General features: G+C 43.2%; 3 protein-coding genes and 2 non-coding genes across 8 annotated transcripts; 4 read left to right on the plus strand and 1 right to left on the minus strand.

Moving 5' to 3' along the window:
• Window positions 1-14844: 14844 nt before the first annotated feature.
• On the minus strand, window positions 14845-96022 carry USP12 (ubiquitin specific peptidase 12). Of its 2 annotated transcripts, XM_067562907.1 has the most exons (9): window positions 95829-96022; window positions 73250-73330; window positions 60356-60569; window positions 57251-57480; window positions 41406-41482; window positions 41031-41114; window positions 29938-30135; window positions 21996-22074; window positions 14845-17621 (listed from the first exon to the last, which is right to left on the minus strand). In XM_067562907.1, the coding sequence occupies exons 1-9, from the start codon at window positions 95874-95876 to the stop codon at window positions 17520-17522; spliced, it is 1113 nt and encodes a 370-aa protein (XP_067419008.1). In that variant the 5' UTR covers window positions 95877-96022; the 3' UTR covers window positions 14845-17519. The 2 variants fall into 2 exon arrangements, 1 of the variants encoding a protein (XP_067419008.1); XR_010922586.1 differs by lacking the exons at window positions 14845-17621; window positions 21996-22074; window positions 29938-30135 and adding exons at window positions 37336-37963; window positions 38858-39429.
• Window positions 96023-126802: 30780 nt separating this feature from the next.
• On the plus strand, window positions 126803-131178 carry RPL21 (ribosomal protein L21). 3 transcript variants are annotated; one of them, XM_067562909.1, is made up of 6 exons: window positions 126803-126860; window positions 127709-127787; window positions 128437-128498; window positions 129341-129453; window positions 130425-130575; window positions 131046-131178. In XM_067562909.1, the coding sequence occupies exons 2-6, from the start codon at window positions 127721-127723 to the stop codon at window positions 131133-131135; spliced, it is 483 nt and encodes a 160-aa protein (XP_067419010.1). In that variant the 5' UTR covers window positions 126803-126860; window positions 127709-127720; the 3' UTR covers window positions 131136-131178. The 3 variants fall into 3 exon arrangements, with proteins under 3 accessions (XP_067419010.1, XP_067419012.1, XP_067419011.1); XM_067562911.1 differs by having other exon boundaries at window positions 126840-126856; XM_067562910.1 differs by lacking the exon at window positions 126803-126860 and adding an exon at window positions 126917-126938.
• LOC137163161 (small nucleolar RNA SNORD102) lies at window positions 129077-129153 on the plus strand. The gene has a single exon (XR_010922644.1). It is a non-coding gene; the product is annotated as a small nucleolar RNA SNORD102 (small nucleolar RNA).
• Window positions 129507-129635, plus strand: LOC137163157 (small nucleolar RNA SNORA27). The gene has a single exon (XR_010922641.1). It is a non-coding gene; the product is annotated as a small nucleolar RNA SNORA27 (small nucleolar RNA).
• An 8943-nt stretch (window positions 131179-140121) lies between the features above and the next one.
• On the plus strand, window positions 140122-142992 carry RASL11A (RAS like family 11 member A). The gene is made up of 4 exons (XM_067562733.1): window positions 140122-140348; window positions 140859-140915; window positions 141040-141119; window positions 141857-142992. Exons 1-4 carry the CDS (start codon window positions 140225-140227, stop codon window positions 142310-142312), a joined length of 717 nt encoding a protein of 238 aa, XP_067418834.1. The 5' UTR covers window positions 140122-140224; the 3' UTR covers window positions 142313-142992.
• The last annotated feature ends 1187 nt before the right edge of the window (window positions 142993-144179 follow it).

Raw genomic sequence — 144179 nt, forward strand, 5'->3', positions numbered from 1 at the left:
GGGACCGTGACCACCCTGTTCAAGGGGTGTCTGCTCAGTGCATACGCCGAGGCCAACCATGCTCGGAGCGGCCTGAGCTTGAGGTGAGTTAGCCGCACCACGTATGTGCAGGCTGCCATGTGCCCTAACAGCTGTAGGCAATGCCTGGCTGTCGTGGGGCACCAGTGCAGCTGTGCGATAATCGCAGCCATAGCCTTGAACCGAGGTTGCGGGAGGCAGGCTCGGGCCTGGGAAGCATCCAGAGTGGCCCCAATGAACTCTATGCGCTGCACCAGGGTTAGAGTCGATTTCTGCTCCTTTATGAGCAGACCCAACCTGCTGTATGTGGCACAGGTGAAGATCACACTGTCCTGTACGAGGGACCTGGACCTGCCTCTGATTAACCAGTCGTCCAGGTAAGGGAAAATCTGCACCCCCCTGTGCCTGAGGTGGGCAGCCACTACCGCCATGCACTTGGTGAATACCTTGGGGGCGGACGAGAGTCCAAAGGGAGGGCCGCAAATTGTTAATGGAAATCAGCCACTGTAAATCGAAGGAAGCGCCTGTGGCTGGGAGGGATAGATATATGAAAGTATGCATCCTTCAGGTCAAGGGCAGCATACCAATCTCCTGGATCCAAAGCAGGGATAATGGAGGCTAGGGAGACCATATGGAACCTGAGTCTCTTGATGAATTTGTTTAGATGGCGCAGGTCTAATATGGGCCTCAGGCCCTCCTTCGCCTTGGGGATGAGGAAGTATCTGGAATAGAATCCTCTCCCTTTTTCATTCTGGGGAACCATTTCCACCGCTCCCAGATTGAGGAGGGTGATTACCTCCTGTAAGAGGAGTTGCTCATGAGAGGGGTCGCTGAAGAGAGACGGAGGGGAGGGTTGTTTGGGGGGCAGGATGTGAACTGTAGGGCATATCCTTGGAGAACTATTCCGAGGACCCAATGGTCTGATGTAATGTTTGCCCATTCTCTGTAGAAGGGCTTTAGCCTGTCTAAGAAAGGATGGGGCAGATCCAGCGAGATGGTAGCGGTGCCACCCTCAGGTGCGCCATCAAAATTGCCCCTTTCTATTGCCCAAACCTTTGGGGGGCCCTTGCTGGGAGGCTGGGGACGAGCGAGGAGGCCAGTTACACCGTCCGAACCCCGTTTCTGTCTCTGTCCCTATTGGGCTGAAAGGGCCTAGGTGGTGGCCTTAGTTGTTGCGGTGCCTGGGGCCGCAACTGTCGCCTCGAGGCCTGGGGTGTATACAGGCCCAAGGAACGAAGTGTGGCCCGTGAATCCTTAAGGCCATGCAGCTTTTCATCAGTTTTGTCTGAAAACAGGCCCGACTCATCAGAGGGGAGGTCCTGAATCGACTGCTGCACTTCCTGGGAGAGCCCCGAGGACTGCAGCCACGAATGCCGCCTCATGGCAATGGCAGAGGCCATAGCTCTGCTTGCTATGTCTGCAGCATCACTGGCAGTTTGGAATGCCGCCCCACCCACCGTGATCTCCTCGTCAAGGACCGTGGCGAAGTCCGCTGGCTGCTCTTGGGGCAACACCTCAACAAACTGCCTGAGGGATTCCCAGAGGTTAAAGTTATACCTGCCCAGCAGGGCCTGGTGGTTTGAAATTCTAAACTGCAATGACACAGTTGAATAAACTTTTCTCCCAAACAAGTCCAATTTTTTGTTGTCCTTGTTCTTGGGAGTGGAACCTTGATACCCCTGCCTGTCCCTCTGATTGGCCGCATCCACCACCAGGGTTCCCGGGGCCGGGTGTGTAAAGAGGAGCTCAAACCCCTCAGCCAGGACATATTTCTTTTCGGCCCTCTTGGATCTAGGCGCGACTGAGGCCGGGGTTTGCCACAGGTCCTTAGCAAGCTTAAGGACCCTGTCATGAACTGGCAGGGCAACCCTTGATGGGCCCTCTTACCCCAGAACACTGAAGAGAGTATCCTCTTCCTCTGCCAGTTCCTTGACATCCAGGTTCAAGTTAGAGGCCACCCTTTTAAGCAGCTCCTGGTGCGCCTTGAAGTCTCTCAGCGGCACCATGTGGTCCCTGGAGGCTGCTTCATCTGGGGAGAAGGAGGAGGACTGTAGTCGCTTGTCCCCCTGGTGATGGGATGCCCCCGTGTAGGGTCCCTTCCCTGGGTCCGATTCCTCGTCCGAGGAACGGCCCTTATATTCTTTGTCTGGTGCAGGGGGCACTGACTGCACCCCTGAGGATGGGACGGACACTATCCCCTGTCCCATATGAACCCCCCATGGACCCCAATAGGGCCATTGCCAGGGACCCTGGCGCCAACCCGGGGTTGACATGGGCACCGGCTGATAAGCCTCCTGGTGGTGTCGGCTGGACCCCTGAGTGTCCTTGCTTTTCCGGGACCCAGAGCCACTGGAGCGGTGGTGTCGGGCCCATCTCCAGCCCTTGGTGCCGCTCCACGCCAGGGACCGACCCTTCGATGACTCCGAGGAGGCAGAAGAGGATCGCCGCCGCCTCCTCGAACAGTGCTGACGCGAGGAGGCGCACTCCAAGGAGCTTGATGAGGATGCCCGTCTCGGCACTGATGACTTCCAGTGCCACTTGCCTCTAGGGGACTGGGATCGGTGCCATCGGGAGCCTCACGGTGCGAGCCTGACTCCAAAGACCGGGATCTGCGACGCGCTGGGGTGGGCGAGCGCTTTGGTACCAGACTCCCTGCCGATGACAGGGTCCGGTGCCGCCTGGACAAACGGCTTGGTGCCAGGGACTGGGAGTGCGAACTGTCCCTGTGCTGCGAGGTGGCCCTCGAGCGGCGGCGCCTTGTCCACGTTGCCTCCGGTGTCAGGGACCGACCTCGATACCGCGGGGAGGACCTGCTCGATGAACGGGACTCAGAGCTGAGAGGGGAGCTTCCATGCTCTACCCTTGGTGACCGTCCGGCAGGAGACTTTTCCACCCCTGCCGGGAGTCTCAACCAGCCTTCAGGGGGACTCAACGCAGGCTTGCCCCAGGACACTGGCCTTCTCTCCCTCGGCGGAGGGGGGGGCGGAAAAGTGGGCAAGGCCATCAGGGCTCTTGCCGCCTGACAAGCCTCTGGTGTCGACAGCACCTGCAGGGGCACTCCCCCACTCTCAGGAGTCAGGGGAGGCTCCCTGCTCATAGATGCAGCTCTGGAGCAAGCTCTATGGGCCCTGGCTGGTGCACCTCCGCACTCGACCCCGCCCGTACCAGTGGTGCAGGGGAGTGTGTGCACTCCGTGCGCTGCCACCTCTTTTTCTTCAGCACTGGAGATGCCTCTCTGTGCCAAGTTGACTCTGGTGCCGGTGGTGCTCGCTGCACCGAAGAGATTCTCGGCGCCGAGGTGGATCGAGGTGGCTCAAAGGCCAGCTGGAGCACTGCTTACATCAAAATGGCTTTCAGCCTAATGTCCTGCTCTTTCTGAGTCCAAAATCTTGCACTTTTTCCTCCGATGCTGCTCTCCCAGGCACTTGAGGCAGCGATCGTGAGGATCACTAAGTGGAAAAGCCTTGCCGTGAGCAGTGCAAGGCTTAAAGCCAGGTGACCTGGGCATGGCCCGGCCACCCTAAGCCCTTGAGGGCTTCTATTCTATCACTAAACTACTCTACTTAACAGTACTTAACACCTAACTAACTATACAACAACAACAAAGTTCAACAAGGGGAATGGTACTTGTGAAAAGCAAGAGACGTTCCAGCAACCGTCATGGGCGGAAAGAAGGAACTGAGGGGCCGCAGGGTTGGCGGTGCCTCATATACTGCACATACACGTGGAACTCTAGGGGGCACCAGAGCCGACCCTATGGGGTCTGATGAGGGTAAAGATCTTCCGGGAACCTGTGCACAGTGATGTGCACTCACCTATATTGGAATGGACACGAACAAGCACTTGAAGAACATGTATATTGTAAAAATAACTGGCTAAGCCAGCTGTTCACATGCACTGAATCACCATCATCAGGATGATGTTCAAGAGTTGCTGTTTCTTAAGGACACAGTGAGACTTTAAAATATTATGTTTGTTCATTCACAAATCAGAACTTGAGAAAATCTCATACTTTCAGTGCTCCCTGGACCTACATGAAAGAATCCCATTTATCTGTGATCTATAGGTTGCTCTAAGTGTTAGCTCCAGTCATTCCCTGAACATTATGATCTATCCTACGCCATTCAGCTGGAATGCAACTAAGGTTACTAAAAACAACTCGTGCAGGGCAAAGCCATGTTTGTTCATTTTTTTCTACATACAGACTGCCAGAGATACTTTGTAAAGTGGCACATGTCAAAGCTACATTATTGTGCATTGAGACTAGAGTTCTTCATAGGTTTGGGTTTAAAACCAAAACTTTTTCTATCTATGGAACAAACAATGCAGCAATACATGTTCCATGCTATGATCATTTGGGGAGGGAATTTCTTAGACTAGTAAGTGACCAGTTTGGGTGGGTGAGTGGGTTTTTTTTTAAATTAGTCGTACTGGCCTTATTCTTTATTATGTATTGACCAGGGTGTGGAACTGAAGGTGTCTCTCCCTATTATGTAACTGAAGTTGATACTGTGATGAGAACCCCAAGAGACATCTCTCCCACTCCCACTGCATACTGCAGCCATCACCAGCCTGTGAGCAGAAATCCCTGCCATTAAGGTGGTGTTACTGTAGCAGGGTAGTATACAAGTGCTCTTCAGGAATTGCTATACTTTTGCACTGTCCTAATATTTTAGTTTTATATTTGGATCCAGCAGTGAAGGAGATAGACACAGCTATGTTTAAATCAGCTCCCACTGTCTGCTGTAGTGACTTTGTTCCTGTTTGTTGCCAGAACAATAATGGGAACTGAGGCTCTGCACTGAGCACAGAGGTCCAAGCATTTAAAGGGGCAGGATGTTACATTAGGGATCTAATGTTGATCCTGAGAGACCTGCCCAAACCCTGAGAGAAATCAAAGCAGTGGTGTTGTCAGTATTAATATTTATGTAAATGCTGACTGACTAATAGAAGGTGCTCACCCCTTTGTGCGTTGGCATATTAGCTTAACCTCTGTGCATCTTGTCCATAAGGTGGAACATAAGGCTGATGTTGATGCCACTCTTCTCTTTAAAGAAATTATTCCTCCTGATATTTTGAATTGACATTTATATATTAGGCATGACAAGTCTGGGGGGAAGTTTGCCCTTCCTAGTAACATTAGGTTATGCTGAATGCATTATTTAAGACAGAGGTAATAACAGCAGGAAGCTGCATCTAAAGAAAATAGTGACACCTATATTAATGTTTTATTGGGTCCCCGTAGAGGCACTAAACTCCAACTGTGGCCAATTTGTTTGATAATTGCTCTTTGTACCTATAAATTATTTCTTAATATCATTAATCTCTCACTGTGCTTTCCCACATCTGTGTACAAGGACCCCAGTTCACTGGTACCATGTATTCCAGAAGAGAAGGAATCTGAGGTAACAAGTCTTGACTATTGCATGTCTCCTGCAGGCTCTGAGTAATGACAGCAGAAGCCCAGCACTTACATTTCAGAGGTCTTTAACCAATGTTCCTCTCTATTTGTTATGCCATTGACTAATGCATAAAAGAAAATTAGTATTACTATAACAATGGAGTCCCAATTAATGCACAAATACTAACAGCTAAACACTGCTAAGGAGGGGTGATGGCCTGGCTGAAGAGGAGAAATGGGTCTTGATTTTTGCATAAAAGTGTTTGGCTCTATAAAGGAACAGCAGTCAGATATTAAAGTGTTGCAATCCAAGAGAGATTTCAGCTTCTATTAGTAAAGCATACTGCACAAATAATATACTTACTATCATTAAGAAACTATATAATTAGCAACTATGAAAGACCCAGAAGACCTGAAGAGCAGCAGCTCCACGTAGCTCAAAAGCTTGCCTCTTTCACCAACAGAAGTTGGTCCAATAAAAGATATTATATCATCAATCTTGTCTCTCGAAAGCCCCAGAAAGTCAGACAGTTGTTGGATGAGCTGTGCATAACATTAACCAACCTTCCCCTATGCAAAATTGCTCTGTATACAAATGCCATGCCCCAGCAAGACACTCTAAGGATCAAAGCAGAGCAATAAAATACAAAAAATGGCATATTGACTGATGGAGAATATGCATTAAATGGTGACAGAAGTGGCACCTACTGCGCACCAATGGAATGAGAAAAAAACCAGGCATAAGTTTTTATCCCATTTCTACTTCAGATGGTACAAAACACACTTTACAGCATGAATAATGGAATCCAAACAACAACTTTTTATGTGCACTCATATACATTTAGGCCAAATTCCAAGAGGTGCAAACTTACACTTCAGTGGAGCTACTGGCATGCATGCTTCATTCAGGGATGATTGACAACTATCTACATTCATGATAGCTTTTCTTCTAAACTGATTTACCAGCTGAGATTTACAATAATCCTAGTGCCATGGCATTAGATTATTCAGAACTCTGTTCTGGAAATCATTCCCACACCTTGCTGTAATAAAGCCCAAATTTGTCATCCTTCAGGGGGACTTCATAAGTCAATTGTTTTCTCAGACTTTCCCTTGCTGGACAGAATTTCCAAAATTGAGATTGAATTATGCAGTGAGAATGATTTAATATTCATATCCTGTAAATGGTAGTTATCAAGAACATATTTTCTCCCTAAGTCTTCAATGAGAAAAAAATTAAATTTCTTTTTATGTATTTTTTTTTAAATGCAGTGGCATAAATATTAGTATACTCCATTGCTGGGGCATCCGAGCGCATAACACAAGTTAACAGGACAGCTTGCCCACACCAGAGAGCACAAACAGCTTCTCAATTTGGTAGGCATCTCATTATTTCTGGAAGATTTGAGCAGTCTTATCTTTCTATAATCCTCACTTGTAAACTTTTAATATCCCAGCTAATTTTATTTTTAAACATTTACCACATTTGGCTAAAACCAGTTTTTTGGTAGCTTATATTGTTAATTCAGCACATTACTCATTGAAGCATAAAAATCATCAAGTCACTGTATTTACATCTAGATTCCCAGGCTCTCTTAATTTTTCTTAATTTAACTATTTTTTAGCCAAATGTATATTACTTTCCACACAGAACCCTACAATGAAGAAAGTGAGGAGGATGGAAGTTTGGAAACTACAATTCTTCATCTAATTTCTATTGTTCGGTGAATTTATGGGAAGTTTAAGTGATGTGTACATATCACCCACCCCCCACTCAATTACTTTTTGTTTCCTGAAATAAAACAGCTTCCAAACGTAATAGTATTATTCAGCATCCCTTATGGAGCCAAAACTCATTAAACTTTGTTACCAATAAGGCTGTATTTCAGACACTAATTTTATGGGTGGTGTATGAATAGTTAGAAGAACAAAGTTCTCGCAGGTTCTATTCCTGCCTAACAACTTTGGCCAACTTGCTTAACCTCTCTCTGTTTCAATTTATCCATCTATAAATTGGGGATAATACTTAACTGCCTTACAAGGGTGATGCAAGAATTCATTACGGACTACATCCTGCAACCCGTATTCATACTGAGTAGCACTCAGCCATGGAAATAGTCATATTGAGTCTAATAGGACTATTTGCCTCAGTGCTCCTCGATGTGAGTACAGGTTGTAGAATCAGACCCTATATATTATGAAGTACCTTGAGAATTTTGATTAAAGAGCAATGTATTATTTTACTCTCCAAAGCTACCTCAAACAAAGACTATGTTTATGCACTTCAAAGTAAAATAAGAGAATTCCCTCTAACTCCTGTTAGTAAGCAGAGGATGCAAGGGTGGGGGGGGGAGGAGGGGTATCAAGTTAAGGTTCTCCACTAACTTCAAATTTCTTTAAAGTGTTTTTTTGGGGGGGGACGGGGAGGGGTTCTGGGTTTGTCCACCATACAGGGGAAGCCATGAAATTGGCGGGAACTATCACCTTGGTATTCATGTTGTGTCTATCTGATGAGTAAACAGACTGAAGCAAGGCCTGTAGGCAACAGAAGTAAAGCCTGACAAATGGTATTACATAAGTACTTGAAGCCACGTGGTCTAGTAGGGAAAGATAGACTGTGATTGTCATCTGAGGCCTGCAGGCCTATCAGGATGCTCATGACATGGCATCTGTGCATATGGAGGCAGGCCTTTGCTGAAGTTGAGTCTAAGGTTCTTTCTGTGAAATCTATGTTTTTCATGGGTGTCAAAGTAGACTTTTCCCTGTTTATGCTGACTCCCAAGGATGTCAGAAGGCCGAGCAAGGATAATTTTCTGACCAAACTTCCTAACAGAATCTGCCCATTAGGAGCCAGTTGTCCAGGTAAGGAAAGACTGTGTAGCTGCTTCGTCTCATCTGGGACGCCACCAATGAGAATACCTTCATGAAGGCCCTGGGTGCTGTTGCCAGCCTGAATGGAAATACTGCAAACTTATAGTGCTCTTGTCCTAAAAGAAATCTGAGGAAATTTCTGTGGGATGGATGAATGTCCACATTAAAGAAAGCATCTTTCATATCTAGAGCTGTGAACCACATTCCTTTCTCCAAGAGCGGTTTACTGATGCCAATGTAACCATTTGGAATTTTGATTTGTGAATTAAAATATTCAGTTGTTGTACGTGGAGAATAGATCTCCATCTTCCCTTTTTCTTGGGAACCATGAACTATGAGGAGTAGAAGTCTTTTCCTTGATGTTGAAATGGAACTTGCTCTACAGCCCCTTGTTAGCGGGGAGAGCCCACCTCCTGATGGAGGATTTCCTCATGATAGTGGTTCTGAAAAGGGATTTGTGGAGAGGAGGGAAGAGAAACTTATGGTGTAGCCAGAGTGGATGATATCTAGTATCTGATTGTACATTGTTATTGCCCTTCAGTTGTGGGTGAAAAATGTGAGACAGTCACCAAAGGTTCAGGGGACAGTTAAGGATGGCATCAATAATGGTATGCAATTCTTTAGCAGCCTGTCAAAAGTAACTCCTGGTTGGTGGATGGGGTTGTGGGCTGTCTTTGAAGAGGAAGAGGGTGCACACCTTGGTCTTTGTACCTTTTGGTGTTTGCATGGCAGTTTATATGGGCGCTGGAGGTGGAAAGACTGAGGGAGAGACCTTGGCATATACACCTGTTCGTGGTGTTCCCTCTTCGAGGTTGGGTATAAATGCCCAGTGAATGGAGTGTTGTCCTGGAGTCTTTTAATATAGTATGTAGAGTAGATCGTTGTCCTGGAGTCTTTTAGTGAACTGACTTGTCTGTCTTCTCATTAAAGAGATTAAATTTATCAAAGGGCAAATCCTCGAGAGTATTCTGAACCTCCCTGGTGAAACCCAAAGAGTGAAGCCAAGTTTCACACCTCATAACAATCACCATAGCTATGACTCTTGATATGGTATCAGTCATGTCCACTGCATCTTGAAGCAAAGTCTTAACTACCAATTTGCCCTTGTCCATGAGGGCATGGAATTGGGCTTTGTCCTATTCAGGGAATTTGTCTTTGAACTCCAAGAATTTGGTGTAATTTGTAAAATCATACTTTACTAACAAGCTCTGGTAGTTAGTGATTCTAAGCTGGAGGCTGGTGGATGAAAATAGCTTCCTCCCTAGAAGTTCAAGGCATTTAGTGCTCTTGTCTGCAAGGGCAGCCTTAGAGTGGCCTGGATCTTTCTGTGGCTGCCTGCACTATTAGGGAGTTAGAGGCAAAGTGGGTAAATAGAAATTCTGCCTCTTTAGCTGGTACAAAGTATCACCCTTTTTAGAGTGAGGGTGCAAGATGCAGGAATATGCCATAGCACTCTGGCTAGTTCTATGATGGCCTCATTTACTGGAAGAGCCAACTGAGTGGGACCTGTGGGCTACAAGATGTCCAGGAACTTACGCTGTGTATCATGGGCCTTCAAGAGTAGGATCTGGAGTTCCACTACCACTTTCTACAAGAGTTCTTAGTATTGCCAGTGGTCATCAGGCAGGGATGGTGAGGATGGGATGATTGCTTCATCAAGCGAGAAGGATGGCATACCTGTCAGTATGGCTGAATCCAGCTTGACTTCTTCCTCCATGTGCACTGGAGGAGTTGGTTGCTATTATCTAGGAGAGGGCCAGTAGGACTCCCACCCGGATCCACAGTGTCAAGCACAGGGATCACACAGACCCCAGTACGGCTGGTATGATAGACCAACCAGTTGGGGCAGGAACTCCAAGACACTGATACGATCGGTTCCCCAGATAATTGTGTGTTGTTGGAGGACAGATCCAAGACATTCTAGAAACACTGTCTGGGCTAACCTCCCGTTTTGTAGGTAATGGCTTGACTGGGCCATCATATTTGGTCATTGAGAAGGTAGGTTCTGACTCCACCTGCGGTACTGGTAGATAAAAGTTTCAACTGATGGATGGAATAATGAAGTAGTTCCTTCCCATCAAGGCAGGTTGTCTACTGGTGTTGAAATGTCCCTCAGGACGACCGGACCCAAGTGAAGAGATTGAGTGCAAGGAATCGTAAAAATATCCTACAGAGAAGTATGAGTTTCAGTCTGTCCCAGAGTGGACAGGTGCAACTGATGAATCTAGTGTGTCCACAGACATGATGGTCATAGAGCTTTACAAGAACGCTTCAGTACGGTTGAAAAGTCCAACTTGGAGCTCTTATTCAGTGCCGGCGGGTTCCGATTCTTCAGTTTATGAGCTGGAGCCAGAGCCAGTACTGACATCGTCTCTCCTTCACACCTTGCCCTCATGGTCGGTAGGTGGACTGTAGACTTCAGAACCCATATGTGAGAACTCATCTGACTTGGGCAGATTTGGGGAAAGATCCTTTATTTTAAGAGCAGATCTGGAAGGGGATCTGTTCTTGTGTATATGAAAGTGCCTCTTACTCTCATGAGAGGCCCGATGCAACGCTTCCTTGGGCTTAACAGCTCTGGAGCTCCTGACCTGGATCCAAGTGAGTTTGTATGGCCTTCTCCATGAGGTACTCTCCTGTCCCTCTTGGGTTTGGGGAGGGAAGGAGCAGCAGATTCCACACTTGGTAGAGATGTGAGCCTCCCCAAGACAATAAAGGCATCACTAGTGGTCATTGCTGACTGAGAAGGAGCAGGGGCAAGAGATACTGTTCTTAAACCCTGGGACTTTGGGCATAGTCCTTTTCTAGAAGAGAAGGATCCCCAAGACAGGGAAAACTATTCTACGGTAACTGTTAAACTACTAAAGCACTATAAAGGGTAAACATTGAACTATGTACAAAATATTTACAGATAGGGAGATGATAAGCAAGCTTCAGACACAGAGGATTCTGACTCAGGGCATGTGGCAGTAAGAAGGATCTGGAAAGGTTGTCATTCTGCACCTCCACTTATACCCTCAAAACTAAACATGAGGAGTGCCAGGGCACAGGTGTGGACCAATGGACACTAACTTGCAAATTCTTCAGACTCAGGCACATGGAGCGCATATGTGCCGCCATATGGAATACACATAGGGAACAGCACTCAAAGAAAAATCTTAGGTTAAGGCTAATCAACTCATTTTTTAAAAGGATGATATTTGGAGGAGGAAGGCTATTTTATAGATAGTTTGATTCAGATTAAAGCTCTATTTCCACTTCTCTCACTCCCCTTTTTTTAAAAATCCTGTTTATTCAAATCTTGAAAATGGCAATAGAGTTTCAGCTCCTGCATATTTAAAGTGGCAGCATATATTTACATGTTTTTATTGTGTGGGCCTATTTCCCTAACTCAGTCATTACTAAAGCAGCTGTAAGATGAACATCTTATGAGCATGGATCATGCAGGATACTGATTTAAGAGACAAGATACACAATTTAGTCTCTATTAAAAGTAAATGCTCTACATATTATAAATCCCTACTCTTGGAGAATATGAGCATTCAGATGTATTAAAAGAAACTGAACACAAAGCCCATAAAAGAACTGTGCACATTAAATGTACCAAAAAGGAAAACATCCAAAACAGAATTTGCAAATATAAATTTTAAGAATTCAAATCAGACAAACACATGGAGCAGAGCTGAAGATCTCAGCCTGAAAAATCAATCTTGCAGAAGAGACAAATTGTGTATGGATTATTTTATGTAGGTATTTCTACCATGCTCACCATATAAGTATCTGCAATGTGACAACCTGTCAATAATGTTTACTAAAAGTAATTTCCTAACTGTTCCTTATCTCCCTTATAGATCTAGTGAGGTAGGAAAGACATGGGTACAGCTACTGGATGTCTGCTGCACATCTCTAATAGAATGTGTAACCTCAAATGACAGCCCCAAAGCATGACCAAGGAAGACATTTCAGTATGATTTTCAGGTTGGGTTAAAATACTACCATCAGAAGATACAAAGCGTTGAAGTTGCATGGATGACCATGCATCTCAGTGAACACCGAAGTAGACCCAGTTTACACCTTTAATTTACGGCAGGTCTATACTACATCAGTGCAGCTGTGCCACTGTATTGTGTCTGGTGAAGACACTCTATGCCGATGGGAGAGCGCACTCCCATTGGCATAATTATTCCACCTCCACAAGAGAGGGAAGCTATGTCGGCGGGAGATATAGCGCCAGTGTGGACAGTGCTCAGGTTGCTGTAATTTGTGTCACTCAGGGTGTGTCTTTTTCACACCAGAGTGACATAAATTAGATCAACTTAAGTGGTAGTGTAGACCTGCCCTCAATTTTAACAGGGTAAGTTATATCCCAGGCATGACTTAGATGCTGTAGCTGATGAATTTTATAAAGGTTAATTCATATCCCTATGACTAACATCTTGGCCAGTTTTAATTTGCTCTTGGATCTAAATATTTTGTACTGCATACCTGTTAGATTTATTCAGATATTATATGCCTAGCTGTGTACTGAGACACGCACAAAAAATGCTAGGAATTAAACATGTATCATTTCCACATAAAGGCTGCATGCTCTTCCAATTGGCTCTCTGAGCACATGATGCATTTTTAGGTACAAAACTGATCCATCTCTTTAGTCTTCCATAAACAATGCTATGGGACAGATTCCACACTGAGATATAATACATTGATTTTGAATGATCAATGATCAAAGTTGGTGAGAAAGTTTGTAGAGATTTATTGAAGCCATTACCGACAACAGTCAAATCCAGATTTTCCTGTGGGGACAAATTAGGGGCAATTAGAAGCACTGATAGAAACTTCTGCATTTGTAGAATTAGGGCATATGGGAATCTGTTGAATTCTGACATTTACACTTTTATTTTGTATTTGTGTAAAATTTCTCCTTCTAATTGCAAAGAAGAATTTGATAACATAAATCAACATGTGATTATCTTGAATCTGCCGCTAGAGAAACCGGAACAATATTGCAAGATGATCAATTTATCTCATTAATCTTGAAGGGATGTTAAATTAGAATTTATGATAGCAAGTTGGGGCCCCAATCAAGGTACACACTTGACATGTTTAAAATACCACTAAAATCACCACAAAATATAACTAAACAGAATATGAACTTTGCATCGGCATGTATGCAGAATACCTACTCGGAACTTGGAAGACCCAGAATAGACAGACACAAGACCTGAGTCACAACTATTTGCTACAGAAAACAGACTTCAGTCATTTCATACACCAAAAAATCAGTGTCCCTGTTCCATGGAAGGTTTTCTTTTCTGAACCATGCTAGGATCTTCATTGCTACAGATATGGGAGGATATGAAGTGATGTTAAAATTAGAAGAAAGTATATTCAGTTCAACACACTTAAAGGCTCATCTATATCATTCACCGGAGTCAGGATGACTTATTGCAATATCAGTGAAACGCTTTGGTGAATTTCTTCACATGCTGGACTCCAATTCTTCAGTTAATCAATATCCCACACAAACAGTATAAACACTTAATCTTTTTTGCCCTACAAGCTACATAAGCCTCTTGGGTTAACTCAGGCTTATATCCTACATCAAGCTGGTTCATCACTTAGGTCCTCAGTGGACAATGAGGTAATGAAGGACCACTTTTCTGCAGACTGTCTTGAGCATTCTGATGAATTCAGCAATTCAAGAGGTTTTTTTGGTTCTGCATTGGCCATGCATGGTGCTCTTCACAGGCTTGTCTACACTGGAAGATTACTTTGTAGTACGAACATGTTGTCTAAGGTGTTAAACACTCCAGGTAGACACAGACATGTTTAATATTGTTTCAGCTAGTCATGGTTAATCTTAGGATCTACCAAAATGACAGTCAGCACTGAGTATAACATGTTAATACGTGCTTTAACAATTAATTTTCCAGCATAGAAGAGCCCTATAAACAAGGTTACATTTACTGTCTCATGGTCAACTTCCTGGTCCTGACAGCGTGACAACTTCCTAGAACAGATCTCACTTTCCAAGATATATGGTTATTTTCAAGGCAGACCAATGAACCATGGAACAGCTGTTTAGGAAAACTCTGTTCATAAATTTGGGGCAACTTTTGAAGGTACTGGAGGACTTTTCTTTCTCAACTTTTTGATTAATTCAAACAAGCTTTCTCTACCTCAGAAAAAAATATCTGAACCAACTCTGTGGTAGTAACAATAAAATACTAAATCAATAAAACTTTAATTCTATAAAAGTAAAGTACACTAAAACAAAAATATGCTAACATTAATAAAGGTAATATTAAAAATAATTTCATAGTTGTTAAAGGAGCTAACATTAAGATCTTTTATACTGCCTTGAAGAAAAAAGCTAACTAATGGTGATTGGATATGTGATGCAGTGTAAATACCTTACTCCCTCCTCTATGGCTAATGGCTGCTTCCTTAAAGCAGGAAATTCTAGACATTTTTACAAGTTTGGAGAACATTACTAAAGCACCAAAGGCCAAGTGACTCAACAGTAGGGATATACAAAGAATACAGTACTTACCTTCAGAGAACATATTTTATTATTTAATAGAAGTTTTAGCTCCAATATACAAAATAGGGGACTGTCATCCCAATTAACGTTTACATAGTTACACAGAAATCAATTCCACCATTTGCAAGTGAAGATTTTTCCCATACTCCCCATTGCAATTACAATCAAGCTATAACCTAATAATACTTTTTATATTTGTCAGTTATATTTTGTATTTCCTCTGCCTTTTTTTAAAATTAGCTGTAGTTTCTGGTATTAATTTTATCAAGAATTTATATTTTCAGATGCACTAGAAGTGAAATTAAATGATTCATTTGGAACCACTATCTCAAAAAAACCCTATCCAAAATAAATCACCATTTTATAAAAATATGTTGCAGGAGTAAAACAAAATATCCCGTGGCTACCAGTGAAACAACAAAAATGCTTTAAATTTTGTTATTGTATAAAATATGGTTAGCAACTAAGTTTGGCTTTTAACTACATACATTTTTAAAAATTGTAAAATGACTGCACAAACATTTATCAGTTAAAAACTAATATGACAATGGTTTTACAACGCTGTACCTTTAATGAAAGGGACTTCATCTTTCTGGCATGTATTGTGGTCCAACTGATTCACCCATCACTCTTTTCCCATGGAAAACTGGAAAAACAGCTTTATGTTCTAAAATAATTGGTGCAAGACCTTAAAAAAATCCAATCTATTATAGTTTTTATGACTCTCCAAATAATTTATGCTTTTCTTTGTGATGCTGGTAGTTTAGCCAAGCTGCATAATTTATACAAAAGAGTTCTACCAAAGCCAAGGCTTCAGAAACTTCACATTTATAAAAGCAATTTGTTATAATATGACAAGGCTTTTCTTTCATATTTGTTAAATAGCCCAATTTACTTAATGACCCTGTTCAAGATTTGTTCAACTGAATGAATAGGTGAAGTCATTTCCTGAGCTAAAAAATACAGGTAAGTAAATATATTAGTTATAGCAGCAGACAGGAGACATTCTTTTAAAGATTTTAACAGTAGCAATAAAATAACCTTAGAAAATTACAATAAAGTAAAAATCACTATCTGAAATTGGACAAGGACATCCAAGGCCTGATTGCCATAAACTGGAATATGTATTCCATCATTTTCCAGAAATTACATTCAGACACTGTCAGACAACATACTGATGCATGGGAAAGTGTCAAATCACAATAATTTACATATTTCTTATTACATCTATTACTTTGTGGTGCTATGACTTAAATCTTAATGCTGTTTCATAAACCCAAATTAAGGTAAACTGTTTAATTTCAGAAAATTTCACCTCATAGGATTTACAAAATCTTAAAACACTGAACCTCCCTTTAGATTCCTGGATTATTTCATTTATTATCAACTACATTTCATATTTATAGAGCTTTTTGAAAGTCACTCAGGCTTTTGGGAGTCTGAATGGATCAATCTTCTGAGGAGGAAATGATATTCTGAAAACTGTTTACTTTGATCCAGGTTTTCCTAACAAATTATTTAGAGTATGCACCCTTAATGAGTAAAGAACAGTAAAGATTGTGGTACACCACCACTGCACCAGCATTTAATTATGGTAAGCATTCTTATAATCATCATCCAAACTACAGGAAACATTTTACAGCTTGGCTTTTTCACCAGAGTGAAAACAGATTCATATTTTAATTTATTAATTAAACAATGTAAAATATTTAGTCAGATACCAGTTTCTCCTGAAAGAGAAAATACACTTTTGTCTTATCAATTTTTTTAAAAAGACATTTTATGCATTTTATTTAGAATTTCTTTCCTAAAAACCATTTAAATAGAGTAAGTAAATCTAATTCAAATTAATATATAAAATTATGTTCGAGATTAGTTAAACTCAAAGACAATACATAGGATCCTAGTAGTTTCAGTCATTCATAAATAAAATTAAACTATTATTAAAAACCAATCTTTCCCCAGAGGGAGATTAAAAGCCATAATTTTTACTGATTGTTCCCGACAGTATAGGTATATATTACTATAATGTAAGCTTCTTCAGCGAAGCAAAACATATTTGGCCTCCCTGACTCTAATTTTTATTTTCAGTTAATTATGGTCAAGAAGGCAACGTTGGGCCCAAGTATATTTCTTGTTTATACATGAAAGAATACCAGAAAAAAACAATAACAAAAAACCTGCCCACCATATTCTTTCATAATTGAACACTGGCAAATTAATGCACAGAGAATCCTCTGTCTTTTCAAATAAGAAATCAGTATAAAATACCAGATTTATATTGCTTCAATTGCATTGCCGGATTGTTGCAATTAGGCCCTGATCCAAAGCCCAGTGAAGTCAATGGGAGTCTTCCCATTGATTTTAAAGAGCTTTGACTCAGGACTTTAAAAAGAGAAAATGTGTTAACTGTTGGAAAGCTGCTCCTGCAAGAGTGGTTGGTATCTCTCTTTTCACTTAGCAATTGTGGTAGAATTGTGTAGTCAGCATGATACCTGAGCAAATAAAATGAACTTGATATGAAGGGTTTTAAAAAAAAAATCCAAACTCTTTGCTTTGCTGTGTGCAAACTGCGCTACTGCCCCTGGAGCTCCCTGCATTCCTTTTTTTAAATAGTGCTTGCTCCATTCCAACATAGCCAGAGAACAAATGAGGCATAAAATCTCTCTTCACCACAGTTCCCATTCAATCCCGAGACTGATAGAAGAGGATGTAACCAGATTCAGAGTTCTTTGAGATGTCTGATGTCAACCCGTAGAATTCTTCAATAGCTTGTGCATCTATTTTCTATAAAAAACGAAATACAAACACTAATTTTTAAAGGAAAAAAAAATCTACTATAACAAATATGCAGTCTATTAAATTCCATTTTGTGAAATAGTGACAAAATACTTTGGTCTCGTCTGTTAATTATCTTTCTCCACATAACCTAGGTTATATAAGGGTTATAAGGACTGTTAGGTTTTTTACTTCCAAATCTTCTTTCCTCCACAGCAGCCCATCTTCTGCCCAGTTTAAGTATCCTGAACATCTAACACTAATAAATGGACTAATTATGAATACAACTTCATAAACATTATCTGATAAGTTCCCATACACAAAAAGGTTTTTTTCTGATGAGGGGCCAAAACTCAACATGGGTTATGCACATATAAGAACTTACAATCATCACTGAACTCACAACTAGAACTAATCAGAGTGTAATAAAGTAGACCAACTTAGGCAGTGATGGGTGATGAGCAGTAAGAGGAGAAAAAGTCAAACGGCTTTTAAAAAATTGTGAGCTACCAGGACCATAGAATCTTAAATTGCACGAAGAGCCTCTAGTTTGTGATATACTGCAGGATGCAAAGAGTTGCCAGATGTTACCACCAATGTTATCTTTGCGAACATAACAGAAACCAAAGTCAAATTAAAGGCAATATGCCAAAAAGAACTCTTGATTCAGAATAAGCCATAGATACATTCCATACAGCAGGACTGTAGAAACAAGCATTAATTTCCTCACATCAATTATTTAATCTAATCTTTTGCCTCCACTCCTATGATGACTAATTGGATCATTTCCATCTTGAAGCACCAATAAGCCATAAAAGGTAGAGCTACTTTAGATCTAGTACTAACCAGACTCCTTAGGAAATGCAAACTGAAAAAGTAAATCCCCGCAGAACATTCTTTCTCCGGTACTAGTGAGATACCTTGATGTTTGAGAGGTTGCAAGGCCGGTCTCAGCACTATCCACTTTCCTAGTGGGATAGTGAACCTTTAACTCTGTGGTGGTATCTCACAATCCACAATCTCAAAATGAGAGGACAACAAAGACCATCCATCAATCATCTTGGCCCCCCGCCAAAGAAGATTGGTACATCTCCTGCATCAAAAACCCTTACGTGGTTTGGAGATCTTGAAGACATCTTCCGTAGCCTGATTCGTTCTGGCAATTGAAAGGAAAGACTAGCCTCTTGGTTTCAGGCAGAGTATTCTTTTTATGTATGCATTTCTTACACATTGTAGACAAAAAATATGTACTACTAATACACCTGACAGGTTGTTAATGAACTTTACAACTCAAGGAAGAGACTTGGGCATCACTGTGGGCAGTTCAATTAAGATCTCTATTAAGTGTTTAGCTATGGTTAAAAAAATAAAAAGCAATCAAGATGATAGGGTCCATAAGGAGAATACTGAAAAAGTTGTCACTATATAAATCAACACAGTGGCGTCAGCTGCAATAGTATATGTAATGCTAGTTATATCATCTCAAAAAAGGATATTCCAGAACTAGAGGGAGTTCAGAAGGGTGACAGGAAGGATTTAGGTGCACAGGAAAACTCCTATAAGAGACAAAAGACTGGGACTGTTTACCTTAGAAAAGAAAGGAGACAAAACAAGAGGAGACATGATGGAAATATATAAAACATAAGAACAGCTGTACTGAGTCAGACCAATGGTCCACCTAGCCCAATATGTTATCTTCCAATAGCGGCCAATGCCATGTGTTTTGGAGGGAATGAACAGAACAATGATCCATCCTGACACCCACTCCCACATTCTGACAATCAGAGGCTAGAGACACCCAGAGCATGAAGTTGCATTCCTGAGCATCCTGGCTAATAACCATTGATGGTCCTATCTTCCATTAACTTATCTAATTCTTCTTTGAACCCCATTATAGTTTTGACCTTCACAACATCCCCTGGCAACAAATTCCACCAGTTGACAATGTTACGTGAAGAAGTACTTCTTTTTGTTTGTTTTAAACCTGTTGCCTATTCATTTCATTGGGTGACCTCTGGTTCTTGTCTTATGTGAAGTAGTAAACACTTCTTTATTCACTTTCTCCACACTATTCACAATTTTATAGACCTCTATTATATCCCCTCTTAGTCATCTCTTTTCCAAACTGAAATGTCCATCTTTTTAATCTCTCCTCACATAGAAGAGGATTCCATACTCTTAGTCATTTTTGTTGTGTGACTAGAATAGGAAACGGACATTAAAGCTTCTATTGTCTCTGTCTCATAACACAAGAATAAGTGAATGTCCAGTGAAACTAAAAGGTGGCAAAGTCAAAACTGATGAAAGGAAATACTTTTTCCACACATATAATTAGACTGTGGAACTCATTTACCATAGGATGTTGTTGAGGCCAAGGATTTAGCAGGATTTAAAGAGTTTATATGATGAAGAAGAATATCCAGAATTACTATAGTTAACACTAACAAAAAGATTATTGGAACAAAAATAAAATCTCATACTTCAACAGTTAAAGCAATCTCCAACTATTAGGGATTAGGATTAAACCTTCCTGAGGGCCAAATGATTCTATATCTGCCTACTGTGGGATTTCTTGCACCTTCCTCTGGTGATGGCCACTGTCAAAGACAGAATACTGGTCTAGCTGGACCATGACTCTGATCCAGTATGTCAATTCCTGCATCCCTAAAGGGCTTAGAATATTGCTTACCCAAAAAGCTTCTTGCCTTTACAGAGAGTAGCAGTAAGCATCCATTTTATCTACCTTTGCCACAGCGTCCTCAAATGATGATGTTAATGACCAGAAGAGAGAAGCAGGGCCACCTTATTCAAACAGGCTATTGTAAAGGAAGTAGGAAAACAAGCAAAGATTCACGCAAGTCTGTATCATCAGCTTGGAACACACTGATACTTCAGCAGCTGAGGGTTTGAAAACAAATGTCCAGGCTTTTAGAGTACAAGGCCATGGCAGTCAGCTGATGACATACACATGGTTTTTCTTCAAATCCTGCTTGGATCTCAAGTTGGACTTCAGTTTCCTGTCACACTATAATTTCTGGGACATTATGCTGACCATTGGAAGGGCTCACTTCTTCGATGGCGAGGAGTATGCTGTGTCAATGTACTTCTTAGCAGAATCAGCGCATTGCACTGGAGAGTGCATCGCTTCTGAGAGTGCAATGTCAAAATCTGACTTCTCCTATGACTCAATTTCCCTCTCTTTCCTTGTGGAAGAGGAAACACACAGAAGGATTCACTTCAGACTTAACAAATCTTCTTATGAGCCTTTTGATTCAAAGAATCACACCACAGTAAATCCAAGACTGAAGATTCCACTTACATCAGCGTATGAAAGTCTTTTGTGGCAAAAAAAAATTATGCTCTGATACAGAAGTCTCTTTTTCTTTGTATGAACTAGAGAGAGCCCTTCGGTGACATAACAGTATAGAGACAGACAGTCCCAAAAGCTTCACAAGCTGTTTCCACACAGGACTTGGGAAAGGGGAGAACAGCATCTTTCAAAGAATCCTCTCCAAAAAGCCTCCAGTGAAGGAAGTTGTATTATCTCTATCATAAGTCAACATAGGGATTAGGGAAGACAGTGGGGGAGTCTTAGTCTCCTTAATGAAAACTTGGACAAGCAGGCCCTTCTACTACATAATACTAACATGCAGGCTGGGGGAGTTTAGATCAAGGGGTGTTGGGAGAGAAGGAAAACAAATAATAGAAGGACTGGCTGACCCACTAGCCTCTTCAAGATTTAGTTAAGCAGACTCACTACAGAGGAATATATGACCCTGCTTTCCAATGTTATGCGACCACCACTTTGGCCCTGGCATCTCCCATATGGGAAGGGTGGTTTTGTTCTATAAAGAGTTTTCCCTCCCTGCCAGGGAAAGGTGAAGGCCATAGGTGGCAAAAATGGCAAAAGACATCGGCCATCAAGTATCATGCTTGATTGAGAGTTGTAGAGTCTCCAGTACTTCTTTGAAAAACACTAATCTACCTGTGAGGTTGATAGATATTGCAGAAAAGACTGCCCTGGAGGGTAGGCACAAACTTAGCAACATAGCAGAGTTACTGCTATCCAGGCTGTGACTATTAGCAGTCTCCCTAGCACAGATTTTTCTTCTTTTGGTAAAAAGCAATTCCTTTGAAAAGTGATCCAAAAGTATATATATTTTCAATAAACAGCAATATTTTCTCCTCCTCTAATAAATATCTAAACATCAAAGAACGAAAATAGTTTAGGAGAGAAAGAAAGTGTGGCTGAAGTTATTTCTCATCTTCAACGTATCAGCACACCATTCTTATTAATCTTTAAGTGATCAAAAACAGGTGTTGGGGTGGGGGGAGACCTTTGTTTAGAAGGAGTAAAAAGACTAGGGTTACAGCAACACTTACCTCTACAATATCATCGTCAAAGAGCAACCAAAAATCATGACTCTTCACTATTGCAATATAATGTCCTCTATTAGGGCCACTGAAAAAAAAAATAGAATATTAACATTATGCATGTCTATTTCACTAAAGAGCTGCTTTTTCACAAGAGAAACATTTGTTAAAATTAAGATGATTGTTTGTATTTCTATTTGTGCATTCATTCACCTTTATGTTATCAAGGACATTTACATGAAAACAAGACATTAGTCATCAAAACACCAAATATTGTACTAAATAGAGGAATAAGTTGCACAAAGTGAGAACATAAATGAGAAAGGACTATTTCATCCTAAGGCTTTATTGACAGAAACAGGGACAAAACCAATCATTTTTTATTTTAAAAAATAAAAGGTTGAATAGAAAAAAAAAATCAAACTTTCCCAAACAAATTTGACTCTGTGTGAGACCAATAGCCAATTCCATACCAAAAATATAATTTTGAAGACTATTCTAAACCCATGATAACAGAGGGACTTAGAAGAGAAGTTCTACGAGAATTGTGGGTTGATCTGTCTCTCAGTATAATGCTATTCCAAATTTTATGTGAGCTAACAGAAGGTATTTAATATCATGGCCTTGACCAGCCATGATGGACAGGGGTTCAACTCAAAATTTGTAACCTGAAGCACTGAATCTCAAGAAAAGATGATTGTGTGTGCCGGTTCTCAAAAGAAATTGCTTTGAAAAAAGATAGTTTAACCAATTCTGAATAATTTTTTCCACAAAGCAATATGAAAACTCACAGCAACAACCTGACTATACAATAAAATGCAGGCCACCTACAACAGTTCCACTGCGCAATACTTTGTAGATTATGGCAGAGACGAAAAAAAATCTTTACCTCCTGAGCAGACACAGCAGAAGACTTTTTAAAATGTCTTGCATCTCAGTCGGTCAGGCTTGGAACTGAATTTGCAATAGGAATACTCTAACACTCTTTTCTCATTTATCTATTGAAAGCCATCTGTAAATCACACTGACTCATGAGATGAAGGCTCAGGGGAAGAGGACATCTAGAGGTCACTGAGTTGTTGTTTGTGGACAAAAGGTCCACCCAGAATGGTGTTAGATTATTCTATCAGCAAAACAGAACAAAACAGCAAAACACTCCCTCACAGCCAGCTAGAAACTGGCAGATCCCATTAACCACCTGAGTAGATTAATAAAGCAGGTGCAGCACTGCCTTGACTGAATAATGGCACCCCAACCTCCCACCACAGAAGACAAGCTTATGATAGATGTGTCATCAGTGTTCCATTTGGCGCTCATCTGATTGAAAAAACAAGGTTACTTACCAGTAACGGATGTTCTTTGAGATGTTTTGCTCATGACCATTCCACTATAGGTGTATGCATGCCTTCGTGCATGGCTACTGGAGCTTTTTTCCCCTTAGCAGATCCCGTACGGCTGGCTCCAGCACCCCCTGGAGTCCCATGCACATGCCGCGGTATATGAGGTGCTGCCGGCCCTATGCCCCCTCAGTCCCTTCTTTCTGCCAACTCCAGTGGCGGGGACGGGGAGTGGGTTGTGGAATGGACATGAGCAACACATCTTGAAGAACATCAGTTACTGGTAAGTAACCTTGTTTTCGTCTTCGAGTGCTTGCTCATGTCCATTAGGTGCCTAACAAGCAGTACCTTGGAGGTGGGCCGGAGTTAGTGGTGGGCTGCCTGCAGCACAGCTCCGTTGAAGCCTGCATCTTCCCGCGCCCGTTGGACAGGTGCGTGGTGTGACATGAAGGTATGTACCGCCAGCCTGGAAGATGCTCTGCAGATGCCCTGCCCCACAACTTCCGCTAAGAAGGATGTAGATGGAACTTGACCTCTGTTGAGTGAGCTGAGGTGGTGCCTGGAACCAGCACCTTCACCTGCGCGTAGCTGAACACGATGCAGAAAGTTATTCACTAGGAAAATGAGCCAGCAGAGACTGGTGAACATTTCATCCAGTCAGCTGCTGTGACGAAGAGCTGCATCGCTCTCCAGAATGGCCTCGTACACCTGATGTAGAAGCCAGGGCCCCTCTCACATTTTAAACAAATACTGCCTTCTCTTCTCCTCCGAACCGTGTGGTCCGGGGAAACATAGGGAGAATATACGTTGGTCACAATGAAACTGGGAAATCACCTTGGGCCGGAAGGCCCGGTGTGGCCTCAACTGAACCTTATCTTTATAGAATATAGAATGGGGAGGGGGGAGTTCTGAGGTCAGAGCCCTGATCCTGGAGACCTTCCTTGCCAAGGTAAACACCCCCAGGAAGGCCACCTTCCCGGAAGGCAGGAGTAGAGGGCATGACGCCGTGGGTTCTGAGGGGGCATCCCCGTGGGTCACGGACCTATGGATAGAGCCTCCCGCCCTCTTCAGGAACCTAACCGACGTCAGATGGGAGAACCGCAATCCCCCCTCCAGCGACTGCTGAGAGGCTGATATTGCTGCTAGGTGGGCCTTCAGGGAGGCCACAGCCGGTCCCTGGAGCTTTAACTGTGGCAAGTATTTATCGGATCGCCTGTACTGACGAGAAGCTGGGCGGAATACCCTGGGACTCCTCCCGGGAGGAAACAGCCACTTCAACTTAACCCGGTACACAACCTGCATGGAGGGCTTTCTGCTACTCAGCAGGACTCACTGGACTTGCTCTGAGCGGCTTGCTCATCGTCTCTCAGCCACCAATCCACCACTCCCTGAGGTGTCGAGGGTCTAGGTCTGGGCACCGCAGGTGACCATGATCCTGGGATCACGCTGTCTCGAAGGCTCCCGAGGTGGGCGATCGAGAAATCCAGCAGTATGCTGAACCCATGCCAGCGTGGCCAGGCCGGAACAATCAAGATGGCATCTGTTTAACCCCTCCTCATCTTTAGCAGGACTGTATGCAGGAGGGGAAAGGCGGGAAAGTGAATATGAAGCTCTCTGACCGCTACCAACAGGTGGCGTTGACAATCGCCCCCACCCCTTGACCACAGAGACTGCGGGCACCTTGTGCTCCAGTCCAATACAGACAGATTCCCTTTGGTGAACCCTTCCCCCCCTCCAGATGGTCGTAGATGCCCTCAGTGGGCGCAGCAACCCCTCCTGGTGAGGAAGAGTGACCCCTTGACACGGTCCGCCTCGTCGTTCCTCACCCCTGGGAGATGATCACCACTAGGTCTTAAGGACCGATAGGTTCCCTTCATAAGGCTGACGAATGTGCTCCCCCCACCTGTCAATGTAGTACATGATCACTGTACTGTCTGTCAGCACCTGTACCGCCCTGCTCTCGATAAAGCGGAGAGACATTCTGCAAGCCCTGCGAGCGTTTCGCAGACCTTTACATTGGTGTGCCAACTTCCCTCCTCCCTTGGCCAGATGCTTTGTGAGCCGAGGTCAGCGCTGATACGGCACTTCACCCTCTGCCCGAGGCGTCCGATATCAGGGTAACTGGAGGAGCCTGCTCCACGAACACAACGCCCCTTCACACATCCTGGGGAGTTGACCATCAGTCTAGGGAGGGGAGGAGAGGGGACCGTAACCTCCCGATGCAGAAGTTACGTGCTCGGACTGTACACCAAGGCTAGCCATAACTGAAGCGGCCTAAGCGTCAGGATAGCTAGCATCACCACATGGGTGGAGGCCACTCTGTGACCTACCAGCTGTTGGCAATGTTTGGCTGTTGTAGGGCATTTGTGCAGGACTGCCATCCTGAGGGATGCTGCCTCACAGCACAGCTGGGGCAAGGAGACCTGGCCCGGGAAGCAACCGGTCACGCCAATGCATTCCATAGGCTGCACCTGAGTCAACGTGAACTTTTGTTTGTTTTCTGGATGGACCCACCAGCCACAAGTGGTGCCTGACTGGCTCGCACTGCTCTGGACTTGGGACCTGGACCTGCCTCTGATTATCCGATCATCCAGGTATGGGCAAATCTTGAACGCCTTTTGCCTTACGTGGGCAGCTACCACTGCCAGGCCTTCGGTAAACACCCTTGGGGCCGAGAACAGGCCATGGGGTAAAGCCATAAAGCAGGAGTGGGGAACCTCCGGCCCGCGGGCTGGATCCGGCCCGCAAAAGAACTTGATCCGGCCCGTGGGCGGGCGGGAAGTGTGCGCCGCCGAAACCCTGCCGCCGAAACCCTGCCACCGTCTGCCCATTTTCGGCGGCGGGGGGAGTCCCACGGAACCCTGTGGACACTGTAAAACCCACACGTAACTGTGCCGCCGCCGAATCCCCGCCCGCCGCCAGGGCCACCATCAGGCCCTTGGCAACAAAAAGGTTCCCCACCCCTGCCGTAAAGCATTAGAGGGAGCCAACCCCTACAAGGTGAAGGAAGCACTGAAAATATGCATCCCTGACATCCAGGGTGGCATACCAGGCTCCTGCATCCAATACTGGAGCTGGGAAGACCATCCAAAACCTGAGTCCCTTGCGGTATTTGTGAGATGACATAAGTCTGACACAGTCCTTAAATCCCCTTTTCTTGGGGACAAGGAAGCACCTGGAGTAGGACCGCTTCCGCCATGTCCTGAACGACGTTTTGCACTGCTCCGGGCTGAGGCGGCCTCAACCTCTTGGATGTGGAATTACTACTGAGAGGGAGGAAGGGGGAGGTGTCTTGGGGGAGGGGGCGGAGACGACTGGGGGGCCTAGCCCGCCAAACTATATCAAGGACCCAGTGGCCCGCACGAACTGGAAGGAGGGCAGAGGCTAGGGCGCTGCCCTTATGTGCACCAGCAGAAAGGGCCTTTTCCAATTGCTCTATCGCCGAGATGACCCTTACTGAGGACCTAAGGAGTCACTCAGGGCGAATGGTGTCTCCTAGACCCCTTGACTCTGTCCCATTGCCTGTAAGGCACGAGACAGCCGTGGCTGACACCTCTGCTGCTGCTGTCCCTGGGGACCTGCCTGACACAAAGGTCTGTGGCATGTAGCAGCCTAGGGAACAGAGCGTGGCCTTGAAGTCCTTCCGACCACACAGCTTCGCATCCATCTGAACAGAAGACAAGACTGACTTGTCCAAGGGAGGGTTCCGGATGGGCTGCTGGACCTTTGGGACAGCCTGGGATTGCAGCCTCTAACCTCTGAGCATGCCGATGGCGGGGATATAGCTCTGCCCACCGAATCAGCAGCAACCGAGGATGCCTGGAGTGCTGCTCTAGCTCCCGTGGTACCCTCTTCTGCAATGGCATACAAGTTCAGCGCCTGCTGCCGGACAGAGCCTCAGCAAAACAGCTCACTGAGTCCCACAAGGGCTCACCTACTAGCTGCTAGTGCTATTGAATAAAATTTTTCTCCAACAAGACTGGCTTGCAATCGCCTTTGTTCTCTGGAGTAGAGCCTGGGTTCCCTGCCTATCCCTGTAGTTGGTGGCAACCACCACCAGGGACTTGGGGTGGGGTAGTAACAAGTATTCAAACCCCTTGGCTGGGGTATAATACTCTTCTCGGCTCATATAGATATCGGGCTATGGAGGAGGATGTTTGTCACAAGGCCCTCCCTATCTTGATCGCCCCTTTGTAGACCAGGAGAGCTACCCCCACTGTGGGGGCCCACTGCTAGCACATTAAAGAGATTGTCTGACACCCCTTTAGCTCCTTTGCCTTCAGCCCCAAAGTGGAGGCCACCTCTTGAGCAGTTCCCAGTGTCCCCTAGAATCAAACAGGGCTCGAGAGCGTGCTTAAACTGATGGGGGGGAGGTGAGGGGGGTTCTGCCGGCGACAGCACCTCTTCCCGTCAACAGGCGGTCCCCACAGGAGTCCCTGCCTGCGGGGCCGAGACGTCGTCCGAGGGCAAATAGTGGCCCTTTCCCTGTGCCCGAGGCATTCACTGCATCCCCGAGGGGTTGATGGACTGCAGTCCCATCTCCCCCCCGGGAAACCCCATACGCCTCCATACAGCCATTGGGGTGACCATTGCCTCTAAGGCTATCCGGGGCTACATGCACCTGAAGCTCTGGCACCTTTCATTGGTGGTAGCTCCCCCAGCTACTACATTCCCGAAGGAATACTGAGACACCGTCAAAAGCCCATGGTGGGGCTGCCCCAAAGGCTCTCACTGTGCAGTAACGTCACTCCAGAAAGCGTCCCCTCGACGTCGACAATCTCGACTACCAGGTTTGACGTGGGTGCTGCGGCTGGAGCAGGCATACGGACAACGCTTTGGCGAGCTGGGCTGACCCGAACATCATCCTGGTACCGAAGACTTTGCGCTCTGCATGCATCTCAGCACCGAAACAAATTCCAGCAACCAGGTTCTGCCCAGCCTCGGTGCAGGGCGAACTCCTCGGTGCCGAGTCTGCCTCTGGCCACCGAATTTGTCGCAGCCTCAGTGCGGGGGCAAATCCTCAGAGCCGAGGCTGTCTCCGGCATCTGAGTTCAGTGCTGCCTTGGTGCGGAGGGTGAACTCCTTAGTGCCGAAGCTGTCTCCAGCAACCGGGTTCGGCCCCACTCGGCAAATTCCTTGGTACCGAGACCATCTCTGGTGACCGAGATCAGCGCCGCATCATTGCAGGAGAACGTTCCGCTGCCGCAGCAGTGGGATGAACCTCACCCAGTGCCGGGGGGTCGAGACCAGTGTCCGTCGGGCAACTTCGCTCTCCTCCTCGATGCAAGTCGGTCCGGCGACCATGACTTGGGATAACTTCTAGGCGAGCGTTTCTGCTCTACCCTAGGAAACCGGTCTGCAGGAGATCTTCCTCCCTGGACCAGGAATCTCCTGAACCATTCTGGGGGTCCCAACACAGGCTTCCCCTGTAAAGCCAGCCCCTTCTCTCTCGTGGAGATATGGGCAGCAGTGGCATATACAAGGCCAACACTGAGTTTGACGGTACCCGTAGGTGCCGAGGGACTCCCCCACTCCCAAGAGTCGGAAAAGGCTCCCTGTCTGGAGACGCTGGCTCAAGCAGCGGGTCTCCATGATCCAACCTCAGTACGGATTGGTGCTCCACCCCGCCTGCTTAGACGGTGCAGGGGAGTATCCGCGCCCCGAGTGCCGATTCCATCTTTTCACGGTGCCGAGTTTGGTTGGGGCCGACGGTGCCCTCTGCACTGGTGGCACGCTGGGTACCACAGCAGGTTGGTTTGGAGCTGGCCGGGGGCTCCATGAGCGAGGCTTTCAGGTGGATTTTCTGGAGGTCCGAAAGCCTTGCAGATCCGTTCACCTCCTTACAAGGGCTTCCCCCCGTGCTTCAGGCAGTAGGGGTCACTTAGTGGCGAGGTGTTCCCGCTGGAAGCACGTAGCTTGAAGCCATGAGACCAGAGCATACCCGCTCCTGATAAAGTCTCAGCTAGACTACCTCAAGATCTAACTACCACTAACAACAGTTATTAAGCTAACTAACTAAGACAAAAAAATCATTAAAGTTTAAAACACGGGGAGTTAAGTGCTTGCAGTGCAAGCACAGGCAGTTCCAGTAACCATCACGGGCGGAAAGAAGGAACTGAGGGGGCGTAGAGCGGGCAGCGCCTCATATATTGCCGCATGTGCGCGGGACTCCAGGGGGCGCCGGAGCCAGCCCTACGGGATCTGCTAAGGGGAAAAAAGTTCTGGTAGCTGTGCACGGAGGCGTGCACACACCTATAGTGGAATGGACATGAGCAAGCACTCGAAGAAGAAGTAAAAAATTAGAACACAAACTTTAAGAATTAAATATACTTCTTAAACGTCCGACTCACATAATACTATCACCTTGATAATTTTAGAAGCAAATCAGCCTATTTTAAAAATTGCACAAAATTATTTCAGGAAAAATTCTGTTAAAATTTGAACATATCTTTTGTTGATTAAGAACTTAAAGGCAAATCCATTCTGCAATGTTTCTTTTGGTGCTACATACTTTCTTAAAATGCTTTAAAAATCACTTAAATTAAGTGATATTTGATTTGTCACAATGTTAATAAATTCATAAAAGAATCCCAACGTGACAAACTTCTTATTACCTCCCACAATGAACTACCACAGCAACAAGGTCGTACATTCTGTCAGGATTGGTGGCATCTCCCGAGGTGTTAAAAAGTCTAAGCTCTAAAGGAAACACTACTCGATAAGAGAGTTTTGTATATCGATGTAGCTGATCCATGTATTTAAATCTCTTCAGATGGAGAGCTAGAATCATAGGCAGTTTTTTTACTTTCATCCTGAAACAACAAAATGAAATATATCAAATCTCAAAGATTCCAAAATTTCAAAATTGTAGGTTGAGCCTGTCAGAAATGAAAAATAGTCTTTTGAACACTATTAAAATACATTCAAATATTAAAAATGCTCCGCTTGTCAGTTTCCTGAATTTTCTCTATTAAAACCACATGATCAGTGGTCTTTTATTCAGCATGTCCTAATGCTGCAATACCTAAACAATAAAACAAGTTATGGAAAACTGCTGTAAGTTAAAGGTGGAGATTAACTCTAAAAGAGAATTGTGTATTACTTGAAAAACAAGGTAAATAAAAGGTTATGTGCCCTATGGCCCAAATAACATAAGTAAAAGGGACATGCTGAACAGAAGTGAATCTAAGCATCCTTCCTGTTTAGTTCCCTAAAAGCAAAACCCAAATCCCACTTTTTTGTGTTACTTCTACACCAAACTACTGTGAAATCAACTGGAACAGATTTGTCTTTACGGCAGAGGGAGTCAAGTCAAATGTTTCCATTTTGAAGTATGTGGCTTTTTTTGAAAAATATATAACTAATTTTTACATATATATCTCCAAGGGACAAAAAATGTAAATATGCCACTATTTACCTGACCTCACCCCACCCAAATAGGCCAACACTGTGCTCCACAGAGTGCCATGATAGCATGATCTAGCAGTTAATTTGGAAGACATAAAAAGGAAGCAGTAGATGGAAGATATAATTCTAGATTCACTAATGTATTCAATGCCCCCTTACCTTGTTTGAGCCATGCAGGCCATTATCTCAAAAATAATCTGCAGTGATTTACAAAACTATCAACTGACTACAGCTAATCTGGTGATGAGCTAAAACTTCTGCTTAAATGTACAATACATTTGCTCACTTAATTTACATCATCCTCTTCCTCTCCCCAAACACCTATTTATCTATCTCATTCACCAAATGCATCTTGCCAGAACCTAGGCTATAAACTCATCAAAGCAGGGATTATCTTTTTATTGCTTGTTAGTACAGAGTCTGTCCCAATGAGGCCACGGCCCTCAATTGGTGCTTCTTGACATTTATCTGTCAGATAAATCAATGCTGTAAACAGAAATAAAACCCAAAAACTACCCTGCACTATAAATAGACAACTTTAAGAAGACAGTCTTTGTTCACCATAATACTAAATTGCTAGCACTTAAAAAAATTAAAAGTACTGGAGAAACACCTAAATGCTTTCTGCAACCCAACTCAACGAACATTTTGAATTTGGCACAAAAAAAAGCAGGGAGTAGGGGGGGAAATCTGATTCACCTCTAAGTCTCTGATGTACATGTATCATTAACAGCACAAAGTTAAATAAAAGGTGTGTGAATAGTTTAGGGAAACACTCCAAAAGATGTACATAATAGTAAGTAGGGTCTCCAAAACTTCCATCATCAATAGTATCCTCCCCCAGGTGGAACATTCTATAGCAGCACCAAAACAATTAACATACTACTACATAAAAGTACAACATAAGCTCAGTACAATAAAAATATCCTGTCTCCTCCTCTCCTGAAGAGATATGAAGAGTCTCAACTGTCCCGAAAATTCAACCAATCATAAAATTCAAAAGCAGCACATGGTACAAAAATGAACTGTGTAATTTCAAACAACCTCAAAAGTTATTTTAGGGCAAAGATATGGAAACTGTTGAACCTGACAATCTTGCAGAGTTTATAGTTTTTGAGCTATGATTTCTTTGGTAAGCATGTTCAATCGAAGTTACGAAAGCTGTAACAACAGGTAGGAGAGCATACATAATTGAGTTATTAGGCTAAAAGCTAGTAGGCCCAAGAGATAACCCCAGGTCATAAATTCCGCATTCTCATTCTGAAAAGACAAACAAGTATCCACGAAAAGTACAGCACATGGCAGTTGTGCAAGAATGGAGTTCATAGGGAGGCTCTAGTGATCTGGTTGCTATGCACTAACTATGTAGTTAAACTGTTTTTATGTATAGGAATTATTAAGAAATGTGTGATTAATATTAATAATTAAGGGGTTGGCTATGGACACCCAAAAGGCCACATATGGATAATATCAATGGTATCAATTTTGCTATGGTCACAGAAGGTGGTCAATGTGGTTAGATATCCAACAGATTACATAAAAGTGGGGGTATAAAAGGCTCTGGGTTTCCTATTTTGGGGTTCAATGGGTCCCCAAGGTAGTATAAATTGAATCAGAACCTCCCTTCTGATGGGCTCCACTTACTATTCCTTCTATCTTTGTTTCCAATGGTCTCTATAAAGTTATAAGTATGCACCATGCAGGAAATCACTTTACTGTACTGATCTTATTCTTATACTTATGTATAATGGTTTTTCTATTATTTCAATTATAGTTGTCTGTATTAACTAAAGCTAAAGTTTGTGCATATACTTCACTAAATTTCATCTTCTTAAGTAATTCTAAGTAGCTGCCTGAAAAATAATCTGTTATCTGTGACAAATGCATGTTGCACCCCAATAAATAACCTTATACTGGTTAAGCCTACAAGAGTTTTAGAAGTACGGATCAGGGTGGATGTTTAGCACTTTTCCCAAGTCCATATCAAATTCAGGAAATAAAATTAAAAATTCAGTCTTAACTTCGCTAGCTCTGTCTTCTTCAAATTAAGGACCCTTCAGCATCCTGTCATACTTCTGCTTTCCTAATCTCCATAAAATTACAAGTGTTCTACATGGAGAGACAAGAAACGTAGTAGTAATTTGACCTCCATAATCTACTCTTAACTTGGCCAGATATTGCACCACTTCAGTAATACCCCAAACTCAGTTGTCAACTTAAACAAGTGCCTTTTTCTTATTTTAACCATGCTTGGAAACAATTAAGACAGATCACCAGACACAATATCTTGAACACGAACTTCTCCAAAGATCTTGCTGTTAAGTATCTATTCCTCACTGAAACATGCACAAGTAATTAAGGTAGTTCTTGAGAATGGAGCCACTGAAGTTATCTTTAAAAGCAATCTTTTGGCCATCAAAATATATACAGGACACACAAAACCACATAGACAAGGTATCCACAAACCAGCTGGCAAAAACAAATGTCAGCTCACCCAGATCAAGCTTCTTCTTTGGGAAAATACAGTGAAAGCTCAGTTTTAGCATTCATTTTTTTACTGTGTTCAGCTCTTCGAGTAACAAAGGGCTAACTTAATAAACCACATTTTAAAACAATCAAAACATAATTTTTGTGATAAACTGATGTGTCCACTTTTCAGAAATCCCTCACCAATCTTGACAGCAGCCTCTCTAGCACTGTATCTCATCTGTTATCTATAATTGATATTGAAACTCATCCCAGATAAAAGGGAGGTTACACTGGTTGGTGGTGGGAAGCAACTGGAAGATATGGCAGTATCATCACTGGTCCCCTTAAAACTGAGATGTGTATCTACCATCTGTTGATTGGGTTCATAAATGTGCGGATCACGTTAAGACTCCAGCTACTATTAGAGAAACATAGCAGCTACACCAAGGTCAACTCTTTTCTTCATCTAAAAACAACCAGGACGTTGCAACAGTTACTTTCAGATGTGGGCCTTGCAATGAACTGTCATTTTGAGATCAAATTACGGGGCTCCCTCTTAAAATTATACCTGGTATGGAATTTGATTATCTTTTTATTCAACAATATTTCTTTTAGGAAGTGCATTAAACCCATACCCATATTATCTGCACTGGCCATTGGTTTTCACATTGATTTTAAGATGCTGGTTTTGACCTATAAGCCGTAAGTGGCCTGGGTGCTTATCTATCTAAGAGACCACCTCTGTCCATGTGACATACTGGCATATTTGTGGTAAGTGAAGGTGCCAGCTCAAGCCTGTTTGTCACAAGAGATGGGGGGGGAGGGGGGGAGGGGAGACTGTCATTAGTCATGGTCCTTGAAACTTGTCTTCACCATTGGTCCATCATGGTCTGAGTTTATTAACCTTTAAGGCATTCTGCAAAGCTCAAATTTTCATCTTGGTCTGTAAGGAGATGGGAAATGGGCAAAGCTGGGAAAACAGAGAGGACTCTGGTGATGATTTTTTGGGTGGGACTTACTATATTTTTGTCATACTTACATTATTGCTACAATGCAGGTGTAATTACTGGAGCCCATTTTAAAATTCATAATAAACTATAAAAGATACTCAGAGCTTGGAATTGGTGCTTTTATGTAGTGTAACTATTATGAATGTTATGGTGAAACCCTTTTTCACAAGTTTATTACTTTTGGGATGACTAAACTTACCAGAAGATTTTGAAAAATAAACCATTTTAGTATAATTTTGTTTATACTGTACCCACTTCTGTATCTCTCCACTTTTTCTAACCCCCACTATTACTAGAAAGATTACTATTAAGTGGCTTTGTCTAAGCATTATTCTCTTGCTCCTTATTGTTTATTTGAATTCACTGCAAAATTAATTGGTTTCTGTGATAATTTTAATATCTTAAGAGGATAATATATTTTACTTTGAAAACCTTTCACCTGAGAATCTCAAAGCCCTCTAATAAACACCAATAAGTATTAGTGAACTTCAGGAATGAGTTGAAAAGACTTGCCCAATATAATGTTGGATCTACGGTACAACCAGAAACAGCACTTAAGGCCCTATCTACACTACAAACTTTTTAAAATTTAAGTTACATTGGCATAAAGCCACCATGGTATATTGCTTGTGCATGTGCACACTTGTCTCCTTGTGTGGGTAATGCACACTCAGCTCCTTGTGTGAGTAGTGCACGTACTCATCAGGAGCGCTTGTATCAATGCACAGTACGGTGCACATGGACAGGTATCCCATGGTACAACTTGCCACTGTCCAGCACACTGCCTTTTGGGAAGTTTCAGCAATGCATGGTGAGGCAGAAACAAGTCACGCGGGAATGACTTGGAGCAAGAGGTCAGCTTCCCAGTGTGCAACTGTCTCTATCCGCTAATGTCATCAGTACCCCATCATTTTCATGCCTTTTTTTTCAAAATCCCACAAACCCACATGGCCCTCCTCCCTACTGTCCACCATCTCTGACAGAAGCATGGAACCTGCACAGCACTGCACTATTTTCATGAGCGTTGCAAGCACAGGACATGATCCTACAGTAACTGCAGAGTCGCAAAAAGAAGCAAAACATGGGGAACATGACAATTTCTTGGAGGACAGATTGATTTAGGACACAGTGAGAACCAATTCAAGGTTGTTGGTGGCATTCACGGAGCAGCTGCTGATGGTGGAGTGCTGCTTCTGGGCCTGAGAAATGAGCACTGACTGGAGGAATCACATCATAATGCAGGATTGGGATGATGAGCAATTACTGCAGAACTTTTGGACGTACAAAGCCACATTCCTGGATCTGTGCACCGAGTTCACCCCAGCTCTCCAATTCAGGGACATCAAAATGAGAGTTGCACTGACAGTGGCAAAGCAATTGTTGATTGCACTGTGGAAACTTGCAAAGCCAGATTGCTAAGTATCAGTTGGAAATCAATGTGGAGCTGGAAAATCCACTGTGGGTGCCATTATCATGCAAGTGTGCAGAGCCATGAATTGTCTTCTGCTATGTAGGACTGAGACTCTCCGAATATGCAGGACATAGTGGATGGATATGCAGCAATGGGCTTCCCAAACTGTGGTGAAGTGATAGACAGCATGCATATCTCTATTTTGGCCCCAGATCACCTTGCCATAGAGCACATCAACAGAAAGGGCTACTTTTCTGTGGTTATGCAAGCATTGATGGATCACCAGACACTTCACTGACATCAACGCTGGCTGGTCAGGGAAGGTGCATGACACTCATGTCTTTAAGAATATAGGACTTTTCAGAAAGCTACAAGCAGGGACTTTCTTTTCTGACAGGCAGCTTATCACTGGGAATATTAAAATGCCAATAATGATCCTGCATAGAGTGTAGTTGTAGCCATGTCGATCCCAGGATATTAGAGAGACAAGGTGGATGAGGTATATCTTTATTGGACCAACTACTGTTGGGAGAGAGACAAGCTTTCAATAGTGATCTTGGGCAATCCAGCATACCCATTGCTCCCCTGGCTCATGAAGCCGTACACTGGCCACCATGACAGCACCAAGGAGAGATTCAACTACCGGCTCAGCAGGTACAGACTGACAACTGAATGTGCTTTTGGTAGGCTAAGGGACACAGGTATTGTTTACTCACAAGATTAGACCTCAGTGAGAAAAATATCCCAATGGTTATAAGCTGCCTACTGTGTCCTGCATATCTATGAAGCAAAGAGAGAAGTTTCCGCTGGGGTAGAGGGAAGAGGTGGCAGCTGTCTGCTGAGTTCAAACAAGCCAGACACAAGGGCTATTAAAAGAACTGAACATGGAGAGAGATGTGATAGATCACAAGCCTCAAACCTGGGTCAACAGGTTTCCAGGCAGAGCCCAGGCCACAACCACCACTCAGCAGCTCACCTGTGTAACCAGGAGAGGGTCCAGTGAAGGGTTAGCTCACAGAGGGCCCTACCCTGAAAGCTCCCAATTGGGGGAAACATTTAGCCCACTGACTGGCTGAGGGACTCTACATAAACCAGGAAATAACAACAGGAAGTTGTCTGAGAAACTAGAGGAATCCCTGGCTGGCTCTTCCTTACCTGACTTCTGAGCCCTACCTTCCTGCCTGCTCCTGATTCTTGTCGTCTTAACCCAGACTCCTGTCTACTTCCAGCTCCTGCTGTCCTGCCCTACGGCAGGGCCCTGCTCCTCCGCTTTACCTCTAACACTGTCTCCAGCTCTGACCCTGGCTTGGCACCTGACACCATCTCTGGTCTGACTTTTTGTTTGGTACCTGACGCTGTCTTTAGTTTTGACCCTTGGCTCCAAACCACTAGCCTGAGTCTGGGTCTGACCACTAGGCCTCATGGCCCATGCCCTGGTCATTGCACTACATAGCTTGGGGAGGCTTTGAAAGACCATTGTAACAGTGAGCCACAGTAATGCGTTTTGTTATTCTGTGCTCTACCTGGCCCTGCTGTTTCGTGACCTATTAGGAATTGTGTGGTGCTTGATGTACATGTAAGAAGTCAGTGCACCCATTAATTTTGTTTGTGAGTGATCCTATGAGTTGTGTTACACCATGTAGTAACAAGTAACTATTTCAGAACTGCTAAGCACTCAGCAACATACGTTGTGAACAAATACAGAAGAGTTATGTTTCAAACAGAATTTTATTCAGTGCAAAAAAAAAAAAAAAAAAAGAAACTGCAATTTTAAAACAAATACATTTAAAACTTAATAAATTAATAGAAACTGTGAAAGAGAAAGAACATTCATGCCCATTTCACCTCCACATATACCAACTGCCGCTTTCACAGGTCATTTATGTAAAGCTGTGATTGTCTTTAATGTTTCCGGGGTGGAGTGATAGGGGTAGTGCAGCAGCCCTGATGCCAAGTAGAATATTGAGGGGGACTCTAGAGAGGTTACAATATGGATTTCTCAATGGGATGCAGAGGAAGGCGAGCCCAGAACTGTTGAATGTGTAGGTCCACAAGAATCTGCAGTATCTGTATTTACCGCCTGAGAAGTCCCATTATGTCCTGGTGAATCGTCCCGTCCTTTTCCTGCTGGGACTCCTGGCCTCTCTCCCCTCTCTGCTTTTTCCTTCTCCGGGCTGTCTGCAATGTTTATCCTCCAGGCCCCAAGCTTACGGTCCGATGCAGCACCGGATTCCAGGATCTCATTGAACGTATCATCCCAAGTCCTCTTCTTTCTCTTCCTTATCTGGCATAGGTGTTCTATGGGTGTGGAGAGGGCAACCTTCAAGGCCACAATGGCAGCAGCTGCAGATAAAACACACAGAGGTACAATTGCCAGTATATTCACAGCAGAAAGTGAACTTTAAGATGAAGAACGGACTCCCATTAAGTTTTAAACACTACATGATAATTGACACTTTTGCTTGGGATTGATTGTGCATGGCACCAGTCACAGCACAAGCCATGGTAAATATGGCCTGCCCGAGGAAAGGAAAATGAGGAGGAAATTGCTCAGCTACATGAAACTTTGAATATAGGGAGGGCAACAGCACCGAATACTGATACCATTTTCCACAGGCAGAGGTGATTTTAGCTGATCTCACTCCTGAGGGTAACAAAGGCGCAGAAAAACAAGGTTACTTACCAGTAACTGATGTTCTTCGAGATGTGTTGCTCATGTCCATTCCACTATACGTGTGTGCACGCCTCCATGCATGGTTACCCGGAAAGAAGGAGTACACACACCTATATTGGCATGGACATGAGCAAGCACTTGAAGAAGCAGCACCGCTGTTGCTAGCATCTCAAAGCCACCTGGGCCTGTATGCCGCTACCCTGTGTGCTGCAATGCTGCCTGCTAAAGTTATCGTAGTTAGAGCATGGGAAAGCATCCTACCACAGAAGAAGAAATAAGGCTACCATCCCTAGAAACTTTTGGGAAAGGATTGCAGAGTACCTCCATGAAAGTTGCATTGAGACCTCTCAGAAAGATTCAAGGGACATCCCCTGTGTACATAAATGGCTCTGGATGGCTGCCCTTGCCTAACTCTACAGGGCAATGAAAAGCACATAACGCTACTTCTCTTTGTTGTGTCTCTACCTCTTTTAGTATGAGTAAATTAATGAAAAGTAGATAGCTTTGTCCTGTTATGTTGGGGATGCCATCACTATAATGGGAAATAAAATTTACACACTTACCCAAGATTCCTTCCCCTGTATCAGGCTCTCTTGTGCTCAAACACCAGGACTGACTGGACTATGGGGGCGTATCAAACAGGTCCTGCATCACAGCATAATTGGTCGCATGTCCTCCATTGTCCTCCTCTTCATCCTCCTCTCTGCTGTTCACGCCAGAAGCCTTCGACTCAAGCTCCTCAGAGGTATCAATGTTGGTGTATGTGGAGGTAGTAGGGTCTCCACCAATTATGGCATGCAGCTCTTTATAAAAGCGGCAGGTCTGTGGTTGGGCACCAGACTGATTGTTGGTCTCGCTAGCCTTCTAATATGCCTGCCACAGCTCCTTGGCTTTCATGCTGCACTGTTGCCTGTCGCACCCTTTCTCCTGCATCCCCCAAGCCATTTGTTCATAGATGTTGACATTTCTATGGCTGGTCCGTAGTTGGGTTAGCACAGCCTCTTCTCCCCACAGGTCCCAGAGATCCAATATCTCCTGTTGACTCCAAGCGGGAATGCATCTGGAGAGCGTAGCTAGTGGGGTCAGCTGAGCAATTGCACACAATGGTGGAGAGCTGCAAAGTATGCTCACCAAGCTGGGCAACCAGAAAAAGGCATTTCAAAAATGTGTGGGGCTTTAAAGGGAAAGGGGGCTTCTGGTCTCCATGACCCCTGGGCCGTGGAGTTCACAATTTTCACCTGGGTGGTCAATCTCAGGCACTGTGGGACAGCTACTGGAGGACAGTTGGGGTTGACACAAGTAACCGTGTCTACATTCCTACTGCACTACCCTCAGTACATCAGCCATGGCTCTACGCCACTCAGGGAGGTGCTGTTACTAAATCGGCATAAATTAGTCTCCCACCGATGAAAGCACCGTTAAGTGTAGAAACATGTAAAACTATATCAACACAAAAGGCTTACACTGACTTAACTTTTAGTGTAAACTGGGACTAAAATCCTCATTCCCACTAATCTGCTTTATGCACCAACCAACACTTCATCAGATGAGAAAGAAATAAAAAGCACTCTGAGCACCTTTCCCAGACCTGATGAAGAGCTCTGTGTAGCTCAAAAGCTTGTCTCTTTCACCAACATAAGTTGGTCCAATAAGACATTACCTCATCCACTTTGTCTCCCTAATAAGAAACCAATCATTTTTAGGAAAAATGTTCTTAAAAGAAGTGAAAGAAAAATACTACCATGTTAGACAAAGGGTAAGAAATTTTTCTAAACAGAATTAATTTCAATCTTCCATTGAACTTTGTGCTGCTTTTTAGAAGGACTATGTCAGGTGTTTAATACACTAACTTTTAAATTTATAGGAAAAGAGAAAAAAATAAAAACTGTTATATTGTAACAAACTTCATTCTGACTGGATCAAAGAAAAATTTAAACAGGTTTGCCAACTATTGCTATGAATCTCTTATGACATATTAAGAGATATTAATTTAATCTGAATTATTCTCTGTAGGCTACCTCTACTAAGAAATGACATTAATGTTTCTCAATCTTTGTGTGTGTATTTTTCTTAGGTATATTAGTATAAGTACAGCCCTACTTCATTTACAAAGTTGCAGGTTTTGCAATATTAGTCTTCCAATTTTGACAGCAGGGGCCCATGTTCTGAGCCCAATGTCCCAGCCAACAGTCGGGGGCCCCCACTCTGAGCCCCGTGTCCCAGCCGACAGTCAGGGGCCGACAGCAGAAAATCATGGAAAAGTAATAATGGACTTTGTTACCACAAACAACAAGGTCCATTGCTACTTTTCAACAATTTTCCATGGCTTGTCTGCAACTCATCCGCAATTTTTTGACTATCATCCCGCAATTCAAGTAAGGCCTTAATTATAAGTTTAAAAAGTCATGCAAAATGTATGATTTTCACTGTTTTACACAAACAATATGATTTTATCATAATTTTTCACCCATCATTTCCACTTTGTTTTGTTCCTAAAATACAAGTTGTATTCTTTCTTGGAATAAACCAAAATGATCAAGAGCCCAAACCAAACACTTATGCTCATAAGTAACATTATTTATGTCAATATTTCCACTGAACTCAAAGTAAGAGAACAACTCAGTAAAGTAATTCATATTTAGCAGCCCCAGATGTGAACCTCATAGGAAAAAACTTCTGAAAAGTATTATTAACAGTTCTGAAAATGGAAATACATATTTTCTAAGTACACTATACCTTTTATGTGCTTCCTGTTTACTGCGGCATTCTTCACAGTAATACTTGTATTCACTGCACAGAGTTTCTGTATTGCTGAAACCTCTGAATATAAAAACAGAAATGAAAATGCAAGATGTAGAAACTACTCCTTGATTTTGAAATATATACTGATTTTTAAACAAAAAAAATCACAGCTTTATTTCATAAGAATATATTGGCTTATTTTAAATAAACAAGAACCATAAGCATATAAAATAAACATTTAGACTATCAAATTAACCTGAGCTATTTGTTGTACTTCCTGCATTTTCATCTTGATTAATTTATTGTTAGTTAACATGTTGACAGGCGAAAGATTCAAATAAATGTAGAGGCATTTGTTTGTGCATGTACCTTAAACAGTGAGTAATTGATGTATTTTGCTCCACATCAACAGAAAGGTCTAAAAAATCTTCATCTTTGCTGCTTATCTGCAGGAAAAAAAAGACCGATTGAAATATATCTGCAATAAACTATAGCCAAAATTGATTGTAGTGATCAACTTCACCACTACTGACAATTTCCACTGAAGAGAGCCTTTGATAAACATTTTGTTTGGAGTTGGGAAAAAGCCAAGAAAAAGAAAGCTATAGTTTCACTTATTGGCTAATTTGCTTCTGTAACTTGGTCTGAAACAGCACAGATGCTGGGTTCCTCCTCCTCACTACTCTTACAAGGCAGAATGATGACCAGTCACTAACCAGGGTTTTCCTTCTCTCTTGTGCTCCCACATCTGCTTCCTATCTGAAAGAAATCTGTTATCCGTCTATACATCACTATTAAAGAAGACTAATCTCTTGAAGCCTGGGTTGGAAAGCCTGGTAGGGCTGGACTGTACTGTCTCAAATGAGCAACAAAAAATTAGCTGGTAAATGGGAATATAACTTACACCTCAGGTGCTGCAGCTTTGCCACTGTGGCATTTCAAATATAGACAAGCCTGCAGAAGAGCACCACTGTAGCACTTCCTACACTGACGAGAGGTTCTCCCATCAGTGTAGTAATCCACCTCGAGAGGCAGTAGCTAGTCTTCCATCAATTTATTGCTGTCTACCACGGGGATTTAGATCAGTTTAACTATGCCGCACAGGGGTGTGGATTTTCAGACCTCTGAGCGACATAGTAAAGCCAACTTAATTTTCTAATTTAGACCAAGCCTGGGGCTCAGTCTCTGATTGCACAGATTCTGGGTTCTGGATAGCAATATCTTATTAGAAAACACACTATGGAAAGAATAAGAGACTCAAGAATAAATTAGAAAAGGAAGCTTGAGAGCAAAAGAGGGCTTCTCATGGAAGCCCTGCTTTGTGGTCAAGAACTATATGAACAGACATCTCTAAGTTCAGCCAACTGTGCCTAGTGAAAGTGTGTAGGGAATACCAAGTTGTGGCTTTGCAAAAGCTTGTCTACAGACGCCTCCCCTCTCAGTCCATGGCTCCAGTCCAGTGTACTCAATATCACTAGATAGGGAACTTCTGCTGCCTTGTAGGACTCCTAGATACTAGACCTTATCCTTGAACAAGAAGAAAATAAGTGCATTCACCTGAATCTTTCTGATTTAAGTACATACTTAAATACTTTTGAAATCTGACGTGTGGTAAACTTTTCCCTTCTGATTTAGGATCAGGACAGAAACTTGGAAAATGGAACCCTGGTTAGGTGAAAGGGGACAGGAATTTTGGCAAAAACTAAGGTAAGTGCTAAAGATCATCTTGTCAGTAGGCAATACTAATATGGAGGACTAAGGTAAATACCAGAGTTCTCATTTTCTTGGCCACGGCGATTGCTATCCAAAACTAATGTCAGAAATGGTTTGGCATCTCTGGGTGCCCTGACCATGCTGCAGCCAGTTTTTCAGGGAAGTTTGCACAACTCTAAGGGGACTAAACACAGTTCCCCTAGAACCAATGAGGGGCTATCTGAAGGGCAGAGGAAAAGATCCTATTGTACACCACCTCCACAAAACAGTTGAAATGCAGGGGCTTTAATGTAAAGGGGTCTTTGATGGAAAATCTTCTGTAGAAAATCTAAGATAGGGGGATTCTGATCCTTCTCTTTTTAAAAGATGCTTGTCCTGTATTATGTGGAAAATACCATCCTCACCACATTGTACCTCTATCATTTTCACTTTTTTGTGGATGCATGATCAGGGTACCTGGAGATGCGGAACCACTTCAGGAGTGTCCTGTTGTGGACCAGTTCAAGAGATTTAATACACTTGGGATTCAGGCATTACCAGGCCCTAGATGATTTCAGCATAAAGGCAGAAGGATTTATACCCCTTGGAAAAGCATCAGCAGGTCCAAGCAACAGCGTTCCTTGGGCAGTCTGGGGAAATTAGGATTAAAGGAGTCACAGGATCACTAGTGCTCTTTAGGACACTTAACATGATGACCAACACAGTCTCATTGTTTTCTTGTACTCCCTGAACTAACTGTCTGTATTCATTTGTTGTGTCTTATCTTAGACTGTAAGCTCTTTGGGGCAGAACAGTCTTTTGTTGTGTTTGTACAGCACCTGGCACGATGGAGTCTACTCCATGACTAGGGCTCTTAAATACTACAGTAATATAAAATAATATGATTACTAATATGACCAGGAAGGGAGCAAATGTATAAGCCAAGGAAAATTCCATGAAACAATAAGCATGCCTTTAGCCAGTGTTGCTATGTCTAGATACCTTTATAAAAAAAAAAAAAAAAGCTTCGCATGGAAATACATTGCCAACAGATCCACAGTGGGATTAATCAGTTCTTAAGGATTTAGTGGAAGATCTCTATCTTTAACAACCATTCCCCTGGAAGAATCAGCTCAGTAAGTCCACTGTGCATTTAAAGTGGCTCAGATTAAATAAGCCCCTATTGAAAGCAGAACTACAAAAGAAGCAAACTCCCTAAGCAGAGTGGGTTTTTCCATGCCATGCTGCTGGTTCAAGTACATAATTATTGCTGTGCCTCACTTTATGAGAGTGTATTTTCCTTGAATTAACCTTCTGAACACCAAAAAATATTACCCAAACTGCATGCATCTTAAGGGTGTTTTTGTTCTGTACTGAGAAGGCATCCATGTGAGCTCCCTATCCTAAGAATCTCATGTCCAATGCTATGTGTATTCCGGCTGGGACCAGAGGAGGATAGGAGGGATTGTATCCGGCTGCCTTATTTCTTACAGAGTCAACAAACCTTGAAGCAGGGTGGATAAAAAAATTTTTTTTTTAATTTAAAAAAAAAAAAAAAAAAATCAGATTTTTTTTTTTTATTTAAATTGGATTTTTTTCAAAATCATCAATAAAATACTAAATTTCTCTCTCATTTAAAAAATGAACAGTTACAATTACATCTCATCACAAACATGCTAAACTTATACTTACAGTCTCATAAAAATAAATTAATGGCTCTAGTCTGTCCAGCCTAACTGCCAGCTCTTGCTTCTTGAAAGTTCTGGGCTTTCAGTTTATGTTTCCCAGCAAACTAAAGTCACATGTGCAAAAAAAGACAGGCTGGATAGGATTGTTGTTGTTCTGTACTTATGTGGTGATGGAGCTGGGCCAAGCAAGGAAGAGGAGTTAGTTAAGACACTGTCTTAAAAGGCACAGAGAGAATATTTTCATTGTTTGGTATTATTCACTCAATGCTGCAAATGTGGAAAAGATGAGAAGATACTTAGCCCTGGTCTACACTTACCTGGCGATTCGGTGGCAGTCGACGGGAGTTACACAAGTGATGCAGAGTGGCTTGTGTAACTCCCATCGACTGCTGTACTTCCCTTCTGCACGGCGTTTTCACTGCACTGCGCCTATGGGAACTGTGTTCCCGTCAACGCAGTGCTACGCCATTTGAGAGGGTGGTTTTACAGTGTCGACTTCTGGATCGATTGAGCAGGTCTTCACTGACCGCTCAATTGATCCAGAAAGGTCGATCTAACGGCAGCAACTTTGCCGCCATCAGTGTAGCCATACCCAGAGAAGAAGAAATGGGAGGATGCTCTTTAATAACATATGGCTGCAGTGCCCATTTAATGCCTCTTTTAGCCAAAGACTTAAGTACGTCTTCTCCAGGAATAAAAGAAAATGTTGTTGAAGTCACAAAATACTTCTGTAATAACCATTTTGCTTTAGCTTCACTGGAGAGAGCAAGAGGATCCAAATTAATTCTCCCTCAAGATGTTCAAAAGAATTCTGTGGTTGATTGTTTTGAGCAATTTATTAAGAACTGGCCTATTCTCATAAAACTTTGTGAAGAAAACCGTGATAAAATAGATGGAAATATCTCATCCAAAGTCTCTAACATTGGATTAAAGAGGACTGTAGAGGATATGCTCAGTAAACTGAAGCCTATATCCATAGCCTTAAACAAACTTCAGAGAAATTGTTGCTGCATTGCTGATGCTGTTGAAATTTGGAAGGCACTTCAAGAGACATTGAAGAAAGAAATACCTCACCAGAAAGCTAAATTTCAGGCAATAAAGAAGCGAATGGATCAAGCACTAACTCCACCTCAGTTTCTTGAGAACATTCTCAACCCCAGATATAAAGGTAGATGCCTAACTTCTGAAGATGCTGCTGCTGCCATGGCATGGGCATCTCCAAATCACTCCTCAGTTATGCCAGTCATAATAAATTTCAGGGCTGGAGCAGAACCATTTAAACAGTACATGTTTACTGATGATGTTTTGAACAAAGTCACTTCCCTGAATTGGTGGAAATCATTAGCCAGGCACCTTGAAACAGAGTTCCTTCAGTTGCTAAGCCAACTTTTTCACTGTAGTAACTTCCTCTGCAAGCACAGAGAGAATATTTTCATCGTTTCGTATTATTCACTCAAAGCTAAGAAATCAACAGGAAGTTGAAAAAGCAGGAAAACTTGTATTTCTGTTTCACTCTATAAATAAATTTGACAGTGGGAGTGGGGAAGAGGAGAGCTAGTTGTAGAAATTTTAAGGACCACATACGTTTAATGTTGTGATGACTTGTCTGTTAGAGTTAATAAAATTTGAAAATTTTATTAAAAGAGTTTAAAGGATAGCCATCAGCAACTCAGGAGACTGCTGCAATTGCAAATGTGAAACATTTATGTAACATTTAAGATTTAATTTAATAAAACATAAGTGCTATTGTGTTTGTGTGTGTGATTTAGTTCTTACCATTCCTAATGTACTGTTGCTGCATCTGCAGCTTGAGATAGGTTATGAGTATTATGTACTATTTCCTAAATTAATAAAAATCAAGTTATCTAAAAAATTACACAAAGTATGCCCTCCTAGATTTTGTAAAATGCTGTATTGAGTTGAAATTAACATGTTTTAGTGATCAGATTTGCACCATTGTTTAAGAAATATGTGAAGAAGTATTAGTGGGAAACTTGATTTAAATCAATGATTTTCTTGGTGCTTTAAATCATGATTTAAAAATCAATTATTTAAATCACCTTGATTTAAATCAATCTACCCTGCACCTTAACCCACACTGAAGCATATGTGAATAATAATGAAACAACAAGGGAACGGGAACTGCCTAACACACTGGTTCTCAAACTGGGGGGGGAGGGTTGCACCCCCTAAGGGGGTCATAATGTGGGAATCACGAGCTGCTAGGCACATGGCTATGAGCTCGAAGCACCGCCAATTGCGTAACTGTGACCCCCCGACCCTGACCAGGCATGAGGCTCTGATTTGCACAATAAATCAGTGGCAGAACCAGGAACTGAATCTAGGTATCAAAAGACACGGGACGGTTCTTGTGGCTAAGGCAGTGGACTTTCTCTCAAAACCACCTTTTATTTTGTCGGATTGGAACATCTACTTTTAGAAACAGACGACAAGAACAAACTAGCAAAAATGTAAAACCTATCTCAAACAAAAAGAAAGATAAAAGCTTTATTTAAAAAAAATTACAAAGTGCTCTGTGTAGTGCAAAAGCTTGTATCTTCTACCAATAGAAGTTGGTCCAATAAAATATATTCCTCACCTCCCTTGTCTCTCTCAAAGTTCTATTATGTCAATGAAAAATAATAGCTCAGCAAGTCTAAAAATATTGTTTTCAGTTTTGTTCCCCAAATGTTGTCCAAGTCAGACAAATTTAAAACAGATCTGCTCATCCCAAAAACAAAAAGACAAACTCTTGAAGACTACATTAAAATCAACAAATATTGCTTTTGGCAAAGCTACTTTTTTACCAGAAGGATGTCAAAAGGGAAAAAAAATTAGCTCCAATACCCAGAAGTGAATTCTAGCATCTCTTGTTATCCACCTTATATAGTATATAATTGCTGAAAATCATGTGGTACATCCAAGTTCATTGAACTGGAAGATATACTTGTTGATCAATAACTTTCTTTAAAAAGAAATAAGGCACAACACCCTAAAAAATCAGGGATATGACCAGGATTACTGCTAGAACCCAGAAATCCCCCTCTGCTGCCCAAAAAGGCATTTGTATTTTAATACTGCTGTACAGCTATAATAAAGTTTTATCCATAGCTCTAAAAATGTGACATTCTTCCATCACACATTTTATACCTCTGCGCATTCCTTTTTATTTACATGGTCCCCATCTATCTATTCATGTTACTTATCTGAATGCCTAACAATCTTATATATTTTATCCTCACAACACCCTTTTGATGTAGGAAAGTACTTTTATCTCTATTTTAGAGATGGGAAATTGAGGAATGGAAACACTAAGTGATTTGCCCAATGTCATCCAGGAAGTCTGTGATGCAGCTGGGAACTGAATCTGGATCTCCCCAGTCCCACTAATTACTGAACCATACTTTCTCTCAATCTGCCCTCATCCCCATAGTAACCAAGTACTTTAAAAATATTAATGAATGTATCCTTACAATGCTCCTTCTGGGAAGTATTATCCCATTTTACACAAGTGGAACTCAGGCACAGAAGAGATAAAGGACTTGCAAAAGGTCACACACACGAAATCTGTGGAAGGGCCAGGAATTGAAACCAAAATTCCAGAATGTTAGCCTAATGTCTTAATCACAAAACAATTCTTCCTCCTTTTTCTGAAATCTTCCCCACATCTTTTAACTATTTCAAGTATCATCAGAAAAATTTAATCTTCACCCAACCATATTCATTTAATTGAGACCATCTGCTGGTCTAACATCATCCTTCTCTTATATCTTGACGGAAACTCTGTACAATCCCACAATCAATTAATATTACTTTTATTTTCAAAAAGCTGCAAATTCATAACATGAGCACATACCCCCAACATCCCCACCTTCTGAGCCAAAATCCCGATCAATGAAGAAAATATACAGATGAAGATTGAAAGTGTAGCTGGTTCTAGGAAAAACAAGGTTACTTACCAGTAACTGTTGTTCTTCGAGATGTGTTGCTCATATCCATTCCAATATAGGTGTGTGCGCACCCCGTGCACAGATTCCCGGAACTTTTTTCCCCTAGCAAGCCCCGCAGGGCCAGCCCAGGAGCCCCCTGGAATGCCGCGCTCATAATGCGGTATAAAGGGCGCTGCTGGTCCCACAGGCCCCCAGTCCCTTCTTTCTGCCGACTCCGACAGTGGGGACGGAAGGTGGGTTTGGAATGGATATGAGCAACACATCTCGAAGAACAACAATTACTGGTAAGTAACCTTGTTTTCTATCTTCGAGTGATTGCTCATATGCATTCCAATATAGGTGATTAATTAGCCATACCTTGGAGGTGGGTAGGAGTTATCGGTGACCTGCTCTTGTCAGCACGGCTCTGCTGAAACCTGCGTCTTCTCTTGCCTGCTCCACGATGGCGTAGTGCGATGTGAAGGTGTGGACCGACGACCAGGTCGCTGCTCTGCAGATGTTCTGCAGGGGCACTTGCTCCAGGAAGGCTGAGGATGAGGCCTGGGCTCTGGTTGAGTGTGCCTTCACAGAACCCGGAAGGGGCACCCCCGCCTGCTTGTAGCAGGCTCTGATGCAGGCAGTAATCCAGTTGGAGATTCGCTGGGTGGAGACCGGTGAGCCTTTCATCCGGTCAGCCACTGCTACGAACAGTTGCGATGACTTCTGGAAGGGCCTGGTCCGCTCGATGTAGTAAGCCAAGGCTCGTCTGACATCTAGCAAATGCCACCTCTGCTCCTCCTCCGAACCGTGTGGTTTAGGGAAAAACCACAGGGAGGAAGATATCTTGATTACAGTGGAACTGAGACACCACCTTCGGCAGGAAAGCTGGGTGGGGCCTCAGCCGGACCTTATCCTTATAGAAAACCTTGTAGGGGGGGCTCCAAGGTCAAAGCTCTTATCTCGGAGACTCTCCTAGCCGATGTAATGGCCACCAGGAAGGCTACCTTCCAAGACAGGAGGAGTAGGGAGCATGTGGCCATGGGCTTGAAGGGGTGTCTCATCAACATGGTAAGGACCAGGTTGAGATTCCAGGGCGGCACCGGGTCCCGGACCTGAGGGAAGGTCCTCTCCATCCCCTTAAGGAACCTAACTGACATGGGGAGGGAAAACAGGGACCGCCCCTCCATCGGCTGGTGGAAGGCCAAGATGGTCGCCAGGTGCACCTTCAGGGAAGCCAGAGCTAGGCCCTGAAGCTTAAGGTGCAGCAGGTATTCCAAGATCACCTGTATAGGTGAGAAACTTGACGGTATACCCCTAGACTCCGCCTAACAGGAAAACGCCTCCACTTGGCCCTGTACATAACCTGTGTGGACGATTTCCTGCTACCCAGCAGAACCTGTTGGACCTGTAAGGAGCAGACTCTCTCTCCCTCCATCAGCCACAGAGTCTCCATGCCGTCAGGTGGAGGGAGTTCAGGTTCGGGTGCAACAGGCGCCCCTGGTCCTGGGAGAGCAAGTCGTAGCACCTGGGTAGCGGAATTGGTGCAGTGATGGAGAGGTCGAGCAGCATGCTGTACCAATGCTGCCTCGGCCACGCTGGGGCGATCAGAATGATGTCCACTCTGTCCCTCTTGATTTTGAGAAGGACTTGGGGCAGGAGTGGGATGGGGGGAAATGCTTACATCAGGCCCCCCCGTCCAGTCTATAAGGAATGCATCAGACAGGGAGCCCGGCTCGCGACCCTGGAGCGAGCAAAACCTTGGGCATTTCCTGTTCCAGGCCGACGCGAACAGGTCTAGTTGGGGAACACCCCACTCTTGGAAAACTGAAGTCACTATATCCTGGTGCAGTGACCAGTCGTGGTGGGGTGAGAGTGACCTGCTGAGGCGGTCCACCTTGTTGTTCCTGACCCTAGGGAGGTGAGAGGCCAATAAATGAAAATTGTGTCTCACTACAAAGTCCCAGAGTCGGATAGCCTCCTGGCAAAGAGCCGAGGAGCGCGCTCCCTCCTGCCTGTTCGTATAAAACATGGCCACCGTATTGTCCGTGAGGACGTGGATCACCCTGCCCCTCAGGAATCTGAGGAAGGCCTTGCAGGCCAACCGGACTGCTCTGAGCTCGCGTACGTTGATGTGCAGAGCTCTCTCCTTGGGTGACCATAGCTCTTGGGTGCCCAGGTCGCGACTGATGTGGGCTCCCCATCCCACATTGGATGCATCTGTGATGAGAGTTACTGATGGGGCCAAGTCTCTGAACGGGACTCCCTTCATCACTTCCCTTGGGTCCCTCGACCAATTGAGGGATGAAAGCACCTGTGGGGCAACCATGACCACTCTAGTCAGTGAATGTCTGTTTGGCACATACACTGAGGCCAACCACGCCTGGGGAGGCCTAAGCCTGAGGCGAGCTAGCCTCACCACATATGTAGAGGCTGCCATGTGTCCCAACAGCTGCAGACAGTGTCTGGCCGTAGTCGTGGGGGACCTGTGGAGATCGGCTATTATGATCGCCATTGCCTCGAATTGAGGCTGTGGGAGGAAGGCTCTGGCCTGTATAGCGTCCAGTGTGGCCCCACTAAAATCTATACGCTGCACCGGGGTAAGCGTGGACTTCTGCTCGTTGATGAGCAGCCCCATTCTGGTGCATGTTGCGCAAGTAAGCCCCAGGCTGTTCCTCACATGGGCCCTGGACTTGTCCCGGATCAGCCAGTCGTCCAGGTAGGGGAAAATTTGTACCCCTCTGCAGCGCAGGTGGGCCGCCACCACCGCCATGCATTTTGTAAAGACCCTGGGTGCTGAGGAAAGACCAAAGGGCAGGGCCCCAAACTGGTAGTGGCGCCCCGCTACCACAAACCTTAGGAACCTCCTATGGGCAGGTAAAATAAAGATATGAAAGTACGCATCTTTTAGATCGAGGGCGGCGTACCAGTCCCATGGATCTAGGGCAGGAATGATGGAGGTGAGGGAGACCATGCAGAACCTGATGCGTCTGATATACTTGTTCAGATGGCGTAGGTCTAAGATGGGTCTAAGTCCCCCCCTTGGCCTTGGGAATCAGGAAATACCTGGAATAGAATCTCCTCCCCCTCTCAGTCACTGGGACCTCTTCCACCGCCCCGAGCGCTAGGAGAGAATTAACCTCCTGTACAAGGAGTTGCTCGTGGGCAGGGTCCCCGAGGGAGAATAACCTGAGGGGGAAGTCAGGGGGAAAGGCCATGAGTTGAAGGGCATAGTCCTTGAGAACCACCTCCAGGAACCAGCGGTCCATAGTAATGGCTTCCCACTCTGCACAGAATGGTCGAAGCCTTTCCGCAAATGGTTGGGTAAGATCCAGGGAAAAAGGAAGAGTGCCACCCTCGTGCACACTATCAAAACCGTTTATTGGGATTGCCCCCTTTAGGAGGCCCTTGCCGGGCCCCAGCAGAGGACCCTTGCCGGCCTCCTCTGTTTGGCCCCCGGTGGCGATCCTGACCTCTCTTTAGCTGGGCGGGTAGGGGAGCTGGTCTTGGCGGGGGGGCCGTTGCCTCTGGGCCTGAGGCCGGGACTGACGTCTTGAGGCCTGGGGGATATACAGCCCTAGGGACTTCAGGGTAGCCCGAGAGTCTTTTAAGGCATGCAATTTCTCGTCTGTTTTTTCGGAGAATAGCCCGGTGCCGTCGAAAGGGAGGTCCTGTATGGCCTGCTGCACCTCCTGTGACAGACCTGACGCCTGGAGCCAGGAGCAACGACGCATGACGACAGCCGATGCCATGGTCCTGCTAGCTGTGTCTGATGCATCACTGGCGGACTGCAGGGCCGCATTCGCCACAGTTTCTCCCTCTTGGGTCACCGTGGCAAAATCAGCTGCTTGGTTAGGTGGTAACGCCGATGCAAATCTCTGTAGTGATGACCAGAGGTTGAGACTGTATTTCCCCAACAGAGCCTGGTAATTCGCTACTCTGAACTGCAACGCTGCAGTGGAGTAGACCTTTCTCCCCAAGAGGTCTAGTTTCCTCCCATCCTTATCTTTCGGGGTATTCCCTTGGTTCACCTGGCAGTCTCTCTGATTGGCTGCGTCAACCACTAGAGACCCACGCATCAGGTGATTATAGAGGAACTCAAAGGGCTCCTTCAGGACGTAATATTTCCTTTCTGCCCCCTTGGAAGTAGGAGATATAGAGGATGGGGTTTGCCAGAGGTTTTTGGCAATTTTCATAACCCTGTCGTGTACAGGGAGGCCGCCCCTGAAGGGCCCGCCAACCCTGATGGTCCAAAGAGGGGGTCCTCTTCCTCGGACATGATTTTTAGTTCCATGCCCAAGTTCTCAGCTGCCCATTTTAGAAGGTCCTGATGGGCCTGGAAATCAAATATGGGAGCCCTGTGATCCCTGGCTGCTAAATCGTCCGGAGACGAGGAGGACGACTGAGGAAGGGGCCCTGCAGAGGGGCCTTCCTCAGGGTCTGAGTATTCCTCCGTATCATGCTCCTGGGTTGGCTTAACTGGCAGGGGTGCTGGCGGGGCCGCCGAAGAGTGTAGCGACACAGTGCCCTGGGCCACTTGTGCACTCCATGGGCCCCAGTAAGGCCATTGCCACGGCCCTTGGCCCCATCCCGATAACGGTATGGGGTGCGGCTGGTGTGCTGTAGCATGCTGGCCACCTGAGCCACCACAGAACGGTGAACGGCTCCGCGAAGATGAAGATGTCGACCGGTGCCGACGCCTTCGGTGCCAGTGGGAAGCCAAAGAAGAGGTCGAGGACCTGCCCCTGCGCCGAGATGTCTTGTGACGCCGTTTGCCCCCTCGAGATCGGGACTGGCGTCGGTGATGGCTGTGTGGAGCAGACCTGGACCACACAGCTTTCGGTGCCGGCACGGGTGGTGGGACCAGGAAGGACGGCGTTGCCGTAAAGTCTGGGACCGGTGCGGAGTCTGGTATCCGGACCCTCGGTGCCGGTGGTGATGCCCGGATCGGCTGCGGCTGCAGGACAGGGATCTGGAACAGCGCCGCAACGGACTCCGCACCGGAGTTTGTGAACCCAAACTGTGGTCCCTGCTGGGGCTGGAGCTGGATCGCTGACAACCCCGGTGCCAGCCTCGTGACCGCCCACGGTGCCGCGGTGCTCGACGACCTAGAGCTGGAGCTCGGAGGGGAGCCGACGCTCTCCACCCTCCGTGACCGTCTGGGAGGAGACTTTGATTATGGATGTCTCCACCCACCGGGGCCACCCAGCGTGGGTTTGCCCCGAGACGCAGGTCCCTGAGCCCTCGGCCGAGGGGGGTACAGAGGCGTGGGCATGGCCATGAGGGCGCGTGCCGCAGTGAATGCCTCCAGCGTCGACGGCCCTTACAGGGGCGCTCCCCCACCCCCAGGAGTCGGGGAAGGCTCCCTGCGTGGAGATGCCGGTGCCGGAGTAACCTCCACGGCACGTGGCTGGGGCGTCTCCTTGATCTCTCCCTGCCTCCTGGTCGCAGGGAGGAGTCCATAGGTGCGGCCTCAGGCCGCGTTTTCTTCTTGGGCACCTTCAGCCTTGGTGCCGGTGCCGGAGGAGCACTCCGCACTGACGACACGCTTGGTGCTGTCGGGGACTGCGATGGTTCAGACGCTGGCCAGAGCGCGGACTCCATCAAGATGGCCTTTAGCCTGGCATCCCTCTCTTTTTGCATCTGGGGCTTAAAGGCCTTACTGATCCGGCACTTGTCTCTCCTATGCTGCTCCCCGAGGCATCGGAGGCAGCGGTCGTGAGGATCACTCACGGGAAAGGCTTTAGCGCAGAGATCACAGCTTTTAAAGCCCGTAGAGCAAGGCATGGCTCAGCAGGAACCCCTAAGGGTACTTGCTCTAACTACTTAACTGACTATAAACAACTACTTAACACTCTAACACTAGAACTTCAAAGAACAGTCGAACAAGCAAGCTAGGGTAACGAGTGCTACCTGTAGACAGCAAGAAGCAGCAGTTCCAGCAACTGTCACAGGCGGAAAGAAGGAACTGGGGGCCCGCGGGGCCAGCAGCGCCCTTTATAGCGCAATATGAGCGCGGCACTCCAGGGGGCTCCTGGGTTGGCCCTGCGGGGCTTGCTAGGGAAAAAAGTTCCAGGAATCTGTGCATGGGGCATGCACACACCTATATTGGGATGCATGTGAGCAATCACTCGAAGATAGAACTAATCTTTGCTGATGAGCAGCCATTCCACTTCCTCACAATCACCTTCCATCTGTACCACACAAAGGCCAATAAACAGTTCAACATCTTCCAGAATGAACACAGCCTGAACCACAACTGAAAGCATATGTATCTAGGAGTTACACTGGACCACACCTTTACTCTGAAGCAACATCCTACCAAGACTTTGCTGAAAATATGACAAGAAACAATCCAATAAACAGATTAGCGGTTTCTACTTGCAGAGCTAAGACACAGACACTAAGAAACACTGGTCTTACCTTTGCTATTCTATTGCAAAGTATTGCTATTTTCACACAGGACTGGTAGATACTCAGCTGAATGAAGCCATGCACATAACAATAGGTACTAAGAGAATGATCAATTTAGCGTGGCTGCTCGTCCTGTCCAACATCATTGCCTTGCAGAATCTCTCCTTAATGAGCAAGACAAGTTTAAAGATGAGTTTAATCCATTGAGCCATCATCTCATCTCAAGGTACACCATTTAGACAATTCCCCTAAAGAACCTTGATAGCACCTCCAGGTGGCACAGTAGGTGGCAAGACCAATCTTCAAACATTGCCAAGACCTATCTTGTGACAGATCCAACAGTCCAGCCCCCTCGTTTTGACATTCCATGCCATTTTTCAGTAAAGCTCAATTACTTGTGGAATGATCAGATGTGGTGACCATTACTAAAAGTGGGTCTGAGCCTAAGAGCCCCTCAATGCCAACTGGCAGAGGCCCATTATTTTGTAACTCCTATCAGACCTGACACACACTAACACATTGCTATCATAGTATTTATCTGTAGAGTATGGTGCGAAGTATCAAATGAAAGCTAGTGACACATCAGTCCTTAATATCACTGCATGATGTATGTACAAATGGTGTGTAAAGAATTACGTATGCATGCAGGAAAAATGTTCCTAAAATGTGTTTTGAGGAATGTTGATTTGCCAGTTTGCATGCGTTTCTAATGTAAACTAAGCATGGTGATGCCAGAGATATTGGGCAGTTTCTTTGCATCTGAGGTTAACATCAGTTATCAGGAGGATAAGAAAGTCATCAGCACACTAGAGGACACACTGTAGTCTGAATCCCAGGGGGTCATCCTGACTCTTGAGATGAAGACAATGAACTTTGGGGAGAAGCAAAAGGGCATTTTTTTATTCATCACTGGGAGGGAGAGAGGGAAGGTCAGCATTCTTTACAGTCCATGAACGATGGTCCCCCAACTTTGTGGGATGGGTGACGCTAAAAAGTGGCCGTGGGTAAGAAAACTGCCTTAGACAAGGATTGTAATCCGTTAAGTTTTAGTCACTAGAAAGTATGATTATATTTTTGTTTTATTTGTAACCATTTTCAGTTTCTATTATCTCTTCTTAGAATCACTTAAATCTGTTTTATATTAATAAGATTATAAATTCATCTCCATGCTGTTAAGTGATGTGTGGATCCTCATCTGAGCCAACAGGCTGGTATGTATTCTGTCTCTTTGGAGACAGTGGACGTCCAGCAACATGAATTGGATGCTACACAGAGATGCTTCTGGAGAGTTAGGGAACTGAAATACATCACAGGTTAACCTACAAAGCTAATTTAGGAGTGACAGAGTGCTAAGGAGCTTGTTTGGTTGGCTAACAGGCCGGGATGGCAGGGAGCTGTCACACAGTGTAGCACCAAACAAATTTCTCTTTTGCTAAAGCAGAAGGGGACTGTGATTTACAGTTCTGGACACACTAAGAAGTGTCACAATGGGGCCTTTGTGACTCCCCCCATTGTCGCTGTGGCCAGTTAGAAGATGTAGACCACATATTTGTAGGCTTCACTCATCAGCAAGGGTTGCCTGGTTCTCTCATAGACTGGCATAATACCCTCCCACCAGCTATTGAATGGTAAAGACATTTAGACTAACTCACCAGACTTGATCATCTATGTAGATGAACTGCAAAATTATATATTTTACAGTCATCTCACCAAAATATATTATTTTAAGTATGGAAAGAGATGTAGATCTTTTTTTCCTTTTAGACTTGAGCTGATCCTCTAAATCAGAGCTGGAACAGTAAGCACTTGATAGTATCCTGGGGAGAACTATTTTTCTATTTAGTCTTGCATATAAATTAGGAAGAATGGGCCAATTTTGACAACTAACGGCACAATGGAATTCTGCCATACTGACTTTAGTACTGTTAAGCAAATTTGGCAAATTAAAAACTGATCAAGCTCACTTTGAAAAATACACATTTATGTTCTATAATTAAGTATATGTTGAAAGATAGCAATGCTTTAAATCTAAATCTGAAATAGGTTAGATTTAATAGCTTACCATTAGAGGAAAGAGGATTAAGAATGCAAACAACAAAAAAGGTGGATTATCTATATCTATATTCAGACCCTTCCAAACTTTTAATCTTTATTTTTAAAACATTATCTAAATTCTGAAGCTGATTATGAGAGCACAATTCAAAAATCCAAATGCAGATTTTTCATGCAACAAACAGTTTCCTTAGTCCTCTTTCACTGATCAGTAAGGGTTCTTTCCTATAACTCACTAATATTAAGTGGGACATACAAATAGTCACATTTAAAGCTTACAAAAATAAACCAATTAATCTAATACACTTACCATCTGCATGAATCTAAAAACCAAAGGAGTATAAGTTACAATCTTAATATGCAATTCAAATTATTTTACAGAAAAATGAATTCCTGAAAATATGAAATGAGAGTATCTTCTATAAAACAGATACAGACTTACAGTTTCACAAGTAAGACATCTGGTTTCATTAGTTAATGTTCCCTGAAAGATCTCATGAACCCAGGTTGGGTCTGGTGTGCTGTTATTGTTTTCATTGTTGATACTGCCATTAGGTAGACCGCCATTTTGTTTTTCCTGTTTTCTCTCTTCTTGTAAAATATCAGCAATTGTGTTTAAAAGATAGTTTAAGAACTCATGCGCATCCTGCTGCATGTAGTTGTCAAAGAGCTCTAAAACATGAAGATAAAAAATAAAATATTAAACTAATTACAATTTAGGATTAAAAAATCCAATAAAACTTTCAAAATATAGGCCAAAACATGGCATAGGCAGAACTTATTTCATAGACATATACCATCAATTTTAACCTTAAAAAAGTGAAAGCAATAAAATTAGAAAACTTTAGCATTGCAAGGTACTGTATGGATCCTTGGCTAGATAAGAAAGGATTCTAAGCAGAAGTTTATCGTGTAAACATGTATGGGAAAACAGAAAACTGTATTTACAGAAAAGACATTAAATATAATACATGCCTTGAATACTGGTAAGATTAGGATGCTTTCTAATCCCTTGTGTTAACAGGCTGCAATATCTGAGTGTGCCTTCAGTTTTAAGTGATCCTTTGAAGCTTGACTGAAACATCACAACACTTTCTCAAAATCTTCACCCCAACCCATATGAATTTGTTACAAACATGAATAAGGTAAAAATATATTAAATGATTGCAAAGCATAGTCTATTAAAAGAGAGGACACTATAACACCATTTATATTCAAACAAGTACAAAAAAACCAAGTCCTTAGATGGTAGGCAAAAGTCAACATTCTGGTCTATGTCCAGAATCATGCATGATTGTAAGTTTTTCCATAACATTATCCATAAAACCTATATTTCACAAACTATAAATCTGGGGATGAGAAACCACAGTGGTATATGACAGCAGTCTTTTTATCCCATATGCTTAGAGGCCACTTTTAGATTGGATAGGCTCAAAAGAAAGCCTTAAAGAACAGGTTTATGCATAGTGTGTTCAGTTGAAGTAGACACATAGCTTTGAACAGAGAAACCTTTCCCAATGCTACCTTTATCAGAGGAAGAACATTGCCACTATGGGCTCAGAGGCCAAGTCTAGATCATTTGGTGGCTCTAAGTAAAAAATATCACAGATCATCTACAAACCAAGCAACTTCCAGGCCAAGACACACTATACTTTTGAGGGTTGAAAATAAACTAGGTTCAAGATCAAGCCAGCCAAAATGTCTCTATTTAATTGAATATTTAAATTCAGGTGGCATAAAAAGTACTGCAAGTCCTCTAAAGGTAAAGGCTTACCTCAGAGGTTCTTAGCAGTATTGCATCACAGATTCCAGTATGGTGCATATCCAATCAACAATCTGATATTAAACACAGTGGATTTAATCCCACAGATACACTTGCTATTATTCCATTCAAGGATTAGGAATGGTTGGAACAAAAGGGAAATAGAATGCCTCCACTTGGTTAATAAGAAACTGCAAACCTGAAGCATGTCAGGCTTTAAACCCTTCTCATTTCCATATACTGTATATTATGCATTTTAATACAAGAACAGAGTCTAGAAATGATATAGAGGTAAGAGATTCTGAGCACAGGAAGAGCCTTGATATGAGACATGTGAAGATATAAAACTCTCCATGATTGATTGGTCTTACTTGATGAAAGTAGAATCCAGACTGGGTTTTTCTTTGTGTGAATCATCTTTCATATATTATATATCAATCCAAACATACACCTACCATTCCTATGAGACATATTTTTATAAAGAATTCTCCTTTGTAGCTACCAAGGAAATAATTCATGGATGTACTTTTTTTTTTTTTTTTTTTTTTTTTAAATTTACTACTTCACACCTGTACATAACCACCATCAAGAAATGGCCACCTTGCAATTCAACGATTGGCTCCTGTTTGTTTATAGTGAAAAGAGGTACACTTAACTAATTCTCATTATATCATCTATAAAACAGTTAAATTTTCAATTTTATTCTCAGTTCATGTAGATTATTCAACTATGTTTCTTCTTCCATGGAATTTCTATTGGGTGTAATGGGACAATTTTATCTGCAAACAAAAGGACTGGATGGCCCAAGAAACCGGGTAACGAAATAGAGAGAGTTTTTTACTTTTAGATCCCCATTTAAGTAAATCCCCAAATTAGCAGTGATAAGAAGTTAACGTGTTTGATGAGTGAGGTGGTGGTGTTTTGTGATATGTACACTTAAAACACCATTATAAATTATCATCCTTGCTGGCAGCCTCAGAAGAAGTGCCAAGAGCTAAATGGCATGGAGATTGAACTATTCTCTCACCTCTACAGTCTCTCCATCAGATTTGAGATTCATTGCTTTTGCAGTGTGAGAAAGCTTGCACAACTACTACCTGTGATATAACTGTTCTATGGATAAACCAATCGTCTTCTTCCAGGTCTGTCAAATCTAGCATCTTTCATGAGCAGTAAAATCACTTACGGCTAGAAATAAATTGTTATGCTATCCTAAAGTAAGTCTGTCTTTTCTGTACAGTCTTCATAATATGTGGTTATGTGAAAAAAATTTGGAAATATGGCCCAGGATGGATTACACAAGCATGAAAATTTCTACAATATGAAAGTGTTGGCACATTTAACTTGTAATAATCAAGTAGGGAAGTTTTTATTTAGAGATTACCTATAATTAGTTTAGATAAAATATAAAATGCTTGTAAATTGTATGTTTCCTCCAAATCAAGTAGCAGATCTATTACAGGATTTAGTTACATTTTACTGCTAAGAGTTATTTTATAAACCATTCTAATCAACAAGCATTACAAATACCAAATAGGAAATGTTAAGTCTCCCCAGAAAGAGAGGAGACAGAGACACGGTCCCTGCCTCAAGAAGGCTAAAATCTTAGGCCCCAATCCTAGTGTATGCATTGTCTTTTCTGTTTTTTATAGCACCAAGCACACTTGTTGAACTTAGCAAATACATTTTATATATAAAAAATTTATTTCAACCTTTCAATCTCAGTATTAAGTCACAACTGATGTAATCAGTATACACAGAATAAAAGAAACATGAAGAAGGTACCGTTTTCTTTTCGTAATCTTGTAATAAACTTCTTTGGAGGTATTACTCCAACTTTTTTCTTCTGTGTAGCTATGCTGTGGAAGAGGTCAGCTAAGCATGTAAGAAGGTTCTCCTTTTTTCTAGGTTGACTCTTGTATGCTAGGACTTTTTCTCGAAATGGTCGACAAAAATAAAGTGCCTGAAGAACAGAATTGCAGTAGCACGTGTTCCCAAACTATAAAATAAGAAAAAAAATTAGCTTTTATTGTATTTCTACAGTGATGCAAAGTTAAAATACTAAATGTAAGAAAACGCATGAGCATGGGCAAATTTTCTGATAGGCATTTCTTGTTCATTTTCAGGTAGTAAAGCACCTCAGGCAGCAACAGAAATAATGGTGAGCACATTGAAACCACTCCAGATAATTTTGACTGATACTAGACTGTGTTTTCTTGTTTGTAATAATTTGGGTATGTATGTGTTATCAATGTTTTACAGTGCTGTGGAACTGCAAAGTATTCAATAAGTGCTCAGTATTTACATCATACCAAAAATGTATCCAGTAGACTATAAAGAATAAACTGAAAAAATGAGATTCTCTGCGACATATATCAGTCAAAACACCACTCAGCACAAAAAATAAAGAAAAGAACAGAGTATAATGTAGTGTTTATAGCTGAAATTCTTCACAGTTCATGTGGGTGGGTCTTCAAGATTTTTTTTTTTTAAAAGGGATTTTCCAATCGCCATTTTTATTTGTGATCAGAGTTATAAAATTGACTCACTCAGAAATAGCTTACTACATACTCTCTTTGGGGTTGGAATGACACATTCAAGAGTAAACAGAAACCAGGCTATTTACAGTTGAAAAATATAGTGGAATTGATGTTCTCATTCTTAGTGTAGGGTTGTGGGAGAAGGAAGAGAGCAGCCGCCAGAAGGTATACATTTTGAAGGAGACAGACCAGTGAACTGATCTTGACAGTGCCAGAAGAAATTTATGCATGGTCCTGGGCAAGTCACTGAACCCCTCAGCTTCCCTATCTGTAAAAAAACAGGAACACCATATCTGCCACATGGATTCTGTGAAATGTAGTCAATATTTATACAGAAATGTATAAATGTAAAATTTATAAATGTAAAATGCTATTTTTATCATCAAATAAATCGTTGAATCATAGACAAGAAAGGCCGGAAGGGACCTCAAGATGTCATCAAGTCCATTTTCGTGAGCTGAAGCAGGACCATGTATACCTAAGACTATCCCTGACAAGTATTGTTTAACATGTTCTTTAAAAACCCCAATGACTGAGGTTCCACAAACTGTCTTGGCAACCTACTCCAATACTTAGCTATCCTTCTAGTTAGAAAGGCTTTCCGAATATCTAACCTAAACCTCTTTGCTGCACATTAAGCCAGTTACTTCTTGTCCTACCTTCTGTGGACATGGAAAACAATTGATCACCATCCTCTTTCTAAATAGCCCTTAACATATTTGAAGGCTTATCAATACCTGCCTCCTTTTCTGAAGACTAAACATAACTCTGATTTTTGGACCAAACTCAAAGAAATGAAATTCAATATGAATCACAATGTAAAATTATGCACCTATGGACAGAAAATTAAAGCAGAGTGACTCAGCTTTTCAGAGTCTCTCTCCAGTCAATTTCAGAGAGACAAAGGGACAACTGTGCAGAGCATGCTAAACGTCGATTATTCGTATTATTATTTGTATTATCATAGCATCTAGTAGAACTCCAGTCATGGACTAGGCACTGTATAATAGTGTTGTTTGCAAAGAATACCACATTTGGGGAGCCACATATAAAGATAAAGAAGAAATACAATGAGACCTGATCTACACTATTACCTCACACTTTAGGGACATGCTAAGAAACTATAAACAGGATAAAATGATACAAGAATTAGAGGATGAGTCAAATTTAATGAATCAGAGCACACTAAGTTTATTTAGTCTAAAAAAGTTCACCATATTCTAGTAATACCTTCAAAGTAACAATTTAAAGGAAGGTAGGGAATAGTTTCATCTCAGGCCAAGTCTACACTAAAAAGTTAAGTCAATCCAGCTACGTGCCTCAGCAGTGTTAAAAATTCACACCCATGAGCAACAAAATTAAGCTGACTTAAATCCCTGTGTAAACAGCACTAGGTTGACAGAAGAATTTTTCCTTTGCCCTAACTACTCCCTCTCAGGGAGGTGGATTACCTATGTTGACAGGAGAACCATCAGTGGAGATAGTGTCTACACTGAAGCGCTGTAGAGTTTCAAGTGTAGACAAGGCCTCAGACAATATCAGGAATCTGAAACTAAGGAAAAGTTTAGGCTAGATATTACAAAAACTTTCTTGGACAAAGACAAAGAGTTCAAGATTTCCTGAGGCAGAACCATTACAATTATTTATAGTTTCATTGCTCATCACAGGGTTCTAAATATTAGCAATGAAACGAATTAGTCTTAGGCAAGGTGTATGTATAAAAATTTGATTGTCCTAGCTATGTTGCTCAGGGCTGTGAAAAGTTTCATGTCTTGTGCGACATAGTTAGGCTGACCTAACCCCCTGTGTAGACGCATCTAGATCAATGGAAAAATTCTTCCATTGGCTTACTTACTGCCTCTCAGAGGGTGGATTAACTACATCAATGGAAAACCCCTTCTGTCAATGTAGGAAGTATATATACTACAGCTCTAAAGATGCACTGCTGCAGTGCCACAGCTGTTCCACTATAGCAGCTATAGTGTAGACATATTCTTAGTCTCAACTTGTTCATATTTGGCAAACCTATAAGTAGCAGCAGGCACTAAAGCTGCTTGACAGACGACTCGGGAAAATGATTGCATTAGTGTACATTTATTTCATGTCTGGAATGTTGTGTTTACAACCTCAAGAATTATCAACAACTTTTTTTAAAAAAAAGTAAGCCTATATTCTTCAGAAGCTGATGTATAGATCCCCTCACACTCGGAATAAGTGGATTTTTCAGATCCTGGATATAAGCGCACTCTGCCATTGCTATCCCAAGTTAAAAAATGGTTACCTACCTTTCCGTAACTGTTCTTCTTCAAGATATGTTGCATATGTCCGTTCCACTGTAAGTGTTCCACTGTAGGTGTGTGCAAGCATGCTTCATGCACAGTTGTTAGAGACTTTTCCCTCAGCAGTACATGGGAGGGCAGCATGAGCACTTCCTGGTGCCTTGAGCCACTGCATGCAGGTATAATGGACCCCACTGCTTCTGACACTGTCAGTTTCTTCCTACTGGAAAGATTCCGACAGAGAGGGGAAGGAGGATGGGTCATAGAATGAACATGTGCAACACATACTAAAGAACAACAGTTACAGAAAGATAGGTAACTTTTTTCTTCTTTGACTGACTGCATGTGTCCATTCCATGGTATGTGTCTCTCAAGCAGCTTGAGCTGGAGTTGGATTTGGACTCTACTTGAACAGGCATTGTAGGACCACCCATCCAAATTTTGCATCATCTCTAGACTGATAAGCAATGACATAGTAGGAGGTAAGTGTGTGGATCAAAAATCAGGTTGCCGCCTTACAAGCATCCAGGATGGGCACCCCAGGCCATAAAGGCTGTGGAAGCTGCCTCTGATCTAATTGCGATCCACCACTTTCAGTGGAGGTTCCGTATCCATCAAACGGTAGCATAAATGGATGCAGCCTGAAAACCAGTAGGAGAGTCACTGAGTGGACACTGGATGGTCCTTTATTCTGTCTGAAATTGCCATAAATAGCTGCAAAGATGACCTGAATGGTCTAGTCCAATCCAGATAAAAGGACAAAGCCCTTCTAACATCTAGAGAATGTAGTTTCTCTTCACATCTACTTGAACGAGGCCTTGGAAAGAAGGCTGGTAAGTAAATCTGAAATCACCTTAGTCAGGAACTTAGGGTGAGGCAGAAGGAAGACCTTATTCTTGAAGAATACTGTGCAGGAAGGTTCCAAAACCAGGGCTCACAGCTAACCCTCTCTCCTGGCCGAGATAATCGTAACCAAGAAAGCCACTTTCATAGATGGGTGTAATAGGGTGTTTTCATAGAGGGGTATAATAAGTTGCCAGTGGCTCAAAGGAGAGACCCATCAATTTTGTTAGAACTAAATTTAAACTCCACCGTGGAACCAGATTGTGAACCTGTAGATATAATCTGTCTAAACCCTTTAAAAGCTAATAGACAGAGTTAGAAAAAACATTCTGTTATCTACCGGAGCATGGAAAGCCAAGATAGCGATCAGGTGAATTCTGATGGAACTATCAGCAAGCCTTTGTTATTTCAGGAACAGGAGGTATCCTAGACTGTGAGGAATTGAAGCTTGGACTGGGAGGATGCCTCTTTGTATAGAACAAATGGAGAATCTCTTCAATTTTGCAAGGTAAGTAGACCTGGTTGAAGGCTTTCTACTGTTATGGAAAGTTTCTTGCACTTCTGTAGAGCAAAGGCTTTCCAAGGAAGTTAGCCACGTAACATCCACTCTGTGGACTGGGATGGAGGAAGCAGCCATTGTCCTGGGAGATCACGTCCACATCTCTCGGGAATGTCACAGGAATTCTGATTGACAGAGCTAGTAGAAACAAAAAACAATGTTGGCAAGACAATGCTGGGGCTTTTAGTATGATGTGAGCATCATCTTGTTTGATCTTGGACAAGACCTTGGGCAGGACTAGAATTGAAGGGAAGGCATACAGCAGGCCTTTTGACCAATTCACGAGGAAAACATTCACAGTGACCCCAGGCTGTGACTCACCAGAGAGCAAAAAAGCTGGCATTTCTCATTTTCTTTTGTTGCAATCAGGTCCACCTGGTGAGTATCCCACAGGCAGAAAATGGCACTGAACACATTTGGACAAAAGGACCACTCATGGTGTCCTGCAAACCATCTGCTCAGTCAATCTACCAGGGCATTCTGAACCCTTGAAAGGTAGACTGCATTAAGGCTGATGGACCTGGCTATACAGAAGTTCCAAAGGGAGACCACCTCTTGGCATAACTTCATCGAACAGGCTCTCCTGTTTACATGAAAAATGGCTGTTGTGTTACCTGTGAGCACTAACAAATTCTGCCCCTGATACGCAGGAGGAATGCCATACAAGCCAAATGGATGGTGTGGAGTCTTCTGATATTTATATGGAGAGTGAGGTCCGGGGATGACCAAAGCCTCTGAGTCTGATGGGGGCCTAAAGGAGCTCAACCTAGTTCTGATGCATCTGTGACTAAGGTGATTGTTTGCTGAGGAGAAGCAAAGGGAACTCCTATGCAAATATCTAATGGGTCTGTCCACCAATCCAGGGAGGACAAGACAAGCTGGTTCATGAACTACTGTGTCCAGGTGACGGAGGGCTAGAAAGTATACTGAGACAAGCCAACCCTGCAGCTCCCTGATGTGCAGTCTGGCATGCTGGACCAGCTACATGCATGCTGCCATGTGCTCTAGAACTTTGAGGCACTTTCAAATCATAGCGAGAGGATGTGCTTTCAGATCTAGAGCAATGAGCTGCAGTACCTTGAACCTCTTCTGTGGCAGGAACGCCCTGGCCTGCATGGAGTCTACCACTGCCCCACATTCTCTGGATTGGCATCAGGATAGACTTTTCTGTCTTTTAGGAGCCCTCGGTTGTGGAAGGCTGATTGGATAGTGTTTATGCTGGAGAGAACTTAAGACTTGAATCAGCCCTTTATTAGCCAGTTATCCAGGTAAGGGAACACATGAATTTCAGATCTGCACAGGAAAGCTGCCGTCACTTTGTAAACATATAAGGGGCTGCTGTCATGCCGAATGGGAGGACTGCAAATTGGTAATATGAATTGTTGATGATCAATCTGAAGAAATTTCTGTAGCTGCAATGAATTGCTGCATGAAAGTAAGCATCCTTTAAGCTGAGAGCAGTGTATCAATCCTATCTAAGGAATATCAATCAATATCTAAGGAAGGGACAACATAAGCAAGAGTAACCATCTGGAATTTTGTTTTCCTCAGAAACTTCTTCAATTGCCATAGATCTAAAATAGGCCTGAGACGCCCCCTCCTTTGCCTTTGGGTTTAGGAAGTATCAGGAACAGAAACCCTTTCCTCGGAAAGGCTTGGGAAGTCTGTAATGTTGTAATTGATTTTGATGTTAGTTGGAGCATAAGTGCTTGTAGCAACTGGAACCTGTCCTCAGGCAGATATCCCTTTTCTGATCTCAAGTTCCTCATGGCTCCAATAAACTCCATCATTTGAGACTGATGAAAAATCATTGCTAACACATTCTCTAGGAGGCCCCCGTCAGGTAAATACAAATAGATCACAGGAGTGAGACTGAAATGTGCTCTATGTCCGATCAGGCAGTTGCCCATATAGGGGAAGACATAAATGCCTTGTCTTTATAGGTGGGCCATAAAGACCCTGGGTGCTGTGGAGAGCCATAATGGTGTAAATTGTACTGGTAAGGATTTGATTCCACTGTGATTCTCAAGTGCTTTGTGTGTGCTAGACTGATGGCTATACAGAAGTAAGCATCTCGCAAGTCAGGAATCACAGACCAATCTTAAGCCTGCAGAGATGAATTGATGGAAGTAAGCATTACCATCCTGAATCTGAGACAACAGATATTTGTTCAGCTTCCTCGGGTCTAGGATAGGACAAAGACTGTATCTCTTCTTCAGGCTAAGGAAATATCAGGAATACAAACCTCTTCTACAGCTCCTATACCAAGCTACAATGCCACTTCTTTTTGGTACCGGACCCTCTGAGAAGGGACGAGAAGAGGAGGAGATAGGGGTAAGGGTGTGGAAGTGAATGGAATAACCATGGGCAGCTATGTTCAACACCCATTATCAGACCAAGCCCAATGGAATGAGGCAAGATGCTTCCTGAAGATGACTGCTGGCTCCTGATCAGCTCTGATGTGTCTCCCAACATTCATCAAGTATTGTGATAATAAAAAGTAATGTATTATGTACTTTGGCTGTCTGCCTGAAAATGAGGATGTGCCTGCTGTCTCTTTGGGAGCTGATATTTTTAGGGCTTCTTGTAGGGAGTTGATGTATAAATGCTCAGTGGCCTCAGGATGGATCTTGAGTCTTTCAAGGAGTGAAATGAAGTGCTTTTCTTATTGAAAACTCCATCCCCTTAAGCAAGAGATCCTGGAAGGCATCTTGGACTCCTCTTGGTATTCCAGATACTAACAACCAAGAGGCCCTACCCCAAGGGCCTGAGTGTAACCACTGACCTCAGGACTGTCAGAGTCTACTTGTGGGACAGTTCTGGCTGCCATTTGGCCTTCTTAATAATCTCCTTTAATTCCTCCCTAGTGTCCTGTGGCATTTTGACAGAAAAGAAAAGGAATCATCCTTCCCCCAACATCAGGAAATTATACTTGGCAAACAATGCCCCAAGTTGCATTTGCACCCAAAAAAGTTTTGCACCCAAAAAAGTTTAGCTTTTTGGGGGTTCTTTTCTTTGGATGAGGTCCGGGCTGCCAAAAGGGTGGCACAGACCAGATTGGGAGAATATATGACTCCATGGCTTATGAAAAGAAAGCCTAAACTAGGATATGAAATAATACTTCTCAGGGCTTGAAAAGGACAGTGGGAACGTCCAGATGACTAATACCGGAGATCATTCACGACTTTTAATTATACATAATAAATTACAAGTTAATTAATTCAGTCTGGAGTGGAGTCATGGTGAACGGGGATTTCTTCAATGGACCTTGAAAGAACACCTACCAGTAGCTACCAGGGGACCTCCCCAATCCTGTAACAAAGGAGGTGTGCTCCAGGTAAAATTTCCAAGTGACAAGGTTGGTGGTGGAGCAGGTAACCAGGAAAAGTTCATTCCCATTGGTGGGTATAACTATTAAAATGTGCTGATTTGCATTTGAATTAAATATAACCTTTACACTAAATTTTGTACTTTTTGCTAACCAGGAAGATCATAGAATCATAGAATCATAGATACACTACATCTATATACATTTATTAAAGTAAGAGAAAATATCTGTTCAAAACTTTCATTACTTAATGAGTCACTGTTCTGTAATTCCATCGCTCTAAAAGTGGCACCAACAAGGAAATAATTACTTTGCCTCTCAAAGCAAGCTTCCCAGTTTAACTAGCAGGCAACACTCAAGCAGAACAAGTATAGAAATTCCCTGTTTCTGTTCTTCTCTTTTAGGAGAGTTGTTTTCCCATTTCCTTTTCTTCTCTACTACTTTTCTTTCTTTGATTCCCCCCCCCCCTTTCATAGAACTCTTCAATGCCACAGAACTGTATTGGAAAGGCTCCTTGTGGCTGAGGCTGAATGGAGAACGTAGGGTATAAATTCCAGAATTAGGATTTTATTGTGGTTTGCACCTTGCAAAGAACAGTGAATTTTTGTTCTTAATTTTAATTTTTTGGGTGTGTGGAGAGAAGTTTAAAAGAAAACTACCATTTTATTAAATTATTTGTGCCCTACAAAGGGCATCTGGGATTCTGTTATGGATATTAAAAAAATCCTTGGTGCTTGCATTTGACAGCAAACTATGGGTACTGAAGTCCTGGTTATCCTCAGAATAGGTTTAAGGCACAGAGAGAGTGGCAATAAAAGCTACCACCCATGATCCTGCGAATGTGCCTCAATCCTGTTCTGGCAAGTACACCTCTATAAGCGAGAACATAGAATAGTTTCCATGACATTGGACTCTATTCCTAGTCTGCCAACAGTTGACACTAAAGAGACAAGTTGGGTGAAGTAATATCTTTTATTGGTCCAACTTCCATTGATGAGAGAGACAAGCTTTCAAACCACACAGAGTTCTTCTTGACACTGCCATGCAAAACTTGGAGGAACACAAATACAGCCAATTACTTTAGGAGGATTTTTTTTTAAGCATTAAATTATTTTGCTTATTTATATAGGCCAAGTTCTTTTCCTCCACTTTTTGGATAAAAACAATAAATGAAAAACTGAGCAAGAAACCATACATCTTTGGAGACCATGACAGATAAGTTAGCCTATTCAAAGTTATTATTCATCCCAAATATTTCCAACAATGAAGTTGGAAACAGTTTATCTATATTTATATTTTGCACAAGAAAATATATATAGTATGTGTCTAGTTTGATATTTGAAATTAGACATACAATTTGGGAGAACTGAAGCTCCTCTCTAATAGTTTATGAATACTGTTTGTTGACCTGGTTATTGGGATGTTTACCATATGAATATATTGGTCTACCGTAAGAGGGGGGTTAAAGGAAAAACAAGCAGGAAGGAAAAAGAATGGCTCAAGAGAAGCCACTTTGCTACTAACACTCAGGGGTTATTACGAAACAACATCAGGGCAGGAAAAGGCCCATATATACCACCGAGCAAAAGAACTGTGACAGGTTTCATAAAAATGCTCTCTCAAGAGAGTACAGAGCTGTTTGGGAAAACCAGATTGAGACCCAGGACCCGCTGAAGTTAGATTGCATTTAATCAGCAGACATTCTTCTTGGCCTATGAACGTGCCTGTCAGACTCACTTTAAGAAAGTGAAGTAGACCTGTGGCAAATATAGCAAGAGGCAGAAGATTACACTACAGTAGCAATTCCTGTCAACAGCAATAAAAAAAAGCTTTATTTCTTCAAGAAAAAGCATTATGATCCATGTTCATTCATTTTTTTTTTACTACTATATATTCTGAATTCCACAACCATTTTAAAACATCTTTAATCTGTTCAGCTGCAACTAGACAACTAAAAATGCCTGCTATATTCACACGCACGCACGCACACAGCTTTCAGACCAACAAGGAAGTTTTAAAACTTAGCAACACTTACCCTCAGACAGAATGCTTCCAAAATGGAAGCAATTCTATTTGGAACAATCAGAAACATTTCAATGCATTATTTTTCCCCCTTTGCTTTTTTAAAGGGCATATATTTAAACATAATTCATAGTGCTTTCATTTAAATATGAGTATTTTCCAATCCGAGATTCTGCCACCAATTTAGAACAGCTGTATGGTGACTCCTATAGCTCATGCAGAAACCAGCAACATTTGGAGCTCTGGTCCACCCAAAGTGAAGGTGCTATAACTATATATTTGGATGTGGGGAAAGCTGTGGACGTGATATATCTTGACTTTAGCAAAGCTTTGGATACAGTCTCCCCAGTGTTCTTGCTGGCAAGTTAAAGAAGTATGGATTGGATGAATGGACTATAAGGTGAATAGAAAGCTGGCTGCATCGTTGGGCTCAACGGGTTGTGATCAATGGCTCAATGTCTAGTTGGCAGCCGGTATCAAGCAGAGTGTCCATGGGGTCGGTCCTGGATGATGGGGTGGAATGCACCCTCAGCAAGTTCGCGGATGACACTAAGCTGGGGGGAGTGGTAGATATGCTGGAGAGTAGGGTTAGGACACAAACTGACCTAGAAAAATTGAAGGATTGGGCCAAAAGAAATCTGGTGAGGTTCAACAAGGACAAGTGCATTTAAGACGGAAGAATCCCATGCACTGCTACAGACTTGGGACTGATTGGCTAAGCAGCAGTTCTGCAGAAAAGGACCTGGGGGTTACAGTGGACAAGCAGCTGGATATGAGACAACAGTGTGTCCTTGTTGCCATGAAGGCAAACGGCCTATTGGGCTGCATTAGTAGAAGCATTGCCAGCAGATTGAGGGAAGTGATTATTCCCCTCTATTCAGCACTGGTGAGGACACATCTGGAGTATGGTGTCTAGTTTTGGGCCCCCCGTGACATGCTATACCCCATGTTACATTCTTATGGTGTGATCTGTGTATCATTCATGGTCACCCTTACAATGTAACTGTGCATGGTCTAATGCAAAGTATGCCATGTACGGTGTTTTTGGAATGCTCATAGCATACTGAACATTATTGTCATGGTAGCATGTACCCTGCAATGTCATACATGTGTACAAATATGAAACCCTGCTATCATATCCCCAAACGTGTCTCACATGGCTTGAATAGAGGCAGACAAGCACAAAGTAGTGTTTCCACACCCAGCAGAGGCATGCATACAGGAATAATGGACTGGCCTAAGCACCTTTGAGCACTTTGGCTCAAGAGGGAAAAATCACGCCCATTGCTAGAAATGGATGATCACCTGACCCCAGGGGGTGTCGAGGAAACTTGTTAAAAAGAGGCATCTTTGTCTCAGGGCTCTCCCCTGGAATCCATCTTTTAAGCCACACCAAAGACTGAGAATTTACCCACAGAGAGAGGGGGCCTGGCTGCAAAAGGCATCACAACTAGCCTGTGGGTTAAGATACAAGTTACCTTTTGGCTGACTGTGACTAAATCCTGGATTTATGTTAAACTGACTTGGATTCACTTAAAATCCTGCTGTAATTATTGAATTTATTTGTTTGTTTTATCTAAAACAATGCATGTGGATTAAGTGTGTGTAGAGACTTCACTTGGAGGGACAGAGCTGGTGCATATCAATTTCTTTGATAAATTGACGGACAAATGTAAATGAGTTTGCAGGGTGCAGTGTATTGCACTGAACCCTACAAGATGGCAGTTGCTGGGGTTGCATCTGGGACTGGGGGTGTTTGTTGGGGGTCTATCACATGAGTGGCTGAGCACAAGAGCACTCCTTCACTAGGTCAGGGACCGATTACCCGCAGGAGGCTGGGCGTGGGCTGACCCAGGAGTGGGTGGTTCACACAACAAAGCAGGATAAGTCGGGGCCCAGGAGTGAGGAATTGGGGTGACAGCTACACACTAGTCCAGATTGCAGGGGGGGGGGGGGGATGTCACACCCTCCACTACAGGAAAGATGTGGACAAATTTAAGGGAGCCCAGCAGAGGGCAACAAAAATGATTAGGGGGCTGGGACACATGACTTATGAGGAGAGGGTGAGGGAACTGGGCTTATTTAGTCTGCAGAAGAGAAGAGTGAGGGGGGGATTTGATACCAGCCTTCAACTACCTGAAGGGAGTGGGGAGGGATCCAAAGAGGATATAGGAGCTAGGCTGTTCTCAGTGGTGGCAGATAACAGAACAAGGACCAATGGTCTCAAGTTGCAGTGGGGGAGGTCTAGGTTGGATATTAGGAAAATCTTTTTCACTAGATGGGTGGTGAAGCACTGATATGGGTTACCTAAGGAGGTGATATAATCTCCATCCTTAGAAGTTTTTAAGCTGTGGCTTGACAAAGCCCTAGTTGGGATGTTTTAGTTGGGGTTGGTCCTGCTTTGAGCAGGGGGTTGGACTAGATGACCTCCTGAGGTCCCTTCCAACCCTAATCTTCTATGAATTTATTATTCTATGATTACTTTATGTCCTTGCAATACCCTGATCACCAAGAAACAAAATTTTAAAACTCTTATATCACTTCAAGCAGTGCTACGCAAGTTCTCCTAATAAGATACAGTTTTCACCACTTGCCAACTGTCAATTATACCTGAAACTACATTTTCAGGTGTAATTAAATTTTATCTTTGAATAGAGAGATGAAATTTTCCAGTCTTGCTCTCTTTTTTGTACTGAATGTATTTAGAAAGTTTCAACAATAACTGCAACCTTTATTCAGGCATTTCTAAACTTCTGAGTGCTTTACACTGCAATCTCAGTGTTAAGTTTTTTTGTATGAAATTACTGATATAGACTATAAGAGCATACTATGTACTTTCCTGCTGTAGAGTGTAGTAGTCTGAAAAAGTAAAAATTTAAGATGAGTAAAATATGAGAAACTTGAGAAATAGTTTTATATTTATTCTAAACACACATATATATATTTACTGTACCTCTATCTGAGATGTTTAACTTTTAACATTAAACAGCAAATCAGATTTCAATAATTTCTTTCCATTAACATTATATTAGTTTTGTGCACTATTTGCTCCACTTAAGTTCAATCATTTAGCATTTCAGAGCAATCAAATTATCAACTGAAACTTACGTTAACTAAACCAAAATAGTGCTCATTGACTGGAAACTGTTCCGGACCAATCTCTTTCTCTAAAGCTGAGGCATTGGCGCCCTGGAAAATAAAACAATGAAATCTTAACATTCACAGGTATCTGTACAGTTCTAACTACATCCACAGTGTAGACGTAGTATAACTAAAGTCATTTGTTCAAGAAAGAAAAAAAAATTAAATGGCAGTTTCTACCAGAATATAGGGCCAGCTCTGAATGAAAACAGGTGCTCAATTGCTGATGAAGTAGCACGTATTAATGTGGAGTACTGTCATTCTATGTTCCTGGAATTAACTGCGTATATTCCATGGTGCACATTTATTCTACCAAAATTAATTAACTGTTTAATCCAATTTTAAACCAAACAAATTGAACATACCAGAAAAGATGTCTGACTGAGTTTGAACTTTTTGATCGATCAAAAAAAATTTTGGTCAGGATTTGTACTTGGTTCCTAGGCATTCCATAAAATGAGGCTGAGCCAGCAAAAACAAGAATGCACAGCTATCAGGCCATAAATGCTCTGGGTTTCCTAGACAGTGTAACACCAGTTACTCCCTACTCAGGCGAAGAAAATAAAAAAATTAATCTGATAGTAAATATGCAGAACAATGGATTAGCCTTTTGTCCTGCCTCATTCCCAGGGGGTGTTTTTTGTGACTCAACCCCATACATGGCAATTAAAATCTTGGCAATGATTAGAGAAAGAGAAGTAACTGAGCATGCTTAGGTAGGCCTGAATGAGTATTAGCCAGCAATACAGAAAAAAGTAACCATTTTAATTATTGGTGTTTTTCTGGCTGATAGTTCCACTGTGGAGGTTAGTCAGGGAGAAGAATTCACTGGCCATCAATTTTTTTCATGCAGGTCTTAAAGGAGGCATACCACCCAGCAAAATGTTCTTCAGAATGCACCCCATTAATATTTTAAAAGCTCCTAATATATAGCAGCACCTAACCTCTCCTGCACCAGACAGACAGGATTATGAAGCTTACAATCCCCTAAAAGATGTCTTTATTTCTATGTATGTTCTGGTTACTTCACATTTGGTATATTTACTGTCCAGCAAAAGTGACGTGTGTTTGTGAATAACTATAAATACAGCACACTAAAACAATCAGTTCTTTTCTGAGCAACAGTTGCACACATCTAGCATTGCAAAGTAGCAGACCTGAGGCCACATGATTTTTAACCATTTGAGAAACAATCTCCAGGAATGAAATGACTGGTATGTACTATCATACCAGGATACATTTTACAGAAGTTAGGGAATGGAGATCATCTACAAGAAACAGAAGGCCGTGTTTGTTTTATTCATATTAACATTAGAATTCTGCAATCTTCAAGTTGGTTTTCTATAAAGTTATATGATCTTCGCCTAATGATAACAGTCTCAGCACTAACATGTGGGAGATACCATAATACACTATGAAGCAGTAAAGGCTGGAGCTGCTGCAAACTTTGTAAAATAAAGGACAGAATATAATGATGTTGCTTATTTTGATGTTTTGGTGAGGTTTTTATTTGGCACACTTTTCTATTGGACACTGTCACCTAATAAGATGAGATGTTAAATACAATAGAGATGTAGAGAGTCAAAAGTCTTGGAAATAGACCTTTTTCTGATTTCAGCCAGAAAGCATTTTCTTAAATTAAAATTTGTACCTCAAAGGACTTCTGACAAATGTCAAAGCATACAATAAAACTAAGTTTATTATTTTAAAAAAATTGATGAAGCTGACAGACAACTTGAAAATGAGACTACAGTATTGAATTTAGGTAAACTCCCAAACCTGAAAAACCTAACAACATTTTCTGATGTGTTGTTATTGCCTATATTGGTAAATATATTTTTAAGAGAGGGATATCATTATACCACCTCTTCTGAAGGGCTAGCAGGATGGACAAAATAAAGAAGAAGTTTTAAACAGTCATAAATTCATCAATCTAAAGCCATTTCCTCAAAACATGGATCAATCTACTAGACTGGAAAAGAGAGTTTTGGGGCATAGGAGGAAAAAGTTATGTTTACTTACAGGGGAACTATTAAGAAGCCCCCACTGCTCCGTACTAGTTGGTCTCAAATATCTGCATTTAGATTTATAGGGAATGCTCACCCCTATATAAAGTTGATGTATTAAGAAGCGTAATTACTATTCTAGATCAAGGATCTGAATTCTACTGATAGATGTTTGAAAACATTTTAAAAAAATTTTTAAAGAAAATTATGCTCCCTCAATCCAAAGTATCATACAATTCAAAATATACCCTTTGCTGTTAGTAATCTAAGAATTGTATTTTAAGTTTTAAGGTTCTCTTTGATTTTTAGCTTAAAAAACACCAAAATGTTTATACCATGCTTACAAGCAAATAATATTTCTGACATTAGCCATGACGGCACAAATTGCCATCCTCGCTAGCAAGAAAATAGAACTTTCAACACCATACACACCTCCAACCCCCCCCCCCCCCCCCCCCCCACAAGCATACACCGTATTACCACAACTACTGTCCACCATAGACCATGAACTGAAATCTTAGTTCTGCTCCATTTTCATCATTCTGCATATATACGTTCACCATTCTTTCCACATTTTGCACTCAACAGTAGTAGCTGTGGATGTTTGATATAATTGGTTGTGTTGGGAGAGAGTAGTTTGGTAAAGGGTTTGTGTTTAGAAGGGTGATCAAAATGGGCGATGGAAGGCTGGCATCTCCTAGTGGGAGCACACTTAGTGCGGTGGTTCATGGTCTGTTTTGCACAATAGATGTGGCAATAGTAATGGGGGGAGGATGTTTGTGTGTGGAAGAGCAGAAGGTACATACTGGTAGGTGATTTTACTTCTCATTTCTTGGCTTTTGTGGGTTTTGTCTGGAACACTGTGTGCAAAGCAACCCAACTGCTTCATACAAGTATGTGTAATTTCTTAGGGGTTTTGTAAGTGCAAAGTTAGCACGAAGCAGTAGATGAGGGGCTAAACACAGGAAGGTAATAAAGATGCACAGAGGTGAACATTTTATCTCAACAGTTGTACATTAACCATTATTTGTTGCAGGATAAAACTGGACAGAGAAATGTAGGCCCCATGGAGAAAGTTATGTCTCCTCCCCCCACATCCCAAATCAACCAACCAGACTTGTGAACACAGCAAATGGAGCTTTCAGTGATACAACAAATAATTAGGTTTAAGGTCATTTTTAGCCAACACAGAAAAAAGTTCTGATGCACTAATTCTTCTCAGGTTCCAACTCTCTACCAAGTTTTGGGTGAACAATATTTGTTTGTTGGGGTTTTTATTTATTTACTTTAAAGAGAAATTGGTCAGCAATGAGAATCAGGCCTCCAAAGGAAAAATTTCAGATGGAGCCCAAATATAAACATTAGCTATTAATGAATGAGGAGAAACCAAACAGAAAAACATCAAAAATTAAGAATGCATAAAAACTAACACTGTGTGAAATCTCACGGTAACAGACTCTTACCTACTTTAACAAAAACACCAGAAATGTATATCCCATTTTAAGTCCTTTTCAGAATGCAATCTTAAAATTTTATAAAGTATATTTCCCAAAATGAAAACTAAAAAATTCATAGATTTTAAGTCACTTGGCTAGTTTTAATCAGACTCTCAGCATTGTTCTGAGTACAAGGGGTTAACAATTACAGAAGTTATTTTGAAGAAGTGCACATTGTGAAGATGTACAGATGCTACAAAATGGAATTTAAGGCAAAGATAGAGCACTATCTTGGAACAAATATTGTAATGAAAGCAGTCTTCTCAGGGCTAGCCATTACCTTTTAGAACTTGGAGTAATTGGATGAAATTAGGGAAGATAAAATAAATCTCCTCAATACCAAGCAGTTTTCTCAGGACTAGAGGTAGTATTGCCCTTCCTGTCTGGCAGCAACTTTGGAGGAATCTTTCTGATGAAATAACAGATGCATATCTTGCTGGTCAGTCTGTTGCTTTTTTGAACAATATCATTCTTGGTCTCTTGGTAACACTTATCAGGATAAGATTCTCAAACATAATGACAGCCTGCAGAGGTGCACATGCAATTACTGACTTGCCCCCAGCTGCCCTGAAATTCACCTAGCCCATGCAGTTACTAACTTGTCCCCTGCTGCCCACCCATCCCTCCTCACCCACCAATACTTCAGCCCCCCACTGACCCAGCAGTTGTACAGTAGTCTTATACAAAAGGGAGGTAAGGTGGATAACATCTTCCCAGTTTGGCATGATCTTGGAGATGGTATGAGACTGTGGGATTGGCATTCCAAAATTCAGAAGAAAAGCAACAGTTTCTTGCAATGGAGTTTGTTGCCATGGAGATGGGAATTAGTACAATAACTACTTGTTCTGTTTTTCAGTTCCCACAGTTTTGCACCTGACGCACTACAACTTGTATAGACAGGAGCATTATCAACCTCACAACATATGAGAAATCTCTGGGTCAAGAAAAAGAAAAGGGATAAAACGTTTGGGGACCAGGTGTCTGCATCCCAGGAGAGGAATAATACAACAGAGTAAAAGGAAGGTCTCCTTGAGGAGAGAGAAAGGGCAGAGAACTGACAAGGGACAGCACTGTGAAAAAACAGGGACATTCAGAAACAGTGCCTGGATTTGATGTGGAAAGTGTCTTGCTGGAGAACATTATGCTGCAGCGTTCCCACCCAGCTTCACATCCCCAACCCAGCCATGAGCTGCAGCGTATGAAGAATAATACATATTGGGAGCAGTACACATACCCAAGTTCCAGCCACAGGCTCTGCCCTGTGCACTCCACTTCTCAAGACAGTAAGAACAGGGAATACTGGGATCCTACCTTTGTTTTTGCAACTACAACTGATTTTTTTCCCTTGCTATTTATTCTACTTCCCAAGCAAGGACACCAGGCAGAAATCCCACTGTTACACATATCTGTGATCAGAATAGCACAAATATGTGCACATGCATCACTTTTAGGCATGTGTTCCACAGCTACATTGTTATGGTCCATAAATATTGCATCATTTTATGTTGTGCTTGATGTTCCAATGGTTTGCACTGTTTTGTGCAGTAAAGGTTTTTATTATTTGTACTATTTGATGCTCAAAAGGAAATTACTGACAGAGGTTCAGTACAGATGTATACATTGGTGCATATTCCATAAATACAATAATGCCCTTCCACGAAATTGTTACACAAGTATAATAACCTTCATTTTCAAAAAATCCTTGACTAGTGAAACCCTGTCACAATGCTTAATAAAATTACATTTCACAATAAAATCATAGAAATGTAGGACTAAAAAGAACCTCAAGAGTTCATTCACAAAAATAAATACACACACTCAGAACCCATGGAGGCAGGATTAAGTATTGGCAACAGATGTTTGCCTAACCTGCTTTTTTAAAACTTCCTATGACAGGGATTCCACAACCTCCCTTGGTAACTTGTTCCACAGCTTAGCTATCCTAATAGTTAAAAAGTTTTTTCTTAATGTCTAACCTAAATCTCTGTTGCTACAGATTAAGATAATTACTTCTTGTCCTACCCATGGACATGGATAACCATCCTTTTTATAATAACCTTTCACAGCCATCCCTAGGGTAGGGCGGATCAGGGTGACCACCGCGGCCCCAGTGCTTTTCTGGGGGGCCCCGTGCTTTGCAGGGGGGGTCCCGCTCCAGACCAGGCGGGAGGCTGCAGCCTGCCTCCCAGCTGCATGTTGGACTGGGTGGGAGGCAGGCAGTGGCATACCGAGGGGGCCAGGCCCTCAGGCACCAGCCTGCAGGGGAACCAAGCCCCTCATAGCCTCCTGTGCCCCCTGCCCCTCCCGCACATTGTGAAGGGCTGGCCTGCCCCTCCCCCCCCAGGCCAGGGGGTGAGGCTGCCCCATCCGAGCCGGTGCTGGGCTATGAGACTGGAGCAGGAGAGAGAGGCACCATTCGGTGTGTGTGGTGGGGGGGGGAGGGGGGGAGAATGGGGAGATGCAGAGCCCGCTGCGCAGGATAAGGTAAGCGGTGTGTGTCCCTGTCCCCCCCGCCCTGCAAGTACAGACCCCCTCCCTCCCCAGGGCAGCTGGGGGGCAGCGCCACCTTGTGGGAGTCAGGGACCCCTCTTGCCCTGTGTGGGGGCGTGTGAGACTTGGGGGGGCCCAAATGCAGGCTTGGTTCGCGGGCGCCAGAGACCCAGGGTATGCCACTGGAGCCAGACCGAGGGGTGTGTGTGTGTGTGTGCGCGCGCGCCACATACTGTGGTTTGCCCTGGGCCCCGCACACCCCTAGGGATGGCCCTGCAACCTTTTATACTGTTGAAGATTGTTGTCATTGTCCTCTTTCAGTCTTTTCTTCTCTATCTTAAACATACTCAATTCTTCCAACCTGGACTCTCTCCAATTTGTCCACATCTTTCCTAAAGCATGGTGCCCAAAACTGGACACACTACTCCATGTGAGGTATCACCAGTATGAAGTAGAGCAGAACAATTGCTTCCTATGTCTTACATACTCCCATGTCTTATATATGACTCTCCTGTAAATACTCCCTAGAATGACATTTGCTTGTTTCACAATAGCATAACATTACTGACTCATTCATTTTGTTATCCAATATAATATCCAGATCCTTTCACAGATGCCAGGCAGTTAGTTCCTATTTCGAATTTACGTATTTGATTTTTTTTTCATAAGAGTAGTATTTTGCACTTATTACTGAATTTCATCTCATTAATTTCAGTCTAATTCTTCCATTTATCAAGATTAAAATTCAAAGTACTTGCAACCCATACCAATTCCATTATCCAAGTCATTAATGAAAATATTGAGTAATAACAGACACAAGACAGATCCATTTGGGAACCCACCTAATATGCAGTTTGACTACAAATCATTGACAACTACTCCAAGTGCGGTTTTCCAATCGGTTGTGCACACACAACCCTTATAGTGATTTAATTTAACCATATTTCCCTACTTTGTTTATGAGACTGCCATGTGGAACTGTGCCAAAAGCCTTATTAAAGTCAAGACATATATCTACTGCTTCCCCCACATCCAACAAGCCAGGGTTCCCCTATCAACAAAAGAAATTAGGTTGATTTAGCATGATTTGTTCTTGACAAAGCCATTTTGACTATTACTTCTCACCTTATTTTCTAGATGCTTGCAATTTAATCATTTGTTTCAGTATCTTTCTGGATACTTAAGTTAGGATGACTGTGCTTTAATGGCCCGAGTCCTCCTTTCTCCCTGCTTTAAATATTAAAGCAGAGCTCTGCTATACTTAAGGTTAAGACCAGCTTTCTGTTTGAAGTCTGACTTTTCCAAGTGCTCTACAATCCTTATTGTTTACTTGGATTGCATTGACATCTATGTGCCTCATGGGGACTCAGTGTAGGATTAGTGATCCAAATTTGGGGCCATTTGGCCAAGAAGTTCCCAAGATACAACTTCTACAAAAGGACTTCTCTTAAAATTGACCTATTCTAGCACACAGAGATCAAATCAATATTCAGATGATCACATTGGGGTCTCTGAAGCTCAATGGTTACCTCAACAGAGTGCATGGCAGCCACCAGCCCTTTGGAAGAAATCAAATTGAAACGTTATTTTTAAAAGTTTGCTTCTCCCGTTAAGCCCACTCCAAGCAGTTCTAGTGTTCACGTGTCAAGCAGTAGAGGTGCACAGGAAGAGAAAGGACCTAGCAATCTGGAAAACTCTCTCTACATCTCAGAACCTGTGTGGTTCTGATGGTATGTTACAGTCATCAACTCTGAACCCCTACCCAGGCATTGCATGAACCCAACCTAGAGCAGAAATCTGAAATTGACAATGTTGCTGGAATCTGGCTCTGTAAAAGGATTTTCTTCATTCTGGGGAAACGTCATCTGAGTACAACAAAAATTTCAGAAGGCACTGAAACTACTTTTGAAGAGAAAAGCTACACAAGCAAATGCTCATTAAGGCTTGGTCTACACTAGACTGTTGTCTAAAAAAAGCTGACTTTTTTCAACAAAATTGTGCTCGTATACACACTGCAATCATCTCCTCCCCCTCTAGCTGACAAATCTGCCCTGTTTTTTCAACAAAATAAAAACTACCTCGATGAGAGGCATAGAGCTTTTTTCTACCAACTTAAATCGAAAGTGTCAACGTAGCCACCATGGTTCGGTTATGTCATGGTAAATGGCTTCCGGAAGTGCCCCACAGTGCCCATGCTGACCACTTAGGCCATCAGTTTGAACTCCACAGCTCTGCAGCCACCTGCCACTCCCCTTTTAAAGTCCCGGGACTTTTTTAAATTCCACTTCCTGCTTGGTCAGCATGGAGAGCTCACATCTCACCTTCCCAGCTGACCATTGCAGGCCCACGCACCAAATGCTCTTCTGCTTGGAGCACACTAAAGCAATTGGACCTGATCAGCATTTGGGGGGAGTCAGCCATGCAGTCCCAGCTGTGCTCCAGCTGAAGGAACTTTGATACCTAGGGCCAGATTTCTCTTGCCATGGCAGAGAATGGTTATTAACGGGACACGCTGCAGTGCAGAGCAAAAATCAAAAAGCTACAGCAGAGCTACCAGCAAGGCCAGGGAAGCCAACTGCTGCTCTAGTAGACAGCCAAAGAGCTGCCACTTCTCCAAAAAGATGGAAGCCATCCTCAGAGGGGATCCCACCTCCAACCCAAACACACCCGTGGATACCTCTGTGGCCCCAGGACCAACACACACCAGAATCAACCCCGACGAAGAAGTCATCAACGAGTAGGTGGAGTTAGAAAAGGACCCGGAGCTGGAGACTGGTTCGTTTGGTGAGGTTGGGAATCAGGAGCTGTTCTCCACTCTGGAAGTTTGCAGCTAGCCCAAGCCCTACAGCTCAGGCATGCAGGAAAGGGGAGCTCTGGTAAGTGTTTTTTGAAGCTGATGCTGCTTGTGTATAGGAGGCATGGGTGAGCCTTTGCTTTGCCAAATCATAGAGATAGTTGAAGGATAGAAATGCAACAGAGTAACTGTGTTTCCATGTACTTTCCCATTCCCTTGCGCAACTAGGCAGTGCAGCTGAGAAGCACATTAATGCACACTGCGATTTCACAGGTATCCTCCAGTGATATCTCTAGGAAACTTTCCTGTAGGCACTCCCGAATTCTCTGCCTCAGACTCCTTAGCAGAGTGGCTCTGTTCTTTCCCCTGTTGTAGGATACTTTCCCACATCAGTTGACAATCACTTGTGTGGGACCAAAGCAGTGCACAAGCAAGGAGCATAGAGACACAGTTTGAAGCTGCTTGCATGGATGAGATGCACCCTAGCATCCCTGTTTACCCTCAGGAGCAAGATACCGGCTTCTACGGCCCCGTCTGTGGAGAATGGTGGCACGATGTGAAATTTTGTCACTATGTACCTGCATTTATGCCCTAAGCAACCACCCACCCAGAATCTTCACCTCAGTATGATGTCCCCGCCCCTGCAAAACTCACCATGCCCAGGCTGATCATGGAGCTGTACTCTTCCTAGGGACAGTGAGAAAGAGGCGTGGTTAACAGTACTGCATCTATAGGGTTAGAGCACCCACAATAATGCTTCTGTTCATTGTTTCTTGAGCTTCCACAGATGTAACCGTCACAGATAAAACCCCTACACCAGCGGAGCACCTCTGGCTGATAACGAAGCAACCTTGGAGAATTGAGGAGGACATATTCTGGGAACTCCTCCAGTCCTCTGAGGTGACCAAGAGAGAGAAAAAAAAGGGCATGGAGACAATCTGTGACTGAAAATCAGAAGATGGAGAGATAGGAAAGGAAAAACAACCATGAACAGGTGATGACAGGTCATGAGTGCATTATCAAGGCTACGGAGGATCAGATGGAGCAGCTAAAGACAATAGCGACATTGAAGACAGAGTTCATGCGTGCTTGCCCCCTCACCCACATAGAACTGCTTTCCATGCATTCCCCAAACTCCCCACACATGCCCCACACATTCTTATCAAACTCCCGGCCCACCTCATTACCCCTTACACTCCACCCCTTCAAACAGCTACAAGAGCGAAAGCTGGACTTATACGCAGCTGTCATACCTCACACTGCCCCTCAATAAGCGCATACCTTAACTCTATTTCCTGATTTTCAGAAATTTTAGTTTTGCTGAACAGTGTTCTGGAAGGGCATGAGCTACCACCAGGTAACCTTAACTCTGCATTAATGAAGTTTTTTTGCCATTTATGGGTACTATGTTTACTCTTCTCCAGTTCTTTGGGACCTCCATCCTCTAGGAGTTCACAAAGATAATTGCTAATGGTTCAGAGATTGCTTTGGCTAGTTCCCTAAGTACTCTAGGGTGAATTTCATCAGGCCCTGATGACTTGAATACATCTAAGGGTACAACTACATTTCAATGTAAGACTAGATTCAGACTTAGTTTAAGCCCAAATCCCCCTTCCATCCACACACAAATCTGCCTCATTCAGATCAGTAAGCCCCACAACACAGGTTCTAGAAATCACCAAACAGGCTCAGAGGCCAAGCCTGACACCTACTTGGAGTCAGATCCAAACTCTATCATTTTGCAGTGTGGCTGCAGCTTGGGTCCAGGTTCGCAGACTCACGTCCTGAGAGGTCATCAATGTTATCTCACAAACCCATGGGCCTGTGTTTCTTGGCCTTTCTATCCCAAGACTAGCCAATCAACTCCCAGGAAATGAAAGCAATCCCCCTGGTTCAAGTACAGTTGCTTAGTGCTTAACCTTTCCATTTTATTCCGACCACTAAACTGGAAACAGAGTGAACAGTCTCCTGCGTTAGCTATGGCCAGTGAGTAGCTGTCCTTTACAAGAGTGCTGCTACCTTGTCACAAGACACAGTCAGATACTGGTAAATCTCTGGTCCAAGGCAAGCAAGATGTTTGACTTTGGTAAGAGTTCCAGAAATGACAACATGCACCAAGAAATAATCGGAGAAGCTGTCAGCATTGTGTGTTCAACAGACCAGTGACCAATGCAGAGAGTGGATCAAGCAGCTCAAGACCAACTATGAGAAAGAAAGATGATAACCACACCTCTGGGAACTCATCATCCTGCCTCTTTTTGACAAATTGCTGGGAACTGTGCCAAACACTGAGCCTCCAGTGGCTCATGATACTCTGATCGGATGGAATGGCAACCTTCTAACTTCCAATCTAAGACAGCAAGAGGGGGAACCAGCAGCTGCCAGATCAGGCCAGTAAAGCAACTCTGGTGCTCACGCCAATCCCAGATGAGGACTTGTCACCAGAGCAGCTACAGCACTTCCTGGGTCCATACTCAGAAGAGCTGCTTGATGACCCCCACTCCCCGAGAAGCAGTCCACTATGAAACCAGCAGCAGAAGGCAGAAGTAGCACTATAGCCTGATAAGTTTCCACCTTCATGTCTGTTATTGATATAGGAAAAAGAGGGATTTCCAGCTGATGACCCAATGCAATTATTATTACAAGTCACAGGCAGCAATGTGTATCCACTAATGGCAGAATGCCTGTTTAGCACCTTGGCGTCTCCCATCAACACCACATGGAATTCAAAATGAATACTGGAAAGTGCTAACCACAGTTAACAAGTATACTCTCACAATGTTACAAAGATGTGTTGGGGGTGCTAAAAGAAACAGCCTTACATTGCCTTCCCTGACAATACTGCACACCATACAAATCAGTCATACCAGAGGTTACCAAACTGCCTGTAAATGGTACTAGGGAGGGAGAAAATAAACCATGGGTGATGAATTAACTGTCCAAATACCCAGGGGAGTGTATGAAATCCATAAATATGGTGGGAATGGGGGAGTGCTATGCAGGTCTTTGTTAAAGAAATATGTTTGAGAAGCGGGTGGGGAGAGGGGGGATTTAGGCAATACATGCCCTATTCTGAGTCCTTCTTGGCAGTCCCTATGTTGTGTATGCAGTCCATGTATTGCCATATTAGGAGTCCATATTGTTGGGGAGAGAACGGGTCGCTCCGGGGATCGGTGCTTAATGTCTGGAGGCGCGAATCCGACCTCTCGGAGCCGTTCTGGAGATCGGTGCTGAAAATTTGGCAACTGCTGCAGGACTGGCGAGCGACGACCAGTTGATGGGGGGCACTGCGGCTGTGCTAATGCCGACTTCCCCTTTGATGGACCCCCGACTGGGGTGTCTGCTCCTCGGTGCGACGGCCTGCTCTTTTGCGGAGTAGGCGGCACTGGCATGGCTAATAGGTCCTTCATCACATGGAACACCTCAGGCGTGGAAGTGACCAACAGGCGGCGTGGGCCTCTGCCACTCCCTGAAGTCAGCAGCGGCACGGGTGCCGGGCTCGATACTCATATAGGCAGAGACCCTCTTGGGGTTGATTCCAGTTTCCCCAAACTTTACTTAGCCAGCTAGTATTCTCTCACGGCGTGAACTTTCTTGGGGTGCTTCTTCAGCATTGGGGATGTCGAATAGTGCTGGGCCGGCTCCAACGCTGGAGTGGTGCTCCTGGTCGATGCCGCTGATCTCGGATGCATCTCAGCTCCGATGCCAGTTGGAGAGCTGACTCCATTAGAAGGGCCTTAAGCCTAGTCCCAGTCCTTCTTACTTCATGGATGAAAGCCCTACAGATCTTACACATTTCGGAGACATGAGTTCTCCCCAAGCACTTCAAACAGCTTTGGTGTGGGTCACTCAACAGCACAAGCTTCTTGCACAAAGCGCAGGGTTTAAATCCTGGGGACTGGGACATGCCCCACCCTGGGAAAATTCACTAACTAACAATCTAACTTCTATGAACTAATTTATCAGGTAGTTGCTCAATTTCATTCTCCTCCTCCTCTACCCAAACTGGCTCAGTAGCACAGTAATTGATTCCCAGAGCCATCTGGCTACATGACTACAAATACAGCATTAACTTCTGTGACAGATAAAACAATATCCTGCAATATCCTACACAAACCTTATGCAATTAAGTTAAACCTTATTGAATTAAGTATTTCAGGAGTCAATTGAATTAAAAATGCCATTGTTTATGTGTTATTGTGGAATAGTACATAATTTCTCTATCAGATGCGACTAACGTAATCCCTGGGAAGTATTAGGGTATGTCTACACTGCAGACTGAAGTTCATTTACTTTAAATCGACTTTCACCCACCAAATTTTAGAAGTCGCAGGAGCATGATCACACCACTCTCCTTGCGCCAGGCTCTTGCGTCCCCACTCGTCACACTTGGCTCAACATTCAAAGCAATGCACCATGGGTAGCTATCCCACAGTGCAACTAGACGCAGAGGCTTTTGGGAAGCTTGTTGTCCTCCCATGATACAACGTGCTCCCTCACCCTCCCATCTTATCCCAAACAAACTGCACACGCTTTTTTGTGCCATTTTTCTATGCCACGTATATGCCATTGCCAGAGAGACATGGAGCCCACTCAGCTCTGCATTATCATTGTGAACATCACAAATACCTCACGGCTTATCCTGCAGCATTTTCAAAGGCAAGAGAGGAGTCGCAGCACAGAAAATAGCGATGTTACTGAGGCAGCCCAGCTACAAGCCACAGAACGGAACAATTCCTGTTTGCTGCAAGCTGTCACGCATCATCTTCAGTACATGGAGCACCGGTGCTGGTCCCGGGAAACAAGCACAGATTGGTTGGATTGCATTGTCATGAAAGGGTGGGATGATGAGCAGTGGCTACAGAACTTTCGTATTCAAAAGGCTACTTTCTTTGAACTTTGCGTGGAGCTGTCCCAAGCCCTGAAGCACCTGAATACTCGCTTGGGACCAGCTCTAACAGTGGAGATGCGAGTGGCCATTGGTCTGTGGAAGCTGGCAACCCCAGACTGCTACCACTCAGTTGGGAGCCAATTTGGAGTCGGTAAATCCACTGTTGGCGCTTCTGTGATACAAGTGTGCAGGGCCATCAATAGGCTTCTTCTAAGAAGGGTAGTGACTTTGGGAAATGTGCAGGACATAGTGGATGGGTTCGCCACAATGGGGTTCCCCAACTGGGGGGAGGCAATAGATGGCATGCATATCCCTATCCTAGCATTTGATCACCCTGCCACAGAGTAAATAAACCAGAAGGATACTTCTCAATGGTGCTGCAGGCCCTTGTGGATCACAGGGGATGTTTCACTGACATCAATGTGGGGTGGTCTGGAAAGGTGCATGACGTGCATCTTTAAGAACTCGGATCTGTTCAATAAGATGCAGGCAGGCACTTTCTTCCCTGACCAAAAAATAAACATTGGGGAGGTGGAAATGCCAATAGTGATCCTGAGGGATCCTGCCTACCCCTGGCTCCCTTGGATAATGAAGCCCTACACCAGGCGCCTGGACAGCGAGAAGGAATGTTTCAATAACAGCCTCAGCAAGTGCAAAATGGTGGTGGAATGTGCATTTGGCCGTTTAAAAGCCAGATGGAGATGTCTGCTTACTAGGCTTGACATCAGTGAAAAGAACATTTATATGTGTGTGCTGTGTGTTCTATAATTTGTGTGAAACAAAGGGGGAAAAGTTCCCCCAGGGTTGGGCCGTGAAGGCTGATAGGCTGGCTACAAATTTTGAGCAGACAGATTCCAGCACTATGCTCACGGCCAATTGCAGAGCACTTCAGTTTTGCAATGAACTGCAGTAATGTATGTCTGTGCTGTGCCTTTATTTCCCATCCACCCACCCTCAGTCCAGCAGCCCCACTCCCCTTCTCTCTTCACCCAAGCTATGAATGAATAAAGACAGATGTTTTTTAAGGCTACGAAGTTTTATTTGTGACCCGTTTTAATGGGGGAAAAGGAGGATAACTTAGCATTGTAAAGTGTCACTGTGCAAGCAACTGTGGTTGCATGCAGTTCTTAAAGGGGCCGTCATGTCCTTCTGCTTGCCTCCACCAGTGTGGAGTGCAGCATGTACAGTACCCTGCTCAGTCTCCTCCTAGACCACTTGGGGATGGGGGCTGATAAAGCAGTAGGCAGCAGAGCGTTTTGGAGGGGCTGCTGAGGGAGTCCGTCCTGCTGCTGCCCTTCCTGGAGCTCTACCAGACGCCTCAGCATGTCAGACTGATCCCTCATAATATACAACATCTCCTGTTACATATCATGCTCCTGCGCAGATCTTCTGTGTCCCAGGTCCATGTCTAGTTTTTCAGACAAGGACATCCTCCAGGCTTTCAGCTCTGTGTCAGCAGCCACAGAGGCATTCATTAATTTGCTGAACATCATCCCGCGTTTTTTTTCCTCACTTCCTAATCTGGGAAAGTCTTTCAGCTGGAGTTTGGCGAGGGGGGGCCGAAGGCCAAGGTGTCTAATGTAAGATAAGCAAAGCACAAAGTTGTTAGCCGACCCAAAGTAGTAAAGGAAATATTACAATGTAAAAAGTACTCCCCTTCATGTTCACAAGGCTAAGTCAGACATGCGTTCCATTCTGTACATCTCAGAAGGGTTGGACTAGTGTTACAGACATGGTAAGCAAGGGCCCCTTGCATCTGTTATAGAGAGGCTTCATTAGCACAAAACTCTACAATCCACACTTGAGCAAGGAGAGGGATCACCGGGATCCCCTGAAACATGCCAAAGACTGGTTTGGGAGAAGGTGGGCAGAACAGATTAGAGGACACTGTGGGTAAACTGTAGCGGCAGAAAACGTAGAGCAACCAGTGTCCGTCTCTTCAAAGGCTTAAAAAATCGATAAATGAGTGACTCACAGAGAGTTATGAGTGTCCTTGTTCCGAGCTGAAACTGTGATGAACTAATGACCACAGGAAAAAAATCTCTGTTTAGGGTCTGAAAAACTAATTACCTACTAGAGCCCTTGCTGGATCACAGAGGGGAATACAGCTGCAGTCCCTGATCTGTTATTACTACTACTACAACTACTAATGGCTGTCAGGATCATGACATTCAGCAGTGTTCCCTCCATGCTGCCTAACAGCATTTTGAAAATGGTGCTGGCTCATAAAATACAGATGGATCATGGGATGCCTGGAGAGGAATCATGGCAATATGCTAATTTGGCCCCTAGGCCCATAATTCCAATAGTTTTCAATAAGTATCCCACAATGTGCAGCAATGAAAATCCCATAATGCATAGTGAATTTCACACAATTTTCCAGTTGTTCACAAAACTATTTGCTAGACAACAGAAATATACTGGAGATGAGGAGTCCTGGGTTCTATTACTGGCTCTGAGAATGTCGCTTCAATGCAGAATTAGGCTAGGTTACTCTTACTCAGGGGTTGCCCTTAGCCCACTTCCATCCATACAGAAACACTTCTCAAATGAGTTAAGGCGTGCGTCCAGCCCAGGTTAGCTGGCACAGCTTGGGGACATGGGTTACAGGCCAGGTTATGCATTCACTTGGGCTGGTAATCTGCCCATTTGGCAGTGAGGATGCTGGCTAAATCACTCAAGTGCTTATAGTCCTTCAATGCCTTCTCACAATTAGCCACGTATACCCAAAAGAACTGACAACTTCTCCCACACTTGACTCGGAAAGAATCACAGAGCAGCTCAGCTTTCTGAAAAACAAATGAATCACAGGATATGCCCCCCAAAAGTGCTAACACCATACACAGAAGAGTGCAGCACTAGTGAAGACACGATAATTCGGGCAGAACTTTGCAATGGGCTGCTATCACCTGGGCTAGGGTAACCCAGGTGCCAATCACCTGTGCTAACTCTAAAGTGAAGGCATACCCTTAGACATAGGATGGCCAAAGAACATTCATCTGAAAGGCAATGTGACTGGATTTTACATCTGACCTGCTTGCACAGATCTTATGCAACCTCTTTTCACGTATTAGTAAAACGGGATGGCAGTTTACCTGACTGCTTTCTAGGGTTCATCGATTTGGTCAATAATAAGGATAACAAAGCGCATGGAAATACAAGACAGTTAATAGAGGTGAGATTTGAATATATGGTCTCTTTCCTAGCACTTTCACAACTTCCACTTAGGCTACAGGAGCTCTTGGGGAAGGGAAGAGTGAGTGAGTGAGTACGAGAGAGAAAGAAAGAAACACACACACACCCCTTTCCCAATCATCACTACTAAATATAGCATGCTCATTTTGGCACATTTTTTTTCAATTATGGAAAAAGTGACAAATCATGACACAGAAAAACATTACCTATTTATAACTGATCTTGTATTTATAACTAATCTTGTGTTAATCAGCACATAAGAAGCAAACCACAGATCCAGAGTTCTTGCTACAGGGGGTCTGAAAAAAAGTGAGAATCTGGTGGAAAAAATACTTTAAAAAGGGGAGATGTTAGAACTCATTATAGAATAATAGAAATGCACCTGCACGGAACCAAGATGTGTAAACCTAGACCAACCATGACAGGTGTTAAAAACCTCCAGTCATGGGGATTCTATCAGCTCCCTTGGAAGCCTATACCAGTGCTCAACTAACTTTATAGTTAGAAAGTTTTTCCTAGTATCTATCTAAATATCCCTTGCTGCAGATTATGCCCATTAGGTCTTGCCTTACCTTCAGTGGACATGGAGAACAACTAATCACCATCCTCTTTTGAACAGCTGTTAACATATCTGAAGACTTATACCGTCCCCCTCTCGGTCATCTTTTTCAAGCTTAAAACAGCTAGATATGTTTATCCTTTCCTCATAGATTACATTTTCTAAAACTTATATCATTTGTTGTTGTTTTCCTCTGGATTCTCTCAAATTTATTCACATATTTCCTAAAGCATGGAGCCCAAAGTTGGACACAGTACTCCAGCTGAGGCCTCGCAATAGATGAGCAGAGCAGGACAAGTACCTCCTGTGTCTTACATACAACATTCCTGTTAACACAGTCCAGATTATTAGCTTTTTTCACGGCTGCATCATGCTATTGACTCTCATTCTATTTGTGATCCACTATAACCCCCCAGTTCCTTTTCAGCAGTGCTATCGCCTACCCAGTATTTCCGATTTTGTAGTTGTGCATTTGATTTTTTCTTCCTAAGTATTGTACTTGTCATTACTAAATGTCATCTTGTTGATTCTAGACCAATTATTTAATTTGTCAAGGTCATTCTGAATTCTAATCCTGTCCACCAAAGTCCATGCAACCCCAGTCATCTTGGTATCATCACAAGTTTTATAATCATACTCTCCACTCCATTATTCAAGTCATTAATAATACTGATTAGTACCTGTTAACTAAGGACTTCTTGATGCCAACTTGCAGAGGGCAGAGTTACACAGGGGTACAGGAATCCCTTTTTGTTCACCAAAAGGCATCATATAAGGTCTCTACTAAAGGCATGTGTCACATTGATCCTCATAATGATTGTGATATGTAGGTATGGAAAATGTGCAAGGAGTTCTGTATATATCCTGAAAATTATGTTCTGTAGGCCTTGTAAAGACAAGGCATGCTACCTTTGAGTGACTTGAGACAAACTTGTCCAGACTGGAGGTGGGAGACACTTATCACCCTGGTGGACCATAGTGTATTGTGTGTCTTCTAATAGAAGTCTATTAGCATACTGAGTCAAATGCTAATGAAGATCTTGCAGGAGACTTCAGAAGGAAATTAACAAGGAAAGGTAAAGAGCAGAGGCGTAGGAGAAGGACCCTGCTTTCAGATGAAGATAAAAGATCTAGTCTGGTCTATCTGGGGTGCAGAGAGAGGCCCTGGCATCCTTCAATCGGTGAAGACAAGTGCCAGCAGGCTTGATCTTATTAAAGGGGGATTTCAGCCATACTGGCTGAAAATGCTGGGAAAAGGACTTAAAGTAAGTTAAATTTTGGCTCTAGGAAAGAGAGTGTTATGATTTTGTTTTATATGTAACCATTTGTTTCCAATATTCTTACTTTCTATCATCTGAATCTCTGTTCTTTGAGAATAGATATACAGTGAAATAGATATTAAATAGATTAAATAGATATTACAGTGAAAACAGGAATAAGTTTAAGCATTTATTAAGCGAAGGGGCAACCCAGACTAGTAAATTGGTGTGTACTATTCCTTTGGGAGTAGCGAATCAGACTTCTGAGTGTGTTCAGTGGACCAGGGGCTGAGCACTCCAGAGCCATGCTTGGAGGACTCAAGGATTGGTGTGTGCCTATTGTTACCCTTCACAGACAGAGCAAGGACTTCAAAGCCTGGAAGGTAGTGCCCGTTTTGCCAGAGGGTGTTGATCCACAGGAGGTACTGACAAGATTTCCTCATGCTAAAGGCAGATGGTAACAAGATACTTCATGACCCTGGATACTCCTGGGAAGCATCACAGTACCACACCCAAGGCTAACCCCCTGTGGGACCACACCAAATAAATCCTCCCAATTAGACAACATACCATAATTACTCTTTGAGAACAGTCTTTCAACCACTTGTACACCTACCGTATAATATTTTCATCTAGAACACATTTGCTTAGTTTTCTTATGAGAATGTTATGTGGGGCTGTCAAAAACTTACTAAAATCAAGCATGTCTACTGCTTCTCTCCCTATCTTTGATCCTGTCAAAAAATGATTTGTTCTTGACAAATCCACAATGACTATTCCTTATAATCTTATTATCTTCTAGGGCCTTACAAATATATTGTTTAATATTTATTACAGTATCTTTCGAGGTATGGAAGTTAGGTTGACTGATTTATGATTTCTCAGGTCCTCTTTTTCCCCTTTTTAAAAATAGGTAGTAGGTTTGCCCTTCTACAGTCCTCTGGGACCTCACCTGTCCTCTGAATTCTCAAAGATAATCACTAACAGTTCCAAGATTGCTTCAGTTAGTTCCTTAAGTATTAGAGTGAATTTCATCAGGCCCTGCTGACCTGAATACATCTAACATATCTAAATATTATTTAACCTATTCTTCCCCTATTTTGGAATGTATTCCTTCCCCCTTGTTGTTAATTGTGTTGAGTATCCAGTCATTAATTTTTTATCAAAGACTGAGCTTCGCAAAATAAACATTAAACATCTTAACCTTGTTGTCATCAGTTATTAGCTCTCCTTCCCCACTAAGTAGAGGACCTACACTTTCCTTTGTCTTTCTCTCAATCCTAATGTATTTAAGGAACCTCTTTTTATTGCCCTTTTATATCCTTTCCTACGTGTAACTTATTTTATGCCTTTACCTTTTCAGATTTTGTCCCCATGCTTGTGCAATTGTTTTTGTACTCCTTAGCAAATTGTCCATGTTTCCACTTTTCGTAGAATTTCTTTTTGATTTTCAGGTCATTAAAGAGTTCCTGAGGGAGCCATATTGCCCTCTGATGATTCTTCCTTTCTTTCCTCCGCATTAGAATATCTTGCAATTAAGCCTTTGCTACTGTCCTACTGAGAAACTGCCAGCCCTCTAACTCCTTCATCCCCTATTCTCACTGTATCAACCCAATTTTCATCAAGCCATCATGAAAGAGTCAAATTGAAAATGTAAACTGAGCACTTTATTTTGTTTAAAAAAAAAAAAAAAGATTTAAAACACCACTTAAACTAAGAACTTTTGTCTGAGTATTAACTATACTGTTGGGACCAGCTTCAGCATAATGTGTGCATTAATTCACACTACGATTGTAAATAAAATTCTAGATTACTTATTAAATTTAAACACAGCAGCTTTAAAACAAGTACCTTCCTCCAGCCGTCCCATCACAAGATCCTAATAAAGAGCAGACATTTCAAAATTAATTATAAATCTTAAAAGCTTTCATCTCAAAGCACATCATGAGTTAATAAACCATAAGGCTGACCATTATATGTAACTGATGTAAAAATGTCTTAGTTATGTATAAACATATATTTTAGTTCAAGAGAGATTAACTGAAACAAAATGGCTTCAGGGACAACACAGAACGTAGAGGATTTCCCCTTATGTCACTAGTTCAAATCCAACCCACATCGTAAGGTATCTGATGGTGGTTCAGTAGCTTATGTGAAAGCACTTTGGTAGTCTCCCATATCACAAATATCTGTCACCACAGTAGACTAGCAACCTTATTGGCAATCTTAGCTTAGCATAGCTATAGAAAGTTATTCATTTAGAATAGTTTGGGCCTCCTTTGAAATTTTGCTTGATATATTAAGACTATAATTCAGAAATTTCTGAAAATTGCAGAACAGTCTCCCATGGGAAATGGAGGAAGCCCCATTGCTTGAGGTTTTATAACTAAACAGAGAAAGAAGCCTACAGAAAGTACTGTAGGGAATGATCCAATAGGTCTCTCCCTACTTTACCATTTTCTAACTTCACACTTTTGTACTCTCAAAAAGAGCTGTGTAGATAGCTCTGGAGACAAGAGTCCTTTATTCATAGTACAGTTTTACAAAAGAGTGGTGGTACTCATGCAAGATTCCCTACAATGGTCTACCAATACACCTCATCTGGGAGGAGAGACCATTTCTACAGATTAGAGCAGTGGTTAACTTCTCAACCTATTGGGCCGCACGTGCAACTCTCCGCAGGTTATGTGGGCTACATCCACACAATATATATAGGGCTCTGAGGATGTCACATGGGCTGCAGCTGTGTGGTGACTGGGCTGCAAGCAGCCCCTGAGTTGAGAACCACCGGGTTAGAGGATAGCTTGGTCTCCAAGTTCATCACTCTTGGAGAGCACTAAATTCATAAGTGTTTTTTGTTAGAGAGAAAAGTCCTATCACACCATTTAGTATGCTCATAACTCTTCCTTCACAAATAATTAAGGATGAAGTCCAATTAATAAAAACACTGAAAGATACAAACTGTTTAGACAATATACTAATGCGTGTGCCATATGGCACAAGACTAATTACACTGGATGCTAACACAGCTTTTAAGGGTAACTAAGGGTGCACCAGATTGCCACTGTGACATGACAACCAAGCCCACACAACATTAGTGAGGAGCTATGTACTAACTACTTGTGACCAAAAAGAAAAAAAAAAAAACACTTCTAGAGACATAGTGAAATCCTATCTAAATAAAAGCCATGGTGAGCAAACACTTTAAAGCATCTGCAAGATTTCCAGTACAATTTTGGTAAAGTCTACTCTCTACTGGCTGACTAATGTTTCCTAGTTTCCTGCCTGATTATTTAAATGAAGTTTTACCGCATGTCGAGATTATGCTTCCCCGCCCTCATTTCCATTAGGGCTTGCATCAATGCTTTGCATGCTCTCAAGCCGATTAGCAACACCCAGATTTTGATCCCCTCCCACAGCGAGCGGCACCGCCACCACGCTATTCTAGATGAAAACAAAACCAAGGCAGAGAGGAAAGCACCGCTCCCTGGAGCTTCGTTTTCGAACCCAACGTCAGCCGGGTAACCTGTTCGCAAGGGAAGGAAGCTCAGTCCCCCCCGCTCGCCACACGTGCCCTTTCCCAACACAGCCCCGGCGCTGCTGCAGCCCCCCTCACGCAGTGCAGCGCAGCGCAGCGCAGCCTTCTCCCGGACCCACCCCCTGCCCAGATCCCCGCCCCCACACTCAGTGCCAGGTTCACACACACACCCCCGCCCCCGCCTTCCCTGAAGCATGCAGAGCCCGTCTTCCGGAGCCCGCCCCCTCGAGCCCGCCCCGCCCGGCTCTCCCGCACACACGGCGCCCGGCCCCCTCACATCGCCCCCCACCCCCCGGGTCCCCTCACTCACTCACTCACCATGGTACAGATAGAGGCGATTTTGGAGACTGTCATTAGGATTTCCATCCGCCCAGCGCCATCTTCCGCCCAATCACAGCGCCGAGCCGAGCCGCTGGCCCGGGAGGGGGCAGCCCCCGCCGCCCCCACCAGCCGCCGCTGTGGGACACGTACCCCGCGCGCCAGAACCGCCGCCCCCAACCGCCGGGCGTGCGGTTCCGAGAGAGGCAGAGAACGCGAGAGAGACCCTCACCCCCGCCCCCCCGCCGCGCGCGGACACAGTGCACTCTCCAGAGAGCGCGCGCCCGCCCCCGCCCCACTCCGCGCGCGGGCACAGTGCACTCTCCAGAGCGCGAGCCCACCCCCGCCCCACTCCGCCGCCTTATGCCGGCCCTCTGGGGGCCCTAGCGCCGCCTTCTTCCTAGCTAAGCTTCCCCACGGTCTTAGTGCCGCCCAGTACGCCTACCCTCGTCGCTTCCTCTCGGGCCTTTGCACCGCCCACTTCAAGCGCTCCCAGCACCGGCTCCTCCAGGCCGTAGCGCCGCCGTCCGCTGCCACGTCGGCCACTCGGCTCTTGCAGGGACCTCCCTAGCTTCAGGACGGGCATGTGCTGCCGGATTGGGGCCCCTCCATCCATCCATCCACCCTTGGAGGGGACGGGCTCGCGCGCTTGGCGGCAACGCAGCACATGGCAGCCGCACCTGCCCAAAGTCAGGCAGCAGGCGTCCAAGAGAGCATGTGCCTGGCTGACAAAACAGGACGGAGCCCACCAAGTGGCGGCCTCTTGCTGCTTCTTCGCTGCAACCAGGGCGGCCCAGACACTTAATTCTGATAACTGACCAGTGAGAGTCCTAGGAAAGCCCTGGAGTCCAGGCGCCCCCCGCTTTGAGATTAACCCCCAACACTGGTGCTAGAGCCAGGCGAGCTGCGACGTCAGTGCCATGCCCCTGCCGCCCAGCCCAGCCCTGACACAAACACACAGCCCCCGCCCTGGTGAAAACACTAGGGCACCATTTACAACTGGGAGGCAGGAGCCTGATTTGCCACTGTATTATCTGAGCTTTACACAGCTGTGACTCCACTGAAGCGGATGGGGTTACACCGACATAGCTCTGCAGCACTGGTTTTCAACCTTTTTTCATTTGCAGACCCCTAAAAAATGTCAAATGGTGGTTCGGGTCCCTTTGGAAATCTTACACATAATCTGTGCATCCCCCCGGGGTCTGTGGAACTGGTGAAAAATCACTGTTCTAGGGTAAAGAGTCTAATGACAACCTTTCACGGACCCTTTCAATAGAGTCTGCGGACCCCTAGGGGTCCATGGACTGCAGGTTGAGAACCACTGCTCTGGAGTAAGGTCGATCAGTCCTCCCCCCAACCCAATGTATCTGTACAAATTTTCAAACCACCACCATCTCTTCTGGAGATGGAGTCTGGATCTCAGGAGGGCAAAGACACTGCAGCTGACGCAGATGATGCTGCAATAAGTCCTCAGGGCTCAGGGACAGATCCTGCCACTGACAGCAGTAAAAGACTCATTTATAAAGACATAGGAATTGCCATTGTTTCAGACCAGTGGATCATGTAGTCCAGTATCAGATGTTTCAGAGGACGTGCAAAAAATCCTGCATTAGGCAATTATGGGATAATTTATCCCCAGAGAAGACAGCCTCCTAACAACCCAAGAGTTCAGGAATTGACTTAAGCTCTGAAGCACGAAGCTTTCTCTCTCTTGAGAAACTCTTATTTATTTTTTATATTTACTACAATAATTCTGGATATCCATCTAAATGGAATCCCTTGATAAATCCTTATAAACTTTTCAGTATCTTGCAGCAATGAATTCCAAAGGCTAAGTGTACATTACAGTATGTGAAAAAGTATGTCCTTTGATCAGTTTTGAATTTGCCATTTATGCTGAGGGAATTGATTGATTGTTGGAAGGATGAAAAAACAAGAGGTAAAAGGGGAATTAATGGGATTTTTAAATTGTATTTTTTTAAGTGGACAGGTATTCTCCTGACTCAAGGGTAGAGTTAGTTCCAGGAAGAGACAGATGGGCTAAAGCTGCAGTTTCTGAAGGGGTAGGGATGATAAGGGGTTTGGGGTTTGTTTTTTTTCCAAACATCAAATCTAAAACTAGAACTAACAAGACCTGTGTCCATTCATCTTAATTACTTCCTAGGAGACTCCCTTTCCTCCATCCTTTGTCTTTTTGGATTACAAGCTGTTTGAAGCAGTGATTGTCTCTTCCTATACACATGGAAAGTGCCGAGCTCATTTTAATAAATAAACTGCTGAGAAACAAGTGACCAAAAATCATAAGGACCTTTTTTTTCCATTGTGAAAACCATAGATTTTTTGAGACCATACTATATAAACAATTGTGTACTATATAAACAGGTATGTATTCTTCACTTTTGAAGGGCATCAGAAAAATCCTACTAAACACTAACATTAGACCCAGAAAAATGCAGCTCAATAGCTCTTTCAACTAAAAATTGTAGGGCAGAGATGTACATTCAAAATGAACCTTATAATGTAACTATTTGGTGCCACCTTAACTTTGGAGTTGTGATCACCTCCATACTATTAACTACTTCTCCCTGGCTCTAATGATCATAGATGTTCTTGCTCACTCTCACAATTTGCCCCCACCTCTATCAAGAGCATAATTATCCCCCTGATGGTAATTCATATTGTCTTCTTAGGTCTTCCTCAGTATTATCCCTCCATCTTCTTCAAGGTCAGGCACCTTAAGGATGTATATCCAAGAGACATTTAGCTGGTCTGTCTTTCGTCATTCTAACAACATGCCCTGCTCACTGAGGACATGTTTTGACTGCAGTGTAGCTAGGTAAGATCAACACTATACCCTCCACCTATGATTGACCTCATCTACCCACACTGCAGTAAAATATACAGAGCCTTGTCTCCACTAGGATTTTACAGCAAGATAACTAATGTGCATTAGTTATCTCACTGTAAAAACACACCTCTTTTGTCAGTGAAGACATAGTCTCAGCTAGGGGTGCATTTGTGTTGTATGCTCAGCATGCTATTGGTCAGGTGTGTCCCACGGGCTGGAGGAACAGAATATATATGCTGCTGGTTTCCTTAAATTTTAATTTCCTTGCTTTTTAGGTTTTGTGTTAAGAAAGTTATAGGTAATTCTACCCCTTACTGTCATGGCTCATGAAGCCTTATATGGGCAATCTGGATAGCAGCAAGGGGTGCTTCAATAACTATGGCGGGGCGATAGATGGCATTCATATCCCAATTTTATCCCCAAAACATCTTGCAATGGAGTATATCAATTGAAAGGGTAATTCTCTATGGTACTGCAGGCGCTTGTGGACCACTGTGGACATTTTACTAACAGCAACACGGGCTGGTCAAGGAAGGTGCATGATGCGTGTATCTTCAGGAACACTGGCCTGTACAGAAAGCTGCCAGTGGGTACTTTCCTTCCAGACTAAAAGATTCCAATGGGGAAATGTTGAAATGCCCATTATGATCCTGGGAGACCCAGCTTACCCCTTACTGCCATGGCTCATGAAGTCTTATACGGGCAACCTAGATAGCAGCAAGGGGCGCTTCAATAAGAGGCTAAGCAGGTGCTGAGTGATTGTTGAATGTGCATTTGGCAGATTAGAAGCTTTCTGGTGATGCCATTATGGCAGGCTAGGCCTAAATGAGGAAAATAGTCCCATGGTTATAGCTGCCTGCTGTGTGCTCCATAATATTTGTGAAGCTAAGGGTGAAAATTTTCCCTCTAGGTGGAGTGCAGAGGATCTCCTTGTGGCCGAGTATGAACAACCGGATGTCATGGCTATTAGTGGGGCACAACAGGGGCCATTCGAATCAGGGAGGCCTTGAGGAACCCTTTTGACAACGAGCACTAATTAGGTGTCTCTGAACAGCACAGTGACATGCTATGACTGCTGTCCAGCTTGCAGTATATATCAATGTGAGGTGCAACCACCGTGTGCAGAGACAAATGAAGATTGCTTATTCTTCAGAGAGTATGTCTTTATTAAATAATTATTAACAAAACATAGGAAAAATTGGGCTGGAGGAGAAAGCAGTGAGGGTGTAAGTCCAGCTATTGTCCTGGTAGCTGTCTGAAGGTGTGGAGTGAAAGGGGTACTGAAACGGGCTAGAAGTCTGGTAGAAATGTGTGGGGGGAGTTTGGGAAGGGCATGGAAAGCAATTCTATATTGGCTGCAAGGGGGACATGCATGCATGAAATCAGTCTGCAGTGTTATTAATGATTTCAGCAGCTTCTTTTGCCTCTTCACAATTTTTATTATGCACTCGTGACCTGCTATTACTCACTCCTGGTTTTCCCTCCTCTCCTATCAATTTTCTGATTTTCAGACAGTGTGTCTCCATGCCTTCTTTCTTTCTTTCTCCCCACCTCAGAGGACTGGAAGAGTTTTTGGAAAATCTCTTTGCTTCTCCATGGTAGTTTTCTTATCAGTTGCAGGCACTCGGCAGGTGTTGGGGGGGTTTCTAGGTGGGTGTTTGTTTGAGGTATCGATGCAGTTAGATAGGGACAAAATTTGAAATTGTGCCACCATTTTCCACAGGCAGGGCCATAGAAGCCGATATCTCATTCCTGAGAGTAAGCAGGGAAACTAGGATGCATGTCCATGCAAACAGCTTCAAACCGGGTCCCTCTGCTGCTCGCCTGTGTGCTGCTTTGATCCCTGCACAAATAATTGCCGATTGGCGCAGAAAAGTTTCCTACAACAGGGGAAGAAACAAAACAGCTTTGCCGAGGAGTCTTCTGCAGAGGATTGGCGAGTACCTCCAGGAAAGTTTCCTAGAGATTTCTCAGGAGGATTCCCGTGAAGTCTCGGTGTTCATTAACACACTTTTCCACCGCACTGCCTAGCTCCACAGGGGAATGGGAAGCACAAGCAAACACAGCTACTCTTGTGCATTTTTATTCCTTCAACCAGCTGTATAAGGCAACAAAGCAAAGGACAGCTGTACCTCAAGTAATTGAACAGCAAACTCCAAAAAACCCCACAACACTTACCTGAGCTCCCCTCTCCTGCATTGTGCACCCCAGAGATGTAGGGCTGGGATGGGCTTGAACCATCCAGGGTCAAGAAGAGATCCTGACTCCACACATCACCAAATGATCCACTCCCCTGCTCATCATCCTCCAACTCGATTTTCTCGTCCACAACTTTGTCGGGGTTCAGTCCAGTGTTAGTTGCCCCTGGGTCCGCAGAGATATCCATGAGTCTCATGGAGGTGGGGTCGCTGCTGTGGATGGCCTTCAGCTCCTTATAGAAAGTCTTTAGCTCTGCCCTAGAGCAACAGTTTGACTCCCTAGCCTTTTGGTATCCCTCCCATAGCTCCTTGATTTTTGCACAGCACTTCAGCGTGTCCTGTTCATAGCCCTTCTCTGCCATCAACCGATAAATTTGACCGTAGGTGTCATAGTTCCTTCGGCTGGAGCGGAACTGAGACTGCACAGCCTCCTCTCCCCAAATGCTGATGAGATCCAGAAGCTCTGGTGTACTCCATTCAGGAGAGCATTTGGTGCGTGGAGCTGTCATGGTCACCTGGGAAGATGCGATATGAGGTCCCCACACTGACCAAGCAGGAAGTGGAATTTCAAAAATTCCTGGGACTTTAAAGTGGGAGGGGTGGGTGGCCACAGGGCAGTGAAGTTCAAACTGATGGCCAGAGCAATCAGAATGGGCAACGTAGGACACTTCCTGGAGACAGTTTACCATGACAGAACCAAGTGCAGTGTCTACATTGATGCTTTATTGACAAAAGTTTGGCAAAAAAAGCTCTATGCCTCTCGTTGAGGTGTTTTTATCTTGCTGAAAAAACAGGGGAGTTGGGTCGGCGGGGGCAGACATAGAGGGGAGATTGCTGTGTATACACACCACTGTTTTGTCAACAAAAAGATGACTTTGATCAACAAAAAACTCTGTAGTGTAGACCAGGCCTAAGTCTTTAGAGGATAAGAGCCCTTCTTCTTCCCTATACTTTGGAATCTGTAAGCGTCCCATTGTAAAAGACTTTTTACTCCTACTCTTTTGTTTAAGAGTTCTCAGTTGGCATTTAAGAAATGTCATCTCATTATCCTCAATAACCCTCTTGGAATCCCGTAACTGCTCTACTTTATCTTATCTCACTGTGAACCAGAGTATACATAGTTAGGTTCTTTGATGATTGAAAGAAATGATATCACATAATGGATTTTTACAGACTCTACTACCTGATGCTTTTCTTAAGGTTGTTCTCAAATGGTAATCAGTTAATAAGGGACTTCCCTTTTGTTCTGTCCTCACATACTTACTTACTGCCCGTGACGCCAGTGGCGCATAGGGCAGCAACAAAGTCCTTCCACTTCTGCCGGTTGCGGGCCAGAGCGCCTATTGTTCCCCAGGTGTAGTGATGGTCTTTTAATTCTTGTTCTACCGTTCGGCGCCAGGTTGTCTTTGGTCTTCCTCTCTTTCTCTTCCCATCTGGTTTCCAGTGGTCAAAACCTCTATCATCCTGTCAGTAGCTCCATTCATACAAGTCCCTTGAGGAGACCCTAGAGGCCCATCACACCTGTTCGTGGAAATTTTCTTTGTTGCTGTTTCCGTAACCCCAAGTGTTTTCTAGGACAGGGTGGTTAGCCCTGTGCCAAACCCCCAACCTGGAGGACCAGGGACCACACTTCGTCTGGTCTCTACCCTTCGACCTGTCTGGCATGGGAGACCCTACCAGGAGCACAAAGCTCCAACCAGCATAGCTCTAGGGGTCATCGAGACACACAAGCCCTCCAACCACAACAAGGTGGTGGTCCATTGATGGAGGGTGTCCTCACATATATTAGACTAATTATTTTAACTACACACTCTCAGGCACTCATTTGTTTGAGATATGACAATTATTTCATCATATATGAATTTTTGCTTTTCTGCAATACCGTAATGAGATAACGAGCCAAATTATATTTTCAGTTACAGCCGCATAACCCCATTGGCTTTTATTAAATTGAGCAATTAGATCCATTTCAGAGAGCACAGAAGTAGATGCAGTGCTTGGAAATAAAGTGATAGTGTGTGTGTTTGATCTGTTTTTTGTCTCCATGTGGCTGGGGGTTGCGCTGCTAAATAGGCCACACAAAGAGATCTGCTTGTTCATGTTGCTGTGAGGAAGATGTGGCTTTGACCCAATGTTTGAAGTTTGAGTGATTAATTGCTTTCTGTTAGCAAAGAGTTGGATCTAAGTACTGAGATTTAGTATATAAATCAGTTGCCAAATGACCTGAGCAGGCAAACTGGGGCTATATCTACACTGATGGTAGCAAATTTGCTGCCGTCAGATCGATTTATCCAGCTCGGTTGAGTGGAATCGATCCGGTAATCGACGCTATTAATCCACCTCCGCCAGGTGAAGTAACGCTGCATCGACGGGAGGGCATTTCCTGTCGGTGCAGTGAACTGAAGACATCACAGTAAGCAGAAGTTAGGAAGTCGACAGAAGATACGCAAGCTATGTAGACTGCCGCCAAATTTGACGACAAGTGTAGACATAGTCTGGGGAGTTTCAGATGGAGCTTGTACAGGTGGTTCCATTCATTTAGGTATGGCTGTACACCATATAGCAGATATGTATGATGAAGGAACAACCTCAGTGACCTGCCTTGGAAGTCGTATATTTTCCTTTCTGGAGAAAGGGAAAAAAATTCTGGTGCATAAAGTGCAAGCTGGTGGACACAATGGAGAAGATACATGGTCTAGAAGTGCAAATTTCAGCTCTATATAGCATCTGAGAAAATGAAGTCTTTGTGGATGACCAGATTCCAGAATTCATTTCCACATACACCACAAGAGGAAGGATCTGCAATAAGGGAACTGGAGAACATAGAAACCAAAGAAGCAGACTAGTGATTTATGACCCAAAAGGGAAAAGACACCCAGGAGAAATCCAACCAGACTAGAAGTAATGGTTGAGATCTTAATATTTGAACTCGCTGTTCAATTGCAGAGATGGCACAGGGGAATATGTTGATCATTTTGCTTTTACAGTTCAACTGATCCTAGGCATATTGTCATACATCCAACTGGTAAACAATCAAATTTATTTATTCCAACATTAAAAAGGTTAAGAATAATTCGGGGAGAAAAACATTACTGAATGTTGAACTGCGAAGAATATTTCAACTAACAATTTTTTGTCAACTACATCAGCAGTAAACAAAAGTCCAAAGAGTAAATGTGTCCAATAAAAAATAAAAATAGGAAATTGGAGTTGAGAATAACAGAACAATAGATTTTTAAACCATTATTGCTGCTTTTGGTCTTCAGACAGCTAAAAGAAGATGGAGAGCTGGCTACGAAGGGGAATCATATTTCCTGAGGGAGTTAATGTATGCATATAAAGAATGGGAATCATTATGAAAAGAAGTGCTTATATGCTGCAGTGATAAGAACAATATAAAAACCCTGAGCTTGCAATGATTTCTACATGAATGGACCTTGCCTCCCTGTGGAGCCCAGTTTTCTTTAATGACACTCTTCAGAGGTGCAGGAGCTTGTGCAGAGCTTCTTGAAAGAAGAGGGCTCTAAGTACACGATAAATAATGTTGACTGCTTAACAGTATTAAAAGCACCAGTTTCAGTTAAAATACCCTCTTGTGTTTTATTAAGGGAATATGGTCTTTATTAAAGGAGTCAGATTAACGGCTCTGTAACCAACATCCTCTGTTTATCCTCATAATAAGCATAGCAGAAGCCAGTGTTAGTACAGCTTTTCCACACAAACCCTCCCAATGTACTTCAACCCTAATTTAGAAGAATTGCTGCTATGGGTGTGAAGCCCAGGCCTATTTGTTTCTTTTGCTTCCTTCCCGAATAGCAAACAAACGTGTCAATTGTAATGGTTTTTGTGGTGCGGGCTTTTGTTCTGTAAAAATTAAAGTAACAACTCATTTCAACTCATAAGAGTAACAACTCATTTTAGAGTAACAACTCATAGCTACCAAACAGCTATCATATACATGGGTGGCCAAACAGTCAGAGACGAAGAGCCAAAAAATAGCTCAAAGATACCGCAAAGAGCCAATTCCCGCTGCTCCATCCATTTCGGCGGCAGCTTGTCAATGTCACTTTGGCGCCCCATACAATGCGCAGAGCAAAGAGCCGCAAAGAGTTCCATGCAAAGAGCCGCATGCCGCTCGCGAGCCGCGGGTTGGCCACCGCTGATGTAATAACTTCTGATCGTTAGATTTGAATGGGCAACCTAAAGGTATTAGATACTCTACACGATTCCAATCTTTTGAGCCAACCAGTTTCCTACAACAATTAGGTCTAAAGGAAGCAAATAGAAATTAGTAAAGCACTATGCAAAATAGAAAGCATTTATATATTGATAAATTTATCAATGGGAGCATAGAAAATATTGGAAAGAACTTTGCAGGTAAAGTCAATAAAGAATATTTACCATTGATTTCTGATATGTCTCACACAGTGCTAATGTTTGGTTTTTTATTTTTGCTGTAATTGGAACTGATATCACAATCATATTTTGTCCTTTTGCTGTTTGTAAAGCTATCCTTCATGTGCATGTGGCAATCAATTCTTAAACAATGCTGTCTTTGTTATCAACAAAAAAGTACAATCATTTTTATTCCCTTTCTTGGAAGATTTATACCCTGGAAAATTAGTAGCTCTCCTATGTACCTGCAGATGGCCAGTTAGTTTAATAGCCCCATCTGGTTATATTTACAATTTTGTTTTTTAAAAAAGCCACACATGCCTGATATTAACAATGAGCTCGCCATTAAAGAGTAGATTCACTTTGCTGATTATCAGATTTCACATGTGAGAGAAGGGTCAAATCTTGAAATTCTTGCTTAGATTTTATTGAATCTTTACTTAAGCCAAACTCATTATGCCAGCTCATGATTTTCTTGCCAGTCTCAAATTTGTTGCTTTTCTTAATTCTGTGGGTCATGGATTCTTTGAATTATGTGAGAATCTCTCTTTTTTTTTTTTTTTTTTTTTTTTAAATTAAAGTAAAGTATGCTTCTAGCTTTACGAATTGCTGAAAAAGGTTTGAAAATGTGAACCCTGAAGGCAATGACACTAGAAAACAAAAATAATTTAGGCTTTTTTTTTTTTTTTTTAAATAAAATCACATGATTTTTACACCAATCTCATGGTTCTTAGAGATTGGAGTTTTGATTTTTAAAGGCTTGGGATTGGCAATACTATTAACGAGAATATCGTATAAGAACGTAAGGATTTGGCATGTAAAATTTCATAATATTAACATTTGCATTACTTAGAGTGCCTTCCATTCAAGGATTTCATAGCACTTTGTAAGCACTGATGAATTAATCCTTTACAACAGCCAATGGGTAAGCAAGCATTATTGTCCCTATTTCATAGATAGAAAAACTGAGGTACAGAGGGCTCAAAGGACAGATCACTGTCTTTTATTAGTTTTCACTTTTACTTCTCTTTAATGCACCATTATTACACGCTCTCTCTCTTAGCTCTACATTTTTGTGTAGAGTAACTGTCATAGTGAAAAGAAGTGGTGTGTCACAGTATGGCCAACTCTCACTATTTTATCACGTCTCATGATACATGATGTTTTACTTAAAGGCTCAGTTACTGGACACAACTGATTATTACTTGAAAATTTCATCTTTCTTAAAGTAAGTTTTAGCTCAGATAGTTGCAGTGAAAAGCTTGAAAACATGATCTGAGTGCCCCCTAAAGTTTCAAAAAACTGGAAGACAGAAAAGAACCTCAATGTATTTTTAGATATCAGTATTGTAAAACCAATCTTATGTTATTTTGGGGTCTGGTTTATGATCTTTTGTTTCAAGTTGGCAATACTGGGTATAGCTTCAGAGACCAAAAGTCATCCTTCATTTTGGAAGTTTGGACTCTGGACTACCAGGGTATGTTTACATAGTACATTAAACCCAGGCTCTGACTCAGGTATAAGTCCAAGCCTTACATTCCATTCACACAGAAGTTATTCTGACTCGGGCCAGGAATGCCTCTGGACTCAGGTCTGCAAACCACGCTGGGAGGGGGGTGGGTCAAAACCAAAGTCCTGCTGTGACTGCAACGTAGTGCACATTGGAAAACTTAACCCCAACTATACATACAAAATGATAGGGAGTAAGTTAGCTGTTACCACTCAAGAAAGAGATCTTGGCATCATTGTGGATAGTTCTCTGAAAACATCTGCTTAATGTGCAGCGGCAGTCACAAAAGCTAATAATGTTAGGAACCACTAGGAAAGGGATAGGTAAAACAAAATATCATAATGCCACTATATAAATCATGGTACTCCCCCACCTTGAATACTGTGTGCAGTTCTGGTCATCCCATCTCAAAAGAGATGTATTAGATTTGGAAAAGGTACAGAGAAGGGCAACAAAAATGATTAAAGGTATGGAACACCATCCATATGAGGAAAGTTTAAAAAAGCCTGGGACTTTTCAGCTTGGAAAAGAAATGACTAAAGTGGGATATGACAGAGGTCTATAAAATTGCGAATGGCATGGAGAAAGTGAATAAGGAACTGTATTATGTGATGGAGTAAACAACAAGAACCAGGGGTCATGCAATGAAATTAATAGGCAGCAGATTTAAAAACAAACAAAAGGAAGTACTTTTTCAGACAACACACAGTCAGCTTGTGGAACTTGTTGTCAGGGGATGTTGTGAAGGGCAAAACTATGGCGGAGTTAAAAAAAAGAACTAGATAAGTTCATGTAGGCTAGGTCTACCAATGGCTATTAGCCAAGATGGTCAGGGATCCAACCCCATGCTCTGGGTGTCCCTAGCCTCTGACTGCCAGAAGTTGGGAATGGACAACGGGATGGATCACTTGGTGATTGTCTGTTCTGCTAATTCCCTCTGAAGCACCTGGCATTGGCCACTGTTGGAAGACAGGATATTGGGCTAGATGGACCATTAGTATAATGCAGTATGGCTACTTTTATGTTTATGTTCTTATATGATGCAGAAGAAAACCCAGGCTATTTGCAGCATGGATGCAGCTCAAGTCTAGGTCACCAGACCCAGGCCTGGAGAGTCCAGCAACATAATCTCACAATTCCCTGTTTCCTAGTCCTTCCATCCCAAAACTGTAGGCCCAAAGCTTGATTCTGTTATATTGATTCTATGTAAAGTATCCTTATTCTTTTGGTACGTGATAAACCACCACAGCAGTTTCTGTGAGGCTTTGCATTTTGGGTATGTAGGGTGATCTGTTCACTATTAATAAGTTGTCCGAAACGAACATCTAGTCATTGATTATCCTGTTTGTCCAAAGATCATCCTGTGAAACTGTTGCTATTGTTAAAGTACACGCTTTAAAATCACTGTTTAAAGTAACATCAGCAAATGTTCTGAAACAGGAAGAGTCGGTATTAAATAATTGTGTTTTGTAACAGTAGTAAATGTTTTAAATAAAAAAAAAGTTATTGTTTCTAAAGGACACTTGCGTCTTCCAGTTACAAGTTTTAAGTAAATGTTAAGAGATTAGTGCGTAAATAAATAAATGAGTAATGTATGTATGTGGAACCAGGGAGTGACGGAGAAAGGCACCAGCCTCGGATGTTTAAGGGAGTAAAAATAACAACTTTTATGACTCAAATGACCGAAGAATGCCCACTCTGATGACCCTGGGATCCACCTCAGAAAACAAAAACAAAATGAACTGTGATAAATAATAGTGACCATGCTTGCAAAATATGGTGATTGATAATCACACCAAGATGCAGATGCAGCATGACTGAGCAGAACCCATAGAGTGGCATAAGAGCTTACCCCTATAAAAGAGGACAAAAAGATGAGGACTTTGGGTTTTGGTTCTACTGTCATCCTCCAGGAAGACTGGTGCGCACCAGCAGACCCCTGCTCCCTCCCTCATGTCTTAGCCACTTGGCCAGTGGACTAATATGAGCATCTGAGGCTGGGAAGTATACTTCATCTTTGTAGAACTGTGTGTGTGTGAATGCGAGAGTGTGCAGGCAATTCCTTTTTAAAATCTTTGTATTCACAATAAACATGGTGTATTGCCTTGTCCCCCTGAATAAGATCCTGCTGTTTATTTTATAAGTATAACATTTTTTGGTGGAGAATTGCAAAAATGGGAATATTGGCATATATCTCAGTTATTGTGAATCTGGTGTGCACATCATTAAGAAAGGTACCTCGTTTTGGGCAGGGCATTGTAGCTGCCCAATATTATAACTACAGTCACTGTACGAAGGAGCTCATACTATGTGACGGTCACTGTTACTCGCAGGTTAGGAGTTCGCACTGCGTGTTGAGCGTGTGAACCTATGCTGCAAGCATGTTAGGAGTTTGCATTGCGTGCTGTTTACACATTGGAACCTGAGGAATCTGTGCAGGGAAATTTATTTGACAAAATTGAGTGCACAGAGGGGCTTCACTGTGTTAAACCCTCTCATTTGCAGCCTCCTTGGTACAGGAGCTCATACTGTACCAGAGTTTCAGCAAACACAAAATGTTTAAAAGGAAACAGCCCAAAGATCTTTACCCTCGGAAGAGGACCCTAATATATTGTCCTCCCTCCCTTTCTTTAAGGAAGCCACCCCTTTCACAGATATTTTACAAAAATTCAGGCCTAGCCCATGGACGGATGAGGCCCTTGCAGATGTCCATACTATTTCGGACCTAAAGGATAAATTGTCTCAGTACCTGATCATGTATAATCCTTGTAGCCAAACTAAAAAGGATGCATCTGCAATTTGGCTTTTATGAGAAGCATTTAACAGTGTTTAACCTCTGATCTGCAGCAGATCAGGAGTTAATAGCCTCCCTAAATAAAAAAATTGAATCAGGCCAATAAAAAAATAGAACATTGAAAGGCATCTTCCACAGAATCAAACTCCTTCCAAAAAAGCACTCCGAGGAGAGAGAGAGAGAGAGAGAGAAAAGAACCTTAAAAAATATTCAGTATAAAAAGAAAAAAGAAAATCAAGCAGTGCAGAGAATAGTAAAAAGACTGACACTGGAGCAGGGCAGAGCACCTGCTAATCATAACCCTTGTGAATCCCTAATTAAACTGTTAAGAAATGTTGCTGTTAGCCTGTACCTTAAAATGATCTTACAGGGTTAATTGGTTGCTTCCCGCCCCCCCCCACACACACACACACACACACACACACACACACACTTGCACTTCTGTTTTTCTGAGATTTTAATAAAAGGAACTTTGGATACACTTTAAATGTAAAAAGTTTTTAACAAAGCACAAATTAAGACAGCTGTGTTGCAAATATCCTACTTGATGGCTCAGATTTTACAAGCAAAATACGCCACCTCAAGAAATGAATAAAATGCATAATGAGTCAGCTCAGTAAAAACAGTAGCTACAAAACTGGAGGGTTTTATAATTACAAAACCATGTTGCCAGTAAAATGTTAAAAGTTATGGCAGCCAAAAATAATATAGTAAAGCTTAAATATAGTAAATTAAAAGCAAACAGCAAAACAAAAATCTTTGTTTAACACATAAACATAAATAAATGTAATATGTTTCTAGCATGGTAAAACCTAATTTGTTAACAAAAAAAAGTATTGTAAAGATTGCTCACGAACAATCTGTGGAGGCAGAGTTATGGAAAGTAAGTCCACTCCCAATATTAACTCTGGGATCTTTTTGGTTACCCTGGTTATAAGCCAGTGGGCTTAAAAAAAAATATTACATACTCCAGGGTGCACTAAATAAAGCCCTCAAAAATGGGTATGCTTATCCCTCCCTACCTGCCACCTCAGAACCATGCAGTAAAAATGTGACACTAAAAACATGTATATAAAATACATTTAAAAAGTAACACGTGTTTTATATAAACAGTGTGTATATGTTAATTCCTAAAACACTGTTTTAAAAAAATAAAAATATAAGCGAGCCGCTAGTAAATAAATGTAAATGCAATGTAAGTGTTCTTTACACCAGCAATTATACATATTATTTGCCAAAAACAAAAAATAGACAAGCAGTTTTAATTTCCCATTAAACAAACTTTTCTGTAAACTTTGGCCTTAATTGGTCTGACCTGACTGACTACCTACTTAAAAAAACCAAGGTGATTCAGTTTTTGCAGCAAACGCAAAAAAATATTTTAAAACACACCATCCAAATCTCCCACGCTAATAAAAATATGTTAAAAATTACCACAGCTAAAAAAACTATCACAGCATACCACTGGTATCATATTTTCACAGGTTGGTCCCCCACGACCAAGGGCATATCGTCTATTGCTTTTCATCCATTATTAATTGTACTAATCCTCAGCTGTGTTTGTCTAATAAAAATGTGTTATGTATTGGTAAATAAAAAAAATGTACACCAAATTAAAACCTCACGCTAGAATCAATTCACAATACATAGCTTTGAAACAAATAAAAATGACCCATTTCACTTAATAAGTTGAAGGGTCAAAAGGGGAATAATGTAGGCCCAAAGCTCGATTCAGTTATATTGATTCTATGTAAAGTATCCTTATTCTTCTGGTACGTGACAAACCACCACAGCAATTTCTGTGAGGCTTTGCATTTGGGTATGTAGGGTAATCTGTTCACTATTAATAAGTTGCCCAAAACTAACATCTGGTCATTAATTATCCTGTTTGTAAAGTTACCAAAAATAATCCTGTAAAACTGTTATTGTTAAAATACACGTTTTAAAAATCACTGTTTAAAGTAACATCAGCAAATGTTCAAAAACAAAAAAATTCAGTGTTAAATAATACAAGAGAAATAAATATTTAAATAAAAAAGGTTATTGTTTCTAAAAAAACACTTGTCTTCCAGTTACAAGTTTTAAATAAATGTTAAAAATTAATATGTAAATAAATCTATTATATATCTATATATATATCTATCTATAGATAGATATATAAAAATAAACAAAAAGTAACAAAAAAGCACCAGCCTCAAATATTTTAAAAATTTTTTAAAAAACCCAACTTTTACAACCCAAATGGCCAAAAAATGCCCACCCTAATAACTCTAAAATCCACCTAAAAAAAAACCAAAATAAAACTGTAATAAATAACCACAATAGTCATGCTTGCAAAATATAAATAAATAATCACACCAAAACACAATTGCAGAATGACTAAACAAAACCCATAAAATGGCATAAAAGCTTACCCCTATAAGAAAAAAAAAAAACAAAAAACTTTGGGTTTTGGTTCTACAATCAACCCCCAGAAGCATCGGTGCGCACTGGCAGACCCTCTGTTCCCTCCCTCGTGTCTTAGCCACCTGGCCAGTAAACTAACACAAGCAACTAAGGCTAGTAACTATATTTCATCTTTGTAGAACTGTGTGTATGTGTGTGCAAATGTGCAGGCAATTGCTTTTTAAAATCTTCGTATTCACAATAAACATTGCGTATTGTCTTGTCCCCCTAAATAAAATCCTGCTGTTTATTTTATAAGTATAACAGAACTTCCCACTTACTTCCCAGAAGCCAGGGTTCAAATGCAGCTACTCAGCATTTAACCCTTCATGTCTATGGAACTGGAATCACAGTTAACCCTCACCTGTATTAGTATGGCCAGCTCTACGAAGTAGTCCTGCATGAAGTGTGCTGCTAGCTGGAGAGAGGAGCACACCAGAATTCTGTGTAACCTCTGATGCAAGGTGAGCAAGACATTTAACTTCAGCAAGAGCACAAGAAATCATCAAGTCTACAAAACTATATCCAAGCAGCTCGTGGCACTGGGGAAATTAAACCAGGCAGGAGAACAACTTAGAGAGTGAATCAAGCAACTGAAGATGGACTACTTCAAAGTCAAATATTCTAACAGCTCCTCTAGGAATTCCCCATCTTCCTGCCTTTTACAAGGCATTTGACAAGGTACAGCGAGCACTGATCCCACAGTGCTTCATGACAATCTGCTGCACAGGGATGGCATCCTTATAACCCTGTCACAGGCACTGCCACAGGAGAGCCAGCTGCCAGATGAAAGGCCCTTGTGCTGAGGCTGGTAACTGACAAGGCTATGCTGCTGGAGCAGCTACAGCACATGGCGGGCTTGTACTTGGGAACCATCCTGATGAACAGCTTGCTGAAGAACTGGTATCAGAGCAAGTGCTGAAACCAGAGCCTGGTATGTTTCTACCACCGTTTGTTGTTATTAATGTCTGGATGGGAAGGATTTCCAATGTATGGCCCTATTCATTTATTAAGTCAAGCCAGGGTTGTGGTGCGTTGCCATTCAGGGTGGAATCCATGCCATTCCACTAGCATTCCCCTTCTCCCCAGCATGACATGGCATTCAAAGGACACTTCAAACATAAGGAAAAGTATTTATGACTTTTTTTTACTAGTTAATTGCTGATTGTTATAGCACTCCACAGTTAGCTTCCCAATCCCTCCTCTTTAATACAGTGCACCTTATAAATTGACCACATCCTCACTGCCTGTAAACTGAGTCTCCTAAAAGCCTCAAGTTATGAATATTTATGGATCTACCCATCATAGAAACTTACTATCCCAGCTCTTGGAAAAAACACTGAATTATACAGTATCTATCAGCCCTTGCTTCTGAGCACTTACAGTAAATAGCCGTGCTCTGCTTCCTTGCATGTGCACATAGAGATACAAACAACCAGAAATTCATTAATTTCTCAATTACCTTCCTTTGTCTCCAAACAAATAAACTACTGCAGTGCAAAAGGCATGTGGATTATGTGAGCAGAAGTCTTTGATTGTTGTTAGTTCTTTTGTTTTTCTGGGGTAGGTGGGGAAATTATGTAGTAAAGGAGAAGAACTGTGCAGCCAGAAAGGAACAACAATGGTGTCAAAGCACGACACTGGGGGAAGAAAACTACACTTTTTAGAGTGCAGCCTCTAATGTTGATTTCAACATCTTGCAACTGGAGGGGGTGGGGGGGGGAGCCAGGATGAAGGTCATTAAAGATCCCATTTGGGAATGTTTTCAGTGAATTTCTGTATTCCTGGGTAAAAATAGGAACACATGCCAAATGTAAACAGTGCAACAAAGGGATTGAAGGCTTGGTTGTCAGTATGAAACAACACTATGAAAAATGCTCCTGTAACAGCTTGGTACTCGCTCTCACAAGCATCCCCTTCTGTTCAGGTGTGTCTGCAGTCTTTAAACAGTCCTGGCCCCAGTATAGGGCCATACCCCAAGGGCTTCCCCCCTGAAGGCAATAGCTTCACCCTCTGGTCTGTTCTGAACCCCAGCTGGGCCACTTAGCAGTTCAGTTTCCCTTCTGAGGGTTGCCTACCCAATTGTAGGCCCTTACCCAGGGCCTATGGAGATGGATGGACCCATGCCCACCCACTACTCCCAGAACAAGAACCCTAAGAATAGCAGCCACACACTACCACGACCCTTTAGCAAACAGCCTTCAATTCCCTGGGCCACTTTCCCATAGCCCTAGCCTTCACCAAAGCTTCACCCTTACCTCAGGGCTCATCGACGGTCAGGCCCAGCAGACATCCAGGAGGTCTTTCTCACTCCCCAAGTCCCAGCCAGCAGAACTCCTGTGGTGCCACAGTCCCATTTAGCCAGCCCAGAGCACTTTCTACACTCCTCCTCACTAGCTCTTGCAATATAGCTCCTGTTATATGGCCCTACTGGGCCCTGACTGGCTGCTCCCTGCAGCCTTTCCCTGATTGGCCGCTTCCCCCTGCAGCTTCTAGGCTGCTTGGAGGATTTAGCTATACTGTTCCTTTCCTGGGATCTTGTGGCAGGACCCTGAGGCCTACAACACGGGGCCTCTGGGCTTAGTTCACCCCATTGCAGCTCCTCAGAAGGCAGTGAACTTGAAGATGATAATGTGCACATGTCTAAATAATCTGGATCAACTGGTTAGTAAACTTATTTTTGCACCATTCTTATGGACTGCCTACCAGGTTTTACTATGCTAGTAAATGATAACTTAGATTATTTTCATAAATTGGTGTTTTGGGTGGATTACTTAGGAATGTCAAAATGTTTGTGTTCAGAATATAATTGGTACATTAGTTTGTTATGGGAGTATGTATCAATTACATTTTCACTGTAACTGCTGGTCTTCTTAAATTATTTTTTTGTTGCTCAATATAATCAAACATCCTACATGAAGATTTCCTGTTTAAAAGTAAAATTTTATTAGGCATTTATGAACTTGTACATTTAAAAAGTGATTTTGTTTACAATCGGTTTGCTATGTTACTAGAGACAAGGGTTTGAATAGATTTAGATAATCCTTATGATTTATTATTTTCTCTATAAAACTGGGTTTAGAATAAATTATGTCATTTAAACAGTAGTACAAACAGTTGCAGTAGGAGGAATCTTTCATTTACAATATCATTTTTTAAAGCCATTCACTGAGTAATAGTGAGTGAGAGTGACTTTTGTAACCATTTTGTTTCAGGGCCCAGCTTAGACATAAGGGGATATGAACTCCATCATCTGCAATGTCTACAACTTCAAAGTCATCTGCTGGTGACCACTGGCAGTGCTGCAACTAAACATATGTCAAAAAGTAAATTACCTGGGGGGGAGGGGGGGAAAGGGAAGAGGATTTTCTTCTTTATCCAGTAAAACCATAGATGAGTTTGTAATCAGGACCAGCAAATTCCAGCACAAGTCTCTAGATGAAAAGATTGCTTCGATCATTTATGCAACAGATTTTCCCTTTCGTCTTGTTCAGAACAAACATTTAATTGACACAAGCTACGCTCCACCCAATAGAGCAGACATTGCTGGTGGAATGGAGTGGCAGATTTGAGGGTAGAGACTTTCTAGCCCCTTGAGAAACCTGACCGTCATCTCGTGAGAGAACACTGATCTGCCATTCACGGTGGGTGGAAGGCTGAGATGGCTGCCAAGTGAACCTTTATATATGAGTGCCAGGCTTCTTTAGATGGAGCAGGTGGTCCAATATGGCCTGCAGTGAAGAATGAGATGGGGAGAGATTTTGTTTGGAAGCCCAGCACGTGAAATTTTTCACTGAGCTAGGTAGGTCGCTCTGGTGGAAGGCTTTCTACTGCCTAGCAAGACCTGCCAAACCTGTTTGGGGTTTAACCATGCAGCACCCATGCTGTCAGGTGCAGGGAGGCAACATTCAGGTGAAATAACCGGCCATGGTCCTGCAAAATCAGATCTGGGCAGAGCGGAAGTGCAAGGGGTTCTTCTTCGAGTGATGTCCCTGCTGATGTTCCACTTTAGTTGTCATCATGTCCCGCATCCTTGATCAGAGATCTTTTAGCAGTACTCGTCCGGGTCGCACGCACACAGCTCCCGTCTTGCGGCACCATTGGCATGCACGTGACCCGACCTCCTCAGTTCCTTCTCAACCATCCATGGTCTGAGACAGCGCGCCAACAGCAGTGAAGTTTTCTTGTCCTAATTAGAATAATAGTGAAAAAATTAGTTAGTTTAGTCATATTAGTCTTATTTTACTTAGTTTTAGTCCATTTTTGAGCATTTGAAAAAAATAATAGTTCAGGTTTAGCCTTTTTTGTTTTGTAGTTAATAGTATAGGATTAGATATTTGAAATGCCAGGTTCCGCAGGCTTCAAAAGATGCACCTCATGCAAGGATGCAACACCAATTTCAGATGGTCACTCGCAATGTGTATGCTGCCTAGGGGAAACTCATGCACCACAGAAATGTACTCACTGCAGGAATTTGAAAGCCAGAGTTAGGAGAGATAGAGACCTGAGGCTAAAGCTTATTCTGATGGAAAAATCTCTCTGATCCGGGGCCAGACAAACCTCCCACTGAGAGCTCAAAGCGTACTCCGAGAAAGAGAGCCTCATCGCTTCAAGAAACAAATGCGTCAAAGAAAAGATGCTCACCCAAAAAGTTATCCGTGGCACAAAGTACCAAAGAGGCAGCAGATCCCTCAGATACAACTAAGGCCATACCACCCAAGGACTCGAAATGGCCAGGTGAAGAGTCAGCGAGCAAACAAAAACACCACTCCTTTGATACAACACCGAAAAAGGACTCTGTGCAGAAACTATCTGACCAACGGTCAACGGTACTGGCCATGGCACCACCAGGGTCTGTGGCGCCGAGTGCGGCACCTAGGAAAGATTCGGTACCAAGAAGGGACACAACACCGAGTTTGGCACTGGAATTGGTAATGGCACCGACAACTGTTGAAGTGCCGAAGGCGGCACGGACCATGGAGCCGAAGTCAAACCTAGCACCAACCTTGAAAAGAACACACAAACATCACCGGACAAGAACATCCTCTCCACAATGAGCCACAGGGCAGTCATCGATAGACTTTGCCCATGACAAAGCCTTTCCCCCAGGGCACTCCTTTAGCACCAATGACAGTGATTTAGAGGAAGCTCAATTTTCTCAGAACACTCCTCCTGCACCAGATCATGAATACAGGCACCTGGATATATGCCTCGAAAGGGCCCCAGGCCATATCCATGGTATGGGCCCTTATGGTTCGGACCTCACATGCCATACCACATGCAATGGCATGATTGGGAGGCCTGGTCTGGCAACTCCAATGCATACAGCAGACCTACTAGCTCTCATATGAGTAAACTGAGGTCGAATAGACAATCACCCTCAACCACATCAACGAAGGCAGTGGAGGTAACACAACTAGCGGAGACAAGTGCGGAACAAGAAACATCTCTTCCAACACATGACTCATCTTCCTGACCAGATGAGGCTGTCATTCCACCCACGCCTACAACGGTGGATGACCCAAAGCAATTTAATGATCTATTCAAGAGAGTTGCACAAGAACTGGAAATTCCCCTGGAAGAGGACACAGAATCTCACCATAAATTATTTAAAATTCTACATACTGCGATGTCATAAAAAATTGCACTCCCTATGGACGAGGCATTGATGGAATCAGCTAACACAATATGGCAGACTCTAGCCACCATTTCTCCTACCAATAAAAGGAATGATAGAAAATACTACATCCCAGCCAAGGGGATGAAATTCCCATTTACTCATCCACCTCCAAATTCATTAGCGACAGATGCAGCAAACCAAAGAGGAAAGCAAACGAATTACAAATCAACACCGCAGGACAAGGACTGGAAAAGGCTCGACCTGCTAGGAAGAAAGGTCTACCCATCGTCGACTCTACTCATAAGAATATCAAACTACTCAGCCCTGCTGTCCAATTATGATCACAGCATTTATGAAAAGCTAATCCAGTTTATGAATGATTTACCTGAGAATAAGAGAGCAATATAAATCTACACTTACCAAAGGACAGCTTATAGCGAGGACTTCACTACAGGCTTCCCTGGACGTAGTGGATACGGCGGCCAGAACTACAGCCATGGCCATAGTGATGCGCAGAGCCTCTTGGCTCCATGCGGCTGCTCTTCCCAGAGAGCTACAAACAAAAATAGAAGATATCCCATTTGATAAAGCTCAACTTTTCTTGGAAAAGACAGATGAGGTTTTACACTTGGTGAAAAATTCCAGAGCTACTTTGAGAACATTAGGAATTTATACACCTGCAATGAAGAGAAGGCAGTATAGATTCCAACCATATACATGGAGATATTCATCTCACCAAACAGTACAGACAATATGATTCATAGAGAGAGGAAAGCAGAGAACACAGAGATGCAGACAACCTCAACAGACATCTTCCAGGCCTCAATCTGCATTGCCCAAGCAGCAGTTTTGAGATTCTAGTCGAGGGTCTGAGAAACCCCAATCAACAAGCAGTGCCAGAGTCATCCATGACAAATTTAGAATTTTACCTCCGACAATTCCATCTCAGTTGGTTAAACATTACATCAGACAAATGGGTAATAGAAATCATCAACTCGGGATACACTATCCCATTTATAGCCATCCCTCCCATCCACAACCCTTCCCCATCCCTCTTCAGGGACCCAACTCACATGCAAGTACTGCATGAAGAAATAGATCATCTCATGCAAATAGAGGCAATAGAACATGTACCTCCAACACAGAGGGAAAGGATTTTATTCCTATTACTTCGTAGTACAGAAAAAGAATGGAGGATGGAGACCCATTCTAGACCTAAGAAATCTAAACAAGTTTGTGAGGCGACAAAAAGTCAAGACGGTCACACTATCCAACATAATACCAGCACTGCAACAAGAGGACCGGTTCTCAGCCCTCGACCTCCAAGATACTTACTTTCATATTACAATCCATCCTGTTCACAGATGCTTCCTAAGATTCACTGTGTCTGGCAACCACTACTAACACAAGGTGCTGCCATTTGGCCTCTCTACAGCACCGAGGGTTTTCTGCAAAGTGCTCACAGTAGTCACAGCACATCTAAGGAAACAGGGAATTACAATTTTCTCATATCTAGACAACTGTCTAATAAAAGCATCCAGCAAAACCCTAGCAAGACAAGCCACTGTCCAAGCTATAACACTATTCCAACGACTCCGACTCAAGATAAACACCGAAAAGTCCACTTTGAACCTGACACAACAACTGGACTTCATAGGCGTAGATCTGAATGCAGTAATAGCCAGGGCATCATTATCGAGACCCAGATTCAAAGCTATCACAGACCTAATATCATTAGCGAGGATCAGTCCAACAATAACAGCCCGAGTCACTCTGCAACTTCTGGAACATATGGCAGCCACTACATTTGTGGTCCAACATGCCAGATTGCATATGCGAGCTCTCCAGGCATGGCTCGCCTCGGTCTACAGACCAAACAGGCACAGACTCAACTAAGTGTTGACAATTCCGAGCAAAGTCAAAGATTCCCTATTGTGGTGGACCCATAAAACAACATGATGTCCAGAATACAGTTTTCACAACCTCAACCATAACTTACGATTATGACAGATGCATCTTTCTTAGGCTGGGGAGCATATCTGCACACTCACACAATACAAGGCCACAGGTGGTCAAACCCTGAAACCAGTCTCCACATAAATGTGTAAGAACTCAGAGCAGTCTGCAATGCATGTTGGCACTTTCTACTGTTAATAAGAAACAAATCAATAAGAATAATGACGGACAATATAGCATGTATGTTCTATATCAATTGCCAAGGGGGAGCAAGGTCCTGGTCGCTATGTAGTGAATCAATAAGACTATGGAATTGGTGCATACAACATGACATCCAGATATCTGCAACATACCTACCTGGAAAACAAAATATAACCACGGACAGTTTTAGCAAACACTTCGCATAGGATCACGAGTAGCAGATAAACAGCGAAGTTCTACACAACATCTTTTGCCAGTGAGGTCATCTGATGATCAACCTATCTGCCACAAAACAAAATCGCAAGCATCACCTACTTTGCTCGAGAGCAGGACTCAGAATAGGCTCGATGGGCAATGCATTTCTGCTCAATTGGAGCAAAGGGTTACTGTACGCTTTCCCGCCCATCCCCATGATATCCAAAACTGTTCACAAGATCAAGATCAACAAAGTGATGGTCATAATGATAGCACCAGCATGGCCCAGGCAGATGTGGTTTTCAGATCCACTCAATCTGTCAATATGCAGACCAATCATGCTTCACCCAAGCCAAGTTCTCCTTTCACAGGATGGAGGCCAGATCTCTCACCCCGAGATACACAAACTGCATCTAACAAAATGGTTCCTAACTGGTTCCACCCAGATGAGTTAAAGTGTTCGGAACAAGTCAGACAGATATTACTGAAGAGTAGAAAACCAACAACTAAAAGAACTTACCTTCAAAAATGGCACAGGTTTGAATCCTGGTGCAGAGAAAGATAAATCATGGCGACATCCGCATCCAAACCAATCATCCTAGAATACATCCTAGAACTTAAAAAAATCGGGATTATCAAATAGTTCACTAAGGGTCCACCCAGCAGCAATTACTGTTTTCCATGACAAGATCAATTAATTTATGGTATAAACTCATCCTATGGTAGAATGCTTTTAGCGGGGATACAAAGAGTATTCCCTATTATATGTACCCCAACAATGCCATGGGATCTAAATCTAGTAGTAAGGGCCATCACTAGAGCACCATTTGAACCATTAGCAACATGTTCACTGCTACATATGTTGATTAAAGCCTTATTTTTAGTTGCCATCCCATTAGCCAGGCGAGTAGGGGAGATGAGTGCACTCATGGCCCACCCACCATACACGACATTCCACTGTGCACAGTGCACTCTTAGGCCCCACCCAACATTTTTACCAAAAATTGTCTCAGAATTTCATATTGCTCAACCCATCCATTTACCTACCTTCTATTCAAAACCACATGCAAACCCACAAGAAGCCACATTCCACATGCTGGACATCAGACGGGCTTCAGTATTCTACCTAGAGAGAACAAAAACATTTAGAAAATTTGATAAGTTGTTCATTTCAGTGGCTGAATATACAAAAGGCAAAGCCATATCTAGCCAAAGGCTATCTAAGTGGATAACCAGATGTATCCACACATGCTATAAACAGAAAGAGCTACAGGCTCCGTCAGGTACCAGCGTGCACTCAACGAGAGCGATATCTACCTCCACAGCATTGCTGAATAACATACCTATCACGGACATTGCAAAGCAGCAACATGGTCCTCGGCCCATACGTTCACAAAACATTACGCAATCAATCAGGCATCTGCTAGGGATGCCGAAATAGATCTATATGTATTCTCATCTGTACAAGATAATTAATACCGAAGTCCCTCCACCAGATAACGGACACTGCTATATAGTCACCTAAAGTGGAGCACTCACCGAGACATCACTTGAAGAAGAAGAAGAAATGGTTACTCACCTGGTGCAGTAACTGATGTTCTTCGAGATGTGTCCCCTTGTGTGTGCTCCACTACCCACCCTCCTCCCCTCTACTTTGGAGTTCTAGTATGGGTCTCTACAGTAGAGAAGGAACTGAGGAGGTCAGGTCACGTGCACACCAGAAGACATGCCAATGGCGCCACGAGACGGGAGCTGTGCACACGCTACTCGGATGAGTACTGCTAAAAGATCTCCAATCGAGGATGCAATGACACCTGAAGTAGAGCACCCACAGGGACACACATCTCAAAGAACATCAGTTACTGCAGCAGGTAACTATTTATTCTGCTACTGAAAGAACCAGCAGCGTGCCAAACCAATGCTGGTGTGGCCATGCCGGTACTATGACGATGACCTCTGCCTTGTCCTGTCTGATTTTTAAGAGAACTGTAAGCCAGAGAGATTGGAGGAAAGGTGTACAGAAAATGGTCTGATCATGAGGTCAGAAAGGCATCTGAGAGGGAGCCCAAACTGTGTCTGCTCAGAGAATAGAACTGGTGGCACTTCCTGCACTGCCTGGTGTAAATAGGTCCACCTGGGGAGGGCCCCACCTCTGTAAAATGATATCGATGACCTCCGGATAGAGAGACCATTCATGGTGAGAGAACACCCTGCTGAGGCGATCTGCCAGTAAATTTTGGGTTCCCAAGAGGTAAGCTGCTTTGAGGTGAATGCTGTGCTCCCCACAGACGTAGGGCCTCCTGGCACAGATCCAAAGACTGAGCACCTCCCTGCTTGTTAATATAAAACATGGAAGCTGTGTCTGTTAGGACCTGCACTACCATACTCAAGATTCTGGGAAGGAACACCTGGCAAGCCAAGTGCACTGCCCTGAGTTCTCTGATGATTACGTGCACGCACGCACATGCACGCACAGAGAGAGAGAGAGATATATATCTTGAGACCAGAGGCCCTGTATCCTGAGGCTGCCGAGGTGGGTTCCCCACCCAAGGTCCGATGCATGCATCAAGGTCACCGATGGTTAGGAAAGCAAAAGGTACCCCTTCCATTACCGAACTGGGGTCTTTCCACCAGGTCAGGGAAACAAGGACCAGAGGCAGAACCATGAGCACCAAGTCCATGTGATGTCTGCTCGGGGAGTTAACACTGATGCCAGCCACTTTTGAAGGGGCCTGAGGCAAAGCCTTACATACTGTACCATGTAGGTACATGCCGCCATATGTCCCAGCAGCTTGAGGCAGACCCATACTGTCGTTATTAAGTGAGCCATGACCTTGGAGATATTTGTTCAGGCAATGCAAGTCCAGATGGGTCAGAGCCCCTCTTTTGCCTTCGAGATTAAGAAGTATTGTGGTAAAACCCCTTCTCCCTCAAGGCTCGAGGAACCTCCTCCACAGCTCCCATGACTAGGAAGGATTGTACCTTCTGAATGAGGAGTTGCTTGTGAGAAAGGTCACTGAAGAGGTACAGGGATGGCGAGTGGAAGGGAGAGGTGGATAAAAAGTGAAGGGAATAACCAATTGTTACCATGCTGAGAACCCAATGGTCCAATGTTATAGCAGCCCATGCTTGGCTGAAGGGCGACAGAGTCCAAAAATAAAGGTGTAGAGGAGACTAAGGTGGAGACAGTTGCAGTGAAGACTGCTACAGTGCCCCCAGGCGCACCTTCAAAAGGCCTGTTTGGGCCTACCGGGATATCTTTGAGCCCCCGACTGGGAGGTGAAGGGCAGCGGGAATGGGTGAATGGCGATTTGTTAACATTTTTCACAGAAGTAGACTTGCTAGCTAGCTGGGAGGCAGTGAAAAAGCGATACTAACAAACATACAAATATCACTTTTCACAGCAGATTTACTCAGCCCCGGCAAACTGGGGGACAAATTAAGCCCTGGATGGGGAGGTGGGTAGAGAGGCAGCAGGGGCCAGGAGTGATGGATGGGATGTGTGTGAACTCGGGGCCTGAGCCTGAAGCCCCACAGGCAGATCCTAAGGTCCTTCGGCCAGAGCCCGACGCTGTGCCGCCAGAGCCAGGGGATGGAAGAGGCAGCGAGGGCCAGGGCAACAAGTGATGGGGAGCCCAAGGCTGGGGAACAAAGCCCTATGGTCAGAGCCTACCACCCACCACCCCAGGGCTGAAACCAGAAGCCCAAGCACCATGATCCCCAGGAAGGTGGGGAACTCATCAGCTGCCTGTCCCTCCGGCATTTCTGGCTCCAACCCTGCTGGTGGCCCTGGGGGGAAGGGATGTTGCTTCTCCCCCATCCCCCCCAGTTACCACCCAGGATGTTGTGGCCGCAAGAAAAGCCCCTGGTGGCCGCATTTGAGAAATGCTGTGCTAGGTGACAGCAGCGTTCTTCTATGGACCTAGTTACTGCCAAGATAGATTAACTGTAGTGATGGGAGAACCCCTCCCATTGCTGTAGTGAATAGACATTGAAGCGCTACAATGGCGCAGCTGCAGTTGTATAGACAAGCACTTAGGTAAGTAAGACCTTAAGCACCAGTCACTTTCACTTAGGCATATTTGAAAATTTTCCCAGGCTGACATGAAATAATCAGTTTAATTCTGACTACAGTTAATCCCTCAGTTTAATAAATCCTTTAATTGTAAATGTGAAAAATGTCTTGATAAGAGAAGTTTATGTATCCAAAACATTCCAACAAACTTCTATATAAGATTTTGGAATAAATTGATAAATTAAACAGTAATAAGTCACCGGGACTGGAGGGTATCCACCCAGGAGTTCTGAAAGAACTCAGATGTGAAATTGCAGATCTACTAACTGTGGTATGTAACCAATCATTTAAAGCAGCTTCTGTACCAGATGTTGTTGATACTATAGTAAAGAACAGAATTATCAGACACATAGATTAATATGATTTGTTGGGCAAGTGTCAACATGGTTTTTGTAAAGGGAAATCATGCCTCACCAACCTACTAGAATTCTTTGAGGTGGATCAACAGCATGTGGAAAAGGATGATCCAGTGGATATAGTGTACTTAGATTTTCAGTAAGCCTTTGATCAAGTCCTTCTTCAAAGGCTCTTAAGCAAAGTAAGCAAAGGATAAGAGGGAAGGTCCTCTCTTGGATAGTAATTGGTTAAAAGATAGGAAACAAAGAGGAATAAGTGGCAAGTTTTCAGAATGGAGGGAGGTAAATAGTGGTGTCCACCAAGGGTCTGTACTGGGACCAGTACTGTTCAACATATTCATAAATGATCTGGAAAAAAGGGTAAACAGTGAGGTGGCAAAATTTTCAGATGATACAAAACTACTCAAGATAGTTAAGTCCAAAACAGACTGAAGAGTTACAAAAGGATCTCAGAAAACTGGGTGACTGGGCAACAAAATGGCAGATGAAATTCAGTGTTGATACATGCACATTGGAAAACATAATCCCAACTGTACATATAAAATGATGGGGTCTAAATTAGCTCTTACCACTCAAGAAAGAGATCTTGGAGACATTGTGGATGGTTCTCTGAAAATATCCACTCAGTGTGCAGCAGCAGTCAAATAAGCTAACAGAATCTTGGGAATCATTAGGAAAGGGATAGATCAAACAGAAAATGTTGTATTGCCACTTCATAAATCCATGGTACACCCACATCTTGAATACTGCATGCAGATCTGGTCGCCCCATCTAAAAAAAGATATATTGAAATTGGAAAAGGTACAGAAAAGGGCAACAAAACTGATTAGGGTATGGAAAAGCTTCAATATTAGGCAAGATTAATAAGACTGAGACTTTTCAGCTTGGAAAAGAGGCCACTAAAGGGGGATATGATAGAAGTCTATAAAATCATGACTGGTGTGGAGTAAATAAATAAGTGTTATTTACTCTCTCTCATAACACAAGAACTAGTGGTCACCAAATGAAATTAATAGGTGGTAGGTTTAAAAAACCAACAAAAATAAGTATTTCTTCACATAATGCCCGGTCAACCTGTGGAACTCCTTGCCAGAGAATGTTGTGAAGGCCAAGACTACAATGGGGTTCAAAAAAGAACTAGATAAGTTCATGGAGGTTAGGTCCATCAATGACTATTATCTAGGATAGGCAGGGATTGCTGTTTGCCAGAGGCTGGGAATGACCAACGGGATGGATGACTTGATGATTCTATTCATTCCCTCTGGCATTCGCCACAGTTGGAAGACAGGATACAGGGCTAGATGGTCCATTGGTCTGATCAATCAATCTTATTTAAGGTTGTTTTGTTTAATAAAAATAAGTTTCACATGCTGTTTATGTATTTAATTAAATGTGGTTACCATCAATGCAGCTTGACACAAATCATGAGCAAAACGTTAATTATCTAGTAAATAAGCAATATCATTTACCATTTTAGCACACAATTAATAAAAATCTGCAAATATTAAGCTACAGAAATGCTTAAATAAATGTATATGGTTACAGTGTACCCTCCTAGCTAGCAAAAAGATGTACCAAATCTCATGTAAAGGCTCTGTTCGGTTGTAAACCAACACATTTTAATAGTTATAGCAACAAACGAGATTACACTTTAAGGAAAATTGTTGAAATACAAATGGAAACCTTGATTAAAATTGATGATTTAAATCAAGGCTTTCCACTCGGTGAGTTAAAACGCAGATTTTGCTCGAGCCACCCTGACAAGGTCTCTAGTCAGCCAAGCAGGCCCTGACTTCTAGCTCCAGTCACCAGATCGCAGGTAGGAAAAATTGGGGGGGCGGGAGTAATAGGCACATTATGACAAAGCCCGGAATATTGGGACTGTCCCTGTAACATTGGGACATCTAGTCACCCTGCGCCTATCACAGAGACTCATAACCAACAGAACCCTCTAGCCCGCCCCGTGACGCCAGCAGCGCATTGTTCTCTGCCCGCCCCTGGCGCTAGAACGTCTATTGACTCCAACCAACCGCAACACGCTCACACCCACCACGAGAAGACAGGCGCACTGCGATTGGTCAGTCACTGCGCGTGAGCACATCATCACCTCTCCCTCCGTGCTCTTACAGCCCTAAATTAACCGCACCCTTCGCTGTGTCACGTGGCCCGCCCAAGCGGGACCCCACTCCCATGGTTGTCCGTACGGCTGCCTGTTTTCAATCGAGGGTAAAGCCCGTAGTCTAGCGCTGCACGCCCAGTTTCACACAGGGAACGGCTTTGTGAACCCCTCGCTGCCGTTGGTTTCCTATTCCCTCCCCCCACTCCCGAGTCGCTTGGTTTCTAGTGAGGCAATTCGCGGGCAGCCTCGGAGGTCCCCCTGTTAAGTGAGGCCGGGAGGCCCCGCCTCCTTCCTTTTCGGCCTGAGCCGCCATTTTGTAGGTACGCGCGAGCGTATCCCGCTCTTCTTGTCTCGCTGCTGAAGCTGCAAAGCATCGGCTCGCGGCCTCCGCGGCCCCGGTACCGCTGGGCGATGGGGAGGGCAACGAATGGGGCCTGGCCGCGCCGGGCCCAGCCCCAGAGGCGGCGGCGGCGGCGGCAGCAGCAGCAGCGTGGGGAGGGTGGCCGCATGGGTGGGAGAGGCCGCTGCCAGAGCCCGGCCAGGGGAAGCTGGTAGGAGGGAAAGGGGAGGTCGCCGCATGGGCCTGAAAGTGGGGAGCGGCAAAGGTGGCTGCAGGGGGATGGGGGCGCCCGGCGGCCCGCACCTTGAGGTGGTGAGTTGCTGCCCGCGGCAGTGGCTGGGGCCGGGGCCAGGGCCAGGGAGCGGCTACTGTCCGCTCCTGTTCAGATTCCCGATCCCTCCCCCCCTGCTGCTGTTCTCGGGGGGTAGGTCCCCCGCCTGCTTGATCCTAGGTCTGCTGCCCCGGCTCTGGGCTGGGGTATCGCTCGTTGGCTAAGGGGCTAGTGCCCGTACATTCATTTCATGGCGCTGTTAATGAGACCAAGCCAAACCGCCTCTGTGCCCCACTCTGAAGAGTCTCACCTGCTGTGACCGTGAACGTACCTATCGCTCGGCTAGAGTTCAGCTAGTAAAACTGTCAAACGTTTTCACTGCTGACTTATGAAATTATTCTTGTAGGTATTAAACACCAAGCAGAATTTTCTCAGGTTTCCACAGTAATTTGGAGTCTAATCTGAAATTAATTTACATTCAAACATGTTGAAAGAACTCAGTAGTGGGGCAGGAGGGGGTGTTAATACCTCCCTAATCTAATTGTCTTTTTTAATAGTAACTTGCCAAAATGACAAACACAAAGGGGAAGAGAAGAGGGACACGTTATATGTTCTCAAGGCCATTTCGCAAACATGGTAAGTACATGGTGGTGATACCTGCATTCAGCGCAGTCATACCTGCCTTCAGCGCAGTCATAACTTGTCAGTGGTCCTTCCTATTAAGACATTCTAGCATTCAGTTGACCATTTCTCCTCAGCAATGTAACTAAGAGCATCATTTAAGGAGAACTAAAAATGCAAAACAAAACAGTTACTGATGTCTGCTGTTATAGAATAAACAGTTTTCACTTGATAGCTGCCTTATCTTGTACTTCCTTAGTCTGATTATCTAGTCTTGACTGGTTGAAAATGGGTTACAATATGAATAAAATACTTAACCTATCTTTACTAAAAATGACAAGTAGTTAGAGGGAAGTGAGACATGCTTCCATATTATTGGGAGCACTGGCTTAAAAACGTAGACAAGTCAAATTCAAACTGCTCTCACCAAAAGGCAATGGCAACAGCAAGCATATAGCTGACAGTGGAAAAAACCTTACAGTGTAGATCTTGACTTCTACACTGATGATCAGGTTAAAAAACCTTGAATTAGCCATAATGTCTTAAATTGCATTATTTTTAGTTTAAAAATGGCTGGCTTCAGTCACTTTTCAGATGAGTTTGATACATTGTCATCTTTCAAGAAAATCACTAAACTAAATTATGTATTTCCCCCTCTCCACAGGAGTTGTCCCTCTGGCCACCTACATGCGAATCTACAAGAAGGGTGACATTGTGGACATCAAGGTATCTCCTACAGTATAGCATAATTAACAAAGATAAGACCAATGCCAATTCAATGCCAAAACATTAATGTAGTGTATGAATTCCTAAAACATGGCTCAGAGTGTAAACACTGGTTAAGGGATTGTTTTGGTTTCTGTAACAACAGCTAACTTCAATATTTCATGTTCATTGGAAATTGACTGGAGGCTGGACATCTACAATGCCTGACAATGGGCACAGGTTCATGACTGGGGCTCCCCTGAGTGCTATTGATATACAAATAGTAATAACTCAGTCTGCAACTCATTATTGGCCTAACAGAGCCAACATTTTACTTTTAGGGTATGGTGCAAAGTGGATTTGTCTTAGCGCCTAGTTAAAGTCTTAAAGGTATAGTTGCAGCATATCACTGATGGAAGTAGTGGACGCATTTTAAAATCTGAGAAATAAGCTAAAGGATTTACATCTTCTACTGTGCAAAATTGAGAGAAGATAGCTTTCTGTAAAAAAGGGCAAATAATGCAAAGCCTAAGCTTAATGTGTAGTTTTGTGAACTTTAAGAGTTGTCCTGCTTTGGTCACATCTTTTTGACATTCTGGAGCTTGATGATGACTGTCTCATGTGATTGCTGTGGTAATAGCAAAGTGAGCAAATCATTTCACCGGCACTGAAAGCAAACCAGGATTGTCAGCAGTTGTGTAACAGTTCAGATATCTTGACCATTTGAGAAGGTCAAAGCAAACCTCTTCCATGATACCCATAAAATTAAGAATCTCCTCATTGGTATTCCTTATTCTCCACATTAAAGCAGTAGAATGGCTCTCACTTTAAATGTGCTTACTCCAGTGTGTTTTTTTTAACAGGGCATGGGTACTATTCAACAAGGTATGCCCCACAAGTGTTACCATGGCAAGACTGGAAGGGTATTTAACATTACTCAGCATGCTGTTGGCATTATCGTAAACAAACAGGTTAAGTAAGTGTCTTAGTTTTCCTCTGTGTGAAACTTGATCTTGAAAATGTAGTAACAACCCCTCTTTCACTTTGCCGATTAGACATTTTTTGTCTTTGTTGGTCATTCAAGTGGGGTAAAATAAGTCCTTTTAAAACCCAAGCAAACAACAGTGTTAGGCTTGGATCCTGTCAGAGGAAACACTGGACTCTGAGTGGCCCTCAGTGTTATGTAAGAAGTTCATCTGGCTAGCATATTTATACTAAATTTGTCTTAAATGTCAGTTTTAATTTTACTCAGCTGGCTATAATAGTGTACTACAGTAAGGTATGTAGCCCATGACTGTGGATTGGACTACAATAGTGGTAAATGATGACTATTGTCCATTTATTGCAGAGGAGAGAACCACTTGTCTTCAAGAGTATTAGTCCTAACATACCTTACTGTAGAAATACTGATAAAAATGACTGTGTACAGTTCAGTGTGTTTTGAGCAATAGCCAATAGGATGTTATATGGGATGGGTTTTGAGTTTCTACAGAGAATTCTTTCCCAGTGTATGGCTGGTGAGTCTTGCCCACATGCTCAGTTTAGCTTATCGCCATATTTGGGGTCAGGAAGGAATTTTCTCCCAAGGCAGATTGGTATAGGCCCTGGGGATTTTTTGCCTTCCTCTGCAGTAAGTGACATGTGCCCCATGCTGCAGAGGGAGTCTCTGTACCTTGAAGTCTTTAAATCATTATTTGGGGGCTTCAGTAACTCAGTTTAAGGTTAGGGATTTATTACAGGAGTGAGTGGGTGAGGTTCTGTGGCCTGTGTTATGCAGGAGGTCAGACTAGATCATAACGGTCCCTTCTAACCTTAGTCTGAGTCTAAAAAATGCTACACAGTCAAGCTTCTGGGACTTTTTTTAAATGTGAAATATTCACATTACTAGCTTCATTATTTGTCTTACACATTTTTATAAATAGATTCAAAAGAGGTTTCTTCCCTCAGGGGCAAGATTCTTGCCAAGAGAATTAATGTGCGTATTGAGCATATTAAGCATTCTAAGAGCAGAGACAGCTTCCTGCAGCGTGTGAAAGAAAATGAAAGGAAGAAAAAGGAAGCAAAGGAAAAAGGCACTTGGTTTGAACTGAAACGCCAGGTATCTTATTAACTGAACTAATGCTACACCCATGACACTAAGTTGACCTAATGCCTGGTGTGGTCAGCGGGAGGTTGGCAGTTCTTCTGTTGACCTAGCTTCCCCCTCTCAGGGTGGAGGATAACTACAGCACTTAGAGCCTCTCCCATTGCTGTTGAGTGTCTACACTAATGCTGCAGGTGTGCTGCTGCAGTGGTTTAAGTGTAGGCATAGCCGGGGAGGGGGAGACTAACAGGAAATAAACATTGATGCCACTTCCAGATTTCTTGGGGGAAATGCCAGTTAAAGGGGGTAAAGTCCTGTTTTAAGTTTCACTTAGATTGGAAGTAGTTTTCGCTTATAGAATATGAAAAGAAATTTCACAGTACATGATAGTATTTGTTTCTAGTCCTAATGTAACTAAACGGTCACAAAATGTAGTAGTAAAATCAGGTTCTCACATTAATGGTCATTGCTGTTTTTGCTTACAGCCTGCTCCACCCAGAGAAGCACACTTTGTGAGAACCAATGGCAAAGAGCCAGAGCTGCTGGAGCCAATTCCCTATGAATTCATGGCATAGTGTAATTTAAAGAAATAAAGATGTCTTTTAGGACAAAACGCAAGTGGTGGTTGATTGCTTCCTAAGTGATTTTCTGAACAGATGCTTTAGAAAAAATCTTTCTTCATTGTTATACTTATTGGATTAAACATCAGCTTTGAATAACAAAGGAAATAAATGCTATACATTACTTAAGGTACACGTTTACTAGTACAATTAAGCATTAAGCTTTGCTTATGTCCAATGATTAAAGCTCATACTTTGTCATGGGTATTTAGTAAGTCAAGTTGCAGGCAAACAAATTCACAAAAGCTTATGACATGTCCCTGCCTTTCACCTATTTGGGGGGGAGGGGAGGGAAAGAGAAGAGGAGAGGACAGAGCGACAACAACCAGGGACTGAAGCCAAAGAAGTCAGGTCCATTAAAGTCATTGACTGCATGACAATCATATCCTTACCAATGATTATCCTGCTTTGATCGCCTAATAAGGCAAGATGAGAGAATGCACTGTCAGAACATACAAGTAGGATTTAATGCCACATTAGTTTAACATTAGTTTACGAAAACAGCTTCATCTGTTTTACTTGATTGTTAGTTTAAAGTGACAATCTTACTAGATAGAAAGCAATTTTTCATATTTAGCTGACAGTTATAGAAATCTTAATCTATTCAGTTATTTGCAAACTTTGTTTTACAAATCTTGTTTTAGTGTTAAAACATGATTTGTAAAACAAAACTATATGCATATACAAAGGGTGGGAGGCTCTAAGAGTAAATCCCTCCTGTAAATCTTAAGTGCTGTGAGGTCTATGCCTTTGCTCAATCAAGCATAGGTGCTTCGAGTCCACGCTTTAGTGGATTTCAGTGTTCTTGGGGAAGGTACACTAAGGCATAACACTAGAATTTATCTTCCTGTGCTCCTTAGTAGATCCACAGCAGTGAAGACGCCTACCTTAGGCAGGGGCCCCAGGAGCTAGTGAAATGGATTGTTTTGATAGAGCCCTCAGATTCTGAATAGAACATGAAAGTCCTTAGAATTCAGACCCTACAAGCACCAGAATAAATGCAATCAGATCTATGTAGATGCAGAGCCTTAAGATTAAATGATTGGACCATTTCTGCTACAGGACAAAAGAGGCTAAGGTTTGTTCACCATCTAATCAGCTGTCCAGGAAGAAGAGAAGAAACAAGAGGCAGGGTAGCTGAACATAATGGGCCTGATTACTCATTTTCAGTGGTTTGTGCCAATAAGATTCCCCTGACTTCAGTGGTGTAAAAGTAGAGAATCAGGATGCACCAGAACACTGAAGATCTTGCCGAGTGTGTCCCTCCTGTACATGCTTCCTTGCCTCGTTTCCCTTCTTCCTGGACATGGCTGCTCATTTTTGCATACTGCCTCACAAGGGGACTGACAGCTACACCTACATTCCATTCTTCTGGGATATTCCTCTGCTTGTGGCTGGCAGCTCCAGTCCCAATGACTCCGGTCACTGAGGGGACTTTTGTTTCTCATTGTGATACCATTGCAGTCTGTAATAAGTTCACCTGCCTGTTTTCCAGCATCTTTAAACCTCTGAGCATGGAAACACCATTTAATTAGCTGTCTTCCTATGGACATCCAATGGGCCACAATCCATAGTTCAGGAACCACTGCTGTATCTATTAACAGCCATGACAGGCATTTAGAGCTTATGGTGTTTCCTATTTAGACTATGAAGTTTTCTCTAAGAGGGCAGCATTACTTTTCTTTCACAAGATGCCCACGTAGATAGAAACTGAGATAGGGTGATTAGCTCAACACAGCAGTACAAACTCCCCAGTTTGGTATAAAACAAGGGGATTAAGTCCTAGGGCTGCAGTTTATTAATTAACTGTCCTATTTATCAGGCAGCTGCCATCTGGCATGGACATGTTTTGATAATCTGTCAAGGGGCACTTTGAATGAATGCCCTTAAACAGCACACTTAAAGGGTTATATAAAAATAGCGCAAACAAATGCTATGTACAAGGCCAAAGACAAAAGATGGATCATGAAAATAGAGGTGGGTAGTAATAACATGTTATTGGAAAATTAAAAAGCTTTAGCAATAGAACTGAAATCTTGGTTACAAAAGGTAACTGCTTGAGGTGATGGTAAAGCTTTGTAACATTTCAAATTAAAAATAGAGAACACTGCTACTTTGGAAATAGCTATAATATTAAAGTGCCTGATTCCCCATTAGATTTCTTAGGCAGCCTAATTTAACTTTGGGCCAATTAGTGCAATGCTAATTACAATGGGCAAGATTATACCTTGAGGGAATGGCTCTGCACTGGGCATGGGGGGCAGTGTAGCACAATGGAGGCAATCTGACCAACACAAAAGCCCCTCCCCCAAGAGCTGTGAGGGCACAGGAGGAACAAATACTCATCCCTGCATAGCTGACATTCTGCTGCCTGTTGCATGGTACGAAGCCAGGGCTCTGCCAACTGTCTTCCTCAACCTGCCACTTTGGGGTATGTCCCTGGGTGCAACAGCTGCAATGCTGCCCAGCCCTGTCCTCTCTAGCACCTGAGCAGTCTACATGGAGTATCTTCCACTGCTTTGGTCATTGACTGTAGGGTAACTTTCCACTGGCTGAATGGTGCTAAGTTTCCCTACCATTCCTGAGGACTGTGAGGCCATGGCCACTCTGAAATCACCTCTATGCACCTGAAGTCTCGAATGGATAAAGGGCAGAGAGCAAGCAATACGAGTTCATACACCCTTCATGCTCTTCCATTCTCTGAGAGCCTCCATGCAACTCAGTTGACACTGATCAGACTTCTCATACTGGTTTACATTTAAAATTCTATTCTGGATCCATCTGATTGGTTATTTGGCACATTTCAATTACATTAAAGGCAGTTTATCCACTCACTGCTGGAGTCAAACCACCCTTTGTTCAACAACTGCAATCTTAAGCTTGTCTGTCTGTCATGGTATTTGTAAGGTCATCACTGCATCATTTAGGCCTATCATTGGTATATTATATATTTTTGTTAAGTGGCAACAGTATGCTTGGCATTGTACAAGTGCTACCTTCCCCTCACCCCAAGGAGTTTATAATCTAAATAGACAGTGCAAATTAATGAGGTAAAATGAATTGAGACACCCAGAAGGAAGAAGATGCTCTTTTAAAGCATCTGTCTTTTCTGATGTAATGAGGGTGACTGAATTTTGATATGCATTAGCTTTCTTACCAATTGACTTTACATACCACACTGTGGGTCATTAGCCTGGCTTAGTCAGGGTCTGACTTTGCAAACCATTAGCTGCACACACAGTCATTATTCATTCAAGTAAAGTTGACTTCAGAGAGGGGAATAATGAAGTAATGGGATGTAATTAAGAAAGGGAAAATTAAGGCTGAATAAAGATAACCTTCCCAACAGTGAAATAGACTGCGAAAGTCTCCCAAGCAAAGTAGTAAAAGCCGCATTACTTAAGACATTTAAAACTAGACCTGATAAAGCATGAGAACATGTAGGGAATAATCCTGCCCTGGCACAGGGAAGAACTAGATGAGTGAATAGGGTTCTCTCTCAACTTCTAGAAGTACCTTTCAGTGTAAGAATCTTGCTGGATAGCACTTTGCCTACACTTTGTCATCCCTTTCCTACAAAATAGGTGGACATTTTCTACAGGCAGCACAGGGAAAAGACAACAGAAAGTTATGGTATAGGCAAGAGAAATATAGGAGATTTTTCATCTCAGCTCATTCTGCAACAAAATGTAGATTGGTTAGTATGTTGTTTCTATAATATGTTTATTTCAGTAAAGCAATACAGTTCAATAAGGTATCTTGTTCAAAAGTATCAAGGAGTGATTCAACAACTAATTACATTGCATATATATGAATAAAAAGACACAAACTAGACAGTATATACTTATTGCTATTAGTGGAAGGCTAAAGGTAAATAAATGATGTAGAGAGAGGAGCACGAACCAAAACTTTTTATCAACACACCTGAATTCTGGGAATGTATGCATCCAAATTGGGTCTTGGATCAATCTCCAATTTTATAAATACTCAGCACTCAGATAACATTTCATCTGTTTGCCTTGCTTGTGACCATTTGCACAGATAAGATAATGACTTACACTGAGTGACAAGGTCATATGGTTGTGACTATGACCCATCTGGCAGCTTCCTGCAATATCCTAGACAAACCTTGAATTAAGTTTAAGTATCTTAGGAGTTCATTGTATTAAAAATGCAAATGTCTGTGTATTGTGGGATCAAATTTAACATCTGAAACCCTGGGAAGTGTCATGGGCTTCAAAGAACTAGTTGAAGCAATGGGTCAAGACAAGAATGAACTTGAAAAGCTAAAAGGTGTTATGGATCCACAGGTACTATGCCTCAGGTTTTAAACAGTTCATTGGAGGAACACCTGTGTGGCACTCTGACCCGCCACCCCAAAAGGCTTTCACTCTTTCTAAAGGATAGGCCATATGGCCTCAATACCAAGACTGAGCTTCTTGGCTCCAGGCCTCCTGCTTCATACTGTGAGCTCTGCCGAGCCAGTCCAATTAAGAGACTCTTGGTCAGAGACTTTTACACTCTTCAGTGCACCTCAGCCAGTATTTGCAGTGATACCAGGCTGCCTTTTCAAAACAGAGTAGGATTTGTCAACTAGGACACAGCATTAGGAAGTCCTTAGATTAACAGAGCCATGAAGGTTAAGACAGTCCATTCTGGCCAAGCCAGTGCAATTAGCCAGCCAGGTTGGTATGGAATCTATCTCCTTCTGTCACACCTAGGTGAGAATTGCTCTCTCTCTCCCAAAAGCTAACCCTTAATCCAGACACCTGACATCTTTCCCCTTTGTTTTTGAGGTGAAGCCTTTGCTCTGCTTCTCTGCCTAGAGGTAGGTGAAAATCCCCTACCTCTTCATTGTTGGTTGCCAGGTGTGAACATCTTGGCTACTTGTATTCCCATTGTCTTTCCAGATTCTCCATTGATATGGGTCAGTTTCAGCTGGTCCTTTAATGATCCATTCATTCCATCCCAGATAGCTATGTGACCCAACACCTCATGTCTCTTGCTGTGCTCCAAGAACAAATTTAACCCTTCTCCAACCACTGAGTAACAATGCAAAGTTCAGCAGGAAGCTGAGGCATACATAGGAATCACAAAAGTATTACAGAAAATCCACAGTAGGTTTCCCAGGAAGTCTCAGGGGAGAGGGGTGGATAGTACGCAAATGAATAACCAGAATAAGTGTAAGAACTCAGGCTGTTAAAGCTTCACCTTGAGAGGGGGACTATTGTCTGCTGGTCACCTGTTACAGGAGGACAGGTAAAAATCTTAAACTGTCTAACAAAGGAAATCTCAGATTCAGGGGGGGAAAGGGCCTGTTCTGAGCCAAGCCAGTTATGAACTTGTGACCACAGAAAACCCTGTGTGGGGTTGAAGGGCTTTTCATTAGCCAGAGCCTTTGTTGGTGTCAGGGTGATCTCTTTTAAGATTAGCAGACTTGCAGATTCTTTTTAGTATGTTTTCTCTTTAATGCTTTCACCTTAAGAATAAAGGCGCTTCCTTAGAAAGAGCAGCATGGTTCCCTAACTGTAGGCAATTACACAGTTTACAGTCTCTGAAGAGAAAAACAGGCCAGCGTCTCTGCTCTGCTAAGCACTCTGTTTTTCTGGGGACCTCCTACTGTAGGCAGGCAGCTGTACTGCCTGGAAATACCCTGGTCAAGGAGGAGAGAAACATGTCTGCACTCAGGAGCAATGACAGCTGGGGAGCTGGAAGCCTGAGAGTGGGTACCCCTGCTGGACCATAGATGGGAAGTACAGATGCAGTTGCCCTTTAACTTCATAGTTAAATATGAAACTGGTTTTACAAGTCTTACCTTGATCCCTCTCCTTTAATGTAATAGCAGCATATGCAAAAGTTGTATCAAACTACTAATAAGTAAACAAAGACAAACAAAGGGATACTATCAATTTGATTTTTTTAAATTTACTACTTAAAAAAAATTATGTTCTGATAGAGCACCTTTTAACACTTTTATTCTACATGTCAGCTTTTGTGGGTTTGTGTCCCCTTAATGTTATTTCCCTATTATTAATTCTTTAAGATCCTGATCTGCAAACACTTACTTGCTGGCAGATAAGAACATGCATAAGTAATATAATTAAAGCCAATGCAACTCCCCACACGAGTAAAATTGAGCATGTGCTTAATTGCTTGCAGGATTGCATCTTGAATGTTAAATTACAGTAATTATATTATCTAATTCTAGTAATATCAAAAAGGAAATGTTTCTATTTGCCTCACTTTTTAAAAAAGTCTAATGTAAATCCCAGGTTTTTCTCTGAGCACTTTCAAATTTCTCACAGGTGAACCTTACTTAACATGTGAGCCTGGACTTCAGTATTGATTATTGAATGATGTATCTGGATATGCAAAAATAAAGTATTTCTAAATGATAAAAGAAAAGCAAAAGGAATTCTATTTATAACTTTAGTTTAAAAATGAAAAGATAAAGCATATGATTTACTCCCAATTACTCTATAGAAATACATACCTAATTTAGTAAGGCTTTTGACTCTGTCCAAATTACATTCTTAGAAGCAAACTAGGGAAATATGGTCTAGATGAAATTACTTGTAAGGTGGGTGCACAATTGTATTTAAAGAGTAGTTATCAATAGTTCACTGTCAAACTGGGAGGGTGTATCTAAGGGGATCTCATAGGGGTCAGTCCTGGATGCAGTACCATTCAATATTTTCACTAATAATTTGGATAATGGAGAGGAGAATATGCTTATAAAATTTGCCGATGACATCAAGCTGAGAGGACTAAGTTGCAAGCACTTTACAGGACAAAATTAGAATGCAAAACCTTGACAAATTGGAGAATTGGTCTGAATTAATCAAAATTAAATTCAATAAGGACAAGTACAAAGTGCCTGATTTAGGAAGCAAAAAACAAAAAAAACAAAAAACAAATGCGCAATACAAAATGGGGAATAACCAGCAAGGTGGTAGTACTGCTGAAAAGGATCTGAGGGTTATAGTGGATCTCACTGAATGAGTCAACAATGTAATACAGTTGTGGAAAAGGCTAAAATCATTCTGAGGATTGAAAAAAGGCTAGGACCTACCCTAAAGCATTCTCTGCCAGCTAGATTCAGGCTTGTGCCTGCAGGGCCAAGGCCATCCCCTGGGGCCCTCTCACAGAACCCAGGGAGGATAATTTCCAATTAGATTAATTGCAGTGGGTTTATTTCAAGCCTTAAGAGAACTCAGCATCAACACTTCACAGCCTCGCCCCACAAAGTCTGTATAGGTTAAGTCCTTTCACCCAAGTCTGTCCCTGACTCCATAAATTCAACTCAAAAGTTCCTGGTTCTTACCTCAGAACCCTTTTTGTGACAACAGGACTTTTCACCAGTCTACCTTCTATCCATCTGTTTCTTGACACTCCTCCTCCTCCTCCTAGCACTTACTCCAGTTGCTCACAGGTATTGCAGCCCCCATCTGCTCATTCCTACTCCTCCTTTTATGAGGATCATCCAATTATGTTGCCTGTCTGTTCCCAGGTACAGCAGATGGGGCTAATTAACCAGCCAGCCAGCTGCAGGCCTCTGACCCTAGAGAAATGTTATCCTTTACACCTTCACAGGTGTTTGACAGGAGTATCGGGAGGTAATTGTCCAGCTCTACTTGGCACTGGTGAGGCCTCAGCTGGAATACTGTGTCCAGTTCTGGGTGCAACACTGTGGACAAATTTTGAGAGTCCAGAGGAGAGCAAAAAAACTATAAAAGATTTAGAAAACCTTATATATGAGGAAAGGTTAAAAAAAACGGGCATGTTTAGTTTTGAGAAAAGGTGGCAGGGCATCTAACTAGAGCCCTGCAAATCTGTAGGATATCCGCAGACCACGTTTGCTGATTGCGGATTGATGCAGATCCAAATTTTATATCTAGAGTCTGCAAATCTGTGGATATCTGCTTTATGTCTGCAGACCATGTTTGCGGATTGTTGATCAAACGCGGATACAAATTTTGTATCTGTGGAGGACTCTACTGATAACAGCCTTCAAATAGGTTCAGGGCTGTTAGAAAAAGGAGGTGATCAAGTGTTCTCCACTCCACTGAAAGCAGGATAAGATGCAATTGGCTTAGTCTGCAGCAAGGGAGGCTTAGGTTAGACATTAGGAAAATCTTTCTGACTATAAGCATAGTTAAGCTCTAGAATCAGGCTTCCAAGGGAGGCTGTGGACTCGCCATGGTTGGAGGTTTTTAAGAACAGATTAGACAAACACCTGCCAGGGATGTCCTAGGTTTCCTTGGTCCTGCCTCAGTACAGAGGGCTGGACTTCATGGCCTCTGGAGGTCCCTCCCAGCCCTACATTTCCATAACTTTATGCTTGCTCTTGGTGTCTTTTTTTAGCAGTATAAGCAAAGGTACATTTAAACCCCCTGCAAACTCGCAGACGAGCAGCCCATGGTAGTGGGGGGAGGGGGGAAAAGGAGGGGGCGCTGCTGGGGGCTAAGCTGGCAGCAGAGTTTGCAGGGTCGGGGCTTTAACTGGTTCTCCCTCTCTCCAAACCCCGCTTCGCCTTTCGCAGGTGCACTGTTCCCATTGGCCAATGGCTCACCCCAGCCCCCTGACCAGCCGCCCGGGGCAGCACGTGCCTGCTCCCGCTGCACACGCACAAAGGCGCGCGCGCACCGGGCAGCTGCCTCCCCAGGCCACCTCACCTCAGCACCAGCCGGGCCGCGTCCCCGCCAGCGGCGCTAGCCTGGGGCTCTGCGGGGCGGCCGTGGGGTGCGGGGGGGTCGCCGCTCCCCCCCCCGCCAGTGGCGTGCGCGCAGTGTGCGCACACCCCGCCGAGTGCGTACGTAGCGACGCCGCCGGCTTGGTTGGGCAGGGACGGGGGCGGGGCGGAGGCTGCTGCCGGGCGGGTGCTGGGAGCCCTTTAAAAACTGGGGCTGCAGCGAGCGGCAGCCGGGCGGGCAGCGGTGGTACCAGCGTCGCGGCTGCGCCAGCGCCTCCCTCGCTCAGCGGTGTCGGGGATATTTGAGGGGCGCTCGCTGCTGTTGCCGCCGCCAGCCCGGCTCTCCCCGCCCATGCGTCTGCGGACCATGTCCAACAACTTCCTGCTCGCGCCCATCCTGGAGTGCCCCTCGGATTATTTCCACACCAGGGACATCAAGCTGGCGGTGCTGGGGGCCGGCAGCGTGGGGAAAAGCGGTGAGTTCAGCCAGCGATCGCCCCGGCCGGGGGCTCCCTGCTGCCCGCCGAGGCGCGGTGCGGGAGCGGTGAACGGCCGGCGTCGTAGCCGGGGGCTGGGTGGGGAGCGAGGGAGACAGCTGGGCTCCATCGCACGTGGAGGGATGCGCTGGGTGGCGGCTGAGTCTGTCGGCGTTGTGGACTCGGCGCTTGGTCCGGAGAGAAGCGCCTGGGGCAGGGATGCTTCCTGCCTTAGCTGGAGAATTCCTCCGCAGCCACAGAGGTTTTTCCAGTGGCGCGGCAGGCCAAGCCTATTGTCCGATTCTTGTTCGTTTGCTCGGCTTTGCTCTAGCTGTACGCCCCTCTCCGCCCGCGTCCAGATATGACCATGATTGTTAAGCTCTTTCCGCGTTAACCTCCATTGATAAACCTGTCCCTGTAGACCTGCATGCATGGGCGTGCGAGAGAGGCTGGCGGGTGATTGTACTGTGCTTTGTGCTGCCATTCATAAAAGAATCTGGTTCTTTTCAGCTATGATCGTTCGATTCCTAACAAAGAGGTTTATTGGAGACTATGAACCCAATACAGGTGAGGGGTTTGGTTTTTTTTTAAATACCTCTTTGCAGAATCTACATGCTAGCTACCATCTCACTTTAGAATTTCGCTCCCTGCCCCAAAGCAACCGTTTTCATTATCTTTATTTATTTCTCAGGAAATCTGTATTCAAGACTTGTTCATGTAGAGGGAGACCAAGTTTCCATACAGATCCAAGACACACCAGAATGTATTCAGGTACAGAAATGCTTCTGAGCTAGCAAGGGTGGGCTTGATCCAAACTCAAGTGAAAGTCAATAGAACTGCAGTTCTTTTCATAATCCTTGGTATCATTCATGCATCACTGCCTACAATTATTTTATGACTAATAACTGATTCTTAAAGGTACAGTAGCAAATGTTTCCAGATTTAAGCATGTACAAAATAACTTGCAATGTCTATTTGGAATGCAGTTATAGCAAACTTATTTATGCTGCAAGTTTACTGACAGTTTCAAAAAAGTTATTTAAAATGCTAAATTCAAGACATACTAGGATGTGCATGATCATGTAGTTAGGCTGCTAGTAGAATATGACTAAAAACAGAATTCTGCAGGGATAAAAAAATCTGAAGTATGCTAGAGTAGCTTGCTTGAAAAATGGTTTGTGTGTTATAGTGATTTGTTGTCTAATATACTAAGCTAAATGTACTGCAACTAAATCATTTGATTTAATTTAAAATGATTCAAAATGAAACATTAGTTTTCACAATTATGTTCTTTAAATCTACATTAATCAGTCATACTCTATCAGTTAGTAAAGACTCAAAAGTTGGACCATTCCTTAAATAGCCAGACTTGTCTCCTAATTATTAGGATCAAGTTTATAGTGTACAGTGTGGTCAGATGTACCATTTTCAAACAGATAATAAAGAAACAAGACAACTTAAGCTTCATATTTCCATTATCTAACTTCCAATCATTCATTCCTTTACAGGTACAGGAAGGCTTTGTACAGGTGTTGGACTCTCTTTCTAGATGCGTGAAGTGGGCAGATGGCTTTCTCTTGGTCTATTCTATCACAGACTACAGTAGCTATCAGTCTATTCGTCCTCTCTATCAGCACATACGCAAAATCCATCCAGACTCAAAGATTCCCATCCTTATTGTGGGAAACAAAGGGGATCTCCTCCATGCGAGGCAGGTACAGACCATTGAGGGGATACAGCTGGCTAATGAACTGGGCAGTGTGTTTTTAGAAATCTCCACTAGTGAAAACTATCATGGGGTATGTGATGTTTTTCAGTATCTTTGCAAGGAGGTTAGCAAACTAAACCACCACAGCAGCAGTGGAGACAAAAGGAGATCGTCCATCATCCCTCGACCCAAGTCTCCTAATGTGCAAGATCTAAAGAGACGTTTCAAACAGGCATTATCTTCCAAAGTCAAATAAACCCCAACACGGAGTTGTGCACTAAATAGACTTTATTTTTATAAACAAATTTTTAAAAAAATATTTTTGTACTCATGCCACTGATGTGTAGGTGGATGGAAGTATGCAATCTTTTGCAATTGTTTTGTAAGAACTACTGTGCTGTATCACTAGGGGTTAGAGAAGGGGATTGAGCCAGCAGCTGTGGGTTCTAATCCTGTTTTGGACAGTGACTTGCTGTTTTAACCTCTGCTATGTTGCTGTGTCTCTGTGCCTCAGTTTCCCTATCTGTAAAATGGGGATAATGTAACACCTTTTGTCAAGTGCTGTGAGATCCTTGGCTGACAAGCTTTACATTTGTAGAAAGTATGATTAAAGGTGGAATAACAACTGTTTGGTTGCAATTGTCCTGTTTGTAACACTACATGTAGTATGCCTCCCTTGTTCATGGCAGACAAATTGGTACCTGTGAGAGTGCAAGGATTTGGGTTTTGCCAGAATCTCTAATCTTTAGAGTGGTAATGGATCTTTTTGACTAGCTTGGAGTTTGTTAGACTGTGCTGTTAATAATATGCTTGTATCATATCATTCATTACCACGTACATTGCATTAGGTAATCACTGGTGTATAGCCAGAGACTTCCATGTATTTTCAGCAGGGATGAATAATTTTCCTTGCAAGTCACTGTAGGCCAAAGTGCTGGCAAGACTGCGGTCACAGACCTTTCCAAAGTTATGGGGTTTTTGTTTTTTTTTTTGTTTTTTTTCCTCCCCCCATCTTCTCCTTGCTGTTTTTACAGATATTTTACTTTCACAACCTATAATCTGGAGCTACAATGAAATCCTAGTTAGTCTATGTTGGCTATTTCTATGGCGTCACCCTCATCAATTTCAACAAGACCGCTCCCCTACTAGCCTAAATTCATAGATAGAAATCCTATTGTCATCAGGGCAACCATACATATAGATGCAGTGTAGTGCATAGACTGCAGCACCTAGTAAGAGGAGATGCTCTGCAAAGGAATGCCACTTCTCAAATCCTAGAGGAGCCAAATTACTCAGGGCTGAATTAATCCAACATGCACTTTTTGCAACTCCTGTGGCTTCCATGGAGCTGTGTTCAGGGCAACTGCACCACTATTCACCTTCCGTGTTCCACCAAGAGCATCCCCATTCAGGCTTCTGGTTCCCTAGCCAGCAGCTCTCTTGGGCAGAGACCTGCATCTCTGTCCCCTTCTGGGTGGGGTGGTTCCAGGCTGCACATTCCCTGCTCACAGGGTGAATTCCCCAGCAAGTCAGACTGCCCAAGCAGGCCTGCTTTGGGGGTGTAGTGTCCTCTTCTTTCCCCCCTGGGCTGTGAACAGTGTAATTGCCCAGTTATAAAGGTACTGCACAGGTTTTCTTAAGCAAGCATGATACAGAAACCATAATAAAAGAACCTGTATGTATGCTACTAAGCTTAGCAAAGATCACCCCAACTCCAGCAAGGGCTCTGGTAGGAGTCAGTCCTTCAAAACACAGCCTGGGGTTTTGCGTTGTTACAAATTCGTAAGTGGCTTGGTTGAGAATAAACAACTGTGAGTCTCTTCTTTATGCAGTTGGGGCCTCGATCTTGTCCTCATGTAACAAGCAGTCAACAGAGACAGGCCCCCTCCTTAGCATGAGGCTTTAAAAGGCTGAGTTCTTGCATAATGGAGGGGGTATGTCTGATTGTTCTTGGGAAACCCATTTAACTACTTTCATTGTTGTGGGGCATGTTGTTTCAAATAGCCCTCTGACGCTCATAACACATCCACATACGTTAGTCATGTCTTCATCCCCCACCCCCTGACTTGCACAGACATTACATGCAATCCCACAACAGTACATAAACATTTGCATTTTTAGTA

The sequence above is a fragment of the Emydura macquarii genome, unplaced genomic scaffold (genome assembly GCF_026122565.2).
Source record: "Emydura macquarii macquarii isolate MOO-44397 ecotype Brisbane River unplaced genomic scaffold, CSIRO-AGI_Emac_v2 contig_2473, whole genome shotgun sequence".
NCBI lineage: Eukaryota > Metazoa > Chordata > Testudines > Chelidae > Emydura > Emydura macquarii.

Excerpts from the sequence above, each read along its gene's own strand:
- RASL11A (XM_067562733.1), top strand. The coding sequence starts at position 140,225 with ATGCGTCTGCGGACCATGTCCAACAACTTCCTGCTCGCGCCCATCCTG. Across the intron at positions 140,349-140,858 it reads CGGCAGCGTGGGGAAAAGCG|CTATGATCGTTCGATTCCTA; the intron begins GTGAGTTCAGCC and ends GGTTCTTTTCAG. Across the intron at positions 141,120-141,856 it reads ACACACCAGAATGTATTCAG|GTACAGGAAGGCTTTGTACA; the intron begins GTACAGAAATGC and ends ATTCCTTTACAG.
- USP12 (XM_067562907.1), bottom strand. The coding sequence starts at position 95,876 with ATGGAAATCCTAATGACAGTCTCCAAAATCGCCTCTATCTGTACCATG. Across the intron at positions 73,331-95,828 it reads TCGCCTCTATCTGTACCATG|GGCGCCAATGCCTCAGCTTT; the intron begins GTGAGTGAGTGA and ends TTTATTTTCCAG. Across the intron at positions 57,481-60,355 it reads AAGATTACGAAAAGAAAACG|AGCTCTTTGACAACTACATG; the intron begins GTACCTTCTTCA and ends TTCATGTTTTAG.
- RPL21 (XM_067562909.1), top strand. The coding sequence starts at position 127,721 with ATGACAAACACAAAGGGGAAGAGAAGAGGGACACGTTATATGTTCTCA. Across the intron at positions 128,499-129,340 it reads GTGACATTGTGGACATCAAG|GGCATGGGTACTATTCAACA; the intron begins GTATCTCCTACA and ends TTTTTTTAACAG. Across the intron at positions 129,454-130,424 it reads ATCGTAAACAAACAGGTTAA|GGGCAAGATTCTTGCCAAGA; the intron begins GTAAGTGTCTTA and ends TTCTTCCCTCAG.